We start from the raw sequence: 117,709 nt of genomic DNA on the forward strand, positions 1-117,709 counted from the left end.
CAGTCAGAGGCGGTTCTTACTCGTACACTACAGATATACTTCTTTCTATCTATACAGCTCTCTGCAGGCTTGCACCTGAAGCGCTTATTTACTCTTCAAGTCTATTTTCCAACAATACATGTGTAAACAAGAGACTCTCTCTGCTCCAGTCTGTGATGTAGGTTAAAATATTCTAGCGATGATGGCCCACATTTCCCATCATGCAATGCTGGACTGAATTTGCTGGGATAAGTTTTGCTGTTTTGTGTTCCAAAATGCAAATATTATTTTCTGTTAATGTTGAATCTTGCACCCTTGATTCATTTTTGAAACCTTCCTTAATGGTGCATATAGTCAACAGCTAAAATCCCCTGTGTCTGACATGTTTTCGATAAATCTTCATCCAACAACACAATCAGTAAGCAAACATTAATGCAGCCAAGTGCTTTCTAGAAGTCCTGAAATAAGTGCAAATTTCAGCTTATGGTATGCTTTAAAATGGTTGGTGGTGATTGTGTTTTATGGCTTAAAAATGCAAAAACACCAATAATTTATATACAATCAAAGCAAACAATGTACAGACTAATACTGAGCAAAATAAGGAGGAGATACTTACATTAATCAAACACATGATAACCCGTCTCAGTTAATTCACGACCCAACCCTGCATTTGAGTCCACTTTAGGCAGACAAATGTCTGTTGCCCTGCACTGATCTTTTGGGTGGAGACAGCTTATAGAAAAACAGAGACAGAGACATAAAAGATGGGAGATGGACAAATGGCACGTCTGGCATGTATAATGTTTCTGTAGCCTGCTCCAGCCAAATCAGTGATGAGAAATCTCTCTCCGCTCAGCCACAAAGGGAGCTAAAGTTACCCTGTGACTAATGCACTGTCCCTCTCGTTTCCTACACCTTTTCCAAACTCCTTCACTTCCTCTCATCTCATCTATTTTCCTGCTCATTTAATCGTCCTTTTGCTCGGATCCTCGCCTCCTCCAATCTTCTATCTCTGTATTGTGGAGCTCGCCTCCTTATCGCTATCCACCTTCTGGCTGGATCCAAGTTGACACCAAACTTTTACGTCAGCAGCCACAGCAGCACACTTACAGATGGAAGCAAGCTGAGCTTTGCACACGGTTGGCAACAGGCGACTGTAAGGCTCTTGGGAGTAACAGAGGGGGGTGCTTTGGAGTTCAAAGGTGAATGAGATCTCGGCGCTGTGGGACGAAGTGATGAGGTGAATGGGAGTGCTGAAACAGACCCCAGACAGAATCAAGTATCAGTCCAAATCCCAGCTTGTTCAGATCCATCAACTCAGGAGTGTCTGGAGACATCCAAAACGTTTAGAAATAATAAATCTTGCTGATCTTCTGCAGTTTCTCTTTTTCCTATTTTGTCTGTCTCTTTGACACACACAAATGTATACACACATTTACATTTGAGGACCACTGACTACATTCATCTCCTCACCTCAAACCCTAACCATAGCCCACTACATAACTGTAAATTAACCTTTACCGTAAAACTTTCAGGATGATGCAAAATCATACCTGACAGTTAACAAAAATAAAATTAATTTAGATTGAATCATGTAGGGATGAGTGGGGTAAGATGAGCTGGTTTTTACTTATGTTGTCCTCCGGGCAAAGAAAAATGAGACAGAAGTACAAGGAAAGTATTTACCCTTATTTCAGAATGTCTTCTGTCAGTGAAAATTATATGAATGCATCTATGACAAAGGCCCTGAAAAAAGTGTTCCTGTAGCTCAACTTGCCATAGTTCAGGGGTAAGTTGATCCAAGTCAGTGGGTAAGTTGAGCCATCTGGGGGTAAACTGAGCATCTGAATTTTTAAGTTTAAACTTGAGTATAATTTAAAAAAAAAATACGCCTTTAAAAAATGAATTCCATTTCACATAACCCACTGGCTCATCTTACCCCACTCTCCCCTACCTCAGCCATAGCAACTGTGCAGAAACATCCCCAATCTGAAGCTTTCAAAGCTTAAACTGTTTCTTATAAGTAGAGTAACATGTGAACACACTCACACGCACGCTTGCTTGTGTTGAATTCAGGCACACAGGTATCAGCAGAAATTTGACTCATTACACTGTCCTCTGGTTTTAACTTCAAATCAGACTGCCTGTAAATCAGCTCTGCTGGACGGTGTGTGTGAAACAAATCCCCTCGTCTTCTTTAAACCGGTCCACATGGTGGGGTATCTGGACTGTAATACCCCTGATCCCTCTCCTTCTATTGGTATGTTTTGTCAGTTGTATCCACTTTCACATACTGAACCTTTTTCTTCAGCTATACATTAAAATATAATATTGATTGTAAGCGCTGCTCTGTCATGGTCGACTAAACCATTGGTCTGAGAGAAAAGTCTTGGTCCACCCACTTTTCATTTATCTGTTAGGTGCAAAAAAAAAAAGGACAGCAACTAGGACAGGGCCAAAACTATCAGGGAATTCTGGCAACATGGACCCTTTGTCTTGTACACCAGGGAGGAACTAGGAATATGGGGCACTTGCATTTAACTACATGGGGGGAAACTGCATGCTAGTTAGCTGCGGTTTGCTAGTAATCTGAATTAGTGGTCCTATTCATTTGGGGCCGAAGAAACTAAAAAAGTGAAACAAAACAAAAACTAAGCTCTTTCGTTTCTTTGAAAGGGACAAAACCTTTGTGACCAGTGGCGGCCAGTTTGACAACCAGAAATATAGTGCTGCGATGATTTACAGCAGCTCTGACTTGGACTCCGGGGAAGATGAAGACATGGTGGGTACAGGTGGGGACAGCAGAGGTGTGAAGCAGAAGAGGCGCAGGATTGTAGAGAGTTCATTTCCAAGTACACATTATCCATTGTGTTGATAATTCCACAAATATACATATATATATTTTTAAATTGGAAAATATTTATTCCTGTGTTTTTACAAAATGTTCAGTGTCCTGCAGGTGCAGAATCATTACTGCTTTTGCTGTTTGCATTTTACAGGCAGCTTGCTTCATATACCAATTAAATATATATGTTTAAATAATTAAATTAATATAATAAACATGCACTTGAACTAACGACTGCAAGACCAGGAAAATCTTTAGTTGGGGGCACGCCTATTGATTATACATTTAATGTTAACATGCTTGTACATTACTCATTAGCTTACCCTCCACATAATTTAATTACTACCTCTACTTATTCTCTTGCCAGTATCTCTGCCCACTGCCTTCACTTTGAAAACCTCTACATTTGCAAGTGGTTTTAATTGAGTCTCAAAAGCTAATGTTCTTAAATCAAGGTAAAACTCTTCTACTGGAGTGATTTTATTCCAGGACAAACCAATTATTTCAAGAGACCCACCTGCCTGAGAATGAAAAACAACTCCAAAGCAGCAGCAGCAGCAGCAGCTTGTGTGACAGTGAACAGTTTCCCCTGGACACTGCTGAATGGCTCCATACACCGAGAGCGTGCTGCTAATGTCTCATAATTACTAGCATGTGTACAGGGTTGTTTTAGCAGCTCAAACACCAGTTTAGAAACATTTATGCAGTCACTTTCAAGTGTACTTGAAAATATGAACTTCAACAGCCAAAGGACCTGAACCAAAAAAGGACAGCTAACCAAACTAGTACCATCTTTTAAGTCACTTTATGGAGTTGGATGAGAAGACTGACACTACTCTCCTGCTTGTCCGTTAAATATGAAGCTAGTCAGCAGTCAGTCGACGTCATGGTTTTGCCATTGAAAAGTTACAGACTGTTTCCCTTGGCTTTCTGGTAAACTAAGCTATGCATCTCCTGGCTGTATCTTCATAATTATGGAGTTAAGAGAGTGGTATTAAGCTTCTCATCAGCAAGAAAGTGTTTTTCCACAATTTTGAACTGTTCCTCAGAGGCTCACCTTTTTTATTATTTAATTATTTTTTAATAATTTCCAATTATCCTGCTCTGTTATTCCATCATCTGTTGTGAAGAACTGGCTTTGTTTAGAAAAAGTATGACACAAAAAAGTTATTGTAAAGACTATAAGAACTGTTGACAGTTTGCTGTTTCTAGTGTAGCAATCTGCGATATTTGTTGTTCCAAAATGTTGCAAATTTAGATTGTTTTTGTGTTTTTTTTCCTTTTTTTTATTCGATTACTTTCATTTCTGTGCATCTCTGTTTCTACAGCCAGAGTGAGCAGTAAATCCCAGCTGGCAGACTCTTCGTCAGTTCAGCTCGTGGGGATCTGTGGATAATTATCTGTCTGTACATGAGAAAGGCATCTCTGAGCTCTAAGGAACTGAGGTGGTGATACAGGCCAAAATAGACAGACCAGCCTGATAAAAAAATCCCCTTGATAAAATTGTGTTTATAATGCGCAGAGGGTACAAGTCCACATTACTTGCCTGGTCCTGATGTTTAACCAATAGAGGTGAGAGAAAGGCTAAGTGCTTGAATGGGCATGCTGACTGTCAGACGCCAAGAATAATTATTCTAAACATTTGCTGGATTGATGTGATGAAAAGCAGCACCTCTTGTATCGAATTTATTCCGCAGCCACCAGGTGAAAAGGCCTCATACCGAGCTAATTGTCCAGAAACACAATGGCTGACTGTGCATGTCTGTGTTTGTGCGTTCACATGTAGGTGTTTGGTGGTTGCAGAAACCAGCGGCGTAACTTGATAACGAGTGTATGTGTGAGGTGTGTGTAGTGTCGGGTTGCGCCGCTGTCTTGGGAAAGTGTCACGTTTCAATCTTCTCCAGGAATCCGAGAGTTCAGCTCAGCGAGCACGTGGACGGTTAGCCGGGAGGGAAAGCCTGCGATTGGCTCTGAGAGTGAAAAGCAACTCTACAGCAGCAGCTTGGGTGACAGTGTACAGTTCTCTCTTGACACAGTTGAACGCACTGCTTCCATGCACTGAAAGTGTACTGTTAATGTCTCATAATTGCTAACATGTGCATGCATGTATCCAAGAATGGGGTTTTCCAGTTGTTATAGCGGCTTACACACCAATTTACCAGCAGTGTGAAGTCAGGTGCTCGGTGAATGTGTCTCTGCTTGTGTTTATGAACACGTATCTATGCATCTGGGTCTACGTATGTAACTGTAACCAGGTTTAAGCTGCCGGGCCGGTCCTCAGGTGAGCCACTGAGGCAGTATGGGTAAGGCGATCCACCTGAGAACTGCCCAGGGAATTGTGGGTTATTGTTGTGAGGAGAAAAGCAGGGCCCTCCAGCGTGTGTCCGTTGAATAAGAGCCACTTGTGCCATTTTACACAACATACAATAACGCCACCACCACAGGATGAACCAATCGAATCAACGGGATATTCTTTCCCCCTCTGTGCCGTGACTTTGTGTACAAAACCTGCAATTATCACTTCCCAACCCACCTTAAGCCCTCTGTTAAACGAGATCGCATACAAACACCACATACCATTGTTCCTCTCCACAAAAATATGTGGCCTTGAAAATGTATATTCTGGTCAGTATATGTTTTGTGAGGCAAAGTAACTGATGCTTCTTTTTTTTTTGACAAACACAATACATTCTTGTGGCTTTCTTGAAATACAGAGCACAAGACAAGATGATGCTACCTCAGATTAGGGTAAAAAAAAAAATAGAAGAGACGCAATTAAGTTGTTTTCTTCAATTTACTTCTTTACCATAGAAACTACTTTAATTTGTCTCATTTTCAGCTTTGCAAACTTAATGACCTGTTAGAGTGGGCGTCCCAGTTCAGGCCTCACAATAGATTTAATTAAACGTTTACCCTCACAGAAAGACAAAAGACAAGAATCTCAGTTTACAGGTGTGTTTATTTTTGATATTAAATAAATATGTAATATATTTACTTACTAAATCATAAAATAACCACGATATGTCATCAGAGATTAAGGAAACATGTCAGATTGAAATACAGGCCTGTCTGACAACAATGCCACAGCCAAAAAGTTTTCCTTTGAAATTTCCATTCAGCTCCAGAACATTTCTTTTTGTTTTGCCTGTTTCACATTTGTTGGAGTTAAAAGTAAAGTCAGACGTTTGCTGAACTGGTTAGGATCTGCTTATGAGTCATGAGAAATTGTGCCTGAGCTTTGAGTCCAGAGAGGAGGGGGCAACGAGAAACAACTCGCTTCAACCATAGATACATTTAAAATAACAAAATTTTAGGAAACTTCTTCAAATCATTGGATAAAACTATAATTTACAAACATCTTGCAACCTCATGTTTGTTTCATTTTATTTATTTTCTAAATTACTTTTAGAGATCCTGGAGCACAATCCTCAGCTCATTTCTGATTATATTCTTTTTTTTTTTCCTCTTTAATTTCTATCACCACCAGCATTTTCTGAGCTGAACTTAATGTGGATCACCGTGTTTATTGAAAACTACCGTGAACAACATCTTCTTGCCGCAGGAAATACAGTTTCATTTGTGGTAAAATAAAATATGGCTGGAAAAAAAACAATTTAAGGTAATGTGCTCTGAATATTTTCTAATATTAATGAAAAACAAGAATGAAAAATCTTACAGTAGCTGTACAGTATTGTGCTGTAGGCTCCAACAACAAACATACATGTGAAACAGTGAGATCGTCATTTTCTTCAATATACTTCTTTACCATAGAGACCACATTTAATTTGTCTTGTTTTCAGCTTTGCAAACTTAATGACCTGTTAGCGTGGGTGTCTCAGTTCAGTCCTCACAATGGCTTCAATTAAACGTTTACCTTCACAGACAGACAAAAGACAAGAATGTGAGATGTACTGCTAAAGGTAGAGAATTTCTCTGTAAATCCAGCTGGTTCTCCTTGGGAAATAAAAGTGAGAGAAGCAGGGAGGGTGGCAGGCTGTACAGCCATAGGCAAGCACATTCTCTGATATTGAATTTCACATTCATGCAGACTCAGAAGGTACATTTTTGGTCCGTCTTGTTGAGACACTTTGAGGTGTCAGGACGAATGCTTGCTGTGATGATTTACAGCCAGCTTATCAATGACAGGTAGGATCTATGAGGGGCTTGTGGGAGAGTAGGTCTGTGTGTGTGTGTGTGTGTGTGTGTGCTGGGGGTCTGAGGGCAAGACCAGACAGATGTTGGCGGAGGTGAAAAGGCAGTCTTGGTAAAATACATCTTTGTGTAGATGACGCCACCTTCACACACCTCGTGATGCACTTGAGATCCTCTCTGCTGTGTCCTGCCTGCCTTCACAGCTACACCTTCAGCATACAGACTGACCTTTGTTTCCCGCTCCTACCTGCGCAAAGTGCCTGTCACTCATATAAACACACAGCAGAAAGCGAAAGATGGAGAAAGGAGAGGGAGGGGGCGCCGTTAATACCTGCTGTCAATCTCCCCTCTGACCTCTCCTGCACATTCCTCCACTTCTTTGCTTATTAGTCGTATATTAGCTTTTCCATTTGTCTCTGCTCACCCCCGACGGGCTGCGTGTTGTCGTACGGGTGTTGCGGACGGCCAAATGAAACCATTTGTGAGGTGGGCACAAAGGTAGCTCTGTTTTTCCAGACTCAAGGCAAACTGAAGCGTTGGTAAAGACTGACAGCAAAAATGGGCTGAGAGCAGGATGTATATGTGCGTGCGTGTGTGTGTGTGTGTGTGTGTGTGTGCATGTGTGAAACAGTCAACCGCTCCACCCCTCCCCTGCCCTCCCCAGCCCAAACCCAAGCCAGCCAACACCTGAAGCTTATTAAACATAAATCTCCACAGCGCCATAGATGTAACTTGAAACCCATATTGACTTTTAGGGGGAGCTTCATAAATCTTTTTGCTTCTCTCCTTCCTCTCTCGTCAACATTCCTCATAGATCCTGCAGAATGTTGTTTCAAAATGAAAACACTTGCCACTCTGCTGTTGACAAAGTATTTAAACTTTACAGGCATGCTATACAAATGCAGCACATTCAGAGAAACAGGAAAACGCATAAATATTGATTCTGTGGTGAAACTGAATCCGACTTCATTAAAAGTGGAAGGGACAGATGTCATCATGAGTGCTTTCATATGGAGAAAATATGAAACTATTCATTTTAAAGGAATGTGTGAACTGCTCTTATTGTAGTGATGAAAGGGACTCGTGGTAAATGGGAATTACATCAAATCTACCACATGTTACTGCTCTGCAAAAGTAGACTTTTTGCTTTTTTGTTTGAAGTTAGCAATTGTCAAAAAGTATCTAAAGTCAAAAATAAAACTACGATGATGATTATAGGGTGACAGTAAGAGTACATATTATTGTAGCACTGACCTTCATTGTGCCGGTGCTTAATGTCCAGTATTATTGAGACTGTCATATCCTCTTCATGTTGATGATGGTATATTAAATTGATAAAAGTTATCTTGTTTGGAAATGTCAATATCTGAATGCTCACTATATTATTACAGGGCTTGTGGAGTTGTGGCAGACATTAATCCACTCCTGCAGAGCTTGAATGACATGCATAGGTACAAGTCACCCAGTGCATAAGTTTATGTCAAGTGCTGTATGTTTTTAAAAACGCTAAACGCTCCACAATGTTCACCACCAATGGTTGCAAACCGTCTTTGTTCTGTTTGGTTTGGTGCAAAGCAGGTAGTGTATATGTTGGATTTTTAGAGGTTTGTCTCTGAAAACAGCTGCCTGCTGCGGCCAAAAACAAAGCTAAGAGAGTGTTGAACCAAAACAGTAAAACTGCACCCGGATACCAATTATAATAGCTTTAGAAATAACTGGAAAGAAAAAGTAAGAAGTAAAATAACTTTTCAATCCTTGTTCAGAAATCCTTATAGGCTCCCCTGTACTTATTTTTAATATCAAACAACTGGTGAAAATCAGAGAAAAGAAAACTGAAACCCTCTTTTAAATTAAAACTATAATTTACAAACATCCTGTGACCTCATGTTTATTTCATTTTATGATGCATTTTCTAAATTGCTGTTATTATTAGAAATCCTGGAGCATAATCCTCAACTCATTTGCGATGTCTTTCCCCCTTAACTTCAATTTCCACCAGCATTTTCTGAGCTGAACTTAAGGTAGATCACTTTGTTTATTGAAAACTACAGCGAACAATGTCTTCTTGCTGCAGGGAATGCAGTTTTATGTGTGGTAAAATAAAATATGGGTGAAAAAAAAACCAGTTGAAACCACTGTGCTCTAAATATTTTTTATATTTGTGAAAACTAAAAATGCTGTTAAAGTGTTACAGAAGCTGTACAGTGTTGTGCTGTAGGCTCCGATAACAAAGTTTAAAACCTCTCATCCTCTGAGATGCATATGTGTGAAGCAGTAAGTGCAACTGAACATACTGTTATAACTGAAATGCCATCTACAAGTCTAAAGGATGAAATCCAACTTGGTTGCTAAGAGTTGCATGCTAGGCAATTTGAGTAATTAACATAATATGATAATTAATTGCCGGAAAGTGGAAATGGCTATGATTTTGTTTCTTGTCATCTTAGAAAGATGGTCTAAGAGTCCGTGTTTGTGATGTGCAGAAATTATATGGGCAGTGATGTGGAGTCCTTCACACTTCTCCCACTGGCCAGTGGTTCTCAAACAGGAGTGCCAGGGGGATGTAAAAAAAAATTCATATTCATCCATTTAAATGATCATAATATTATAAAATATTTATGCCAGAATAATGAAGACAGACCATGGATTTATTCAGAACACTGGATACTGCTTTCCAATATGTTGTCCCATTCATTACCTATGAAAGTCCAATGCTTTCTGTGTTTTGGGGTCCTTAGAGCATGCAAGTCCTTCGTCAGCCGAGCCAGTTGAGAACGTGCACGTTCGAGACTTCCTCTGCCCGAGCCTGCAGACATCCTGCCAGCATGAAAATAATTTAATGATCTAGACTTTCCTAATCTTATTGGACTGAGTAGATCATTATTCTGATAACAGTGAGAATCATTTCAGGGTGCTTGTGACAAACACAGAAAATATATTTATTGTTTTCCAGCTGCTCCATTTCTAATGATTGACCATGGGGGTGGAGGGGGGGGGGCACTCAAATACAGAAATGCAACACTTCTGTTTTTGCTCCCATTTTTATTGAGTTTAAATAAATAATCTCACAAAAAAAATTATTTCTCTCAAGTTTTGTTCACAAATTTGTTAAGATTTGTGTTCATCTTTGCCAAGATCATCCATCCACCTGAAAGGTGCAGTATATAGAAATGCTGATTAACAGCATTATTGTTATTGCATACGTGTGCTTTGGAGTAATCACAATTAAAGACCACCTAAAATGTGCAGTTTTATCTTGAAAAAAGACATTTATTAGACCCTGAACTATGGCCAATTTACAGAGGGCTACAGTTGCCATGTTTTTTCCCAGGAGGGCAAAGTCAAGACCTGCCCTACTGTGCTTCTGATTTGTTAGAACTCATTGCCGTCTTTGTCTTTGTTTTTTTTGTTTTTTTTTTTAGGTTTAGGCACAAAGTTATTGGTTAGGGTCAGAATATCAGAGCAAGCCAATCAGAGGCTGAGCAGAGTAGGTCGTGAAAATTTGGTATATATTGCCCTATATGAAATAGCCATAGTTCAGAGCCTAATATATGTCTTTTTCAAAGTATAACTGTGCATTTCAGAGTTGCCTTTTATTGTGACCAGTGCGAGGAACACCTGCAGTAATCCTGCTGTTTAATCAGCATCTCTATTTGCCACACCTGTCAGGTGGATGGATTGTCTTTGCAAAGCAGGAGTGCTCACCAGCATGGCATTAGAATCAGTAAATCTTTAGCTTCTACTCATGAAAATAGGAGCAAAAATGAAAGTGTAAGTGTATTATGGGGCCAGTGTGCATCACTGAGGGCGGCTTCTATCCCAAAATTACTGCATATATACCTGCGTTATTTGCTAGGGGGTTCAGACAGAAAAAACAAAAACAAAAAAAAAACCCACACACAGAAATCATTTCTATACAGTACAGTAATATAATATTTCCATGGTGTGAACCCCTTTGGCAAAATTACTCACACGAATGAAGCATCTTTGCATTGAGTTGAAGTGAAAAACAGAAACAGAAGTATGAAAGTAGTAGCAGGAAATATAGGAAGCGATGCTTGGCAGGGGCCCGAAGGTGCATTTAGGTTACCTTTGAGATGAATATATCAGCAGGGAAAGGGGGAAAATCGATACCATGACTTGCAAGTACACCAGAGCATTATAATTCATCCAAACATCTGGGTGCTATTCCCATCTAAGCAAGAGACACAGCAGCAGGATGTTCCAGACCAGGGGGACCCGGTTTGAATTTGCGGCTGCATCACATGCTGCCACTGCCAGAGCCCTGGGCTTAGAGCCGCAGAGTTCACGACACGCTTCCCTCCCTGGAAAGAATGAGTGATCCCTGCCTACAATAAAACCCGGGTAGCAGTTTGATGTGTGTTTATACGTGTGTGTATGTGTGTGTGTGTGTGTGTGTGTGTACATGAAAGTGTCAGTGGGCAGGATTGGCAGCGGCTGCAGAGAAAGGGAACGGTGTAAAAGGAGAGCAGAATAGAGAAGAGTGGAGGTGTTATAAACTGGGGACGTGCACAAAGGGCCCTCTGTGCAGGGGTGGCCGGTGGGTCACACACTCGCTTTCACACACACACCTTCCTCAACCTGCCGCCACTACCTCCCCCAGGGGAACCTTCCATTCTGAAGCTGCCCAGCGTGAGCGGGGTGAGCTCATATAAATAACACGACAAATAAGGAAAAAGTGAGTGCAGAAAAAAAAAAGATGGAGAGAGTGGAGGAAAGACATGAGAGGGGAAAAATGCAGCGACAGCAGCAGCGGCAGCCTGTTGAACAGGGATTTCTTCTCTCTAGTGACAATGTCTCATTGTTTTTCAGAGGAGGGGGGGGGAAACCGCTGGAACTGTGGAACGTATGAGTCTCCTTCATTACCCCCATTTACTCCTGTTTAAAACACCCCCTGTAATAATAGTTGTGCTCACATACATAAATACAACAGTGATTTCCTTTGGCAAGCGGAGCACTTATGACATCTACCCCCAACAGGCAGAAGAGACACTAAGACTATGTATGTCTGTGCGAGAGAGACGTCTGAAAATGTGTGTGTTTATAGACTCTGGCATGCATTTGCGTATCTGTGTGTCTGTGGAGCACTGACGGTTTATATAAGAAACTGTACTCTTTACCCCCCGTGGAGCACAGACCATCTGACAAGCTGGTTGGCACTCCATGCTGACTTCGCTGCATCTTGCCAAATCTGCTACCCCGCAGTGCTGCTTAATGCTAATAAAAACCTGAAGCACTAAACAAACATTTTCAGGAGAAAATCGTAGAGGGGAAAAAAAAAAAAAGAAGAATGCAGTGGAAAATTCATTTGTCGCCAGTTGCTTGTTGGCTTATTTTGCTGTTCTCACAGAACTGGCAGTGTCAGAATCCCTATAGCTGTGTTGTTTTTTTTTAGTGGCATTGTTGATCAGAGTGGGCAGGCCCCTCCAAAAACCACACCAAAGTGGAGCTCCAAATCCAAACATTATGGCTAGAGTCATACACCAAAGAGGACAAACGTCCAGCGGGCAGTATTGGCCAACTAAACAAACAAACAAAGCGCAGGATGAACCGCAGGAGAGTGGGAGGCAGGCGTCAAGTTGAAAATGTTTTCTAAATGTGCCTGTCAGGGACAGGCGGAGCTGAGCCTTTTACGCTGCCAGACAAGTTTCCATATGGAGCTCCGCTAACCCATAAAGATTAACTATCTGATTCTCTCATGAGAATCCAGACAAAACGTTTTGTGATGGGAAACACACATGGGAGGTGAGATTAATGGAGCATTATCCAAAGATTGCAACAACCCAAATAGTGCTCCATTTACGAGGCTCCTCCTTCTCCTCCCCCTGCCTCATTTTCCCCTCCTCTGATACAGTGGGCCTCTATTCAAGAGAGTTGGACATAAATATTTACAGTAATTTGATGCATGCATGTAAGGACAAGACTTCCATCTACAAAACTCAGAAACAACCACCATGGGCAGATCAGTGGCAGTACTCAGGCTGTCTGACAGACAGAGGGGGAAAAAATAGAAAGGGCATCAGTTATATGTGGTGGGGCACCAGCACACCAAAAGTCATGCATGGATTTGCTCATGTTTTGTTTGGTGAAAGGGCAACCTAGAAGGAACTGTCTTACACATCATGCCTAGGGAGCACTTTACATTTTGTCCACTGGAAGGGGACACTTGTGGGAGCTTTATCACATTATCTCCACTTTAAGGACACTCTAGAGGGTGTTTTATCATGTTTTCTCCTCTGGGAGGGCACTCCAGGACATTTTATCTTGTTATATCCACCGGAAGGGAACTTTAGCATGTCATCTCGACTGGAAGGGCATTTTATCATCTTTTCTCCACTGTAAAAGAACTCTAGAGGGCACTTTAGCATGCCATCTCCACTGGAAGGGCATTCTTGAGGGCATTTTATCATGTTTTCTTCACAAGGAAAGCACTGTAGAGGGCACTTTAACATGTTGTCTTGGACAATGTGCAATTCTAGGGGGCACTTTAAGTTTGGAAGGACACTCTAGAGGGAACTTTAGCATGTTATCTGCACTAGAAGGGCACTCCAGAGGAAGGGGGCTGCACCCTCCTTGAGTCCACAGGTGATGGGTGGATCAGTGGGACTGTTGCTCTGGGCACATAAACTTTACACCAATAACCCAAACACCCCATTCAAATTTTAATGTGTCAGTCAAACTGTATTAATTCACATCATTTACCTTTGTTTTGAGATTTACTTGTAGTGAAGATTCAATTTTCTTCAGGAGTCAAAATAGAAGCATGTGTACATTCTTGGTTCACTGGAGTCCTGCAGGTGAAGACATGCTTGCAGCGTTGGTTTAATCAGTTATTTTTCTGGATGAATACACCTTAGACTTGCCGGGTATGTCTCTCTTTATAGCTAAGAGGTAAATTGCTTCAGTGAAGTCTTAATTGAAGGTTGACCTTTGACCCCCTACCAAGATGTTGCCTCACATGTTACCCCGCAGCGCTTGGATTCAGATTGTTCAAAGTGAGATCTGGTGGAGCGTGTAGAGCTAAGAGCCTCGCCTTGATAAAAGGGCTGAAACAGAGAGGTGAGAGGAGAAATAGAAACTAGCTTCTGACATCTTACTTGATATGTAGCACCAAAAGTGTCAATGAAAACCAACTTGGCTATGAATGAATGCAACATCACAGGGGTTCTGGTGGTTGCAGCTCAGACGCACAAAGGTTGACATGAGCGGAGGAGACAGAGGGTATGTAGTTTGCCTCTTGGGGAATGTTTCTCAGAGCTTCCGAGCAGGCCAAAACACACTCAGCTGTGGTGGTAAGCAGATGGCTGCCTGGGCCGATGCATGCCTTTGTGCCTCGACTGATTTCCTGTTGCCAGCATTGACAGGAAGTTATCTGGTGATGCAGCCCTCGGACAGAGCTCGGGATCTCCAACCTATTCTGACAATTCTGGAAGAAGGATGCTTTCTGGTTCCCATTTGGATAGATAAACACTTAAAGGAAAATTGGCGTTTATTAGAACTTGGGTGTTATTTTCATAGTTTTGGCCATTGTTTTTACTGGTTATGATAACACTGTGAGCACTGAGTTTATTGGAAAAAACTGTGACATCGTTACAACAAAGCCAGATGGGGCAGGAAAGAAGAGATTGGAGGATCACACAGGTTGTAAACAAACCTTAACTTAAGCCAGATCATCTAAACCACTTTGAAAACAAATGCAGAAAAAAAGTGAGCTCACCTGAATTGTTGGAAATAGTGCCTCATTGCACAGGAAAACTGTATGACAACGACTTTAACAATGGCAGGTTAAATTTGAACTATCTTACGCTTTATTGTCATTACACAAGGATTACACAATAAAATGCAGTTGTAGCCTCCTTCATGCCACAACACAGAAAATGTATAAAGCAGCTATATGTTCTATAATAGATAAAACAATAAAAAAGGACAATACAACATAGTACAGAAGTACATATAAAATAAAAGGCAGCACCGAGAGAAGAAAGAAAAAAGAAATTATAGAATCACATTTATTAAAAAGGTATATACTATATATATATAGTATCTAAAGACATACACAGAAAAATATGTACAAGGGAGTAGTGAGGTAATAAGATTAAATGCAATGTATAGAATAGTATGCAATCTACAGTAAAACATGTATAACATGTAAAGCTGCAGAAGCTTTATTATATGACCTTAGTTTACAACAAACAATTTATGAAATAATTTTACTTTTTGCCTTTGCTTCTAGATTTGTACGGCTAACCTGGGGATTCAACTGAAGCTTGTCGACTGCCTGACGTCTCACTCCTCACCTTTCCTCCTTGGTGAGTAAGATATTGTCTTTGCTGATAGAAATGATGGTCAAACCTACAAAAATAAGACCTGATAAGTTCTTAAAGTATTAGTTTGGCAACCCTTGGCCCATTTGTTAGTGCTGATGATGTAAATCTTAAACAAATGTGTCCATGTTGGTTTTGGTCTTGCAATTTGTAAATGATAAGAATATAAAAAATCACCAGACTTATTCTTAAATAATGTTTATGTTGTTTTTGTTTCACTGTCTCAAGTATAGAAACCTGCCAAATGCAACACTATAGCACAGAGAGCTATCTGTGAGTGGATAAATCAACCTGTCTTTCAACACACACCTTTGTCATAAGTCATAAGTCATTCCAATGAGCCTGGCTGAAGCTCCTAATCAGGCTCTGTGTGCTAAAGCTCAGCCTCTGTCTCACACCTGGACCAGCTCCAGGGCCCGTGCTTTAAAGAGCTGTCAGTCAAACGTTTAAGCTCCTGTGCGTTGGCTTGGGGCACCACTTAACCCCCCTCCAACAACTGCACCTGACTGAGCTTGTGCTGGGACGTCACCTCACCGCGAGGTAAACAACAACGCCGCACTGGTTCATCCTGTACGGGCTGGCATAATGTGCCAGCCACAGTGTCAGAGAGAGGGAGGTGGAATCATGGGAAAACTGCTATAGCTTTTTGTCACTCTTGATGATTTGTGAGAGAAAGACTTGGATGCTAGAGTGGGAAAATGCTTGGATATAGCAACGCCTTGCAGATATCTCCATGCACTCCCGTTGCCCTCCTAGATCTTGGCAGTCCATGGTGAAGTGAGATACCGTAAGAAAATAAAACATGGGCCTTACATTGCTGGACCTGAGCCCCTCTCACACAGGCTGCACGCTGTACGCTGCCAGAGCAAACATGGTGGCTGTTATTGTAGAGGACAATTACATACTTTTAAAAAAGTATCCTCCACAGCCAGCACTGGCCTGTTTTAAAACCCACTGTGAATAGAAGAACAAACACTGGGAGGAGCACTTTCTCTCACACACACACAGAATACACCAAGTGAAAACACGCGGCCACACATACACACACGTGTATCCGTGCATTTGGATCCAGCCAACCATGAACTCCCAGGCATCCACTTTCACCCTGCTTGACTGTTCGTCTAGCGACCTCGCTGTCCGGCGTCCAAATGGCACAATTATCTGCAATTTATGCTCAGACAAAACGGATCACTTCCCCGGTAAATGAAATTCCCCATTAGGAAGAGCAACAAGGGGGAGGAGATAAGGTTAGTAATACTTTCTGTGGTATGAGACGAGAGAGAGGGCACAGGGCAAGCCAGCCCATTCCCAGAAGTAAACTTATACAGTTGCATCAAGGATCAGTGCCCAGTTGCATAAACCACCTTAAGTTTAAGTTTGTTCCTTAAGCAAAATATTTCCCTAAGCTAAGGGCTTCACTTAGGAGTGTTGCATAAAGGCTCTTAAGTTGCCTCCTTGTGTAGACTGAAGCTTTCACAGTACTGTCATAATACAGCACATGTTAGGCTTCACTCACATCATTCTTTAATGTTACTTGACAAGAGTACTGTCAGCTGTTAACACATTTAATTAGACTGTGTCAGCTAGCTTCTCCAAAATGGGCGACAAAAAAACAAAAACAAAAGAGGAGACAAACTGGACAGAAGACATAATGCTGTTTTCCTCTAAGAATATAGAAAGAATAAGCACATAATCTAAAGTAAATCTAACCAAGCAGTCATAACCAATACAAGCAGAAGATGTGGACAGAAGGTAACTGCCAAAACATCTATCGAAGTTGATAAAAACTTTCGATAAAGAGTTAATGTTAAAGTTTGGCTGGCTAGCTACAAAGTTGCTTGTGCTAATGTCAAATCTATACTGTATTTTTCCTTACAACATCCTACAGAAATACAAATGGTGATTTTATGCACCAAAGCCATCTTCAGATTAAAATTTGAGGGAAAGCTTAGCCTAAGTCGTATACAAATGAGCACAGGTGTTTTTGAGGGATTCTTTTGGAAAATCTTGCAGGAAAAGTAAAGAAAAATGTCACTTAAGGATGAAAGTAGAGGTTCTTCAATGAGAGGGCAGAACGGCTCATTAAGAAAACCCTTTAACATGCTCTCCGTCTGGAGTCACAGCCATTACACTCAAGCTAATACCTCAACAAGAGTGACTTTCTCTTAATGAGTGATGAAGAATTAAAAGCTGTGGAAATCCAATGCTATGCTTGGATCCAACTGCATTTTCATTAGCTTTTCAGATATCCATTAATCATGTTAATGAGCCTGGAGTCGTCGGTGGCAAAAACAAGAGATCACTGAGACACTGTTTTGCAAATGTTGGTGCGCGTTATAAAGAGCTTTGGCTCGTCTCCAGCTCCGCTCTGACCAGGAAACAATAACAAGTGTATCTGGTTGACTCAATCTGTATCATGTTGACACTGCAAACTGTGCTCTGGCAATTGTTTCGACTACAAGTGAATATATATTGGATTTCTTCCCAATGTGAATGTCTTGTTAAAGTGTTATTTATAACAAATAAAACTGTTACAACTCAACAGTCATTTTTTTACAAGGCAGAAGTTGCTCAAGTCTCCCAGATGCTTAACTCGATTCAAAGTTTGTCTCAAGTGATTTACGCTTCATCTCGCTCTCATGTGCTTGTTGGGACGCGCAGGCTTCCAGCTTCTATATCCCTGGATGTATGGAAATGTACACAGACGTGCACAGGGACGCACACCTAAAAGGAAAATTCCATCCTTGGACTCTCTTGAAGTGTCATAAGTAATCAATCTTTTAGTAAGTGTGGTGTGGGACATGTTGCAATTTACTTTTTTAAGTGCTCCCACTCCCCTTCACCCTGCCTCATTGACGGTACTTCTGTTGCTGGTTGTTATTTCCAACATTTCCAAGAATGACTTTGAGGAACTCAGTATGTCTCTAAATAGGTTGAATTTATAAGTGTAGGCAGACAGAGCAGCAGTGATACCAGTAGGACAGAAGCAGTCAGCGGGTGAGCTTTCCCAGTTGAGAAAAAGTGACAGTTGTGCTCAGAGCTTTAAAACAAAACATGTACTGTGGTTGCATTGCATTCTGGTCTATTTAGGCTGCTGTGGGTGGAAACCTTGGTACTTCTGGATTTTCTCCTATCAATTTCTCTGTCTTATTGTTTAGTATTTGTGCAAAGTGATGAATCTTTAAAAGACCTTGCTCTTTACATCTACATCAAATGTTTAAACACACCATTTTCATAAGGGGATTATTGCTTATTTGCACATCTTGCAAATCAAGAATGGGGCCCAATCCGATACTGAGCACTGGTATTGGTCCAATACTGGCCTAAATCATGGGATCGGATATTAGGGAAAAAAGAATATTCCAATAGGACCCATCTGCCTAAACTATCACATAAATGCCTAACCGAAGTTTGAGCAGCATGCCGAAAAGACGTGTCATGAGTAGCTCAGATGATCGGTTAGTGTCAGGTGAGAAGTAGCACTACGACTGCATCCAAATGTTTCTTTAGCAGCTGAGTTGTTTAAGAGAGGGGAAAAAATCATATCAGATTAATATCACTATCAGCAGATATTCAAAGTTGCAGTATCTGTTTTGGGCATGAAAAAATGGTAATGAGCCATCCCTACTTGCAGTTATTGAGCAACATTAGCATTCATTTTGACTGCTTCACATTTCAAGCAGTCAGTGGATCCGTTGTTAAATATTTATTATAACTGCTAAAATTCTGTTTTCTGAACATTTTAATGGGATGACATGTTGACTATGTGTGGTCAGTCAACAGGAATTAGAACTTAATGGCATCAAAAAACAAAATGGCCCAAACATGCAACGTACCATGTTGTTTTTGTGTTTTAGGATGATTTTTTTCTTGTAACGCAACACCAGGGTGAGGAATGAGCCCACCTCACTTGTCCTTTGGAGCGAAATAAAGGTTCATGGTGACTTCTTTTTCTTTAACATGAAAATATATATGCATATATTCATATAATCACCCCATCAGTAGTGCTACTATGCAAACACACCTGAAAGGGCACAATCACACACAGATACACGTGGATCTCAAGGTCACCTGTGTGACAGATTAAGAGCATAAATGGCTGCTGTGTGCAGCTCTAATGACCGATCTGTCATCAGCTTTCATTAAGTGCCCTGAGTTTACCAAGGTGAGACCGTTCTGTCTACACAGTCTGGAGTAAGACGCCGAGCTGTGGACCAAGGACGGGAACAGAGAGAAACCCTGGAACCGCAGACTGACCTGAACTTCCAGTAAAAAACTGGAGCTGCAAAGAAACTGGTGTTGCGTGTTTGGCATGTGCATACAGAGCTTGTGACTCGGGTCGCTGGCCTTGTGTCCTTAAAGGGAAAATTCCAGCAAAGTCATCATTTGGAGGAAAAACAACATGCTTCATGAATTCTAGAGTAGTCCACAAGATGTGTTGCTTCGGCAATCATATTCTTGGAAATGATGTCAAGTACAAACTAACTTTGTGCATATAACATGATGAGTAAGTGAAAATGAAGAAACACATTCATCTTTCCAAATGAGCCACTTATTTTTGAAGTTCAGAATTAAAAACGGTCTTACTGCCTGTGGGACATCAGCAGAGATGGTGCAGAGCCAGAGCCGGGGGCCAGGACAGGAACCAGAGCCTCCAGTGTGTCACCTCAGACAGAACACACAGCAACACGAGGAGATCTTTCTCTAAAGCCCAGGAACACTGCTGACAGTGTTTAGACAACTGCTTAAGTCTCTGTTTCCCGCTATAACTCACTCTGCCTCCTCCTTCCTCCTTCATCCTGCACATCCAGGAACATGGAAGGAAGATGCTGAGATGAGCGTCAGAGACAGAGAGAGAAGTAGTAAACACGAAGAAATAGATGGTGCTAGAATCTTCAGTGACTTAATAAATAAATGTAATTTGTAAATATCATTTATGATGACTGAGAGGAAAGTTTCTTTTCACTTCCTGTGCTTTTACAAGAGAAAAACCTGCAGTAAGTCAAGGACATACAGATTATCTGATCTGAACAGAGGCAGAGATGTGTTTTTCCCACAGCAGTCCGAGATAACACAAGTTTCGGTGAGATTAACAGAGATTTGAGGAGAGCCATTTCCTTTTTAATTAAACATTAATATCACAGGCAAATATTCAACATAAATGATTGATCTGGTTTATCACAGTCAAACAAACAGCACAGATAGCCATCTGGAACAGAGACTATCCTAAAATGCCCTTTCATAACTGCACTTATAAATAGCTTTGAATCAAATCCCTAAAACAGCAAAAAAAAAAGTAAGGAAAAACAACCAGAGAGTTAACATGCTCCCAGTTCCAAGAATAGGCTGTACCACAAGGTCCAGGATTGGATTTTGTGATAAGCCAGCCATATGAGCTGCATTCTCTATCCGCTCTGACCCAGCTGCAAGTGAGCCGCAATAACAAAGGCGCTCAGCAGTGGGCCCCAGGGTCCGTTTACTCAGTGGTGTAATGTTTGTGCTCTCATGGCCCTCACAGCAGCCGAGCGCAGCCCTTATCAGGGGCCCCGGCCTAGCTCGCCACGGCCCTCGCGAAGGCTGCGGCTACACCGCACTGTGTATTCTACCACTGCAAACAACCCTCGCACAAAGGCGAGAAAAAAGAGCAAAGGGTGAGGAGGTAAAGAGAAGGATGAAAAACAGAGGGATCTGATGCCTGGGGTCTTGGTTGCTTTCCATAAAGGGGCCTCCATCCCTGCTCCTCTGGAGGGAAAGGGGAGAGGAGGGTGGAGGGTCGGAGTGCATTCCTCTCTCCTCATGCCCTGGAGGGGTGTCGGCTTTGGCTGCAGAACGGGGAATGAAGGCAGGCCTAAGCCCCTGCAGACACGCAGGCCTCCGCTGGCTAATGCTCTGTTGGCCTAACAGCAAGCAAGACAGAGCCCCCAGTCCGAAGATTTGACAGTCTTCTCTGATCCATCTCTCTCATTATACATGGATGTACTGTACAAAACCAATCTCAACTGTGAGAATAAAAGCATTATTGTAAGAAAAGCAAGAAAACAACAAGGGGAAAGTGTTTATAGAAAACATGTCCTGCTGCGAACTGAGCTGAACTCATTTCAGTTGTTTGGTGAGTCACAGTGCCAGTCCAGCCAGGGGAGAAATGGACTGCTCCATATTTTCCATCCTCATTGCTGCTTTTTGGGCTTTTCTCCTTGACTGGCAGGCAGCAGGCTGGCATGGCCGTTATAATTTCCAGCTCTGTCCTTTCTCAAAACGCCTCAGAGAATAGTGCTTAATGTCACTCTCAGGCCAATTCAGTCTAATTGGAAATATCACATCTATAAATACCTTCCAACCGCAGCAGAATGAAAAAAAAAAGAAGAAAATAATCCCAGTAGACAAGGGGAGAAATCAATCATTTCGAAGTGATGATGATGCCACTTTAAAAAAGAACAACTTCCACATCCAAAATGAAATCAAAATTTCCTCTTTAGACTTAGCTTCGGCTGTGCGATGCCAGTGATTGATGCGGAAATCTTCCCAAAACCCACCGAAAAGCCTGTTCCAGTTTAGCAGAAACCATCCCACACTGTGACCAAAAGAGGCCTTCCTTCCATCGAGCAGCCAACCCACCAACCCACAGCTCTCTCTTTCCCTCATGGTCTATCTGGTTTTCCCAAAAAACCAACAGCAAAATAGGATGCAGGCCTGCAGACTGTTAAGAATTGCACCCATAAAAAGGATAGATGGAGAGATGGAGCGCTCTTTTGGTCCCCAAAAGTAGAGGAATGTTAAGCATATCCCTAAGAAGATTAGGGGTCTCCTTGGTATAGCACACAGCTTTCCCTCGATGTGCCAAAGGACCCGTGTAGATCAAAGCCCCCTCGGACTTCCTCGTCATTAGCCGTGGCTTATCCCCAAATGCTTTCACCCTCTGATACTGACCCCCCTCATTATCCCAGCACACCCATCTATTCTGCTGGCTTTGGAAACAGAGTGCAGGGCTCTGGCACAGGATGTGATCCCCCTCTTAAAGACCCCCTTCCTCTCTTATTGAAAAAGTTACACTCACTCAGTCAAATTCAGATATAAACAGCACAGGCACAGAGGGCCGTGCTTGTGCGTCACTATCTGAGTGAAATGACAGGGATGTAAAACATTTTTTTGTTTTACAGTTACCAGTGTGAGCTGCTTTGACGCATTTTATGAGCAATATCTACTTTTTTTCTTGAAATCAATCATTAAGGCCAGTTTGATGACACCGCTGGTCCGCTGAGATGATATTGTCCACTGGTCAATATATCATTAAATATCCATTGTTAGTATCTATGAAAAAAAGTGGTTTCATGTATTTTGTTCATGGTAACTTGTGCAGCAGTAAACAACATTGGGTACTCACTTATTAACTTTAAACCATGTCAGAATAGTTTACAGTACCATGGTGAACGAAGCTATGGTAGACTATGGAAAACTCAGTAAAGAAAAGGGTCGAAGACAAGACAAAACTACCAGACTGACACAGTAACACACTGAAACAGAGAGACAAACTATTAGACTCACTAATGGGCAGAGTAGTCTCTGCTATTCAGTCTTTTTTCCATGTAAAATATTATTTCACTTTTTAATACACAGAAAAATATCCCCCAGAAATGGGGACTGTCCCTGGAAAACTGTCGCTCCCTGAGGCTTTTTTGTCCCGGTGACCAGCCGAGCTCACTGGGAGGCTGCTGAGCCCGGTTCTGTTGCCCGCTAACAGCAGATAACAGTTAGCTTCTTTGCTACAAGCAAATCTGTCTGTCAGCTATCTGTCCATCAGGAAACTCTGTAAGTTAATTAAATCACCAAAAGTTGAAGCTCGGCAGCCAAAAGCCATCAAAAGGTCAAACCAGAAACTATTTTCTGGAAAAGGCAAACACTGAAATACCACTGAAATGCTGTTTTGTTTGAGTGCCTACAAAACAGATTTTTTTGTTTGGCCATATAATGGTGTATGGGTGATGTATAGCTCAATACATATAAAATCCCTTGAACATCGATTTTGAATTCATGGGAAATTTAATTCACACAGCATTGAAGTGACTACTATTACCAAACACACGGACTTGTGGAAAAGATGTTATGCGCTTAAGAACACATTAAAGTAAAGCCTAAAAGGGAAACTAGTGAAGAATTGTTTGTTTTGATATTACTGCTTATTCCTTTTCCTATTTCTCTTCCTTTGTTTACAATATTAAATGTGAATTTGTTAACATTCCTTCATTGGTCCTTTGCCATCTGGAAGCCATTAATGTCAGGGGATGGCTTGCCAAGAAGGTTATAGGCATATTTATACACTTATGGCTCCTAATCAAAACAGAGAATGGCCATCTGAGCCAAACATTTACAGTATATATTGTTTGTGAAATAGAAATGCCTGCTTCACAGACTGATGGGATTTGTAATTAGTATTCAGAGCAGTCGCAGGAAAGAAAAAAATACGACTTGCTAGCTGCCACTTTGTGACCCATAAAAAATGAAGCAGTAATAGATTGCACTGCACTCGGTTCAGCTCGCCAACATCCGTCTAACCAGCCCCCTATCACTAAAGTCAATACAGCTCGATTAGGCGTGAAGGAAGCAGGTTAAGAATGCTTTTGTTCCAACATTTATGAATACATTCTTCCGTACTGTAGATTATCTGGCTATAACACGGGAACAAGCCTGTCACACAGAGATGGATTTTCTCCTCAAACTATAAAAGCATACAGTGCAGAGCAATCCAAGCGTTCAGTGTGTTTGCTCAGGGTGTGTGAGGCCTGCCGTGGCGGAGCTTGCTCTGGGTTGCTGGGAAGGCCACCTGAGTGGCAGAGAGCTTGCACACCTGTTCTCTGTTTGGTCAACAGCGCAATCGTAGCCCGGTCACACAGCACAATGCTATCGCTACCAATCTGGAGTGCAATCCAGCGCTTATCTCTTATTGGCTCTGATTGCAGCCATTCAGGCCAATTAGGAGCTCTCCCTCCTGTTCAGCGGGTTCCTGCCCTCCAGCGGCGTGGCCCCGCTGCACGGCTGCCGCAGTTCCTGGACTTCGCCGTGCCAGCCAGAGCACTGAGGGAATTAAGATTTAAGCAAACATCACGGGACGTCAGTTCCCACATATGGCTGTGTTTGTAAAAAGAAAAAAGAAGGTGGAGCGGTGGCTGCTGGGACAGTGCAAACCTTGTCACAGCAATTACATAAAAGTGTTTCCACAAAAATAAAGCTCCTGCTGAGTGGTTTAGACTTTTTCATGGGTGGTTGGGTTCAGTTCACTGTTAGGCTCACAGACACAAAAAAAAGGACTCTGACTTTTGTTTGGACTGAACTTGCAACCTTTCAGTCACAAAATCGTCCAGCAGGCCACCCTGTCTCAGCAGCATTATACAGTCTGTGTTGTACCCACACAGCAGCACCAGTCACACAATGATTAAATTAAGCTCTCCCATTGCCCTGGTGAGGATCAGTCTTGCTAAATGAGGCTGTGGCAGTGAGATTGAGAGAAGGCAGGGTGCTGGACTCCACAAGAACAGTGAGGTGCCAAAGCTTGCCCCACCAAAGCCCTCCGGTGTGGATGAAGAAAGCGGGATCTGGCATTGACCCTGCGTTCACACTGCTGCCCACTCCTGAGGAACCAAAAAAAAAAAAAAAAAGGGAGGGGAGAGAGGACTTTGAACACACCTCAAAATACACGCACACACACTTGCTATTTCCCTTGGATGGACTCACCAGCGTACGTCACCAGCCTGGCCAGGTTTGACCATTGCCGTGGAGACGATTCACAGCCCAGCCATTAACGCTGCAGGAGCACTGGAAATCTTGACATAAACCTGGCAACATGCGCATATTGTCCACGCACATGTCCCGCCTGAAAACCCCAAATTAGAATTAGAAAATAGAATCGATCTTTTCATGCCTGAGAGCTGAGGGTGCGCCAGTGTGTGACGCCAGCGTCATGCCTGCTCACTCTGAGTGTGTGTGTGTGTGTGTGTGTGTGTGAGTGTGTGTGCAGGTGAGAATGTGTGAATCAGAAGAATATCCGAAAATAGCCAAATGGGCATGGTTCATGGAATCGGGTTAATGATTATTTTTGTCAAATAGCTTTGTTTAAACTTTGATACTCACTGTACTCTGCTGACACATTCAGTATGCTGGACCTATGATGCACAACATGGGTTCAAAGTGACCCGACTCAGTTTTTATTTTTTCGGTTTCATTGCAATGAATTCATTTCATTATTCTGTATTCCACATATTCCCCACTTAACTTGTTTTTAATCAGCACAAATCCTTATTTTAATTTTCACACCACTTCCCTTCTGATGTAGAACCATCATTCATGTCTATTTAGTGTTTCTTTGCTATATCTTTGAAGTACATGTATTTTATCATTCAATATTTAGCCAACAAATGTACTTGGGTAGGTTTAGCAAAAGATGGGTTTTGTCTGTCATGTAAAAAGCTACATTGTCTATTCCACCTAGCTGCAAATAGCGTTGTTGGCTGCGGACCCCTGAGTACTAACAGCATCTGTCATATTTAATGATTAAATGAAGTGATTTCAAAAGATATGACAGAAAACAAGAGAAAGAAACATTCGGCCATGCTTGAAATAATAGAGGAAATTAATACCTGTCATATTTGCTAAACTAAACACAGAGACTTACTAGCAAATACTGTGTGCTACATGTATAATGTCAAACAGAATAAAATACTGGAAAAAGAAAATGAATATAATGGTTGTAGAAGTTAAGATACTGTACAAGAAGAAGAAGGCAGAGTAGTGCCTTTACACAGGATCGAGATGTAGCACCACATATATCACAGACGTGTTGATGAAGAGGAGGAAGATTCATCTCACTTCTCGATCTTCACCTCTGCCTGGCAGAGCTGTGCAGCATCATCCCTTGACAGCTCAGAGTGCTAACGGAGAACTCTAGAAAAACATGACGCTAACCAGAGACGGCGAGGACACTGGATATGAAGAGGGGATTTAGACGGAGAGGAGGCAGAACTCTATCCAACTCCTCAGCTCCTAATAATGACTGAGAGAGCAAAGGGTACGAGCTCAATAGGCAGAAATCCTGCCTAATGTTGGGTATTTTCAGAGTATTTGTGTCATATCATTTCAACATGCAGCAAGAAACTTGGTATGGTTCTTCCAAATACACTTTCTGGGGGATGGTTATCCTAGCTTAGCATAAAGAGTGGAAGCAGGAGGGGAAGAGTTGCCTCGATCTGTTCAAAGTAAAAAAATCTGGCTAACAGGACCTGTAATTAATCTGTTCTATCTTGTTGGTTAAATCGATATGTTTAAGTGAGTGAGTGAACATCTGATTGTTTAAATATTTCACGATGAGGATGTCCTAACCTGCTCCAGGTGTCAGCAAACAGGCTAAGTCATGTGACGCTTGTTTGAAAAGCTGCTCACTCTGGTTCTGTTTTTACAAAACCGAGTATCTGTACAGCTAGTGCAAAATGCAAAAGTTCTTCTACTAATTTATAAAGCTTTAAACAACCTTGCTCCTCCATACATCAGAGATCTTCTTTCATTTTATGTTCCAGTCAGATCACTGAAGTCCACTGCTTTTCTTTTAAATATTCCTTATGTTTCCCACAAACATACTGGCGAGAAGGCTTTCTGTTTTTATGCCCCTAAACTGTGGAACTCATTGCCTTTGGGCATTAGATCGGCAAGCTCTCTCTGTATATTTAAGAGGAAATTAAAGACCTGTCTTTTTAGTCTAGCTTTTAATTGTTAATTTGGGAGTCATGTTATAACCATGGTTATCCATGCCAACATAAGGACAAATGGAAGTATATACAGTGAGTGTGTTTGAAACAAATGTTTGAAATCTTGATCAGCAGTTTCTTACAATTGATGCTAACACTGTCTACATATTTTTAACTAATAATGTCGGGTTGACCTTATCAGCACGACTCCCTGTAATAGGCCACTAATTAAAAGTCCCATTAGGACCTGAGAGTGTGCAAATTAACAGGTCATTAAGTACAGAGATTTATGACTTTGTTGGACCACTGTGACACCCTCTAATCAGCACGGTGGTAAATGTCAGCTTAACACAGAGAAGAGTAAAAGCTATTATCACTGTGAGGAATCAAAGGCTGTCTTAGAGAGACACTTTAATTTTTTCCTGGCTCTGCTTTCTGCAAAGGCATCCACAGTATCATCAGTCCAGTGTAAACTGATTGTATCACCTGGTGTAACATTACTGTACGTTTACTGTTGCTTTTATCTGGCTAACATGTTTAAACACACGTTACTTTATATCCGTGGTAATAACAAAGGTAGCTTGTGTCTTTGTGAAACTTAAAAACATATCTCTGAACTCTTCCTGTCCATTTTTATCCATTTCATTCTTTTTTTCAAACTCTACTCTTGCTGTCTTGATTTCATTTGATTATTTTCCACTTGACCTCTGACATGGATGGATCAATCCACTTGAAGGTGAAGGAGGGGTGATGGTATGACTTCCTGCACATGCATTACTGTACAGGTTGCCTACTGAAAATTCTGGGATGGTGTGACCCCCAGTCAGATGGGCTGTTCCAACATCAAGTGGGCCACAGCAATTTGGTGCAGTAAAGGGATGCTGTCGTACCCTCCACACCCCTACTTCCCACATCTATGAGTTACAGTGATCCAGAAGTCCATTTCCATGAAAATGTAAGTTTTTTAAAAAAAAAAAAAAAAAGAAATCGTCCAGAACCGTTCTTATTTATGTAGCCTATAACTATTCTCTCTATTTATAAATTTTAGAATATTTCAGTGATCATGTTTGAGATTTCAACAAAAAAACTTTTGATTGATACCAAACCTATCAGTGAAACACTTAAATGACGGCGAAGAAAAGCCCAAATCAATGAGACACATATGACTAACAGAGTCCTATGATCTGTAGAGTCATAGATCTACTCCTCTACTCATGGAAATTATTCTTGGATTGCCTTGAGAGGCAGCCAAGCCATGCCGCAGTCACTGAAAATCAAACATGCAGGGCACGGTACATATGAAAGTCTTTATGGAACCCTATAGTGTGCCTCATTCTTTGCTTCACCCACCCCTTTCCTTCATTCTCCCTGTCTTGTCATCCTCAGGGCTGTGTAAGCTCTGCGGTTTTGGCAAGCCGGTGCAGAGATCCCAGTAGTTCCTGTTGTGGGGAGAGCGACTATTACAACCCCACACTGCTACAGTTCACAGAACAATTATCATAATTATCATTTCACCAAATAGATCTACGATATCCAGGGATGCGGCGGCCATGGTTTTGAGTGTCGGCTAGATGTGCCTGATATGTTTCTATTTTGCAGTCTGTCTTTAATTTAGTCTCTTTGTGCATTCAGTCGTTCACAGAAAGGATACTGTGTGTCACTGGAAGAGTGGCCACTGTGAGAAATTTATGAACCAACCACTTTCTAAACTGATATAGAGAAAGACATCATGAAAAACATATTATAAAAACAACCGATGCATTTCAGCTGTCAAATGCCAATTCTTCTTTGGCAGAAGCTATTTCCACTGGGCTGGAATAGCCTCTGTCGCTATTTAGTGGGCAATGTGGCAGTTCATACCAACTTGTACAGGGTTTAGCGTGATAGAGACAAACATCCAAGGTGTCCGTAGCCAATATTCTGTTCACAAATAGCCAATGTGGCAATTTACACCTGCATGGCAGAGACAAACCGTGATCTTTTCCTAAACCAAACCAAGTAGTTTTGTTTCATAAACTAACAAGTAGTTTTGTTGTCTAAACCTAACCAAATAGTTTTTTTTGTCATAACTTAGGAAAATGGCTTCGTTTTCTAAATCTAAACAATAGATTTGTTCCATGATCTAAGTAGTTTTGTTGCCTAAACCTAAGGAAGTTTTTTTTTCATAACCCAACCAAGCAGTTTTGATGCTTAAACCTATCAAAACTGTTACTTAAAACTGAAAACATAATTTGAAAAAATGTAAATAACTAAAAACTGTAAAACTGTAAAATCTGAGTCTCCCAGGTTGGGATTCAAACCCTGCTTTCCTGCAGGACAGCCTTTTATCATTGCAGCCTCTTATCATTAGTGAATTTATCACTCTTTACAGCTAAAATACAGGGTTTGGAGGTGAGTAGCCGAATGGCTGCCATGTGCCTCTTTGTCACCAGGTACAAATAGACACACTGTTTTTCTTTTTTGATTTCCCTCTACACATGTGGCAGTGAACAGGCTGACCACGCCAGTCCATGCAAAGAGAAAAATAAAGATCAGGAGAGTAACGAGCAGGAGAGGAGAGTGGTAAGAGATGAGGCGTCCACAAGTCTCCCAAGCAGAGGAAGGACAAGGAAAATGTGAAGTCAATAATAGTTTATATTTGGCCAAGACAATGCTCACATCCATCCTCCATTTCCATCCAGCTCCTCTTTTCTCTGAGCCACAGTGACTGTCGGAAATGACTGTGACTTAACCGATATGTGGAGCGGTAAGCATTAGACACCAGCATGTCTGCCATCGGGAGTCAGTGTGCCGCCAGGGGTGAAAGGTCGGATCTGAGCATGGGGATGGGAAACCACTACAGCCAAGGACGAGGGGATAAAGGAAAAACCAGTGTAGGCTGGTTATGCATTCACTGGCAAAACGAAATGAGAAGCAGTGGTTAGAGAGAGAAAAAAGGGGATGAGATTGTAAGTAGAGGTTTAGAGTTTGTGTATGTTCATGTTTCCTCTATGATTTTTGGCCTGCAATCTGAGCCAAATCACGCTTAATTCTTTGGAGGGATCTGCCTTCCTGTTTAGATATAAATTCAAAAACCTCATATTGATTTTTTTCAGGATTTCTCCATGATCAGTTGAAAAGGAATGTCACTGGGTACAACGCAGGAGCTTTGTCTGGAGTCAAACTTAGCTCAATAAAATAAATTTGATATCTCCACCAAGCAGGAAAATTACACTGTAAATGAAAACTATAATTTTCACGCAAGAAAAAATAAACCTGTGAGCAAAGCTGCAGTCATCAGTTCTCCTTAAAGTGTTGTATAAAATAATAGATGTGCATGATCTCATCTTTTAGCTGCTTTTATGTGTTTTTCTTTGTCTTTTATCAAAGCTGAGCTTGTTTTAAAGCAGGGATGGACTTATTGTGTCCATAGGCCACCTCACAAACTGACTGACATCTGATCGACCGTCTCACTGAGCTCTGTAATGACCAAAACATTGATGACAAGTCACTGTGGTTTTCCTCACTGTTCTTACAAACAAACAGAACAGTCTTGCTTACATTTTAACAACTTTACACCTGATAAGAAGCTGCCAGTTCTGTAAAATTGCCAATGTTGTAACCTGATGGACTTTTTTGTTTTTTTAAGCTAGCTAGAAAATGCAAACACAAGCTAAAGTTATCAAATGGAGCAGCAATGTCAATACAACAATGTCAATAGTAAACAAATGATGATTTAATTCATTAAAAGGTCTATTTGTTGCTCACATTATTTCATGTTCCATAATCCTTGTCAACTAGATTTTATTGTTGGCCGTTAGCTCGCATTGCTTTTGTAAACAGACATAATATTAAAGCCTGCATAATCATGTTTTAACAGAGTGTGCAGGTCTTTACGTCTTTACACAAATTGCAGCCTGCATGTTTAAAGGGTCAGTTCACCGCAAAATCAAAGATATATATTTTTTTATCTTACCCATGCTAGTTATCTTTCTAGATTGTTTTTGGTGTGAGTTGCCAAGTTTTCTAGATGTCCGCCTTCTCGCAAGTATAATTGAACTAGATGGCACTAGATGCAGTATGTAAGCATTAATAGCGTCCTCCTTGGCTGAGCTGTAACCTCTCATCCACGAGTAAACGCATGCTTCCTGCTGCATGGCGATACAATCGGTAGGGGAAGTCAGGTAGAAAGAAAATAGTTCCTGTATGAAACGGTGCTTTGAGCACCAAGCTGAGTGCTATCTAGTTCCATTATGAGAAAGCAGACATCTCTATGGCCGCTATCTCCAGAACTCAGGAACTCACACCAAAACAATGCAGATGGATAAACAGCACCACAGGTAAGAGGAAAAATATGTCTTTTATGTTAATAAAATGTTACAGCAGACATGTAAGCTGTATGATACTAAAAACAGTTGATGGGTAAAACTTATGCCACCGTGTGCCAATAACTGTCTGGTTGTAAATACTGAGGACCTGAAACTTCCAGTGAACTGATCAGTGATGATTTGTCTGTGTTGCAGTCAGAGTTTTAGAAGACATCGAGTGAAAAGATTCCTTGATCTGCGGCAGTGTAAGCATGTAAGAATGCTGTGGCCTGTACAGTCACATTATGAAGTCAGTTAGATTGATGGGCCACTGATATAAAACATGTGTTGATAAGATATCTGCATGATTTTTGTCAGTGAGTTATCATTGCAAAGAATTCAAAATAGGTTGAAACAGATTTTTTTTAAAAATGTAACAATTACAAGACCTTAATGTTATGTTGCATGACTTTAAGCTCAGCCAATTCAAGTGTTCATCATGCTGTCACTACCAATATGCACTTCAAAAAATTATTCAGGAAGTTCAGTTAATTGTTTAGATGTCATATGTATTTAATCACGTATGAAATGTTACATTCCTGTGACCTACATCTCTTTAGGAAAGAAAAAAGTGCAGGGGAATACCACAGTCAAGGAAGATTTATACATAGACGCACCCACACACTTGTTATTTAACATTTACACATATCTAACGTCACGCTCACGAGCCTCTCCAATCCCAAACTCTTCCACTCACTCGCACTACATTTAACAGCGCGCTCTTGCATACTTGTGGCAGCTGTAAGTCCCAGTGAAGCCACATTTCCTTCATTAAGATATATTTCACTGGCACAGGGTTCTGGGTGCAGCCTGTTTCAATAAGACCCCAAAAGACTCAACCTGACTCATTCATCACCATTAAGGAAATGCAAGGAGCCCGGTACAGGTGGTGAAACCTGCTCGCAGAATATTCCCTTTATTTTGACACAAAACACCATCACTATCTGTATTTTTTTGCACTGTGGCTGAAGTATTTACAGCACTTAGAGGAGCTAATAATGAGATAGACAGCAGCTCCAATGAGCAGGATTATCCTTCATTTAGTTATAGACCCATAAACTGTATTTGTGCTCCAAGGAAAACAGTGGAAAATATTTTAATATCAGTTTAAAGTAGCCTATTGTAATTATGTTGCTGAATTTAATTCCACAGATCTAATACTCTAAACATTATGAATTATGTGTAAACATTATTTGACCAAGGTCTTTACTTGAGTTGTTACCCGATCCTACCCTCAAATCCTAAGCAACCTGGTTTCCATTTAACCACTTAATTTAACTACATAATGGGTCCTCAATGCCTTAATCGCCACAGCTCAAGATACGTTTCTCAGAAAACAAACCTCTGACTGACATTTGTTGCCAGGCGTTAAACTCAAATCCAACTGCAGAACAATCGACTCTGGCTTTTCAAGTCCTGACGATTGACGGGAGTCTGAGGTGTGGTACGGTTCAAGGAGGAGCAGCCTGAAACATCTAATGTGAGGAGCTCATGTCACGACTTGTGTCTTGTCTTAATTCTCATTATTCAAGCGTGGAAAAGTCATTTCACTGTTTGCTCTGTTTTCTTTTAGTCAAGTAGACCTGTTGAAAAGTCTAAACTTGCTTTAATACCCTTGGCAGACAGTGTGTGTGTCTATGTGTGTACGAAGCGGTGCCTCTGGGTTACCTCCTGGGCTGAATGTCAGGAATCCGCCCCCGCTTTCTCAGTTAAAGGTGCACCCGATGCCCTTCTTCCTTCATGGCAAACCTCACCTGGCCCAGGTGTGCTCCTTCCCCCCCCGGGGGGCCGCCAGTGAACCTGGAGCGACGGGCCCTGGGGTCGCCCAGCCGGCCAGTCCTGCTTTATAGCTCATCTCCCGGGCCTCTCTCCTCCTCCTGTCCAAGCAGCCATGTAATGAAGCCCTAATGAGCCTGTCACTCCAACTGTCACTTAATCTCACCTGAGAGACACAGAGATGGACGGGGAAAATCAGGGTAAAGAGGTGAGACAGGCTGAAAGTGGCAGGAAATTAAAGAAAGAGAAATTCATCAGGGAAATGTAAGGATTAAAATGAAGACAGAAAAAGTTAAATTATGACCAAACCAAATCAGTTAAAGTGGAATTTCTAATATCAAAGAATATAAAAGGTTATTACAAGTGGATCACTTTACAGAGATACCAGGACATATTTTACAAGTTTCACCCAAGTGAGGACAATAATACAAGACATCAATTACATATGAACAGCAGTGGAATAAATCCTTTTTTTTACTTAAGTAAATCTACAAGTACTGCAAATTTTGCCACTTTACTGCATTCCAATGACGAATGACAGTGCGCATTAATAAACAGTACTGTAGCGTAAATCCACCAGAATTAGCCAAGAGGTTGTTTTTCATCTGTAGTCACTGGACTAATGTGACCAGACATCCTGAGAAGTTCAGGAAAGTCCTGAATTACAAACAGTTGTCTCAAATCCAGAATCCTGTCCTTGTTGTCCTTACAAACAAATCATTAAAGTAACAGATAATATGAACAATATATGACTTTGTGGAAATTATGATCAGATCACATGTGTAGGCTATAATTTCTACTTTTAGCTATTAAAAGTGTTTTTTCTAAAATATTGAATTAGGCTATCATAAATACCGAATTGTTGATGTCATCTGACCAGTTTAAACCAGAGGACGAAGTGCGTAGCACTGTGGAGGAATTTGTGATCCAAAAAATATCTTTTAAAAATGTGTTAGTAAGCATCTATAGCTTAATGACACTTAAGGCAACAGTGAGTCATCTATAAAACAAAATATGCAATTTTATAATAAAACTGAAAGTGCATATTAAAGTTAATAGAAACATTCAGGATACCCTTATACTATGTTGTCAGGTATTTAAAACTAGCAGCACAGAGAGTTACTGTGCAACATGTGCAACAAATAAAATGAGGGATATTAATGTTATTAGAAACATGGAGTAAATACAACAGTGTGCTGCACTGTTAGACACTAAAACACACACAGCAGAAGCACAGACATACAGGCAAGTGAAATGTTTTGCTTTGTATGGGAAATATGTGAATATTTAATCACACTGAGCCTCTGATTAACTGGGACTTTAATCATTAACAAGAATGTTACATGGCTGCAATAATAACTAGTAACTACACCTGTGAAATAAATGCTGAACTGTAGTTGAGGGGAAATATTAAGTAGCATAAACAGAACTAGTCAAGTATCCTAAAATCAACCCAAACTTGTACTTCAAGTACTTCAATCATTCGTTTATTTAAAACAGGGACAGTGCAGCCTGACAACTGTCAGCTACAGCAGTAAATATACTGCAGTGGATACAGCACAATGCAAATTTCCATCTGTTGTCCCTGGGTGTATATGCAATGTACATACTGTAAAAATATAAAAACTATATAACACAATGAAAATTTCCATCTGTTGTCCATGGGTGTGTACACAATGACTCTGCAATGTGCATACTGTGTAAAAATGCAACACACAACACCCATTATACACTGAGAAATGCACAACCAGGCCCGATGACAACATGTTGCTGTAGAAAAGAAAGCAGTTTTGTGGAGGAGTGTTTTATAGCAGTCTCCCCTTGTTGATTATCTGGTTTGCCTTATTTCACCATAATGAGCTGTTACAATGAATTCTTTAAGCAGTGGGGAACTAAATCACACAGTATCTTATAAAATAAACAAACACTGGTCATTAACAAAACTCAGTGAGTATTTTTTTTTAATAACATTGCAGTGATGCAGCTATATTGATTTGGGTAAATACATTTTTAATTACTTTCCACCAGTGCATCTAAAGATACAGTAAGTTCTGAGGCTCGTGCGAGCTCCATCTCTACCACTGCATGGAGCCAGTGAGCCATTTCCCCCTGCAGCAGTGAGAGAAAATGTTACAGCGAAGGGGAGGGAAGGACCGAGGAAGAATGAGAGGAGGGGGAACAGTGAGCATACAGTCTGGCAAAGGCAGAGGTTGCCTGATTAAAAGCATGTGCTGATACCCCGATTCCCAAGCTATGACAGACAGACTGCTGCAGATACAGAGGCACAGACATGAACAGAGAGGTAAAGACCTCCAGGTATGAACATGTATGCGCATGTTTGGCTGGACACTTGCACTTGAAACACATTTGGAAATGATGCATGTGTTGATGGCCGACATTCACAGGTGAATAATTTAGAATAACAAGGTATGAAAGGCAGCCAAACAAAGTAAATCCTCTGTCTTTTTCTTTTACACACTGATGGGGTTTTCACAGAGGATCATGTCTTCCTTCCGTTTGGAGGGTTAGTTAATGACAACAAACACACTCTTGAGAATCAAGACAGGAGTTAAGGTGGGTGTGTGTGTGTCCCACGTAAGAGCATCACTGGCCCATGACGTGAGGAACTGAAGCGAGCCAGGGGAAAGCAAACAGAAGCAGAGCGCTGAAGAAGGGCTCAAGATCCAGAAAGAACAGCAAAGTTCGAACCCAGAGAGAAAATATACACTGCACAGGCCTTCAAATAAAATAATAATGTCTCTAAAAACATGAGAGCTGGGCAGCAAACTCAGCTCCACAATGACAACATGCAGAGTCTCTTTTGTTCTCCAAGTGGTCGGCTGGGATGCCAAGGCTTTGAAGCTGACAACTGACGAATCCAGACAGAAGAAACAAATTGGTGGGGAAAAAATCATGACCTTAATAAAAGAAATTTATATATATATTTCTTTATTTAGACTTTGCGTGCATTTTCTGTTTCATTGTGATCTTTCACCATGCTTTTGGTGTGGCCTGGCATCAGAATATCAAATATTTATTCAATCCTTGGAACACATCGTTCAGTCTTTTCTCACTGGTGTGGGTTTCAAAAACACACATGCTGACTAGTTTACCTCTAACAAAACATTTTCAAGGCTGTCTGGGGGCTGGTATATGAGTGAAAAAATACATCAATCTTTGTATGTCAGCACTGCCTTGGCACAGTGGGGATTTCACATGGTGCTCAGCATTAGCCAACAGCAAAAGCAAGGGCTGTGCTCATATAGGGGATGCTGGTCGGTCTGGTCATGAGTGGGGCTGCCTCGTCTGGTTCCCCTTCTTATCTTGTGTTTATCTGGCTCTCAGAAGCCGCTGCCAGCAGTGACGGAGACCATTACAGTTCCCCCATCACAACTTATTTATGTTAGCCTTGATTAATAGCCTGTGCATTTGCAATGAGACACACACACATTGATTGAGATGTGAAGAAGGATGGCTTGTTTAATTTCAAAAGGAGCTTAATCCATTCCCACTCTGCTTGTGACATGTCAGTCGTGCACCACATGAACAGTGGAGGAGGCCAAGGAGTGCAGCCTGCATGCTACATCTGCAAACAAGCCCATCCAGCTGTGCAGTGTATAGATCCTAAGACTCTTTAAACCTTCACGTCTCTGTTCATTTGTCAAAATTTACATGGAAACAGATTAGACATGCATTTCTGAGAGCTGCTTTCCAAGATGAGGGAGGATGTTTTTTTCCAAAACCCTATTTTTTCCGCAAGTGGAGCAAAATACTGCAGGTCTCCGGTTGTTTTGACCACACAGTAATTTCGAAACCTTTCTCAGAAATTCATGTGATGCATTAAGAAGAACCATTTTTCATTGCAACATCTGTTGCAAGCACATAAAACCTACAAGGTATATCTCTTTATATTTTTCTTTTCCAGTAAAGGCCTAAAAACAAACCAGACATCTGTAAAGAGTGATTTATTGGCATCGTGAGGCAAAGTGTGAAATCACGACAGCCCATTTCGACAAGAACCTCTCCTGTTCAGAAGCCTTGCTCAATCCTTTATGTAAACCCAAAATTCCCACACTTATGTTGTAGCACGATGGCTGAGCTCACCTGTCCCGGCACGAAATGAGCTGAGAACAGCATGCGCCAATAAATGATGTGCTGCTTTTATCTTGCTTTGGGGTTGCTGTAAATATTTTACCAATACACTGTGTTACTATGGCTGTGAGCAACCAGGGGCGTACAGTAAAATTAATTACCAGGTAGAGCTGATACTGTAGGGCGTTCTGTGCTTCAACATGCCAGGTAAAAGCCTCCAACACGCTGCTGCATAAGATAGTTCTCTGCCGGAGCTGCAGCAGTCAGAGCAGCAGTGGCTGTGTGTGTAATGCTGCTGGGGCTGAACTGGTCAGTGCAGCTGTACACCGCACACACCGCACACTGCCCCCCCTCATGGCTGCTTCACATTATGGTATTCCCTCATTCCCCATTGTGAAATTTGTTATCTATCATGTGACTGCCTGGGTTCCATTAAAGCTCACACTTCCCTCCATCCTTCCTCCTTTGCCTTCCTCTCTACCTCCTCTGATGGGGGTGATGCAGCATGGTGACGGACGGCGTTTCTCCACACGTTTATGGATCTGGACTGAATGTTTATTTGTGCAACAGCAGGCTCAGCGGGAGTCTACCCTTTCCCTGTTAGCTCCCCCCATAAGTGTAGCTGCATATGTATATTTGTAGCTAAGAGTTAGTTTTAACTTGTTCCTGGGCTGTCTTAAAATTTTAAGTTTGCTGAAACAAGTTTACTAGTCAGATAACCTCGATTTTAATTCCAGAGTGCGTATCTGCAGAACAGTAGGGTTTTGTTTTCAGGATAACAGGCTTAACCTTACATAGACAGATAATTTACAGTTATAAACAGTTGATCAGTTTACAGTGGAGGACTCATCATCGCTTGTTATTATCGTCTTGCACTCCTGCAGTGTTCCTGCGACCTGCCTGAGCTTCTTCGAGTCTGGTGAGGAGACGGTGAGGAGAAACAACTCACTTCAACCTTAGATTATATAAGAAATAAGACTTCAACCTATGTAACTGACCATCTGTGATTTTTTTTACAGTGTGTGGAGGCATCCATGCCTGCGTTTGCACTGTATGTTAGATCCATCAACAGTGAGTGAAAAGCTGATCGAGTACATTAAGAATACGTCAGCGTGTAGCTCAGTCTTATCAGTGGAGCTCAGCGGAGTCATAGAGCAGGTATGTAGTAATGCACATTTATGATAACCCAAATGTGCAGAAACTTATTGGCCTCTGTGGGCCTGATAACAAGTTGGCGCCACAGCAGAACTGATATCACATGACAGGGTGAGCGATTGTGAGAGACAGAAAGAGTCTGTCAAACATATGACCAAACAGATAACTCCAACTCTCAGCGAGACCTCCATCATTCACTTGGATTATTTATCACCCCCACCCCCTGTTGCCCTCCATCTCCTTCCTTTTCTGACTCCTTTAGCTGAGGAAGACCACTCCATTGGGCCACAGCTCTATCTAAAGACCCTCCTTCGACACTGCTCTGGTCCCAGAGTGAGGGTGATGGAGAGGGGTTATCAACCCAAACACCTCCCTTGTCTTCCCCTCCTCCAGAAAAGAGGCCTGGGAAAGGAGGACGGATGGAGGGATTGAGCTGTTAGGCTGGACTGAATAAAGTAGAGCTGTTAGCCTGATGGAGAGCGGGCTGTTTTGCAGTGAACGCGGCTGTCAAAATGTTAGACGAAGACAGGGTCGAACATTGATATCAGTCAAGTGAATAGCGTGTGAGAGGCTCTTTTACAATGATGTATTGTGCTTGTTCAATATGGTATTAGTAGACTTTAACAGTAGCTTTAAAGCACACTCATCCATCTGATGACAGTTAGATCTCTCAGACTAGCTGTGACAAATGTTGGGATTATTGCATCTCAAGATAAAATACTTTTTCACACAGATTCTGATGCAAGACTTTCCCTTGGAGCATAAAAGAAGACAAATCGCAAGCCCTGGAATGTTAGGGAAAAAATGAAATACTACATCACTATACAACCCCAAATTCCAAAGAGCTGGGTCTTCTGTAAAACGTGAATAAAAACTGAATGCAATGATTTGCAAATTGTTTTTGACCTATATTCAATTAAATACAGTACAAAGACAACATATTTAATGTTCAAACTGATTAACATTACTGTTTTTTGTAAATATACACTCATTCTGAGTCTACAACACGTTGACACAGGAGCATGTTTGCCACTGTGATACGTCACCTTTTCTTTCAACAACACTAAGTAAGTGTTTGGACACTGAGGACACTAATGCAAGTCTGTTTTCATACCTTGCTCTTCATAATGCACCTCATATTTTCAATGGGAGACAGGTTTGGACTGCAGACAGGTCAGTCTAGTACCTGAACTCTTTTACTACAAAGCCACACTGTTGTAACACACACAGTGTGTGTCTTGGCATCATTTTACTGACATGTGCAGGGAAATCTCTGAAAAAGATGCTGTCTGGATGGCAGTAAATGTTGCTCCAAAACCTGTATGTACATTTCAGCATTGATGGGGCCTTCACAGATGTGACAGTTAGCCACTAACACCATACCATCACAGATGTTGGCTTATGAAGTTAGCACTAATAAAAATCTGGACGGGTCCTTTTCCTCTTTAGCCCACAGGTCCATCATTTCAGGAAAACATCTAAAATGTGAAGGTCACAGCACACTTCTCCACTTTGTGTGAGTCCATCTCAGATGAGCTCGGGCCCCTTATGTACAGAGATTTCTCTGGATTCTCTGAATCTTTAATGATATTTTGGATTCTAGATAGTGAAATTCCTGAATTCCTTGCAGTTTTTTGTTGAGAAACACTGTTCTCAAACTGTTGGACTATTTGCCCACACAGTTTTCCACAAAGTTGTGAACTTAATGAGTATATATTTACAAAAAATAATAAGGATTATCAGTTTAATCATTAAGTATTTTGTCTTTGTACTGTATTTAATTGAATACAAGTCAAAAATTAATTGCAAGTCATTGCATTCTGGGGCTTAAACTGGGGTTTTAGTTCAATTTGACAGTATATACTTTTGTGTCAAGGAAAATATGAGAAGAACAATGTTTCTTTGTTTCTGCACTTTAATTTTGGCATAATTTGCTTTTTTGTCAGATCGCTCAACACTTGCAGGCCAGGGCTGTACTCTGGAAAAGCAAAAGTGAAGTCCAAGAACAACCACATCTTCATGTTCACACACACACACACACACGCACACACACACACACACACACACACACACACACACACACACACACACACACACACACACACACACAGGTCACCCAGTTGTGAAAAGAAGCCAAAATACACTTAACTAATCTGCTTGATCTAGCAATTTATTGACGATGAAAATTTCAAAAGGGTTGAAACTTGAGCCACATGCGTCCTCTAAACCATGGCCAATGCAATTTCCACTGGCAGGCAGGGGGGGGGGGGTTAAGGTGGGATGGGTCTGACTAGTGGATGGAGCTTTATTGGTTGTATTTACCCCAACGTAAAACTAATTCACCCTCGATGACAACCCACGGTGAAGGGGCGAAAGACGAGATGCATTCTTTTTACCCCCCTCCCTCAACTACCTACTTTATTAGCTGGCCTTTCTGTGACAGAGCCATACATTCTCTGCCCTGCTCTCTCTGACACACACTACACACATGCCCTCCTTCTTCCTTTACACACACACACACACACACACACACACACACACTTCTGCACACACCAACCAACCCAAACATGTTATATTACCGGCTGGGAATTTATATCGCCTTCAGAGTGAAAAAGCAACTATGCCTCAGTCTGGGCGCAGGGCTCCATCGCTCATGTGCACAGGCTGCCCTTTATGGCTGCACGGTAGTGAGGCCCCTCGTCCAGACTGGGCTCAGAATACACTCAAAGCTGTGACACACGCAGGGAATTGCAACGGCACAGTCCTGAGTTATGTCTACGCACAGCTTTATTTGTTTTTCCTGTATATTAATGAACGGATGGACAAGAGAATAAGGATTCTGACCATGAAGACAGCAGGACATTTGTCTTGGTTAAGTAATTTATTCATCCCATCTGGAGCAGTAAGTTATCAGAGTTCAAAGCTAAACGGCCTGCCATTAGTTTGCTCTACCTCTTCTTGCCATCACTTACACTCATGATACTGTAGGACCATAACTCTTCAAGGACGTCTGAAGAATAAAAATGAAGAGATAGCGCGGCTAGCAGGAGCCGCTTTCAGTAACACCTTGTCTATACTACCACTGGAGCTCCATCTCTCCCCGGGTCGGTCTTAAGGCCAGGAATGTGACCCACCTCAGATCTCCCAGGGCTCCAATGAGCTCCACATTGTGCTGAGGTTAGGTACCCGCAGGTCCAGCTGGGCTTTACTAGCAGTCCTGCCTCCAGCAGCTCTGCAGGCATATCGAGTTACCCCTGATGTTGGGTCAGCGAAGCCCTCCTGGTTCCACTTAGAGCGCTGTTTCATTATTTCAGATTTATCACTGCCATGTTTGCCAGTTGCCATGTTTTCCCTCCATACGTCCCTGAGTGTAATTCACAGCGTCTAATAATGCACAAACCAAGACACAAACCATTTTAAGGGACTGCGAGCTGGAGTTGTTCCCAGGCTGGAGGGTTTAGGGGCTCTCCAGGGGCTGCTGGGTAAAGCAGTGAAGTGTTGCCCAGAGGAGAGAGACCAGTCCCAGCGGAGGGAACATTACTGGATATGTAGCGAGTCATTGCATGGCCTAAGGGTCCGGCCTGATAGCCACCCACACCCTTGTTACAGAATGGCATTGTGCAAGGCAGACCAAATCCCAGAGAATGGCACAATGGCAAAGGAGTGTCATGGGTTATTTCCTATTTATTTTCCTCCTTTTGTTTAGCTTACTGAGGCACAACGTCATTATTGTATCATTATGTCATCTGCTGTTAATTTGCAAATAATGATTGATAAATGTGAAGATTATTACCATCCACTTTCCAAATTTCTAGTTCTGGCTAAGATCCTTGAATCCCAAATTTACAGCTAAAACTGTTGTTACTTGCTAAAAAATATTCTAAGTGATTTTCAGTCTTGTTTAAGAACAGGCCACAGTATCTGTACTGCTGCTACAGTTGTGACAAATGATATCATTGGTGCATTGGACAGAAAACAGACTTGTGTCACTTTATTTGTGGATCTTTCTAAGGCCTTTGATTCAGTGGACCACAGATTGCTGCTGAACAAACTACAGAAAGCTGGTTTCAGTCTGAAGGAAGCTGTAAAATGGTTCAGAAATTATTCTGTAGATTGAACTCAGTGTGTTTATGCAGAGGGCCACAAATCTGATTTTCTTGAGATAAATGAAAGTGTCCCTCAGGGTTCTATGTTGGGACGTATTTTGTTTTCGGTTTAATGTAAAGACAATCTTACAAAAATACATTTATATGCTGATGACGGAGTGATTTACACACATGCTCCCTTCACAGTACAGGTGATTTGGTGGGTTGGATGTTGCTGACCACTCTCAGACAACAGCACTGGTTTATTTTTTATCTATAAGCCAGTATTAGGTAAACTTCTGGCATACCTCTACATCAGCTCAGGAGGTTAACAGCTGTGCTCCTTCAAGTGGTCGCTTTTTAATGTACCCCGGGTTTTGACAGATCTGGGGAAAACTGCATTTTCCTAATATGCACCATGGGCATGGGACACTTTACTAAAAGATCTAATTTTAGGTAAAACTGTATCCATAAGTGAATTTAAGGGCATCGTAAAAATGCGGTGATGGAGACGTGCCTGTGTTTTTTGAGAGGCCACTATGTTTGAATAGCTGTTGTTTTTTTGTGGGTTTTTGCGTATCATTTGTTGCATTTTGTTATCATTTGGTATGGCTTCTACTGGCCTCTCCTGTAAGAGAGATTTTCTATCTTAATGGGACTTCCTGGTTAAATAAAGGTAATATAAAAAATAAGATAAGAATAGACACTCAAAAGGGTGTTATGATCAATTCAAACTGCTTGAGGCACAGATAAATATCAGTGACAGAGAAAACATGTACTATTTCACCACTCACTACATCTGTGCAACAGTAGGACTTTACATCTAATCTCCCAGGGGCCTCTAGGGGCCATTTAACTGTTGTGTTCTTGTGCCGGAAGCTGCTTGGTGGGGGTGTGGTGGGGACAGGAGACTTGGACGGAGCAAGAAGGGGGAAGAAAGCTTGGATTCATCCTCCATTACCATAATAGAATTACCGTGGGGAACAAAGCAGGCATTAGTGCGCCCACGGTGGCATTTGGAGAAGATCCATCTCTCTTTCCTCCGCGGGCCGGCCCTCGCCGTTTAAAGAAAAAGAAAATCTACCCTTTGTTCGGCCTTTCATGAGCCTCGCCAGATTGCGACAAGGGGCTCAACGGACACACATGCACACAGGCCAGCACAAACACGCAGCATGCTTGTCTTGTCGCACATGCTTGTGTGCGTAATGTGCGCCTGCATGTGCGCACTCACGGCTGGCCGGTGCCTCTGCGTTCATCGGGCAGCTTGACCTGCCCATCAGAGGGGATTACATCTACATAACTCCAGCAAAACACTGTCAGCAGCCTGCCCCTCCCTCCTCCACCCTTCCTTCCACTTGTTCTGTCATCCTGCTTTTCTCCCCACTCTGTCTCCTCATCACTTTAACCTTTCAATCCTGCCTCTCTTTCTTCTCCCTGGCTGTTAGACTTCTGTCTGGCCTGATGTAATACACTTCCAGCATTTCTCCCAGCTGTGTTGCATCAAATATCACTCATATAGTCGCCTCAAAAAGATCAAGCAGGAGTGTAAGTGAAGGGTGACCTCCCAGTATTTATCACAAAGTGTCAGCTTGGCATACCTTAGAGGATATTTCCCTGCACACAGGGCTACGTGAGCAGTGGCTATAAGGACTAGCTGCTATGCTGATTGCTAGATTAGGCAACATGCTGTAGTGCTGGTGTAAGATTGTCTCTGTGATAGAGGGAACATGGCGCCGTCATGCACAAACACAGTGCGCTGTTATGACATGGGCCTGCAACTTCTGGTTGGTTCTCGCACTGCATGACCCACTAACACACACCTCAGCCAACGAGAAGCACGCAGCAGACGCACTGGAATGTGACTCTTTTCAAAGGGATTCAGACAAAGATTCTGTGGTCTAGTTAGCATCCTGGGTTGACATGTTGAACTGAGTGAAATAATTAGATGATTTAAACAAACAGTTTACCGAAATGCATGCAGCATTTCACAGGACGATGCTGTGAAATAACTTGTTGGCACTGAGCTGCAGAATGGATAACAAGTAGTTTCCATAGGATCATTATACAGACACATTTTGTCATCTTAATTAGTTGCACTGACAGTACAGGCTACTCTAACTCCTTATCCAGATACACTACATGTGGAAACTGGTCTGGGGAATCTTAAATCCCCAAACTTTAAATTGGCTGGACATAAAGAGGAACATAGTCACTACCAGACACATCACATCTGTTCTCTGGACCTCTGCTGCCCTCTAGTGGAATAATAATAACAAAACTATCAGCCCTTTACTAATACTAAAGCACAATATACACTCTGTGTCAATGTTGACAGAGCTCTACTTTGGAAGTTGTGCACTGACAAATGTTAAAGACACTATGCAGCATTTTCCTAGAAAAACAAACAGACAAACTACAGACTCCTCTCCAGATAATAACTTATGGACCACTAGAAGTGTGTGGTGGTGTTTGTATCTGCAGAGACCTTGCCCTCTTCCTGTATTTTTTTCAGATTTCGCTGAGTTCTGGATGTTTCTGAGTTTCAGGCTGTCATTTTTTATTTAAATGTTTTTTCACACCCAGTTTTAGTTTTTAAAATATTTTTGTCCCTTCTTAAGTCTGAACATGCTATACAAAAGACATGGTTAGAATTTGTAGAATACAACTGGGACACAGTGCTTGTCTCAAATGTCAGGAACTGCAGCCATAAAACAAAGCTTATGGCTTTGTACCTCATACTGTATGACTATTCTTTGATTGATTGCCATCTCAACTGAAGAGCGCAGCGGACATTTTCCGTTTAAAAACGACAGGAGCAAGACTGAGCCTGGACCCGGTTCTCTCTTGGCAGCGCAGCACGTGCTTATCCCCAGGAGTACAGGGCTGCACGGGCCGCAGCAAAACAGTCCACCGCTCCTGGGCCTCCAGCGTCCCCCACGGCCACACTCTCACACACAGGCCCAGTGTGTCCGGTCGGACTACACGGAGAGGAAGCACACGTACTCCGCTTGACTAGAAATAAAAACACGCAGCTCAGCGAGAGACCCAAACACAGCAGGATAGTCTCTGCGCACTCACAGGAAAGAGGCCAGGGCAGTTAAACTGGGATTACTCTGTACATTCAGACACCGAGCACACATTCATAGAGGCACATGAACGGCTTCAGATAAACACACACACATGCATGTATACACAACCAGCAATACAGGAAATGGGTCAGCTGCAGCACAGGTATCCTTTACATCCTTTACTGGCTCCCACTGTCCGCGGATGAAAGGGAATACCTCTGTCTCTGCAGCCCTGGGCCCGGCTGGCCAAGTGTACAGCGGCTTATAAGAGGCCATTTCCTTCATAATCATCCCTGCCTTCCCCTGCTCTAATCTCCCAAAGGACAGTGGCAATTAGCCCGGGGAGGGCCTCGCTGTAGTAGGGGCATCTGTGGCATCTCTATTACCTCATGGCCTGCCATTGACACACACACACACATTTTGGGATAGACCAGAGGCATAGTTTGGATTTCTTCGTCTGTATGTAGGGGAGAGTGGGGTGAGCTGAGCCTTGGTGAAACTGAGTAAACCAGCCCACATTTCCACCAGTTTGGAGCCAAGGGTGTCATCAACAGAGGGCGTTGCAGAATACACAACAACCTTTAGAATCTGACACGGACACTTTGGTTCCTAAGAATAATCTGCTGATTTTTAAGTTCCAGCTGGGAGCCAATTTTTCAGGTTCTGAACCAGTTTAGGTTTGGTGAAAATTCTCAGAATGGTTGAAAGCTGGAACAGGGCTAGTGCTGGTGGAGAAGACCAATCAGATCCAGCTGGCAGGGACATTGTAATTTCTACATGCCAACTGATATGCCAGACATTTCATGGCACTTAAACTGTGAAACACTGCAGATAGAATTTTTACGTGGTCTACAAGCTGTGTTACATTTTTTTCATTAAAGACTTGATTGGCATGTCCTGGTTTCTGGTCTGAAAATCAAAATATCTCAAAATTTTGGCGATAAGATGTAAGAATCCAATGTAGAATTAAAGTAACACTTTGATATTAATGATAAGTGGACCCACTGGTTCAATTTCCCCTAGGTGTTTTGGCCCAAATTAAAAACGTGTGGGAATGTGGGAAGAATCACGACTCCTTGAACATAAAAAACCTATATTAGTCTGTGCAAGAAACAAGGTGGTGTCTTAACTTCCCCATAGGCTCGAATCACCCTGCTCTCCCCTAATAGGCCTTTTCCTCCTCTCTCCTCTGTGCACTGTTGTTCATTAAGCCTCTCCTGTCTTCACCTCTCACCACCTTATTGTTTAGTTACTATTAATTTGCTTCCCAGTCATTAATAGGATCTCTCTGTGGTGTCTATTTATTATTTACACACAAAAACACACACAGTCTGGATGTGGTTTAAGCTTTGTCAACACCAGTTGGGGAAGAGATCTTTCAGCCGTGTCTTTCCTGCTTGTTGACATAGCCGTGAGGATTTCCTATTCTACGAGGCACTAATATCATCAGATAAACCTCCCACTCCCAGTCTGGAAAGTTCCCCAAGTAACAGGTCTGTCAATCTAATGAAGTCTGCACATCCCACTGTCTGTTAGCAAATCATTAGTCTCTTTCTCACACTCATAACCCTAATCATTCTCGGAGGATTAGCAGTGTAGAATCATGCAAAATCCTGTGCAGGAGCTGCAGACCACACTGCAGTAATTGACAGAGGCAGCTCCACGCTCCTGACACAATGCTCTCATTGATTCCTCTTTGCTTTTGTAAATAACAGCCCCGGCCGCGACATGCGCACGTGGAAGCCACAAAAGAGCCGTTCTAGAGATAGCAGGAGCTTTTTAAAAAGATTATCCTGTCCGCAAAGTCATTACAGGGGCTCGATAAGAGTTTGTCATCGTGTGGTAATGTTCCAGAGATCCTGTTGTTCCCCCATGCTGCCCCTGCCCAGCCCCGTGTCCCCCTGCTTTACTCTCTCTCACTCATTCCTTTCTTAAATGGGAGCAGCGTGGTGTTGTGGCGAGGCGAGGCCATGGTCTGCTGAACACTGTGACATTCATCTAAATAGAATCAGATAAAGCCGGGGGCCTGAATACCTTCAACATAAACATCACCTGGAGCTCCCAGAAGGGGCCTCGGCACTGCTGGGCAGCCAACCAGAGTCTGCAAGCATCAGGGGGAACAGAGCTAAACCAATGGCAGAGGCTGAAAGGAGGGAGGGAAATCATTTCTAACCAATCTGAGGAGAGGCTGGCCGCAGATATCAGATGAAATCAGGCCTGTGGGTTCCTTCCACGCCAAGCGATACCCCCAGATGTGGGCGCGGGCAGGTGATGAGGGATGTGAGAGTGATTGCGTGAAAGAAACGGATATGACCTTTACACGTGTAGATCAGGTTCCCTGTGGAGTGGACCTGGAAGCAAGAAAGTGTTAATAACAGTGTGGGGAAAAGTGAGAATTACAGTGATGTGGAGAAGACAGGCAGTCTGGCTACAAGAATGAGAAACATCAGATAATATGGAGGTAAAAAGAAAGGAAAGCATTCAAATTTAAAGGAATAGTTCAGATCATTTGATGCAGAATTGAATGAGGTACTTATCGATAGTCAGTGCATCACTTACAGTAGATGCTGGTCGGCACAGTTTGGAGAAGCAGAGAGGAGCACCGGTGCATAAGCTAAGTGATGTACTACTGTGAACAGGGTCAGCAGAAAAAGGTATTTTAGCCACTTAAAAAACTCCACCCAAACTCCACCCAAAAATGTATTTTCACCATACTTTTCTTTCTTTCACTTTACTTTTCTTTTACTTTTCAGATAGGAAACCATCATTATATAAGTCAGATATTCCTCTCTTCAAACTGCTGCTGCTCTCTTCAAGTAGCTGGGGTACCACTGTCTCCATATATTAGTATATTTGTGTTAATGAGTGCAGTGTTGGCAGATTTCCAGTCCAATAAGTGCTCAAAACTCACCCAAACTTATAAAAAACAACAACCAAAGATTTCATAACAAACAATACAAATGAATTCATGAACAATAGCAAAATATTATAATTCGTAAAATTTTTTAATATGAAATAATGGCAAAAAAAAAAACACCTGAAGTGTTCAAAAGAGGGCTAGAATGCAGATTCTGCATGTATAAAACTTTTTCCATTTCTGGTCTCTGCCTTAAAAGTAAAAAATAAACAGCAGACAGCACAAACAAAAAAATGATTGTCCACAGCAGTTCATTGCTTAGCCTCCACGCTGGTATCCCTCTCTGCTTCTCCAAACTGAGGGCTTGCCCACTGGCATCTACTGTAGTTAACACACTGACTATCAATAAGTACCTCAAATAATCTGAACTATCCCTTTAACACTATATTCTACCTTTCTTTTAACAAAGGTCAAAAGGACAAGAGTGAAACAGCAATCAACATACCTAGACAAATAATTATCCTCATAAATGTGGCAGCCACTCAACCCAAATGTAATTCCACTACCTGGGGTGTGAGCTGCCTGAAGAATGCTCCAAAATGTCTGGGGAGGGTGTTGAGAAAACAATGGAAGGTGGGATAATTACAGAGAAAATGAGGGATGAACTCAGTGCTAACCCTAAGGGAGGAGGGGAAAAACAAACTGGAAAATATTTCATGCAAACAGAGTAAGACACAGTGGGTTTTCGGTAAGTTGTGCACGCAGGCATGGACCTGCCCATCCTGGATAAAGCTATCTGTCAGCACCAGAGGAAACCGTGCTCATGGGAACTGGATGACCTGCTGTATGTCACCGTCTTTACCACACAGACTGAGCAGCGCTGGCTCACTGAGGTTTAGTCCTGCTTATACAGATGATTGAGAATGTGTAACAGAGAGACTACCGTATACGATTGATTCGGAGCTGCCTGTTAATTCTCGTTGTATGTGGCGTGAAACATTGAAGGCCAGTGATTTCCATCTGTTAAATGAACATAAGTGCTCCTCACAGCTTTGGATCCAACCGAACTTAATCTTGTGCTTCTGACACTACTTTGAATCTTATTTCAGGAGGAGGGGAAGGGGGGTTCTGAGAGGTGAAAGCCAAGTAGCAGATGGAAACAAGGCTTCCAGGAAATTAGTGGAGGTGGGGTGCAGCAAGAACATGAGTTGGCATGGTGTCCGTCTGTATTCTTTAGGTGGAAGAAAAGCAGGGACAGATAGAAAAAAAGAGGGATAAAGTACATATAAGGTGGAAAAGGGAAGTGACAAGTGAGAATGGCGGGATGGGAGTTTGTTATCAGAGCCATTTGGCTAGCTGGGTGGTAGCCTACAGCATAAGCAGTAGGACAGAATAGAAATCCTGTAGTGAGGCCCTGCATACTGATGACCTGGCTGTAACGGCTGGATCGGCTCTCCGGCAGTTATTCATTAAGCCATTAAAGGAGCACAATCAAGTCATTTGTGTGGCCTTCTGTTTCAGACTGTTTTTCTTCTCCTTTGTGCTCCGCTTTCTGCAGGAGAGGGAGAAGAAACAGAATACACGTCAATGAATAAATCTGAGGCGAAGAAAAGAGTGAAAACGGTCAGACCTGGGCAGCGAGCTGAAGCCAGCTGTTGGCCCTCCTTCTGAGCAGAAAAGAAGTAATTAATTGCGGAAGCGACTCATGCAGGAACTAATTCGCTCTTTAAGACAGTTTGATAAATGAATGAACATTCACTCTACCTGGGTTGAAATTAAAGTTGGATAATTGCAAAGAGCACTTGATATAACAGGTCTTTTTGGGCAAAGTGGCTGCTATTAAACAGAAGAGAGCCACAGCCACTTTGCCTCCTAACGAGGGGTAAGAGCGCCCTCTTGTGTCTTTAGACAGGAAACAACACACTGAAACTACAAAGTTAATAATATTGATTTTATTGCCATCCATATATACATTTATCTTTTTTCTCTTGCGATATTTATATAGCTTAAAGCATTAGGATCACTGTGTAAACAATGAACAGAGAACAAAGAAAAAAAAAGGCTAAACATTATTTAGTTCATCTAAATACAAAGAAAAGCAGCAAGTGTTAAAGGGACAGTTCACCCCAAAATCATAAATACACATTCATCCTCTTACCTGTAGTACAATTCTTCCATCTAGATCAGGGGGTTTCAGATTGTGGGCCTCCCCTCAGACAAAGTTTAGTAAAAGATGCCTTCCTTAGTTTATTTTATTGTTTTTGCTCAATTCCTGGATGTCTATGAGATCATGATTATTTTATCTGATGTTTGTGACAGCAAACTATGAACAACTGAGTTTGAAATACAACATTTAATAGCTCTCTTGGCATTTGGCAAGATAGACAACGAGCAATTGAGCCAAAATAGCCTAATACTGGAGTCTGACATAACTTAAAATGACACTAAATACATAAAAAAAGGTTTGTCCAAAGGCATTCACTAGTTTCAGACTCTGGGAAACACTAAAATCCCCCTGTATCTCTGAACTATTTCTGTAAATCACACACATTTAGACTATTCTATGTGATCTCTTTTGGATAACTTATGTAATATTCTTCCATTTCCACTTACTCCCACTTTGAATACCTCTGATCTAGATTTTGATGTGAGTCGAAGAGTTTTAGAGATATAAGGATATATGCCTTTGCTCGAATTTAATGGGACTGAACGGCACTCGGCTTGTGGTGCTCAAAGCAGCAAAAAAAAAACAACTCAGCAGCAATGTCTCTTTCCAGGAATCATGACACAGTCACTTAACAAACTCTGTCCCAAAGTGTAGTTTTACATAATAAATACAGATTAATAACTTTGTGTCAGTTACTCGCATCACTTCATTGACTCACTCTGATCTGCCATGGAAGTTCTGCTAGTTGTTCCCTGCACTTATATTTAAATTAAAAATTGAAATCACCCCAGTTGTGAGGCCGCAGTCAGTTTTTATCTATCTATAATTTACAGACACACACTTTGAACATACTTATCTTATAGTAAACACTTGCATGGGATGTAGTGTGGAACTTGTGCCGGTGCCACCTCACATTTTTCAAAGGTGAACACAAAACAATTAAAATCATATATATTCTATAATGCATAAACATAGCAGTCTCAACTGTAAGGATCCCTACTGTCTCAGAAGTGTCCCAGACAACATATCTTTGTCCTTCATGCATTTAGTATTTTCCTTTTACCTTAAAATCGACTGGAGTTTTCTAACAGCAAGAAAGAAGTTCCTACATAAAATTGTTCACAACAAGGTCTGCGGATTATCTTGAGTAATGATTTCTGGAAACAGACACTGATGTTGAATTTTTCAGACCACTAGCTACGTGCCAACTAGTCCCATTTATATTCAAAAGAAGGCAGACATCACGGTCGATTTCTCCACAACTCAGCAACTCACACCAAAACAGCCTAGATGGATGAATAGTGCTACAACTAAGAGGAAAAATGTGTATTTTCTATTTGGGGGGGAAATGTCCCTTGAATCAAACTAGTGCCTAATCATGAAGAGGCAGTACAGCACATGTTGCTTCCACAAGACTGCGTGACATATGATTGGAGGAGGACACACAGCGTCAGGTAAACTACAGCTGATTATCTGCTGGGTTGTGTGACTCTGTGCTGCCTCTCAGAGATCCTACAGTATGTCAGTGGAGCTATGTGAAATGGATCTACAGGAACAATATGTAGTCCCCAAAAATAGGCCTAGGTTGCCATAGTGACACTGCCTGGGGTTAACTGTAACACAGAAGAGAAACAGCAGTGATGTGTTTTTGAAACACAATCACACGCTAACAAGGTGCGGTGGATGGAGTTACTGTCTCGTTTCAGGACAACTAAACACATTACAAGGCAATTCAACACACAATCACTAAAGTCTTTGCATTGTCATACAGATGATTTTGACGATCAGTAGATATTGACGATGTGTAAATGAGGCAAAAGCAGAGCAGAGGAGACGTGGCAGCGAGTCTAAACCATTTCCTAAACTGTGTGTCAGGCTGTGATTGTGATGAGCAACAGTGGGAGCAGCACAGATTATTGTTTGTGTGTGAATGATCCATCGGAGGTCTGATTAAAATGACTTACAACACATTTTGACAGCTCTTACACACGCACACCAGAGAACAACCTCATTATACAAACACCAAAGAATCCAGAGAGCAGCATATCCTCTCAAGTCTCCATAAAAGTAGAAAATTAAAAATTCCAAATTGGATTAATGGAATGGATTAATGAACAACCAGCATCCATTGAACTGAAGTGAACTCTACACAAGCTAATTAAACGGTATCACTCAGGTGGCAGCGGTCAGATTCCTCTCGCCTCTGTGCGCACAGAGATAATACACTAATAAGTCTCTAATAAGTGAAGGCTGGCCTGGCTAACTAATTTTATTGCCGTCCAACAGTTACTGCTGCAGAGGCTTGTGCAGTAGCAGGCTTTGGTCAGTCACTAACACGGCACCACCTGCTGTGAATAAAACTTCCAGTCTGTTAAAGGAGAAATATGTAATATATTTACTGTGCTAAATCAGAAAACATGTCGATTTCTCTGACAGCAAAGCTACTGCCAGCATTTTCTCCTGCGAAATTTTCATTCCAGGCCAGAACGGCTGTTTTTATCTGTCCTTTTAATGTTTATTAGAGTTAAAATTAATGCTGAATGTTCACTGAATGAGTAAGTGTCTGCTTATGAGTTGTAATATATCATTACTAACCTTTTAGAAGGCGTAGATGTTTATAACAGTTAAATTGAGCAATATGTTAATGGAGTCTGTCATTGTCATTGTCATTGTCAAATATAATGTTGTGTACGTCTTGCACCTGTGTTCATTGTTCCTGCAACCTGCAGGCAACTTGGTTCAGGGGGAAACAACTCACTTCAACCCCAGATTGGATATTAAATAGGACTTCAACCTATTTACAAACTATGGCTCCAACTTGGTATTTGGAATGCAGTAATCATTTTTGAGGGCTGGGGTTTGAACATATTTCTCCTTTAAGTGTCTGTCTGGAGCTATATTGTGTCTCTGTTCCTGGGAGCGCAGAGGAATCAAAATTATCATTCAAAAATGTTGCGTTTTTGGTTAAATTAAGTGCAAAAAAACAGATTTTGGAATTCAGTCACAGGGAAGTAATGGGGCCCTTCTATAATGGCAGCACATTTTCAGAATCAACTAAGGGAGGTATTATTTCAAATTTATTCTGCCACATTTAATCTCACCAGCAAAAAGGCAAATTAAATCTGTAGAGCTACAACAGTACGTTGACATTATTAATACAGGCACACAAAATAAAGCTTAACAAGCAAACATTAAAAAAAAACAAATCAGGTAAATTCATTTACCGACAAAAAAAAAAACAACAACCTACACTGATATCAACAATGTGTATTACTTCACTTGTTGGGGGAATCAGGGCAAATGTGTGTTTCTTTTGGGGCTGTTACATGCATACACATATGCACACAAACACACAATGGTCATACCAAACATGAAGAACTGTCACTACAGCCACAGACACAGGCAGACTCCAGTGACGGACTGAAATCTTCACATGGAGAAAACTCCTCTCTTCTCATGAGGTGGAGGTGATGATCGTAATTCCCCTGGATGCCGACACAGAGTTAATTCACAACAGTTACATTACTGAAGTTGGCCTGAATGGACGACCCTTGATTTACATCAAATAGTGTGTCATCCATTCTCTCCCAAACCTCGAGGTCACTCTGTGCTCTCCTGGCCCAGCTCGATTTCCTCTTTGCCAAAAATGGCTTCTGGCACGCCTCCCTCTCCCTGGAACAGCTCCTCCATCAGCTGCTCTCCGGCGCTGCCGGCCCGTGATGCCCACAGAGCAGCGCCCTCCCTCAGGCCCAGAGAGCGTAGCAGCCGCGCATAGTCCAAAAAGGCAGCCTCGATGAGTTTATGTGCAAATGCAGGTCAAGGAGAACTCATTTTGGACAAAATTTAGTCCAGCTTGTCAATATATTTTAGCACTATTTACTTATATGTTCCAGTATAACGTTATTATGGACAGTTTGGAAATTTATCAACAGGCAAAAGTCAAAAAAGTGCAGGGAAATCTAATCTATGGTTGAAGTTACTGCACGTTTAATTTTAAAGTTAAGGCAAACATTATATTAATAAACAGCTTTTTAGGTTACGGTTTTGCTAGCTTACCCAGAAAGTGACGAGACGACACAAAGTGAGCAAGTATGCACATCAGGCAGAGAACACTCTGTGATGCAGGATGTACGGCACCAGCTTTAAAATACCAAGTTTTTAGGTTCCAAATGAAAAACCTGAATAAATGAGTGAAGAAACATAATGAATGCAGATAATTCCACACAGGGCACAAGGAGTCACCAGATTTGAGAGACCCTGAGCTCTATTTTCCTGCTGGTTCAATGACAGAAGTACCAAACATCCAGTTGCAATGCAATTTTTGGCAGTTGTCTATAATTTTTGTACTTCTGTGGTATTTTCCTGGCTCCCACTGGACCTGTTTGCAATGAGTTGAGAGGCACAGCTGATGCTGTTTTTATACATTAAGCAGAGCAGTTATATTTTTATACTCAATTATGCATTTACTTGGGTTTTTCTCTCCACTCAGATCAGATCAGACTTTTTAATGCAAATGCAAGGAACTTTCTGCAGCTTTAGTGGGCATTTAAATCATTGAGGGTACGCTGAAGACTAGAAGGGTTATTTATAGGTTTTTGAAAAAAACTGTGAATCACAGCAACCATGGGAGCACACAATAATAATTGTGCACAAAAAATATTAGGTTACTGGGTCCAGAAGCACAAGAGATTAGCTGCAGCCCCCTTGTTCATGCACACCCACAGGACTCAATGCATGATGGTAAACTGTATGTTACAGCCTTCATGGTGGAAGGATTTACTGAGGGACTGCTGTATTGACTGCATTGTCAGTTAGGTAAACTGAATGTATTCAGCCTCTTATCCACTCATTTTCATTGCTGCTGAAGGTCACCAAAACTTCAAGGATTAGTTTGTCAAACACAGGATTGCGCCTAAAGCTCTTTTTGAGCCACTTCATCTTGGTTTTACTATACATTTGTTACTCACCTTTAATCCTAAAAAAAAAGTACACGTGCAACAAAACTGAAAAAAAAAAAAAGCATTAAGTCAGCCTGAAAATGACTTTTTGTGCTCTCTTTAAAAGACAGCTTGGCCTTGCTCAGACTTAGTCTGCCCCTGGTCCAGTCTCCATAATTCATAAAATACTTAGTGGCTACATGCCAGTTCAGACCAATAAACAAGCCAAAGGGGATGTGTTTAATTCAGTGAACGTTCAAGAATTATAAGTTTTCAGATGAAATATTATTTTAGGGTGAACATAATTTTCTTCATCTTTTCTCTGATCTTGTGTTTTGTGCAACAGTTTTTCCTTGTGGGGTTATTGTATTTCAATGTTGATTATAATATATAAAACACATTTTCTAAAAGTTATCTTAATTACAAATGTGGCTGGTGAAACTGATTCATCCAGTAGTCAGCAGTAGTTGATTTCTCAGCCTTTTGACAAGTCAACAAGATAATCTCAGCTGCGTCATACCAACATGAGACACTATGCTCTACCCTTGAAGTTAGACAGTAAAAACACATATTTACAGCTGAGACAAAAATGTAGTCTGTGACCAAACAACACCGTTTGACCTACAGGTACAGGTACTACTTTTTAGATGCCTTCTTTTTGTTCGGTATATATCTATGCTCGGGTGTGATAAAAGTCTAAAAGTTCTTTTCTGAGTCTGCAGCATAACTGAGCTCTTGGACCACAGTGTAATATTGGCCATCAGGAACATGTGAAATGTAGCACGATGTGCTCTGTGGAGCATCTAAATTGACCTTGATTGAGAAAAAGCTCTCCACTATCGAGTGCAGTTCTATAGTAGAGATGGACAGAGTTAGTGGCGGAGCTAACTCTGGTTATAAATGGCCCTTAGAGTGCAGTAATGGGTTTTCAAAAAGGATATTGGATGAGTCGTTGGCCTCCATCACCCCATACTTCAGACAGGCTTCGATGAAGAGGGCGGCACGATCAAAGTGCCTCATACTTCCCACAAGATAGAAGGAGGAAGAGAAAGACACAGGCAGAAGGAAGAAGTGAGAGCTACTGTCAAAAACCAGCATCATCCCTGCCTTGATGTCTGTGATACTAAAGCATCAACCCTGTCGTCCTGACGCCACTCTAATTCTGTGTGAGAGGCTCTGTCGCCTGGGGCGTCTCAGAACATGAGCTGTCAAGAAGGAGGAGAAGGAGACCCACACCAGATCGATGCTGTGGTTAAAAATACCGGGTCCATATAGTACACTGCATGAAGTGTCCTTCAGGGTACTCAGGGAGAAAAGGAGTAGAGGAAACTCAAGTGTTGACGAGTGTGGATAAAAGAAGAGGTCAAGCAGAAAAAGTCACAGGGCAAATCCTTTTTTTAAAAAATGGAATTAGAAAGAGTTGAAGAAAGAGAATCATAATTCAGAGAATAAATGGCAAGATTCAATATTTTCATGGAAGCATTCTGTGAGTGGAATTAAAACAAGATAGAGAAAACTACAGGGTTCATGTTTCTCATTTGAAAATTCAATCCTTTTTAAGACCTGAATCTAACTCTCATATTTTTTAATCTCTGAATATATTTAGTCGGCTCATAGCAGCATCAGTCCTGGTTCTTACCTGTGGAGCATCTCTCCCACTTTGTAAAAGCAGCCCAGGCTGAGCAGCACCAGGATGGCTTTGGACTTGTGGTTGACCTGCGGGGAGCACAGGTGCTCTGCCCAGCGCTTCAGCACATCTGAGCTCTCCGCTGGGTTCAGACGCACCTGGAAACATACACAACACGCGAGGCAATGAAACTCAAACTGCTGCAAAGGTGATTTCTTGGTGGTAATGTGGAGTGTTAGAGTTGTTTCTTACATGGCTGTGTTTTCCTGATGTATTACACACTAATAAGAATACTTGGTTGGTCGACATGCCCGTCTATCCAAATTCTTATTGGTCGGACTACTCTGATAAGGAAAAATGCGCTTCTTAAGCAATTATTTTTGGCGGTGGGACATATGCAGAGTTGATGCAGTGAGTGACAGGCTGTTTTTTTTACTCTGCCCCAAACTAATTGCCAAGCTTAGAGAACAGAAGACCTGATTGGTCTATTATTAGTTTATTTTTGATGACAACATTTAACACTATATATTTTAAGTTATCTTGTTGACTTTGGCATTAGCATGTTGCACGGCTTTGCGGTTACCTTTTACAATCACAAACTTACTGGCACCATGTCAAAGCACCAGCAAGAATTGCAACACTGTCCCACAGTCTCAGAAGACAGAAGAGCTGAGTGGATTAAAAGTTCATTTTTTGCTGACTACATGTGTGCGGATTTGACTTTGTCTGACAGCTTTTTTAACAGGCACCTGTCGTTAACGGATCAAGTTTAACGATGGATAAATATCATCTGTTTGCAACCTGACTTCAACCTTGAAAGCTGTAAGTTTTGCCATGTCTTACATTATTTTAGGTTATCCTGTTGAACTTGGTGCTAGCATGTTGCTAATGTGGCTATTCCTACAGGGTGGGGTGACACTGGACTAATGTTGCAACACTGAGGGACAGAAACTATGTTTATGTTCAGCCTCGCTTGATAAATAATGCCAGTAGTTGGTTGATGCTGCATTTTTTTTTATGTTGCTTTTATACTGCAGTGCGAGCTGTGTTAGCAGTAGTGTTGTGTGAAAGCTGGCTGGTTCTGCTTCATGATCCCAGTTGTGACTGTGTGTGTGTGTGTTTCAGTTGTTACTGTATGTAAATCTGCTCAATAAACATGCCTTGAGGGTAATGATGTGAGAAAAAGAAATGGTCAAACTGCAGGAATTCATTTGCTTGGCAACACTGTGTAACTCTGATTAGCACCCATTTAGACTCCCAGGTAGAGTCACTCAGTGCACTGTGGCTGATTTAATTCATCTAGAGATGATGTACAGATTTTTTCCCATGGACCAATCCATTGGTCGAACAGTGGGTAGGAAGTCAGTCGACCAAGATTTTCTTTGGTTGACTACAGCCATAATGTTCACATCTAAGACCCACCCACTGCTCACGTACCCACACACTCCCAGTCATCCAAACATTACATAGAATCTGATGTTTCCTGTTGATGGACGACATGCTGAGTTACCTTGGCCAGCCAGGCGGCGCGGTTCCACTCCCCGTAGGTCTGCAGGTAGCGGCAAGCGTCCGCAGCCTTGTCAATCAAACACAACAGCTGCACTCCCTCTGACAGGCAGCAAGATGGGAGAATTTGTACAGAGATGTAAGAAGGTGAAATGATGACCTATCACTCTGCAAGGAGGCTAACTCTGCCCAGACACCGCCGTGATGATTTCTTAATACACTGTAAATCTGCTGGCAGCAGCCACATTCAATTCTTAATCTTAAATAATTGTGAAAATGAAAAAAAGAAGCAGAAGCTAAGACAAACAGCTGCAACCTTTTTTTAACTTTAAGATTGTTTAAACCTTTAAGGTCTTAAGAATACATGAATTATTTAAAAACGAAGGCTGCAGACACCCACACAATGAATGCTTCTTGTACTCATTAAAGTAAGAGCAGAGCTGCTATCAGACACACAGGAACACTACCTGCTAGCTTGCCATTGGCAATCATGTTGGTTGCCACTAGTTTGATGGTGGACTGCGAGGGCCCTGAAGAGGTGATGGTGGTCACCAGGCAGGCCTTGAGTGAGTCACAGTAGTAGCTGGGGTTGTCTGCGCTCGTCTCCAACAGTAACTGCACTGCCCGGTCCGTCTGAGAGCGACAACAAAGAGAAGAGGATGTAATGAGTGAGGCGGCGGAGAGAGAGACACGGCATTAGCGGCTCGGCCAGGTAACCCCTGTGTGAGCCGAACAAGACAGAATAACGAGGGGAAATTATGTTTATTATCGTGCTTTTTTCATCTGGTGTAGATGAAGGCTCACGCTGGGGTCAGCTCAGACTGTTTGTCGGAGGACCCTCTCCAACAAACAGCCTGCTGATTGCAGCCTGTGATTAGAGGGAGAGTGGTGACATTGAGACGGGAGAGGTGACTCCAATCCCCCACAGGCTGAGACGCCAGGGAGGACAGAGGCAGCACTTATCATCCATCTTGCTTCATTAGGCTCCACAGCACCGATATGACCCATTTACCATTACGACATTATGCATGTATGCATGTATGTGGAGGTGTTAGCGTGGGTTTTTTGAGAGAAATAGGAGGATAGTACACAATCTAGAGCTGCAACAAATGATTATTTTCATTATCGCTTAATCTGTTAATAATTTTCTCCATTAATCAATCAGTTGTTTGGTCTTATCTTTGTTTTAACGAAAACAAAGAGAGGAGAACTTATTATAGCAGCTACCTGTAACTCTGAAGATTGATCACATTTTTTAAACTTCTTTTTAAAGCAGTAGATGGTTTAGCACCTTCATAAACCTCCGATTGTGAAAGTGAGTATGTTCCAAAACGTACCATTACCCTTTAACACTGCCTCGCTTAATTTACCAAAAATGACTAACAAAACAATACGATGGGGCAATTTTCTGTTGTTATGCACCAAAGATTTGGAGCAAACTCCCACCACATATAAGACAAGCAAATTCTGCTCAAACCGTACTTTTATGAGCCTGCTTTCAATTAATCTCACTTGTTTTTTTAAATTATTCTATGGCTTTATATCTTAGGAATTATTTTTGCTATATTTTACTTGGATTTATTACAGATGTTTTGTGTTTTATCTCTTACAGATTTTTTTTGTTTGTATTTTGTCTGTTATTTGAGAATTTTTTTCCCTTGTGCAGTACTTTGAGCTTCACTCTATGATAAATAAATAAATAAATAAATAAATAAATAAATAAATAAATAAATGAATGAAGTTTAACATCATTCTCTTTATCATAACTATTATAATAAAATGTCAGAATATGTTGAACATGTTGATCACTACTTCCCAAAGCCCAAGGTGAATTCCTCAAATGTCTTGTTTTGTCCACAACCCAAAAGATATTCAGTTTTCATAGAGGAGTAAAGAAACCAGAAAAAAATATTCACATTTCAGAGGCTGAAATCAGAGATTTTGGACATTTTTCCTTAAAAAAATGACTCAAAACAAAACTGATTCTGAAAATAGTTTACAACTAATCATTAATACACTCCTCATTGCAGTTCTAATATAGTCTGAAATATGTAAGTAAGAAAGAAGGAGAGAGATTTAAAAAAAATTGTGTTACATCTGTACTGTTGAATTACATCCATCCTTGTGTGAGCAGTGAGAGCAGTGTAATACTCACCTGACCCAGCAGGAGGAGCTGGTCAGCACATTTCTTAGTGTGTTCATAACTGGAGCGCTTCACCTCCTGCAGGTGAACCCGATCCAGCTGGAACTTCTGTTGAGGAAGAAATGTGGAGCCACAAGTTAGCTTATTATTATTTTTTCTTACACAATGCCTCCAAAGATCCATCAAACATGAGAGATGGATTGAGTTGGCACATGCAGATTATACACTACACGAGTAATGATGAGCCAAAAAGATACAGAGGACAATTATAGAAATACAGTCCAGAGATGGAGAGCATAATTATAATGTCTTTAAAATATTCAAGAGTTTTCAGTGTTTCTGGTACCAGAGCCTCCCATATTCCCTTTCATTACTGTTGGCTTTTTCTACATCATTTCATTACATGTTCCCTGAAGGGAGATCAGATTTCTTTTTTCCAGGGAGCAAGTGGTAGGCATGAAACACGAAAACAGCAATAGATATTTCAAAGTAACAGAGTTCATCGGATTTATAAAGGGACTAGAATGGGAAATGACACAAAAAGGGGAGAGATAACAACAGAGTAGAAAATGAGTTACATAGGCTTCATGTGTGTCTGTGTGCACACACCTGCATCTATATCTAACACAGAAGCTTAACTTTTTTTTTAGCTTTTATTATGATGAATCCTTTTGTGAGTCACAGCCGTGGGCATAAATCCTTGCAGAGATACCAAATGAGTTTAGCAACTGTGTGCCGCGTATTGGAGTCTTGGATATTAGTAATTACAGTCAGGCTTCTGCCACTGAAGCTGTTTTATGACAACAGGAGCCAAATGTAGCTGCAGAGTGTCTGCGCAGCTCTTTGAAAGTCTTAACTTTGTGATCACTGCATAGCCCCTAATTAACAGGGAGCAGAACTTTCTCAAAAACAGAATTGTGTATAATCCATTAAAGTAAAACCTGAAAGCACTCAGAGAGAAAAAAATATTGGAGACAAATTTGAGACTTTTCAATAGGACCTCCACCAACTCAAATTAGACAGTCCACTTAAATCCTGCTACTTCACACTTCAATGCTAGCTAAAAGCTACTTGACATTTTTTAGAACTGGCTAATCGTCTTTCATCACAAAAAGGTTCTCCTCTTTCTTCTCCTCTGCCTCCCTTGGGTATATTGATGTGTCATTACAGGGGGAAAAGACCAAATTCACCAAAAAAAAAAAAAAAAAAAAGAGAAATGTCTTTCTTCACTTTCACAGCGTGTCAACTTTTTAATTACTATCCACACTATTCCTCTAAAGGAAAGTGCACAGATGTATTTTCTGTAGCCTGGAAACCGACACAATATGTGGTACATAATGACGACAAAACGAAAAAGCAAACCTTAGACGAAAAACCTTTGCTTTCATGTAGGAAACATGAAGGTGGGTGTCTTTCTTCAACGGGCTGTGTGGCTGCCATGCCAACCAGCAGAGTGATGCGGCAGACACAGCACACCAATCAATGGGCATCTTCTGAACAAAGTTTTCTCGCACCCTTCAGAACAAACTAGGTCGATAATTAAAGTTGAAAAAGAGGAGACGATTCAGGGTATTGTTTATAAGGGCCTTGTATGCTGGTTCAGCTATGTCATCAACGAGACGCATTGATCCGAGCAATGACGCCACACAAACAAGAGAAGGCTGGGGATTTTTTTTTTAATTGAGTGTATCCCGTTGTGGGCTACAATCACTCTGAGGAGATGTTGGGGGAATTAAATGCAGTGAAAGATGGTTTGACCTCAAAGACTTAAAAGTGTGAGCTGTGAGAGCGGGACTTCCTGAGATAACAGAGGAGATACACAATGTCATTAATAATGGAATGGACTGTGTGACCGGGGCGATGTTGTTGACACTGTGGATGACAGGGGACAGGATGGTGTTTGTTTGTGCGTGGTCTGACATGAGGAGAGTGACTGTCTCTGGATGAGCCCTGAGGGAATTTTTGAATGTTGACTGCTGGGATAACGCATTTGTCTCTGTTGTCTCTGTTTACCCAAGAGAGACACGCAACAAAAACAAGGCAGGGCTCCAGACTGCCACCATTTAGTCACATTTTTAGAAACAGAGTGACTCAAAGCTACTATAAGGAGTTTTATACCCAGCTATAAAATTCTGACGCCACTATATGACCTATATGGGCAAACAAGATCATCAAAAAAACATTAGCCATTTCTATATAGTCATTCTTAATGCCTGCCACCGGGTTGGATTCTCCTTGAAATAATTTGAAATAAGCCTGTTTTAATATTTTCCCAGCTGAAGTTAGTTGAGCTGCACATTATCCAATTAAAAAGAGACTGGAGGAATATAAAATCAACTTCTTTGTAGTAGTTTTAAGTGTATAACCGGTGGAATACATCCCCCCACCCTGTTTTTTGTTTTGTTTTTTAAAATCATCATCGTACATAATGTGGCTCACTAGAGTGAGTGGCGTCTGTGTGTGTATGTGGCTGAGCTGGGTGACCATATATGCCCACTATACAAGTTGTCCCCCTCATGTTAGAGTACATGTCAATCACTGCTGACAGGATGAAGCAGAACTATTCTTCTTATCACAAAAAGAGAAAAAAAATTAGCTTTTACCCTCTATAATAAGCTATAGGGTGGTGGAGTAGATAATGTGATATTGTGTATAGTGTAGACTTGTGTATTGTGAGGTGTATTTTTATGAATGTGTCTGCTACGACGAGGCGGTGATGATCCGTCCACCCGCTTCGGCTGGCGCTATACAATTAGCAAAGTAGCCAATACTTATGTGTACTTCTTTGGTCAAATCACATTTTCTGCCTACAGAATTACAATAAGTCAAGTAAGTAAGATTTTATTCAGTTCACAATACAGTTCTGTTGTAATGAGTCACAAATTATCCTCTAAGAAAGTCTAATAAGGGTCTAATTAAGGGTCTAATACCGTCATTATTCATAGTTTTTGTCTAATTTGATAGTAGGTATGGCTTGTTTCATGTTATTAGTGTACCAAATATCCTATTCAATACACATCAAAAGTGTGTTTATCCCTTATTCTGTTTTGTGTAGGTCTACTTATTCTTAGGCTGACAGATGGACCAAACTGGTTTAACGGAGGGAGGACTGTAGTGGGAGCACTGGGCTGTCAGGCGTGAGTGTGTAATAAAGGCATATTTTTTTACATGGCTCATGGTTGAGGTCAGAGAGCTCTTAGTTGAGAGTTGCATATCGATTTTAGTAGTGTTCCTAAAATTTTAGTAGGAAGCACCAGTACTCCTGGTGGAAAGGGTTAGTCCAGAGGCCTTCCACTCTTGTTTCACTGACCTGGAAGTACGAGCTCTCACACAGGACGTCGTGGCAGATGTCCAGGTGGTTCTGAGGTGACGGCTGTGTCCCTTCACTTGGGGCCTGTCCCTCTGCAGTCGCCACACTCAGCTGACGAGCCTGGGCAAACGACTGGAGGTAGTGGGACGCCACAGTCCAGAAGTGAAGATCCGACTCGTCCCCGAACAGCCTGCGGTTTACCACAACAATGGATCAGCTGAGTCCAGAGAGGATAACACTCTCTCTGGAGTAGCTAAGTCAAAGCCTGCAGTCCCAATCAACATGCTGCTCGGTTCTAGTAGTAGTTTCCTCGCTAATGACCGTAGTTCTTGTATCCTCCAGCCCACGCCTCACTCTTTCAGCAAGCCCCCACACCCTCCCTCTCCACATCCTTCTGCCTTTTCTTTCCAACCTCTTTTTAACATATCTGCACACGCACACAGCTGTTGCTAGGTTACCTCGCCACATCATCTATGGCATGAAAACTTAGAGGGACGGATGCAGAGACATAATCATCAGCTCCCTGTGAGAACACGGTCATGGCGTTCACTGTCAAAAATGGTCCTTGGGACTTTCCAGGTAAATCATGGCTTTCATAATAGGATGTAAACAGGAGGGGGGATATTGCATTTGCGCTCAGACTGGCTGCTCTAGATTTGTCAGAAGCTCGAGGGAAAAGAGAACTGGAGCAGAGAGGAGATCAGAGTTGCTGACACCAGCTCTCATGTCAGGCTTTTCTGTGGAGATATAGAATCACAACTATACAGTTACAGCAAAAATAAACCCTGTTATCTGGACAGATAATATGACTGTTTAAAAACAGAATTATGCAAACCACAATTTGCATCACCTTGTTTATCTTTACATTTACATTATCCTGAAATAAATAAGATGTAAAAAAAAAATAAGTACATCATTTAACACAGATTTCTGCAGAGAAATCAATCCTGATTCATGTAATTATATCTTGCTCAGTTGAATTATATCCTGAGCAATCAGTGAACAACAACAACAGGGCTAACAAGTAGCTTGATTACAGTTCAGCTTTAGATCATTGTAACAAATCGATCCAATTTATTGCCTAAACTTACCATTCACAAAAACAGACAGCAAGACACAAAGCTGACTGTGCTTTTGTTTCAAGTGATGCTTATGTTGAGACTGTTTTAAATTCACATTTAAGAGGGTCTTGAAGCAAAGAATGCATTGGGGTCAGTCATGTCATAACTATTCAGGAAAGGGGGAAAGAGTGGCAGGGGATAGACATGCAGCAAAGGGACGCAGGCAGGAGTCGAACCCACAGCCACTGCAGAGGACTCACAGCCTCAGTACGGGGGGCACACGCTCTACCAACCGAACTACCAGCCCACCATTCTTCCGTGTGGTAGTTAGGAGTGTGCCATACCCTAATGGTCACGATATGTGGTCGTAATATTTTTGAGAATATAATTATTCTCGACCTGATAATATGAATATTACAGTGGAGGAGTTACTTCCAAGAAGTAACAACAAGATGAGGCAACACAACAAACTAAATTCACCACCTCGAGTGGCAGCACCTGGTTAAGTTCGAGGTGAGTCAAACATCCCACGAGGAGAGCTCAACAGCTGTTGTAAGTACTAAGTCAAAAATATTTATCAGTATTTTCTCATATCATCAAGAATGTCATTAGCAAAGAATACCCTGAAAAATCATGATATTATTTTAGGGCTATATCATCGACAACTAGCGACAGTAAATCCATACTTAATGTGTTCTGCATCATACTTGCAAGTTTTGTCCGCTGGGCAGTTGGTCAACTCGTCAAATGTTTTCCTTTTCAAAAACGTGTCCATTTTTTGAGTTAGCACTAGGGCTGAACTTGCAATTGTGATTTGGATTGTGATACTTGAGGAGATAACAATTTTGACATCATTGTTCACATTTTCACTACAAAATTTATTAAATGATTCTGGTGAGATTTCTGTGGGGATCTGTACCAAACAAAGACGATTTCTTAAGCCTGTAGAATAAAATGTGGACATATCTGCAGCATGACAATTTAATTCAAAAAGCTACACTGACACACATTTTGCCATTAACAAATACTGTGGTCCGAAAAGAGCAGTATTGCAATTTTTTAATACAATTTTGATTAATTGTTGTTGTAAGATAGGCATGGCAAATTTAGATATGTTATACATTATAAATTATAGTTTGTAATAATTCTTCTATTAATTTGATTTGTTTTTTAAGCATTTTGCTCTCTGTGTAGAGCAAAAGAGTGTCACTCCACCTCCAGGATAGCAGCTGTTTATTTGTTATTTACCATGTTACAGCTTATAGAAACTCTGCTTTTGTTGGAGCTCAGTTACTACAACTTTGACATAGGTGCATGGTCTGAATGTTAACACAATAATCCTGCTGTGGCACCCTCATGAACAAAGTGCATTCTGAGCAGGCAACAAACAGCGGTAACTTCATGCTGAGTGTTAACTCACCGTGAGACCAGGAGGCAGCGCTGAAGCAGGCTGAGCTCTGGGTCCTGTAGCACACTCTTCATATCACTGGGGAGCCAATCAGAGGCAGACAATCAGAACACAGCGAGAGCCAATTACATTTCTCAAACACAGCAGGCCCAGTGAGGCTGTTACGGGAGATTCCTCTTATCTGTCAACCCACAGACTACATGCTCTTTGGGCCTGCCGTCTGAACACAAAGGACCCTGGGATGCGACTGCAAGCCATAAACATTACATAAACAGAAACTGACACTTGGCACAGACACAATGGCAAACACACACAACAGTATACACAAATGCACCAACATCTGATTGGAGTTTGCATTGAGGCAAGTTAATCAAACCATTATAAAGTACAAGAACTCACTTTGACAAGGAGTTGAGCTGCTCCTGGATGAGGCCTTTAATCTCGTCTTTCTCATTGTAGTCTCTGAAACACAAGGATCAACCTCAGTCAAATGGCTCTGCTCACACCTTTCTAAAATTGCACCTGCTCTGATATTAAATGGGAAGCTGCGAAGTCGATCTGTGGTGTCAGGGAGTAATAGATAACTCTATTCTAACATTTATGCTGAGGTCAGGTAGCACCCTGCGAATGCTGTTAATATAGCTGCCTGACTTATGATAAAGCAGCTTTGTGTGTGTGTTTAATTTGAAAAAAAGCAGTGAGGGCTCAGGTTATTTGGGGCACAATTACATCAGGCTACAGCTAAACACAGATGTAGTCCTCTGAGGAAAAAAAAACAAAAAAACAAAAATGAAACCCCCCTCTCAAGGCAGCCTCTATTGGCTCCCGCGTTTACTTGTTTACAAAGGTGAGTTACTTACACTGGCAGATTGTTTTTTTTTTTTTTTATGAAGGCAATAAACTGAATGCCTGGGTGGTTGGCAGATGGCACCAGAATACATCAAGGCAAGTCGGACACCTTGACGTTGGGTAATTCATTCAATATTTTATCGATCCTATTTTACTAAACACAACTGCCATTCCTGCTCACAGATAATTCTAGTTTGTAGCTCCAAACTGAAATAAAATCAGCCGCAAATACTGTGCCAAAAAAAAGTATTCACCTGCTTGATTTTGTCAAAAAAGTCAAATTATATTGACCATGATTCCATTTATAAAAGCAATAAGAGGGGGAAAACATCCCAGGGGGTGAATACTTTGTATAGGCCCTGTACAAAGTGAAACTGTATTAAATAGGGATGATATTATCAAGATCTGATCAGGATCCAAATTCAAGAGACTAATCAGCCTAAAAACAGAACTCCATTAATATGATTCAAGCCAGATAACATATGCTAAGCTAAAAATACTGATTTATTGAGTTATGCATGACATAGTGCAGGGCAGGAGGGCCAGTGCCCTGAATACCCTGGAGTGTGGCCATAATACCCCTAATGCCTGACCACCCAGCCACACTGCCATACTTGTGAATCACAGAACATCTTGCTTTTTCATTGTGCTATCCGATGAAATGATCTGTCGATACTGATATCAATATCATACCAGTGGAATGACGCCTATCACATCTCAGTGTCAACATCTGTATCTACAGAATATGGTACAAACATGAAAAACAATCAGATCAAGGGCAGTACTTTTCACTGCACACTATCTTTTTCATTCTTTCTATGTGCATCTCTCTACACTGACGTGGAACTGACAAGAAGACTGTCGATATATGATGCATTTTTATCTTGAGTTTCTAGAGTTGTGTATTTTTGTGGACACATAAGGAATTCTTAATATATCATATTTCTGAAAGGGAGTCTGGTGAAATATTTTCCCTAGAGAGCATAAGGAGATTCAGTTTAATTCAAACTGCTAACGGTATATGTATATTTTTAATGTTTTACAGAAACACCAGGTAACTGCTAGAGAGAGCGAGATGATAAGGTTGTCTGACGTTGACTGTGGTTATTAATTGGTTTTCATAATGGTTTACAGTGTAATCGTGTATTTGTATTGATTACTAGCTGGTTGATCAGACAGATTATCTAATCTAATTGTATTAATATCATACAATGTTATTATCACTTATTGCACCGTTGATTTGGGCCTTGGTGCCCCATGATGCCTGAATAAATTTGTATTTATTTTAATGACTTAACTGCAGGCCTGATACTGTGTGTGGTGATAAGAAGTCAGTCTGTAACAGTCTTCATCCATGAGTTCAACAATGTGTGGTACTCAAGTTCAAATGCAGTTTAACCTAAAGCAGCTCTGCTCAATCACTGACGCATGTTGTGCAGATATCAATAATTGAAACTCCTGGACACTGTCAATGTGCTGCTCTGCTCACTTGCTCGCAGCACGGTGGTCAGTACTGATACGGTTTTTGCAGACTTGCTCACAGCATCTGGAGCAATAAAAGTCCGCTCATGCAGTGCTGTTTTCATTCTTCTACTTTCTCCATCTTTCTTTTCTAAATTGCTTAAAAACCTGTTTTAAAAAATGTAAAAAAAAAAAAAAAAATCTTTGTGCACATACATGAACACTTATAAAAACTCCTCACAAAATTATGACTTGGATTCCCAACTTTGGTCCTTTCAGTGTCACGTTCATGTGCGTTTTCCTCTGGCAACTCTTAGGTTCATCATACAGTCATAAGTCGTAAATATACTGTGTGCTACTAACAATCCTGTGGTGGACACATTTACAGTGACCTACTCAGAGTCGAGACTTACACTTGAGTGATGTCCATGGTGAAGGTTCCTGACCACGGCTGCAGCAGGAGGAAAGCTTTGAGCGTGAGGGCAGCACGGGGCACCAGCAGGTAAGGACACCACACTGGATCTGAACATATTCCCCACAGATCAGAAAGAACACAACATTAGACCATGTCTGTTAATGCCATCATGAGTAGGATTACATCATGTGTCATCTGTGAAATGTAACTGGATAGGTGTCTAAAATTAGTACTAATTTTTATTTATTTTATGTGTTTTTTGACAGGGACAATGCACAGCTCCTCTTTTATACCAGAGTTAGCTATAAGCTAATTTTCATTTATAATCCCGGGCAGGAAATAAAGAATAAAATCAACAACAACATTCAAATTTCACAGCATGAAATTCAAGTCTTTGAGTTTGTGTGTGATTGGTTCATGATTGGGTTGATTTTAGCCTTCATTTCACTTTTAATTTAAAATCAGTAAAGCTTTGGCGCTCTCTAATCTTGGTTGGTAGTGAGTTCCAAAATTTTGTGGCCCTAACAGAGAATATCGACCGGAAAACTCAATAGATCTATGCCGTATTGCACAATCACCTCAGCTGGTCGCCCAAGTTGTCCTCCCATTGACTGAGCGCAGTGATTCCTTTAATGCATGAGCGTCCACATCCTTGATGAATTTGTACACTAAACTAACGTCAGCAAGACACACAAAGCTATCAAAGGTCAGGAGGTTATACCTTTGACAGATGTTACAGTGATGGTAACTTGGTGGCTGTCTGGTGCCTTCAGTGTTTGCAAAGTGTTTCCAGGGGAGCAGGAGTCCTTTGTGATGCAGTGTGAGATGTGTGGGAAAAAAGATCACTGAATGTGTGTTAAGTTTTGCCGCATCTAAGGGAAGCTTGTTTCAGATATACCTAATACATACATGTTTCTAAAAGGACAGCTGTGAGTCCGTAGTAATCCCCAGATATTTAAAATGTGAGACAGTCTAAACCATTTCTCCTTTTAAAATGATCTGACTGACTTCCACTTTCCTTATATTAAAGTACAAGCAGTTTTACTTATGTTAAGTGTCCGGCAAGACTCTGAGAACACAGCAGAAATTTCTTAATTAATCCTTCATCTAATCCATTTCTCTCCTTAAACCTCTATACACAATTTTTATCTTTCATTCTCTCACACTCTTCGTCCCCTGGCTCACCAGTCAGGTCTTGTTCATCCATGCGGTAGCTGGCAGACTTCATGGCCATCTCCAGCACTCGGATACAGCCGTCATCAGAGGCCAGCACAACCTTGTCTGATGTGCACCAGTCAATGTCTAGGATGCGGTAGTTCACGTTGCGACCGATCCTCATGCTGCTGACCATTTGGACCTGCAAGAAAGGAGGTACAGATGAGACAGTTCACCTCAAACTGCTACCTAAAGCTTCTCCGAAAGCGTCTGCAACAGCTCTGCGGGGATAGAGTGAAATAACCAATTTCTTTGCAAAATTCAAATGGGAAAAAGACACAATAGGGGATGATTCTTGGCTTCAATAAAAGCCTGGTGCATCAACAGAGGATAGCGAAAGCAGCGGGCAACTATAAACTAATTTATGTTGAGTATAGGAGGATACAGAATGGAAGGCTCAGTGGACAAACAGCCTTTTCAGAAGGTGTTCTCCAAAGCCTCTCTCCTGCTGGCTTTTTATGTAGCTGCATGGGAGCCAGTGCAACCGAGCTGTCAGCAGAGCACTGAAGCATTTCCAAGATCTCTCCTGCACTTCCTCTGCTCCCTCGTTCTCTCTACACCTCTTTTTCACAAACCTATGGCTGCTACTCCTTTCCCTCTGCAGCTTGATCCATCTGTTGTCTGGCTTTTACGACCGGGGACTGAAAACTGTGTCTTATCTCATCTCCCCTCAACCCTCCACCTAGACAATAGTGCTCCAGTGGGACTCTCTCCCTCCGCCCCTCAACCCCGGGCTGCTTAACACACCGAGGCATCTCCCTGTGTCCCCATTCATCTGCTCTTCAATTTTTTCAAACGTTGCCGCTGGGTAAGCTAACAAATTTCGTGGCATGGATAAAGACAACAAACAAAAACAGTCCAGTCCATGACATTAGATCAAATGATGAACTGGAGCGCAAGCTACCTGTGGGGGATCCTTAGATGAGGTGAAATGAAGACTGTGGAGACAGAGGACTTTCTGGATGATCACAACTTCAGTAAACAAAGTTACAGAGGAGGCGAGGATGCGTGCTGCTTACAGGAATCACGATCATCCATCCTGCTCCGGCTGAGCTTAAATGTGTCAGTGGAAAGCTTTTAAAGCCTGTGTATGTGTACTTATACAGCACAGTGTAATGATTCTTTAATAAAACAGGACAATTACAGCGGATATGATATTACCACAGCGGTAGTTTGAGAGAGGACATTAGTTAAATATACCCCACCAGAATACTGTTGTGCTCCAGTGATTACAGTGCTAGGGAAACACATTAATTCTGCCAGAGTAAATCTGTTGAAATGTAAACCACTGCTATAGCAGGAACCTGCAGAGTGTTGCAGATTTTCTCTTTTTATTTGAATTATGCAGAGCAGTCAGGTGATGCATGCTGGGAATTTATAATGAGTTACCACAAAACCAATTAATGAATCAGCTGTAAAAGTTTTGTCACACTGATACATATCAGCAGCAAGGCCTGGTGTGTGGAGGCTCACCTCTTTGGTGTCCCAGACCTCTGCCCCGTCAGTGTACATGACCAGCAGCTTTTGGTTGCCCTTTCCAGGGGCAAAGCGAATCTTCTTCACCCAGCCACGATGTGTTGGTATTCCCCTGCAAAAATTAACAACATTAATCTTCGTGGGATGATTTCTTTCTTCCTGCCCTAAAGGTTAATACAATAAATTAAAACTAAACTAAAAAGTAAAACTAGGTGTGATAAAACATTGTAGCTACCTGAAATAAAAATAAAAATTAGACTGAAATGATATTCTAAAAGAAATGTACAGGAAATATATATTATTGCATTGGTGCATTGAGGCACTGGTGTATTGAGACTGGGATGTCAATTGCCTTCACAGAATGTTCTGTTTGTATTGAATACCTATTCTCAACTTCTTAAATCTGGCCACTGACAAATATCCAACAGATCATGATGAAAAAACTACAACTAAAAGTGAAACTATTACAAAGTAAGTAAAAGTAAAGATTTTTAACATCGGCATACGTAGATAGGACATTCTGGCCAGGTTTATTTACGCAATTTCTTCTACCAGCACATGCAAAGTTCCAAGCACTTATCTTAGACTGAACAGCACAAAATCTTGTGGTTTATCTCATAACATTTTTAAAGAAAAATCTAAATTAAACAAATGTATACAAAGCCCAACAATGCACAAACAGATGCTTTAGGGAATCAGAGTTATTATACTATAGATGTAGTGCAGTAAAACTTTTAGCATTTACCTGGACAAACGAGCTTTGAGGTCCCAGAAGTTGAGATTGCCGTCCACATCCCCGAGCACCAGAGTGTCACCTTTCCAGGCAATGCAGGCGATACTGCCCATGCTACCCTGAAACACAGGAGAAATGCATGTATTCAGAGAGAGGAGCGAGAGGGAGAATGAGAACGCACAACAGCACATTTGTCCCCTACACAAACATTCCTCAGTAAGTCGCGAATTTGAAAACTCCTACTGGTTGTACAGAAGTCCTTGAAGAGGTTCAGAATGGTGCAGCTAGAATCTTAACTAGAACCAGAAAAATTGATCATATCACACCGATCGCAGCTTCACTTCATTGGCTTCCTGTTGATGTCAGATCAGACTTTAAGGTGCTTCTGATGACTTACAAAATCGTAAATGGGCTTGCTCAATCCTATCTCGCTCGTCTCATTAAACCTTATAATATGTCCCAACCCGAGCTCTTTGCTCTCAGAATACTGGGCTCTGTGTCCCCAGAGTCAAAAACAAGTCAGCCAGCGGCAGGGCTTTTTTTCTGCTCTGCCCCGTTCCTCTGGAATAACCTCCCTGCTATCATCAGACATGCTGACTCTAGTAATTATATCCATATTTCTCCAGATAATTAGAATAAGATTGTAACTTTTCTAACAACCGTAATGTTAATGTTGGAAATATATTGCATGTCTGTCCATCCTGAGAGGGGGATTCTTCCATCTTCTCCCTGTTAAAAGGGCTTTTAGGGGAGATTTTTCATATTCTTTTGAGGGTGGACAGGATATGGGGTGTCACACACTGTGCAGATTGTAAAGCCCCATGAGGCAAGATGTAATTTGTGATACTGGGCTATACAAATAAAATTTATCTTAACTTGACTACTGAAATAAACCTAAATATGTATTTACCAGTTCTGACAGCATGTCTTGATTTTAAGTATCTTATTTACAGACACAAAATTCAAAGAATTTAACATCTACTAGCGTCACCAGTTACTACAGACATTATACGGCATGATGCAACACAAACTGCAACAGAAACTGTTTCAACTGTTCTAAACTCAGAAATATGAAGTTTATAACACATCAAAAGTCGCAGGAAATCCAAGGGCAGGAAAGTACTGAAAAATACTGAAATCAATGCCAAATTTCCATTGCCACCCATGTTAAAAAAAAAAAGATTTATTCATGTTATCCTGTCTGATGTCACACCAAGGGTTCAGTGCCGTCATGTTTTACATGAGAAATGCAGCTGGATGCAGTACGGTGCATGTGCAAAAGGAAATTTGGCAGTCACATGGTAAAAAAAAAAAAATAATAATACAAAAGTGCTATTTTAATCTGAATTAAAATGTGTGCAAATTTATCTTGCCATGTATACAAGTATAAATACCAATTTGGTTACTTTGAAATAAATTATGATTTTGAGAAGCAAAAATTAGAGTATGGTACAGAAACACCTTTGAACCACCACTTGGATTGCTTAGGACCTTTAATTTGTTATAGGGGCAACTTTTATGAGCAATAAAGATTTAACAGATTTTCTGTTGTAACTTGTATGAGGTCCACCCTCTTTCTCTTTTTCGATTTGACTTTCCCTTCATACCCTTCAATTCCTTATCACTTTGTTTCCTGTCATTAAAAACACATTCAGGACACAAAATCTGTTTATGTTCCAGTCCGTGTGAGGTTGGTCGACAGGTGCAGGTAAAATACCTCAACTAACCTGTGTCAGTCTTTAAAAATCACCAGATCATCCTCCATAGAATTAGAGGATAGTCATAAAAACAGTGATGTTGTGATGTTAGCAAGTTACGTCTTTTTTTAACAGCCAACCAGTGGGTAGTTAAAAAGTGCAAGAATAAAAGCATTATAACCACCTACTCCCTCTACCATAAAAACAACATACTTTCTGGCACTTAATGTTTGAGTGCGAATCCAAACAGGAGAATAAATTAAAAATATCTCTGGCAGCTGAGTGGTGAACAAGCACGACACTGGAGTTTAAATCAGGCTGCGCCATGAGACAGAGTGATGATGTGAAGACATTAAGTGTCAGCTCACCTTCGGCGGGTACACAGCGGAGGATAGGACAAAACTTTTTAGGAGAGTTTCCGTCAGTTTCCTGACAGAGATATGAAGATCTTCTATCATCCTGAAAGGACTGTAAAACCTTTTGGGGTATGCAAATCTGTGAGCAATGAATCTGCAGCCGTCACGAAGATAAGGCTTTAAAATCCCCAGGTAAACCTCCAGTGTCTGTCTGTCGGGTGCGAATAGATGCAGGTAGTGAGGGAGCAAAACACAGACTGTCTAACAATCCAATCTGCTGCTCAGAAATGGACCTGGGAATATTATAAACTATCGTGGATTTCCTTTGGAAATACTGAGCAAGAAATGAATGAATAAAATGAATTAAATAGAAATGGATACACATCAGTGTCAAAGTATGAAATTGTACTTTCTACTTCTTCTTATTTCCATTGTTGACAGGAGATGTGAGTAATTAACAAACAACTGAAGGTGCAACTCCATAGCATGACTCAGCTTGACACAATTACAAGTAACAACTAGATAATGAGAACATGAAAGCAAGAGAACAAGAAAGTTCCTGCCAAAAGACTTCTCAAACAATAGCTTGAATTTCATGGCACTTAGGGAGAAAATGGATGCTCGGATAATTAACAATCAGAGGGTTCTTTGTTAGCGGTGACATGTCGACTTGTAAAGCAAAAACATCCTGCTGCTACGATATTCCCACCGCATCTTTTAGTCATGCGTGTGAAAAGAAATCCTGTCTTCACTAACAGCTTGTTTCTGTTCACCAGCCCGGACACCTTTTTCGAATGCCAACACAAATTAAAAGCTAGATTAGCATTAGATTCTTTACAAGTTGATACAATAACACTGTCTTTTCCACTCAGCCTGAGTCACGCCCTGAACCAGTGGAGAAAACACGTGCAGAACATTATCTGGGACACACTGATGACACACTGATGACACACGCAAAAATCACACACACGCGGTTGTTTGTTCTCCAGCAAAAAAGGTTCAATCTGGCAGAAAGACACAAATCGGTAGAATCTGTCTAAAACTCCTTCACCTTGATTGCATGCAGTTTATTACACATGAGATTGGTTACTTCTTGTTACAGAGCCAACATCTATATCATCACCCACAAAAGCCCTTTAAAAAAAACCTGAAGGACACAGGATATAGAGGTAGAGTGATGGCTTTTTACTTTATGGAGGAGGAAATTGTGCAGACGCTGACTAACAACCAGAAAGTAGTGTTTCTTTTAAGCTCTAAAACAAGGAAAACTGTTGACACAATGCAGATCTTTACTCACAAAAACAGGGGAGCACTTGATGTTAAGGACTTTGCTCTCATGTTTTTATTCTCTTTGAGAACAAAGGAAAGATTTAACTTTTAAACATAACAAATAACGCCACAGTAAGAAGGAAAAAAACAAAGGAAAAAAAACAAAGTGACTGCACAATGATGGATGTGGTACGGTGTGTAAAGGTGAAATACAGCATAGGGGACAGCCTAAGTTACAATAATGAGAGAAAGTATCGATTAATAGATTTGACAGATGACAGATAGGTACATAAATCTACAGAGACAGAAAAGGAGACAGGTAGGTAGACTGATAGGAAACATGCTGATGTCCTCAGAAAGCAAACAGGAAAAAGAAAGGACAGATTTAGATCTTTGTGTATAGAAAGGATTAACACACAATATGAAACTGTATGGAGAGGGCAAGATATGAGATGGGTAGGAATAACTTTGTGCAAGGATCAGTGTGGATGACCTTGAAGTAGTTCAGGAAGATATGAAGCAAAAAAGAGACATAAAAAAAGACACATAGTCTCAGGACTCACATCAGGGGGGATTCGTGCGCCATCTTTGACTGTGTTGCCCTCGACGGTGATGTGGTAGACCTGCCCGTCTGTGTCAGTGAATACAAAATGCTCCCTGGCTGAGATGGCCTGGCTCGTCTCAGACTTGCTCTCCGCATCCTGCAGGAGGCTGTGGTGGAGAAACACGTCAGGTTTTTTTTTTTTTTTTGCACTCTTTCCCGTGTGAATTATTTTGACTGGGCTTTTTGGTATTCTGCTGCTGACAGTAGCAAGGCCAAGCAGGGGCAGTTCTTCTTCTGCTGCTGCTGCTGTCAGTGGGCACATGGGCAGATTGTGGAGAAGCTCAAATAATTCTAAAAAATTGAAATAATGATTTCATTCAAAAAAAATATAGTGTGAAAACTAGCTAGAAAATGACCAGATATGTCTAAAAACATAGATAGAAAACCATAAAATCATTTTAAAGTTAATATTTTTCTATAATATTTTGCATTTTTCTTCTCATCACAAGACGCTGCTGTCCTCTATTGGCCTTTAGCCAAAAGGTGGACGTGTCAGGTATGATGCAATTTCTACCACAAACACAGCTATGTTATTATATGAATTTATTAAAGTATAAAAAAAGGATTGAAGGTTTGAGGATTTTACTCACGAGAGTCATCCTGACAAACTTCACAGTCTGCCTCCAGGGTTTCTATCCTGGCAAAAGGCTTTTGAGAACGTTTTTATCTTTTTATAACGCTGACCTGATGACTGAGGATTCAACGCTGCTCTGCTCGGCGTCTGACACCGTCTGCCGAGCCATGGCCTCCCTCGCTGCCATCTGCTTCTTCTTCAGACTCTTCAGGTTGTGGGACGGAGACCACTCCTGTTTACACAAGCACACAGAGTTGCAGTTACAGGGACAGAGCCAGACAAAGACCCAGACACAAACACATTTGCTGACAAAACAGCAAACCATTACAGTGCAAAACACAGACACATAGAGACAGGAGGAGAAGGGAAGCGATTTGCAAATACAGTAGACGCTCACATAAATGAAACTAAGGTGCACAGGAGGGCTGTTTTCCCCAGTCTAACTGCAGGAGCACTGTGGCTGTAGTCTGGCTGACTCGAGGTTGTAATCAATATGGAAATGAGACAGCAATATGGGGCTGGGGGAGGCCAGCATGTATTATTAAGGTTACTGGCGTTTTTATTCGCACTGTGGAGGATTTTACAGCCCCACTGTAAAGTTTGTCCAGCATAACTCTTCTTTTATGAGCATTTCTCTGGCCTAATGAAGCCACTGTTCTTTGCTGAGCTTGGGGAAAAATTTTCAGACTAATCTTTCAAATGGCCCACACAAACACAAGAGGGGAAAGGGGTCAAAAAGTATAAGAGACTATTAACAAAGGGAAGAGTCAACAATGGGTGTTACTACTGCACTGACTGTGTACTTTGTTAAAGTAAATATATAAATTCAAGATGTTCAAATATGCAGCTGTGAATTTACATGAGTGTACTTGGGATCAGGGTTCAACATTAACATTTCTTGTCAGTGGGTCAGAAATCCACTGGCTGTAAGTCAGCTTTACTTACCTTGGACAAACTGATGGACAATTAAACAAAAGGTGATGTCTTAAAATGTCTCATTATCCAAAGGTATTCAGTTCAGTATGATAATAAACTAAGAAATTTGGGAAACCTCCATATTTCAGAGGCTGGAAACAGCATTTTCTAGTGTCTTTGCTTTCATGATTAATCAGTTATCAAAACAATTTTACAATTAATCTTTTTCCTTCTTTTATTTTGCAAGTGAGTTGCCAGATTTACTTGCACCAAGTCATTTTACTTGCCTCAAGCAAGATTGTTGAGCCCTGATGATATTTCAATTTTAAAGTAATCATGTTTTTTCCCTTGTGTTTCACCAGCACCTCAGAATTAAGGACTGCTAAAAGATTCGTTTTTAAGTAATATGTAGATTTGTCAGTACCAGTGCAGTGACGGTGGGGAAGTTCTTGGCCATCTCCCGCAGAAGCGTCCCTGTCCTGATGTCCCACAGCTCTAGGGGTTTGTCTCTGAACACCACCACCAGGTACTGTCTGAGGAGGTACATCATAAACAAACACATTCAATCTCAGAACATATATTTATTTTATTTTCTGTGTCTTTTATGACCGGGCGCCACAAGTCTGCCTGCAATGCATCCTGGTAAATGTAACTACTGCTGCAGAGCTCCACCAGGAGAATTCGGATTTCTCCATTTTGATCAATATATCACACATTAAGGAAGTGCTTTAACATTTACCATCAACACTGATTGGACATTGACATATATATATAATATTGTAGCATGCCCTCGGTGCACAGCCTGTTTACAGCAACTAACAAATAAGCAGTAGAATTTTCTTGCACATACTGTATGAATTATTAAATATTAAGACTTGAGGCCTGAAGTTAGCCAGACTGAATCTCCTAAATAACTTTATCCGGCCAAGCAACACATTTGGACTCCTCCTCCTAAAAAGCTGCCATGAAATTAAGAGCAAATATCCAACCCTCACTGCAGCACTGGGCAGCTCCTCTGTGAGATTCAGCGTATAAAAGCATGTTAACCTCTGCCTCCCCGTGACTACAACCCTCAGGCCTTTGTTATTATAAGATTATCATCTGTAGCAGCCTGGATAATAAAAGTTAAAAAGATAGATATGATGCACTGCCCAGGAATTACATATTTGCTCACCTCTTTTTATCCCATGATGTGGTGAGTAGAGTGAATCATCTCAGGTGCACATCATACATTTCACTGTTCATCCTACAAATCTATGTTGTTTTAAAGCAAGATTATGCAACTGTTGCTGAACAGTTTAACATTGAGTAGCTCATGTGGAGAAGAGTCATGAAGTCAGCAAGCTGACACAAAAATGTCCATTACACAGTGATATTTATCCAAAGTTTGATAGACATTAGACATATGGGCTGATGACAAAAATGTCAGTAAAAAGAAGGGCTAAGGTATCATGTACTGGTGATCAGGTTAGATTGAGGCAAATGTGAAACTCTGAAAGTAGCTGAAGTAAAAAAAAATGCAGAAAAGAGTTTTTATTAAGTGTGAAATGGAACAAACTTGGGTGTATAATGATGAGCATTCTTGCTATCCAAGCAGTACATCAATTATCTGTAGCTGTTCAGCAGTTTTTATGTGATATCATTAATAATATTTTCATGGTCATGGCTTGTGTACTGGCCTCTTATTATTATATTGATACTGTTTGTATTCCCTGCCGCCAGAGTAGTCCACTTATTCCACTCTTGACAAGATCACGCTTAGTCCTGCTAGCGATAGCACAAAAATGCAAGTGTAGCCAGAATAATGAAATGAAAAGGTGTCTACTGGTGTATAAAGTGTATAATACATTAATCACCTAATCATATTCTAGCCTAGCCTGAGTCCTAGCCTTGTATCCACACAGCTAGGACTCTACAAAATAGCTTGGCAACATATGGTGGCACTGAAAAAAAAAGCAAACTTGTCTCAAGGTTGAGAGCAACTGAGTCTACAAAAGACGGCTGCTATTTGATAACCTTGCGTGTAGTTTAATTTCTCAAAAAAATGTTGTTCATGAATGTTATGACATCACCTTATTATTAATTAATGAATCACTAATTAACCTTAATATTATTATCTTATTTTCTGAATATCACAGTCTAATTAAAAGATACAGCTTTGATAAATACTTGAATAGAAAACTGACAATCCAAAACTGCACAACATGAATATGTGAAGGTTTCCGGGTACAATAAGAAACAAACAACACGATTAATAATTTCTGCAGACTCTCATTGGGATTCAAGCGAGCAACCGCAATCCACCCTTGAAAGTATGTGGAATTAAATAAAAGTTCAGAGACAGACCTGTGGCTATAAATGGTGCATATGTAAATGTACAGTTTAAGTGTGTGTGTCTGTGTGATGGTGTTGGTATTTGGGTTTGTTGGTGGCAGAAAACTCACTTGAGATGAGACACTTTAATCATCTCAATGGGTGGCTCGTCGTTTCCTCGCTCGCCTCTGAATGCAAAGCATCTGCCTGGAAAACACAACAGACATGGGAAGAGAGAATGTTGAGAGCGTGAAGGAGAGGAGGTGATGATGGAAGGCAGAAGACGGTATCTTTCCTTACACCTGTGAAGCGGATGATTCATCTCATTTCATTTTAGTGCCAGGGCGTCCTGGTTTCATCTGTTTCGCTGGTGCGGGACGAAGCAAACTGCCGGCGACTTATTCCCACCACCTGTTCTAATCTCTGCTTTTCATTTGCAACTTTCCACCTGCTGAAGCCAAACTTATGCATCAAGGTGCCCCCTTTAAACAAAGCAAGAATGCCCTTCAGGTGAATGCCATCACATTTGCCCGAGGAAGTGCTGATCTGATTTTGCGGAGGACATTCAGGAAGGTGGCCTGTTTAAAATGTGCGAGTGACGGAGCAGCCTGTGGTGGTTTGAGGGAGGAGGGAGGAGGGGGGTGACCTCCAACAGTTGTGTTGAGCTCGCAGTTGTTGTGTACCAGAGGGGATGAAGTAGCTAAGCATATGGTGGAGAGAAAACTTGGGAGACCTGTGGTGCACTTGAGGCTAATGCAGCCCTCTTCAGAATTTCCACTCTGGTTTCTTCGGTTATAAACAGCAGGAAGGGCCGCGTGATTGCAGAGTGTCAATTATGGCATCTAACTCTGCAGATCATCGTGCTCTAATGATACGTGTCAAAGGTGCATTCACAAAAACACACAGACGAGGTTGATTATTGGAAAGACGCCTCGGAGTAATGAGCTGACAGCACCTGCCATGATCATGCATGTATAAATGATAATGATATTCTAATGTGTAATTATAATCGGTACACATAATAAATATTTATAGTGTGTTTGAGGCAATGCAAACTGAGTTCGTATAACTTCTCAATACCAACTTCCCACACTCACTGCAGCACACAAATAAAATCTGTTCATAGATAAAGAGCCTGTACATTAAGAGCAGCTGCTATCATTGCTGCAGAAACCAGGTATCACCACAATTGAGTAAAGCGAGGGAGGAAGATGATTTTCCAGCCTTGAGTCTCAAAAATCTTATCAGAAAATGCTCTAGCTGTAAAGGCCAAAAGGTGTCTGCCTCAGTGGATTAGTCTTAGAGGTGAAAGACAGAATCTTCAAGTACAGAACTTACTTTTATTCTGTTCTGTCTGAGGAGTAGTTTATGCAAAAATATGCTCACTTCGCCTGAAAAAACAAGAGGAATGGACTTATGCTCAAGTACCCGAAACACAATTGTGCAAATGTGCCTGCTGTCTCACTGAATCTGGTCCAGGATGTCCAGGTGTAGCAGCAACTGAAATGCTGGGTGGTGTACTTGCCATTTAAACATCTAAGCAGACTGAAACACCATCCTGCACTGCTGTAAAAACACCTCATTATTACATCCTTTTTAAATAACAATGCCTTGTTTTTTTATTTCAACATGTATAGTATATACATATAGTATAAGTTATCTGTAAATAAGACATCTTGACAGCCGCTGTGACGGAGCTCAGTGAGTTGTTTCCCCTTGCCTCTCTTGTCATCTTGGTGTTATGTTAGGCTAAACACGTCCCAGACCTATTGTATCTCTGTACTGAATACACACAGATTAAATTGATATTGATCTTTTCCATCTAGCTCTTGGAAAGACAACAAAAAAGAGCATTTTCCAAAAAAAATGTGACCGCAGCACAAGTACATATGTGTGTGTGTGTGTGTGTGTGTGTGTGTGTGTGCGTGTGTGTGCATCCGAGATGTAAGGCATGACAGTGAGATCCCTATATGCACTACCAGCAGCTACATTTGCAGTCAAAGACACCTTGGAGGAGCTCATTCACTTGAACTTGCAAGTAAAAAACAATTAAGTATATGTGTGTGGGTCTGTAACCAAAGCTAATGCAGACTGTTAACTTTGACGACTCTGGTGCTTAAGAGAGAGTCATTAAAGAAGTGACTCACCCCCACCATTGTCCTGAACGAACTGGGGATAAAGGCTCTGTGACCCAACCCTTATAGAGACTATTTTTTTTAGTGTGCCCATGCAAATTTCTCAAGCCAAACACATGAAGTGATAAAAGGGCTCATCAATTATTCATATCCCTGATGGCCCAGATATTAGGTCTTATATAGATATTTTCATGTAAATCTCATATCCCATAGGTTGGAAACCAGTCATAAAGGATACTACATGGGCCAAGAGCACTTGGCAACTTAAGACTCTACTGTGCAAAGCAGCAGCCATATAGCTGACTCCTCTGAGCCCATTTGAGATGGACTGATGGAGAGTGGCAAAGTGTGCTGTAGTCTTATGTTAGTGTCCATGCCATTGTTAACTGTCACATCTGTGAAGGCACGATTGATGCTCAAAGCTACATACAGCTTTTAGAGCAATATATGCTGCCATCCAGATGACGTCTTTTTCGGAGATGTCTCTGCTTAAATTCAGCAAGACAATGTCAAGACATATTCTGCGTGTGCTACAACAGTGTGGCTTCGTAGTAAAAGAGTTTAGGTACTAGACTGGTCTGCCTGCAGTCCAGACCTGTCTCCCATTGAAAATGTGCGGTGCACAAAATACAACAATGGAGACCCTGGACCAGTAAGCTGCTTAAGTCCTATATCAAGCAATAATGGCAGAATTTCACTTTCAACACTTCATATTTAGCAGGTATTAAATTCAGAATGATAATATATTTACAGAAAACAATGAAGTTTATCAGCTTGAATATTAAATATACTGTCTCTGGACAAATACGTTTTTGCAAATCATTGCAATCTGTGTCTATTTAGGTTTTACACAACATACCACCTTTTTTGGAATTGGGGTTTGAATCAACTGAAAGAAAAGATTTTTACCCCAGATACCTCTGACCGTCTCCTCCTGACCACTCATTACTTCACCTTCAGGTTACTTTCCAATTCTGCTCTCCTTTGAAATGTAGCACTGTATACTTTCTACCCCCTGGAGGAGGCAGAAACACACAATGGTCACTGCTGGTGCAGTACTTCCACATACCAGTCAATGGGCTCAGGCAGAGATATAAGTTGTTCTCTGCAGGAAGTCATGATAGGATCTAATTTCCAGAGCGAAGTATCCCTCGGTGCTGCCCTAACATTGTTTAGTTTGGACCTAATTTGGAGGAGTGTGTAAGTATCCCCTGGAGGAGAACAAGGAGATGCTCTTGGAGAACCGCAAAGACACAAAAAAAAGACAAAATAAAAAGAGAAACCAGAGAGATGGAGGGGTCTATTTTCTTTGTTGTTAAGGCCCAAGGAACCCTGAGCAAAACAGAAACCTCAAGAATAAAGGCCAATATAAAAGTGCTGTCTGGTACCCTCAGGTAAAGGTGATAATATGTATGTGTGTGAGCTTGTGTCTCACCAGTTGGCAGGTCGACGTGCTGAAGTTCATTTCGCACCAGGCCCATGTTGTTGGGGGCAGAGGTGGCAAAAGACAGGAAACTGGTAAGACTCACCCATTCAATCCCCCTGCGGAATAAAGGCACACACAGGTTTGAGTTATATTAATATTTCTATCTAAAACTTGCAGTGTAGCTGTCAAATATTCCTCCAAACGAGACATCTAAAACTTTTACAATATCTGTTACAAAAGTGTAAAAAATGCATAGCAAATCAAGCCAGGAAGTGTCAGATATGAATATTTGTGAGAAGTGGGCCCAGCTCGGGGAGCACATACTCCACCGTAATGAGATGGTAAATAGCCACATGATTAATTAGTCAATTTCCCCACTAAATGTAAATGAGATGCTAAGCAGCCAGGTCTCCTTTGGCATGGCTGAGCTGGGGCAAGGGCTGCTGGGCTCATTTCCATAAAGCACCTCTGCTCTCGCCACCACAGAAAACACACAGCTTTGAACTTAAAGTTGTACGTCACAGCAGCGCTGCACGTGTCTTTACAGGAGGAGAGAAAATCCAATGGAGGGTTTTAAAGAGAAAGCCCTGGCCTGATGGCGCTACTTTGATGTGAGTGTTTATTTGAATGGGCTCATGTATGAGTGTGTTATTCATTTATTTTTAAATATGCGTCCTTTTTGTTCTCTACTTTTGATACTGCCATTTAAAAAAAAAAAACATGAGGCATTCAAGCAGTGTGCATCAGCAAGCAACTGAACAGTGCGTACATGTTTACATGTTAAATATCACATGCAGTACAGAGAAAAAGGTGTAGTTGTGTTGAGTGAGCGATGACAGGCAGATGAAGGGACAGCTGTTAAGTGTCAGGACTGACGAGCAAATTCACAGCGACAAAATGACATCACAAAGCAGGCAGAGAAACACTGCTTAATCACTCACTTTAATCCATACATATGCACAAGCGGAGCCAGCTACAGAAATTTCAAGCATCTCATACTTGTGTTGCACAGCTCATTAAACTTTGTTGGAGTTTTCATTTGTGGATACCAACTTCTCTCATTAAGGAAAGCCCAGCTCTGCTTGAACGGATGGTGTTTGCTCCCAATCAATCTCTTAACAGCATTAATTGATTCAATCTCGTGCTTAATTAATCCTGGTGAAATAGTTTTGCCGCTCATTAGAGAATACTAACTAATGAAGCACAGCCTGCTCTTTGTTGATGTTTGGCTGTTGCGTTGTGGGGCGCTCAGACGGTCGTGTGGCATTCTGAAATCATCCCTTTTCAGTGTGGCCCGCCTCACAGACCATCATTAACCAAGGCATTGTGCAAAAGCACAGCAGGACAACCGAGCTTAATGTGTGACCAAACTGCACCGGAACAAAGCAGGATTTTAGACAAGCATATAATGTGCTTTGAATGAACCAGTTCTCTCCTAATTAGAGTAAATAACCTAAACATTTATGGGAGCAATATGTAGCAATTGGCATGCAAAAATGAGAGCAGCAGTCCAAATAGCAAGTTGAAGCAACAGACTGTATATTAAATAGGTTGAAATCCTATTAAATACACAGTCCGTGGTTGTGTTGAGTTGTTTCCTTCCGCCCCCTCCTCCTCAGACTCAGGAGAAGCTGCAGGAACACTGCAGGAGTGCGAGATGCACACAACGTTGTAAAGATAGAAATTTCAAAAGGGTCACCAAAGGTGTGTTGTTCCTTGATCTCCAAGTATATATCTTGGCAATTTTATGAGTTATTACAGTACATATCTCCTTTTGCATGCTAAATGAGTAAAATACAAAATTATTTTAGAAGTATGCAACTTCATATCTGATGATGAGTAAGGCCAACAAGACACGAGTAATGTGAAACAAAGTTCACAAAGTTCTGAGAAACAACTTGAGACCTTTCAATATCTTTTTTTGAGCACCTATATAGAGATAGACATGTTTTTAATGTTTTAAGTCCTGGTTCAAGTGTTTGGTTAAGAACAGAGGGAGGAAGCTTCCAAATATAGAATACTGCTCTTCCCTGAACGGCCTCTTTGATCCGTTATTGTCAGGTTTATTAATTAGCTACTTAGACTTGAGGGAATTAAGTAGCGTTCAGAGGTTAAAGGAACAGAACAAGAGAAGCATGAATATTTGGCTCTGTTTCCACCATAAGAAATTCAAGTAATTTGTTCTAAGTGACAATGGAAAATGATATTATATGCAGCAAGCATTTCACCCAGAAATCAATAGACCTCTTCTCCCAGGAGACATTTTGACTTGTCATAGCAGGAAAAAGGTGAAATGAAAAACAATGATGACTTTATTCTTCTTAGGCTATCCAGCATGCACAATATCAGATCCATTACACCGATGTTATTTGTTACACGTGTGTTTGTCTTGTTCTGATGAGTCACACTTTATGCTGTGAGAAAGGTGTGTACAGTATAAACTGGGCTTCTGATGCTGTCCGTTTGTGGAGGTCACTAACAAGTGAATTCTTCCATATTCTTCACGCTTTACAATGGACATGTATCTGAAATGTTGTCCTCAGATTTTTTTTTTTTAACTTCAGGGATAGTTCACACTCTTTTGCAGAATGCCCTGATCACATTCACACAGTGACACAACTGGAATCTGCCCAGTAGTCCTATCTGGCGACCACTAAGCATCTCCACTGGAGCAGCTGGGGTTGGTAGTGGTGGTATAACCATGTAGTCAAAAACAGGTGCTTTTGCGTTGGACTGATAGATGAGTCTCATTTCCAGGTTGTCAGACGCTGCGTTTTGGATTGGAAGCTGGCTCTGATTGCTTGTTTCTGTTCAGGCAAGGTGGATTCTTGCAAATCCCACAAGGAGCACTAGGAGGAGCCGGAGGAGGCTAAATCTTCACATATTATCTGTCTCATGTACTACTGCCATAATATACTGACAATTTCAACAAATATGACAGTTATTTTTCAGAAGTTACAAGCTGTAGCTTCGAGCCTTGGCAGCCAGGGAGAATAAACAGACAACCTTCCGGTCACAAAGAGACACCACTGCCATACAAAGCAGATACCAATTTGTGTGTGTTGGTCTGTTCTGTACATACAATGTTTGTGGCAAATCGTTTTTTGTGATATTATGATACTTAAACCTGACCCGACTTGACTTCCAAATTAGCTGTCAATTGGCAGAAAGTATATTTGTTGCTACATCAGCTGCTTTGGGTAGATATGTGATGTTGGACATTACTATCCTTGCACACCGCCTTCTTTTCTGTACCACAAATATATACACAAACACACACACACACACATACAGGGTAAATATAGGCCTTGTAATGCCATTTATTGGGTTGTTGTGATGAATTGATTTGCACGGTACACAAAGCTGGTCCCATTTTTCAAGTGCATCTAAGCTTCCTCTGCGTTCACCCACACTTCAGGAAACAAACTCACCATTCAGTTACTTGTTGGGATAAACACACGAAGGCAGCTCTGCAGTATTTTTGTAAGCTCCTTGGGACGGTGTTGCGTTTTTAAATATGCTTTGGCTTCATTACATAGTGCCAGGATTTTCTGTTATTCACCACTGAACATGAGGGATTTTTATTTGTAGTCTTTGTGATTTAATTTGCTTATAATAGCAACGCTACAACCATCTTGGCAATTGGACTTCTATGAAAGAAGCTACACTAAAATATGGTGATTTGGATGGGTTTTTGTTTGTTTTTTTTAAGTTCACTTTATCTCAAGAGTGCATTATAAAGTTGCAAGCCAAGAGCTGAAGCACTCAGAGAAGATATTTAGGAAAAAAAAATCCCATAAAGCGAGCTAAGGAATTAGTTCTCTCAAACACACAAGAGCTGACATGGCACTCTAATTATGCGATTTCCAATTGACTCTGCAAACTCTAATGAGCCTGAAAACAATCAACAGAAAATCAATCCGCTTCGAGCAGGCTGACTGGCCACTGGGGTTCATCTAACGTGCCATTTTACAGATATTTCATCGATAAGGTACCATGAGTGCATACTCTTAGGAACTGAACTGCTGGCCCTGGAAATGTTCTGCTTGCTATACTCATTTAAGTACACAGAAACGAAGGGCTTACCTGACTTCACAAGAGTGAACACTGAGTTCTTTGTGGAGAAGACCACTGGTCAGGTTATAGACCAGTACAGAGCCATTACTGGTGCCTGGAGAGAGGAGACAGAGAGCAGTGCACAAGAAATATGAGACAGACTGACACAGAGAGACGAGAGGTCACAAGCGATATAGTGAGCAGCATCTACCCTCCAGCAGGATCAGAGAGACGGTGTGTCAGAGTGACACCCCTATGTGTTCCCTGTCACCGCAGTGTGTGGATTGAGGCAGCACATCAAACCCCGTGTCACTCAGCTCGCAGCCCGAAAACACTGCACCGTTTCATCTGCTGCTGGGAGAGCAGCAAAACAGCTTCATCCCTCCCCAAACTCCACCTGATTAAATACTGCGGGTGCCATTTGACACTGTGATCACAAACTCCGAGGCACTTTGACAAAGTGGTGTGTTTTCCACATTTGTTCTTAGTGTGAAACTTCTTTTTGATGTTTACCATTCGGTGGAAAGTTTCACTATGTAAAGTTAAAATCAACCTGCAACTTTTTTAGCGTATGCAGGGAAAGCTGGCATTTTTTAGCTTGTTTCAAATTCAGAGTTGAAACACATTTATCTTTGTGCCTTACTCAAGCACACCCTGGCAGTGATGATTTTGAATATTTTAGCGTCTTCTGGGGAATTAAACTTGTGATGTTAGGCATTTTAGCCCGGGGTTTTAAGAACACCTTTTTGCTTATTTAGTGTGTATTAGTAACATGAGTATATTGCACTTTTGTGTTGGTGATTATTTCAAATTTATACTTTTATGTTTTAATATGACAAGCAATAAAAGCCCTTACTTATACTTTCAGCTTTGAGCCATAAACCAAACTGTATGGAAATTTCCCATCATTAGATCAGCCTTTTCTTGGTTTTATAGGATGCCAGTGGCTAATTCTACAGTAGTGGGTAAAACAATCAGTCGTAAGAAGAACAAAACAATTTATGTTATAAACTAAGCAAGGAAGCTGAAAGACATGGCAATTAAAATAATTACTCAGTTCTACAGCATGAGCAAAAAAACAAAATGAAACTCTGCAGCAAATGTGAAAGCAAATCAAAAGTCCATTCTCACACAATGTTTGGAAAGTGTTTAACAGGGTTTCAGGGGGTTCTTTTTATTTTTATGGTGAACACGGGCAGGTGCAGGAGCACATTTACTTCAGTAATTATCCTGAGTGCAATGGAGCTGGGCTGATGTGTCCAGTCCCACTGCAAAGGACTGCTCAGTCTGCAATGGGCTTCAGCTAGACGGCAACATGCTGACACAACATCTGGATGTGGTGATAGGCAGTGCTGCACAGGCATCTGTGTGTGTACGTGTGTGTCTTCCCCTCCTGCTCCCTGTGTAGCTGATAGATGGCATGTAGTGTGAGACTGTAGGACGTTTCAGCAGGAAGTCGGGCAATCAGGAAGTGGGTGGATGGAGATAAACATACATACTGCTGTCCCTGAGTTTCCTCACAGCCAAGGTTTGTTTACTTTAATCAACATGATCAAGAAGACGCTGCCCCTCCATATGGCCTGCTGAGCCGGGGGATGAAAACTGTTGAAAACACCGGATTTTCATTCTGGTACAAATACTTTAAATATGACAGCAAATAGAAAATGTCCCCTTTACTCACAATATAGGAGGTAAAAATCAAAAGCCACATTCAGGTAGGACACTCATCAAGCCAATCAAAAATAGGCAGTTTATGGGTGGCATTGTGGATGCTGCTGCACAATTTTGAGTCAGCAAAACCAGTCTGATAACAAATTAGACTGTAAAAACTGTATTTGTTATTTATTTTCTGAATCTTTCTTGCCAAAAATTACATTAGAAGTAATGTAAATAGTGACACTGATATCCCAGGAGGCGGTTAGCTTAGCTTAGTATAAAGACTGAAAACAGCTGGAAACAACTAGCATGAGGCTGTCTACAGGTAACAAAGCCTACCTATAAAGCTTGCTAATTAACATGTTATTTCTTCTTTGTTTAACCTGTCCCAGATCATGAGTATAAAAATGTCAAATTGTGGTTTTACAAGGTTTTTCTATTCTTGGCATGCTACAGTGATGACATGATTGAAGGAAGTCTCTGCTCCTGGCCAAGAAATTCATTAGTGAAGAGGTGCTGGTAGATGACTTTTGTTACTTTTGGTCAGAGCCAGGATAACTGTTTCCCCATTTCCAGTTTTTATGCTATGCTAAGATAAACTAAGTGGATTCTGGCTGTAGCTTCATATTTACTGTACAGACATCAGAGTGGTACAACAACTGAAAGTACAACAACTACTGCATCTCTGCAATAAAAACACACAGGGAGCAATTAACTACTTAACCTTTTAAAGGCATGTAGGGCGGTCTGCATCACATATTGTCCACTGATAGGACACACTTCAGGGCATTTTATCACCTTTTATCTACCACATGTGCATCCAAGAGGGCAACTGTGTGTTATCTTCTCAAAAACTGGGGGACAATCGCTATGACCAGTATCTTCTTTGCTTAGTGTCTTTCCCCTGCGTTGTTTTGCCCCTCAGTCCAACTGAGGGGGTGTGTCACGGTATTAAAGTGACATCAGTACAAACCCAAATAGTAAAAGTTCATCTCTGCTTCATGATAATATGTAGAGGGAATGAATTAGTTATCTCAGTTATTCTGATAAATGCCACATCTTACCAAAGGTGCTGCAGACCCAATGAGGCACTAAGGTTCTGTTCATCTGTAACACTTGTTTAATCATGATAAAGCACATACAAGTCCACAACTGATTACATTATTTTTGCTTGTTTCCTTAAGTCCTGCAGGCTGATTTCATCATATATCTACTACTGAATGACAGCCTTGATGAATCACTTTAAAACAGGAAAAAAAAATCCTGCTCAAACCGATAAGAATATTTTCTTTGCATCATTTGCTTCATTAAAATCAAATTTGATACCAATCCAAAATCTAATATGCTTCAACACCAGACACAGCTGATGACAGAGCTGCGCTATCCTCATCTGAACCCAACTCCACAAACTGGTGTGAGGTGGCAGAAGATTATGTACTTTTTTGTGGACTGCAAACATAAATGAAATTCCCCTTGACACATCATCAGTCCATCTGATATTTATTTTGCTTTTTGGAGGTGCATGCTTCAGTAGCTGCCTTTATATCAAAATGTGGGTGCTTATTTCCCAAATTCTGCACCTCACAAATTTATGTTTTTCTTGCGCTGATACTTTATTCTGCTCTTAATACTGTTTCATTTTGCAGATCCAAACAATGCAGCAAATAATAGCTGTCGGGCAAGTACAGATAAATAAATTAGGCATGCCACCATCAGATGATTAGAAATGGATGTCAGCTTGTCAGTGTTTGTGTACATGTCACTGAAATGGAAGGCTCTGGGCCTGGTACCTATCAGTAATGGAGATGTCACGTCTCACACAGATTATAGCTTTTTAGAAGGAGACCAAGAAGCACTGCTTCTGGGTAGCTAGGTTGGCTGCACTTTTTCTGTAACCTTTCCCTTTTGAAGTAAGAAGCAAGAGAGATAGGCAGAGGGGAAGTGTTAGAGATGAAAAAAGAGAAAACAGACGGGAATCCCTGCCTTCTGTCTAATTGTAATGAAACTGTGGATGGCAATTTCAACCTCGAGCGCTTCCACACCATCAGCATTGAGCTCATCTCTTGCTTTATTTGCACCTAGTGAAAGGTGTAAAAACCTGGTCTCCCTTGGCTGTTCCTCTAACTGTCGCATCGCTGAGACTCAATGAGTCCCCCTGATGACTCAGCTACACTTCAGGAAGACACCTAATGCAGATTGGAACAGGGGCCAAGACAGCGACTGAGCTGTATCTGCCAAGCACTCATGTATGGATCACTCTGGATTTAGCGATCAGGTGTATTCTCTGTCTCTTGGTAAACAGGAGAGGTGACAGACGCCGACGCCTGGCAGAACACCTGTCACAGCAACAACCTCAACATCATAACTGAGGAAGTGACAATTGTGACTGTAAGCCCAGACTCTTTTCAATTTATAAAGCCTGGCAGTGAGGCCAAGTGCCAGATTTATAATGATGGTGTGAATTCTTTTTACTATTCAAGTATAGAAATATCCATGCAGATATTTATTTCTGAACTCACCAGACTGTTGTAGGTGTTCAATTATATAGTCATAATATCCACATTACTTATGATAAATCATCAAAATTCTCATTGTGTGAATATTTGTGAAAACACCAATAGTGTTTGCACCAACATCTCAGTTTGGTCAGTGACACGGATGCCTGGCCACTTCAGAAATACCGAGATGTAAACAACAGAATAGATTACACACTGAATATTCAATTCAAGCAAACTTCAGGAGGTTAGGGAAAAGAAAAGTTTGGGAAAATGTGTCGAAGCTGGTAAAACTTACAGACCAACCACAAGAAGGAAGTGTTCATATGAACTCTTCTTGCGAACACATTAAATGTGATGCCATTTAAAGGTAGTAAAATAATCAGGAACAGTGGTGAGTTCATATGCAATGTCTACAGTGAGTACTGTGAAAATACACTCATACAATACTCAAACAACCCTACAATATTGTCACAATATTGACAAATATGATAATGATGTAGTTGGTCAAAAATATCAGAATATTTGATTGTGTCCATATTTCCCAGTCCTACAATAATATATGTAATATTCCTAACTGTGTTAATATAAGAAATTGGGGACACAGGAAATAAACGAGCCTCAGAATACTTTTTCTAATTAAACAGGCGTCAGCCTTTGGATTGTCTGGACATCGTCTCCACCTTTCAGCAGGGATGTGCTCTCCATTTAAATCCCCGGCGTAATTATCCGAGCCCCAAAACTTACTATTCACAAGCCAGCTCACAGGAAGTGGAACAAAAGGCACATTTCAATAATGCAGCTAGAGACTGTTTAACTACTTGACTCTGCAAGATGACTACGGGGACCAGACAAATGATGTGCATAGAAAGCTCAATCGCCTTATTCTAGTTATAGATTCAGAACGCCACTGGGAACCAGCTGTGCCGATTCAACCCCACACCATCTGCGGTGTGATGGGCTCCTACTGCACCGCTCTGGTATTCACACACAGGCTCTGACTGAAAAAGTATTGGCTACTTCTGACAGACTGGTGGTTGTTGTTCTTTAGGTAGAGAGGCCCTATCACTTTAAACAAAACATACCTGAGACAAACTTGTAAATAACAGATGGAGAGCAGCAGTGGTCGTCCCTTTAGGCCTTTTAGAACTATTGTACTCATTAAGTAATAATGTGCAGTGAACTTAGGAGATCTGTGTACCACCATTGTGGACGTGATGCACATATTAGAGAAACAAAGAAACCCAGTGAAAACAGTCATAAGATGTGTAGGTTGAAGGTGTTATTATTCATCTGCTTGTCTGTGGGTCTGAGGGAGGCAATGTATCTTTGAGGTATGATTAATTTATGTGGGCTATGCCAGGGGACTGAACGTAGCCTATTTTTCAGCTTGACAACTAAACTGAAGGTTTGCTGCAATGGGGAGAGAACAGCATTACGCCTGGGCCTTAAATGGAATTTTGTGCACAGGCAGAAGTGTGTACACACAGAGACATACACACACACACACACACACACGCGCGCGAAAAAAAAAGCAAAAACATCAACACATTACATACACAGTTCTGCTCTTAATTTCCCATTCAAATTGAGACTTTCATAATTTTATGCATCATTACTGTGGGGAAGATAAGGGAACAGCTTTTGAAGAAAATTGCTATGCTGATCTAAAACAAATAAATCCAAACTTTCACTGCCTCTGTCTCTCTCTCGCCTAGCAGCTGTCTCAGAGGAGTAATAACAGAGGCCGATATTTCAGATTAACTCTATGCCGTTTGCATCATTTGCTGAGACTGCACAGTCAAGATTCGACGGACTGCTGTTTACTCACTCTCTCCCTCAAAGAGTCAAATTCAGAGCAATGATTTGTACATACGGACATACTGATGTGTGCATTTCGTTTGGAAATCACAGCATTTTTTAACTCAAAGATAAAAATCTGCAAGAGGGTTCAACAGAAGTGTCAACAAGTTTAAGGAAATCCAAAATGCTTTGCTGCAACCTTAATAGTTCACATTAATTTGGACTGCAATGAGCATAATAAGACAACATTTACAGCCAAAATTAAATTAAAACCCACTTTGAGTAATGCTAGGAATTGCTGACCTGCAGATTACAAAAATATTCATTCACATTGACAGGTCCCTTAGGAAGGGCACATGAATGAATATATCTAATTATTGTGCTGCTGTTCTGGAATAAAAAGACCATAATGCTTGCCTTCATATCAGAAGCTGTTAATTTCCTGTTTTGTGATGAATCGATGTTTGAGGTCGTGCTCTGCTGCTAGTCATTACCAGTGCTTATTATGTCTTATTTTTTAGACCCAAACCACAGACGCTTATTGATGAAGGGACTGGACGCCAAAACGAGTTAAATGTGTAGCCGAAGCTGCATAATTATTCAGCCCTATACCCTCCAAAGCACTCCCCTCTAACTTGATGTTTTGTGCTCTCATCACTTGGGTAGCAACATTTCATAAATCAGACCAGACGAGCGTCTTCTCCTCAACACCTAAATCCGTGGTTGTTACAGTGATGGCATGATGAATGACAACCACTGAGACAGATTATATTAAAAAACAGACACTGTACAATAGGGATGTAACAATATAACCAAATATTGAGATATTGCAATGTGGGTCCAGACTACAATAACTCAACAAATGGTAACTTCATCTAACAAACTGAAATTTCTCCAATACTTTGTTCTGTGACTACATACCTGACATTCCCATTAGCCTCAGGTGAACCATGTGTTTGGTGCTAATGTAAGCATGCTAACATACTAAATTAAAATGGTGTGCGTGGTAAACATCAAACCTGCTAAACATTAGCATTTTAACATAATAGCTTACTGACATTTCACTCAAAGCAGCACTGTAGCCTTATACTAGCGTGGCCGTAGACTTTTAGCCCTTTTGAGATATTCACACTCTGCTAATGAATGTCCATGTGTGTATCAGTGTCAATCAAATCTGCATCCGAAATCACAAACTATACATATTGTCCTTACTCCACTGTAATTTTCTGGCTGCAGACAAATACAGAACATGATATCTAATGGTTTAACAAAGTATTTCACTCAAACTTAACTCAGCTTTATACTTTGTGATAGAACTCAAATGTACAATCCCGGCTGAGGGAAAAACACTTTGGTGGACACAGCCCCTCACAGCCATTTAACTAAACGAGCAGCAGACATCATTCATGCAACATTTAATGATGTTCAGGAAAATGTTTTGTTGCCATGGCTTTGACAAAGAAAATTCTCAAAAACATAAAAAGGAGTTCATTTATTATTGAGTTACTCTATGAGCATGGAGCAGTGAAGCAATTGGTTTTAGTCTGAAATGTCATGATGAAGCAAAACTACACACTGGACATGTGTGCAAAAAGTACTTCCAGTTTCCATGAAACCCCAACCCTGCCAGGGGCAGTGCCTTGCACTTCAGTGAGTGTTTTGCATGATTACCTACCTACAGCTAGCAGGGGTTGGTAGTGGTTGATGTTTTTGGTGGTAAGAGGTGGACACATGCGGATAGCAAATGGTGGCAGCGGCAGACCAGACAGCAGGCCAGTAAGCAGGAACTTCAGCTGGACCTCCTGCTGGTTGGATGATGGAGGAGGAGCCTCACCAGCTATCAGGGTCTGACCTAGAGAAAAAAAAAACACATTTGCTACTTAATTAATGGAGCAATTTAAAAAACATTAAACACAGTAAATAAAGTATGCATAGCATAGCTACAAAAAATATGAAGTTTCTTTTATATATCCTTTTTTCAGTGTTTTGCTATTTGAGGTAGAAGAGTAAAGTCTGCTTTTTCCTTCATCTTGAGAGGGAAAATCCATCACTTTTCATGTCAGTATCAATGACATGAAAATGGTAAATGTAGTCATTTGATCCTCAGTGCAGGCTACATTGATCAAGAAAACAGAGTTTTCCTGCTCATAGTACTGTTGAGCAGTGTCTACATGTGCCAGGATGTATTGATGCATTTTGATTCCCATGCCCATGTTATCATGTTATCACCAACCTAGCCTGTAGCTACTACTTTGTTGGCCAATTCATAATGACATGTGACAATAATACTCATTAAGCATGACTGGATGTAAGGAAATCAACCAATTTTTCAACAGATGAACTCAGTCTCCCTGTCAATATAGCACACATTGAGAAATTAATTGCTTCAATTGATTATATATTTACCATCAACACTGACTGGACATCCATGTGAAAAGTGACGAATTTTCCCTTTAACCACGGGCATGTAATCTGCAATAAATCAATATTACAACTTGACGTCTGTTTACTAAATTACATAGAAACAATTTGTGTGATTGAAGCTCCAATTAGGAATGTTCGATGAGGTTGTTTGGACCTGATCCAAGTCCTTTAATATTGTGCATGTGTTGATAGAACTGATATTTTGGCATACATTAAAATAAGTCAAGCTGATCCAATTTACATGATACTATCTGGCAGCTGAATAAGTCTGCATTAAGATAATACGGCCTGCACCACAACTTTAATGGTTCTCTGTAACTTTCTGTACCGCATTCTGCAGAATTTTGTTTAATATCTGTGGAGAGAGCATCTTCTGTAAATGTTTGGAGAGGAAGGCTTGGACAGGATTTAGACAGCTACTCTGAAGCAACCACCCGACTGGATATTTCATTAAAACTGCTGGCAGCAATTTATTTGTCCGTGCCAGTACTTCACTTGCTCACAAAAATGTGCACTAGAAATAAGTTAAAACTATTCTAATGAACCACAATCAGACATTCATGAGAGTTGCTATACCTGGAGCACTGTGCGTTACAATAAACAAAGATATCAGACAAAATTGAACACAAGCAAATGAAACAAAACTAATAAACTAACAACTGAAGCTACCTAACGTCTTGACAGTAACAACGTCAACAGCAGTCACGGTGGTTTCTTTCACAGCTCAGGCTGCATACACATGAGACAAACATGGCGTTCTAATTTTGTGAAGGTGTGATTTGTCGTACATCGGGTCCTGTGGGACATCAAGTACATGAGGACGTAGGCACAACCAGTTTGGAATAAACCTAACTTTTTGCAGCTTGGAGAGAAGTGTGCAATTATTCCCTCTTTTTGTTAGAATTGTAGAAAGAAACTTTCTACCCGGCAATAACAATCTAATCCAACACTGGTCTTTGCCTGAAGTGGAAAAGCTCTCACAATATGACTGCAACTTGAGCCAGCGTAAAGCAACCAATATAGTTGGTTTCATCAAGCTGTGCCTTCAGTTTTAACATTCTGAAGGATTTAGTTGTGGGGATTACGCCACAGACCCACGTTTTACAGATGATTATCTATATGCTTCATCCAGTTTAATCGACTTTGCTGATTTCGTTAAATTTGTAATGCCAGTCTGTCAGAGAATTTAACACCAGTTTTCACCATAAATACAAGCCCCAAGTCCACAGACCTTGTTTTTATTGAGGCATGGATTTTGATGGCCATGCCACAATCAGACAGTTAATGACCACATTTTATAGGTTCTAAATGGGCGATCATCTCCTTTTGTGTATTTGCTGCAGAGCTACAGGACATCCTCTGAGGGTGCAACAACCTTGAAGTTATAATTGGCACTGGTTGAAAAATCCATTTGGTTTTCATTTCATGCACCATAATAACCTTCTTTGCATTGGAAATTTGATGTCTCTCTAAATGAGCGCCATTGCAGTGGATTGAAGATACAATAAAATGAGATGAGGACAAACAAACCACACATCAATAAAAACAAACCATATATACAACAGATTGCCATGTCCTGCAAATAGAAATATGGTGTACTATGCCTAATGTAGGGCTGCACAATATGAAAAAAAAATCATATTGCAATTATTTTAACAGATATTGCAATTGTGTTGTGATTTACAATATGTAGGAATGTTGCATCACAATTTTTGTTTTCCAGAGCATGATGCCAGAGCATCTCCACTGCATTACAGTACTTCATTTTAATGCAGTTTTGTCAAATATTTCACCTATCAAAAAACTGCAGCTTCTGTGATTTGGACATTGCACTTTGCCACGTTGCGATTTAGATAATATTTCAATTAACTATGCAGCCCGAACCTGTAGCAATGATCAGTTTGCTTTTGCCCTTCTTGTGGCGGCCAATTAGCATCAGGTCTTCAAAACAAGCTAGCTGTTCACAGAGTTTCAGTAACCTGCAGGCCAGTGACATTCCCTCAAAACAAGGGCTTGAGTAAGCAACTGTCAGATAGAGCTATTGCTCCAGGCAGCAGCTCTCTCCAATCTCTGTGTGTGTGTGTGTGTGTGTGTGTGTGTGTGTGTGTGTGTGTGTGTGTGTGTGTGTGTGTGTGTGTGTGTGTGTGTGTGTGTGTGTGCACGCGCATGGGGAGAGACAGCAAAATCCTCCCCTCTTATGCCAGCATAACTACTACTGCTCCACCTCCCCCAAGGCCTTCTGCTCACTGGCGGTTCGACTCTTGCAGAATACAACTGACAAATGTAAAAAAAAAAAAAAAGAAAAGTAAAAAATAAAAGTCCTTGGTCTCATTACTATTCTATGCACACGTTCATCTTTTGATAGGCAGCTCTGTTCTAAATCAACAGGGAGGAGAGAAAGAGAGAGAGAGGGTGAGTGGACCAGAGAGAGGGAGAGTCAGAAACACATCATAAGCAAAAGGATGAGATGGTAAAGAGAGAAAAGTGAAAGAGAGGAAGGACCAAGCTCCCATGGGGCTCTTTGTGCGGAGCTGTTCAGACTGGGGAATAAGCCTGGCCTGTGTAGCGTGCAGGAGTCACACATTAAAGCAGAAAGTGATGGGGTGCCCTAGAGCCCACATAACTAACTGAGGTACAACAGAAGATATAAAGAAGGCCTGATGCACACAAACATACAGTGTATATAACCACACATACATACGCACACATCTCATTGTGTTAATATTTTGTGAAAGCACAGATAGCAATCCGTACTAGAGCTCTACTGTTGTGAGATTTTTGAGAATGATACTGATTTTAGAGGTAAAATTCACTGATTACCAACATGGAGGCTGACATAGTGAAACTGTGAGCTGGAATAAAAAACATACCTTTTCTATGTAGAATTTGCACCAAATAATAAAATAAATAAATACTTTAACATATTCATGTGACAACCAATTGCAGAATTGAAAACTGAGAAAATAAAGAATACATGAATATAATATAAAAGCATCAGTACTGTTCAGTATCAGTCAATTTCTGAATATTTTAATACTGTCAGTCACTTTGGGCCAGGCTGTAAAACAATAAGAGGCTTCTCAGCATTTACACCTGCCAGGGAGCTCCCTCGTGTTCTTGTAAATGTTCCCCATTGTGCTAAATCTAAATCTCCCCAAGAATCGTTTCCTGAATTATATAATCTGTAAAGAAAAAAAGGTTTTCATATCTGTGCCAGTCAGTTAACATCTATGCTGATACTGATATCTCTGTGATAGGTCAATATCATGCTGATTTATAGGAATATTGATATTTTGGCCAAAAAACTATCCACATCACCCAGCCCTGAGATCATCTTATGTTTGCACAGTTGTACAATTTTAGAGAAAACATGTATATTGAGATATCTACTATATATCTGGGAATAGCCTAAAAATATCAAGATATTTTTTATCAGCCACAACACCAAGCCCTAGAGAGAGAGAGACATTTTGCCTTGGAAACACCAAACATGACACCAACATGTCTGGTGCTGACTGATGGCGTTGACAGTGATGTGTGCAGCCGTACCGATCATGCTGTTGAGAGAAAGATCCTGAATCTTTTTCTGGTTTGGACCCAGCGGAGCTCCACAGAAGGACACGGGGGAGTAGAGCGGCGAAAGACCCGAACTGACAGAGAGGGGGAGAGAGAAAATTAATTAAATACATTTTGAAAATCATGGCACACAACCGTTATTGAAACAAAGTGAATGGGGAGTGATAAATGAACACTGCTTGTGCCAATGACAAATGTGATCCGCTTTTTAAGAAATTACCACACCAGAGGGAGATAGCAGCATCCTTGTATTGATTAGATGCAGCTCCACAAAAACAGAGATGATATCTGGAAAAATTATTTTCATGACTGCTGCAAACTGTGATGGAGCTTACACGATGGGGGCTTGACCTATAATCGAACGGGCTGAGCAGAGTGAAATATCTCACTCTAAACATCTCCTCTTAATTTATCTCTACATGCTCAGTACACACTGACAAAACCAGCTTACAGACAGAACGTAACTGGGATGATAAGTCATGTCAGTGTAACAAACCATAGCCAAAGCAGCTCTTTAGGATCCATTTTGGCTTTAACAATCACAAGGAAGCATGAGATTATTCATTCAGTGTTGTGTGAAAGACAGCAGTTGTCATCTAAAAAGCCCACCTGTTTGCAAATAGATAATTTTAGTTCACGGCCCACATACAGCCCAATTTGATCTTAATGGGCCATACCAGTAAAACCACTGCACAAGAACCAAAAAATAACATCCAAATCCAGATTTTTTCCTTTTTTAGTGTGAAGAGGTAAAAGCACATTCTGAAAACGTTCACAGTTAATGGACCATTCATTTACAAAACAGATGATGAACAGCCTGAGATGTCTTGAGGAAAAAGGGGTTCAATTTCAACAATGTCTCAGTGTTTCAACATTCATTTTACTGTCATTACATGCGCATTACAATTACGATCAGACAACTTGATGACAGCAGACATTTTTGTAATTTTCCAGACATTTCCACTCCTGTGTAGTAATGCTGCAATCACAACACAGCACCAACTAAAGTGGAAGAGGGTTATGCCTTGTCTTCCACCCCATTACAAATCAAATGTTTTAGCAGTGCATTAGCAACAGGCTTCCGCCAATATTGTTTTAAGATATTAGTCTGATACAGAGTCTTTTGTACTGAAGCTGCTGATTGACAATCTTTTGCACAATGTCGAATATGTATTCTGTATTCTGGTCTGGAATTATTGACAGGCCTGCATTTTTGGAAAGTGGCCCAGTGGGCTGGATTAGACACTTTGACACCACTAAAATAAATTCAGACAAGCCTAGAATGAGACAATTCATCGCAAGGTAACAAAAAGCACAAGCATGCCTCCCCTTGTTAATTCAATTCTGTAGATTTCTCTCATTTACCCAAAATAAATAAATAAATAAACTTAAGAGAGAAATACAAAACTGTCTCCTCGACAGCAGCAAGGGAGTGCTCCATCAAAGGGAAAGCAGGGCTCATCAACGATAGCTAAACTCTGTGCACTCCCTACCTGCACTCCTCACTGAGAGCACTAAATTTAGCTCAGAGGATTACGTAGTTTAAAGTCAGTTTAAGTCACCTTAGAAAGTATTCAAACTTTTAACCGTTACCTCTCCCTGCGATTTCAGCCAACACCTACAAAATTTTAATGTGGCTTTTCAGAATTATTTGTGTGTGTGTGTGTGTGTGTGTGTGTGTGTGTGTGTGTGTGTGTGTGTGTGTCTGTGTGTATACCTGGGATTAGCAGCAGCCTTGCCAGTGTGGGCCTTGAGCTCCCACAGCATGACTCTGCCATCGCTGACCATTAGCGCGGCGTTGTTTTCATTGACGGGGCAGATCACCATGCGATATGGCCGGACTGTCTTGGTGACTCGGATGGCATCGCACTGAGAACGCAGGTCGTAAACAAGCTCGTGGACATTCTGCTCAGGGTCTGAAGGAGTGGTGGGCACAGCAGTAGAGAAATAGAGGGAGATAAGAGTAGTAAAAAGGTAGAAAGAGCCAGTATGAGAGGGTGGGGTGGGGGAGTGGAAAAGAAAGAAGAAATGTGGGAGATAAAATTGTTGAACACATGAATGGAAGGGGACACAAACAAGGAGATAAAAAAAGAGAAATATGTGGGAGAAGACATTGAGTAGATGTTAATAATAAAGGGAATAGAGACAGAAAGAGGAAGGGAAGCAGATAAGAGAGAGAGAAAGTGAGATTTGGAGAGCGGGGAAGACAATTTTTGAACATGTCTGAGAGGAAAGAAGAGGAGCACAGCAGAGAGATACAGAGAAGGATTTAAAGAGATAAGAAGGAAAAAAGCAAATGCGTGAGGGACTCACAAAAGGAAATGGCAGGAAAAAAGAAAAATGCAGCATGGAAGCGATACCAAGGCGAGTAAGTGAGGGAGATTCAGCCAGACAATGGACTCCCATTGGCCTATAACACTAAGCCAAAGATAAATGAGACACTAAGAGTCTAAATGCCCACTGGAGCATAGAGAGAGGCTACAGGCTCTGACTGCAGTGCAGCTTGGCTGAATAGATGATGACTGGGGGCGGCATGGTAGTGAGAGTGGTTTGTGAGTGAGTATAGGACAACTAGCATGTGCTCCACGTGCGTGCATGTTTCTACGAAGAGGTTTCATACCTGCTGCTTCCTCTGGATTGGTAGTGGAGCGGCACACTCGGAGAGTGATACACCCGTTCTCATGGAGACAGTAGAGGGCGTCCCGCTGAGCACACGGAATCACCTAAACACAGAGAGCCAAAGAAACAGGTGATGATGAGTGTGTGTTCACTTAGTGAGATCAACTCTGATTTCTTTATTTCAAACATTATCTGTAAACACATGGCAACATATCATAAACCAGCATTAATAACAGTTATGATAATCATGATACAGATCACAATGTGCTGATGTACTGCACTTTAGGGGTGGGTGGCTCAATCCCAAAATACTAATACTTCCAACATTACGTCTCATTTTTGAAGATTGATTCTGGCATCAGTTGGATCGATACAAGAAAAAGGGATAATTTTCAGCTTCTTCTCTTCTACATCGTGCCGTTTATATTCCATCAAAAAGCAAAACTGTCTGTGCAAACCATGTTCATTTGTTCAGTGCATGTGATCCTTGTTCCTCCACTGCTCTTGTCTGTTCTGTGCACTCAAACAAATCATGTGTTGTGCATGCGCAGCATACCAAGGTGCACACCCTGACCATTTTAATCACATCAATCACACACCGTGATAGCTGCATGAAAGAAGAGCTTTGATGGAGGCATTTCACAACTGCGAACGAAAACCTGTGTGGTAGGAAGGCTTTTCACTATAAATATGTTTAAACATTTAACAAACATGTCATGAAAGGGAAACTGTAACAGAAATGAAGAGAGGTGGAGGGAATGCCTTTGCACACACACCCTCATCACAGGGACACATTGTTGAGTCTTTTCAGAGCAGCACAGGTCGGATTATCCAGGAAATAGCAGTTTAATTAATAATTTAGTCAAACTGGATTTTCAGCATTGATTAATGTTAAATTTTCAAACTGTAATTTCCCATCAATAGCTGTTACTTTAGCAGAAATGTATTATCTAAATGAATTATAAACATACCTCAAAGCTAAAATAGGAAAATGGCCAAATATAATAACCTAACTATGAAAGGACTGCTATACTTAGGCAACTGAAGATGTATTCACCCCTTAATAATAACACACACACTGCTGTCCCCTACATGAAAATATATAAACACCTTTCAATAATAAAAAGCATCAGTATCATTATCTGTGATCCTAAATCACTTGGTTTCACAACAAAACAATTTTTATGGTATCGCCCACGTCTCCTGCAGTAATCTGCAAAAGACACCTTTGCCTCGGCGAATAAGGTATCTCTGATGATTCGTAAAAAGTTGAGCCTACAACTTTCAGTCGATCCATGTGAGTTCCATTTATATACAGCCCGCTCTTCCCCAACTCACTTTCCCTCTGCTCTCCAGGTGGCGCCTATATGATGCATGCTGTTACATAACAACAAGGGCTGAGGGGAAGTACTACTTACACAACTGCTAATGAAACACAGCTTGAGTGTTGAACAGGTGGCGCTTAAGTTTGCTCTTTGCACTGCATCACTGTGTCAATCCATCTGTTCCACAGACTGAGAAGTCTGTAACATATTTACCAATATGTACTGTGTATGTGTAATTTTGTTTGATTTAGTACAAACATAAACAAAAGTGTAACCAAGCCATAAGCCCTTATGTTTGTAATGCCACGGGTGACGTCTTCACATGGCCTCTTTTATCCAACCACCAGTCCAAAACCCAAAGAGATTCAATTTACAATAAGAAAAAAACTAATACACAAAGTGGAGAAGATGGAACTTAGGGAGGTTTGGGGATTTTGTTTGAAAAGTGACTTTTTAATTGACAGATACATTTTCTGTCAACCATCTATTGAGTGTTTCTGGATAAAATAAACTTATTAATCATTAAGTTAACAACTGAGCGCATGTGATTATGAAAATCTTCACTTTAAAGATATATGTCTCAATACACTCTCAAAAAAGCAGAAGGCATCCACAGACTGATTGTACAGAGCAACATCATTAAGGTGAAGAGTTTCTCTTTTTTTCAATTTTCTAACGGAGGAACAGATTTTGAGTTCAACAGGGGTTTATATCCTACAGTTTCAGTAATAATACAGCCTTTTACATTTATCATTTTTCATTTTTCTTCTTTTCAGATTAAAAAAGCCCATCTTTGCAATTTTCCAGGTAAAAGTTACAGTGAGTAGCACTTTTTCTGAATAAAAATCTGTCTACATTTATTTTTGACATTACTTTTGTAGTTATGTCAGTGGACGTAGCACCACTTTTGCCCACAGTGATAAGCTTTAACCAATCACTTTAAACCCAGATCCCACCCCATGCATTACATTGACAGACTTTATATTAGATTACATTAGACGTACAACTATTGTACATGTATCTGATAAACTGGCAACTCTGTGTACACTGTCCATGTGCCAAATCTGACAGCGTGTATAATAAATGAGGCTGTGTCTTTATTTCCCTGTTTTTCCTTGGCTCTTCTACACTCCAGCCTGGACTTTTGCTAAAGCTGTGTCATCAGTCATGCAAATTGGCTGTGTGACAAGCACTTTATAACACTTAGAGAAGGGAGGTGTTGGCTGGACAGAGCCTCGACAGCTGAGTAATACTACCTAACTCCTGCTCTGTGACTTTAAGAATTACTCGTTGACTACAAAGGCTTGTTCTGCACCTTTGTACTGTTTAACCATGGATACATTTATTAATACAAGATTACTGACAACCCAAAAAAAAGTATGATTTATGAAAGTAAAATAAAATATAGAGGAGAACACGATTTTCACTGAATCAGAAAATGATGACTGACTGTGGTGATGAACTAAGGATCAGTAAACTCCTCCACGCATGTGTACTGTCAAGGTTATACACTTGAAAGGGTATATTATGGATCAAACAGAGTAGAACCACCACAGTGGAAACCACGGCATCTACTCAGTGAAATAATAGGCCACCACAATGGTCATTCCTTCACAGGCAGGCACAGAGCTGGGAGTGAGAGCAGAGTGAACAGGGTGACATTAAGAGACAGTTTCTGTTCCATTACAGGCTCTGCAGCCGTGACAAATCCTTTATCTAATGCCCCCACAGCATTCATCAATTTTCAATTAGAATTCCAGACTCCAAAAGAAGGGAACTGGCACCTAAAGGTCACCATGCTGCTGAATGCAACTACAGAAAGGAACAAGAAGCCAGACGGTAGGTAGTGCTGGTGAGATTTTTTTGCTGTATCTAAGGACTACGTGGCCCTGCTGTGCAGTCGTCAGACCTTGATGAGGTGAGCACTGAGAGGGAGGAAGAGAAGTAGAGAACTTTATCATTCATGGCAGGGGGAATTGGCTCCCCGGAAGAATCATCCATAAAAAAAAGACAGATTTTGGTAAAGCCCTACGAGAAACGCAATAAAAGTAGAAACTGTGCACTGGGTTCATTTGAGGGGAGGGAGAGATCGTGATGCAGGAAGCGCATTAAAGCGAGAGAGCACAGCCATCCTTTCATTTATCTCACCTAGGCCAACTGAGATGTCAGTGCAAACATTGTGCTAGTTGTCTTTGCTTGTAACTTCCAAATGCACAGCAGGAGTGTCTCTCCATCACATTCAAACCCGTTAGAAAAAGGGCTGAAAGCTGTCAGAATTCTGACCTTGAAAAATTCATGCGATTAGCAAATCAATCACCTTATTTCCAGCAAAGTTTGGTTGACTCTTGTTAGGTTTGCACAAACTTTTGATTCTTTGACACTTAACTGAAATCCTAATTACACAGAATTCGGTGTGCATATATGCAGCACCTCACCTGAATGAAGGGCACCCCGGAGCGCTCGATGGCCACCACGCCCACCGTCTGGCTGAGCTCCAGGTCCAGGATGAGGATCTCTCGGGGATACAGCAGCAGCATGTGGTTTCTCTTGGATGGCAGGTAGGACAGCTGGAGACAGTCGTTCAACGTCACCGCCTCCGCACTAACCGCACCGCAAAGCAGAAGAGGGATGGGGAGGCACACAAAGTAGGAACAGGAAATTAATTTCAGTGTCAGGGTATTTTCTTAACTGGAAAAATCTGGCATGTACTTAGAAAAAGGTACATTAAAAACCTAAAGTACATGTATTAAACATACTACAACAATCTCAATTTAATACTGATGCTTCTATATGACCTGCAGATGCAAGAAGAAGAAAATCACTGAGAAGACTGACTGTTTCTATATAGTTATTCTTAATGCCTGCCACCGGGTCAGATTCTCGATGAAATCAGTTGAAATGCTTTGTAGCATGGATGCCGGAAGAGCCTATTATTTTTACATTTTCCCAGGAAAAGTTAAGTGAGTAGTAAGTTAGTCGGCTGAAAAGAAGCTGGAGCGATTTCCTTTAGATTATTTTATATTTCACACTATATTTTGTGGCAATGGTGGTGGAAACACTATAGCTTTTGTCCACAAAAATCAACAATATGAAAGTTTCCATGTAGCCACTTTAATTAATTCATAAAAATACTTATTCCTACACTTGGGCACTGTTTTGGATACTCTATATACCGCACACAAGACTTTTTCAAAGAGGTGAACATTTTAATGACTGATAAAACAGGATGTATTTCCAGTCTTCGGCAGACACAACACCATCGATATAATGAGAGTCTGCTGTAACAACACATTCATATGAAATATTAAAATATGATGAGCATTAACACGGTGATGGACAAGAAATTCTTAAAAGAAGTTAAATAAGAACTGTCTCATTTTTAACATGAACTTGATCTTTTTTCATGTCTTCCCATTCAGAGAGCTGGATGAATTAGTTATTAGTGCTGTGAGCTCTGTGAGTCGCAGACAAATGAGGAAAACTTTAAAGTGAATTTTGTCTAATGATGCAAAGCTGATGAATTAAGTAGGTACTGGCAGCTCTTCCGTTATTTTGAGAGGCCTAAAAATTTTTGCTGGTTAATCTGCACCGATGGGACGTCTTACAAACTATCAGCAGAAATTGGCCAATGGCTGTTCAATGTTCAGTTCAAGATTTATCCAGTTATTCAGGAATTTATTACTTTGAGTTTGATGCTCATCCAAACTATCGTTAGTATATCACCCTTTAAAAAATCCACTATCCGTAGACCTCTACCAAAAATGTTGAGTCTGTGTGCTGTAACATCTTTCATGTGTGTTTAAATTAATTACAAATAGTATTATCCTTGGCAGCAGCCGAGTTTGATCTCTCCATATGACAACAAAGCAGTCAGAAATACTTAGCATTCAGTTCAGAAGGAACAGAGAGCTGATTTTTACTGAATCTATGAGCTGGTTGGTGGCCATAACTCATTCTTACAGCTTCATTCCTTCAGGTCACCACGAGATCAAATAAAGGCGAGACAAACTTTATAACACAATAGAGATCATTATCATCTTGGGGAAAGCATAACAAATAAAATGGACTCAATAAGGGAGCCTTTAGGAGTTTCTAAGCTAAATCACACTGTTACCAGCTTACTGAAGTCAGGCGAGACAGAGATAGAGGCTGAAATGTCTGAGCCACCAAAGGCAAAACATCAGACAGAAACAGTAAAAGAGACTTCTGTGCGTTAGATGCAAAAAGAAAGCAACAGATCTTCAGAGAGAAGACAAAAAACACAGAAAAAGAGAAGAAGAATTAACCCCAAACCCTCCCAAAATATTCAGCTGTCCAATTTCCACAACATCACACACTCCTCACATCTCTGTTTCTTTGCTGTGAATGAAGGCTACAGCAGTCAGTCAGTGGTTCACACATATATACAGCACACGTGCACAAACAGCCTGATTTGTGCAAGTTGTGTTTGATAGAAGTGGAGGCTGCCTCTGAGGACTGAAGTTTCAAAGAGATCTCAGCTACTACTATTATTTAATCATCTTAAATAAACTAAATGACCCAAAGGCCATTAAAAAGAAATACTTTTATACAGTATGTTGTCCAGCTTGAGCGTCTGTTGTCTAGACAATACAGAATAAATTCACACAACTACACTGGCAGGCAGTGGTGCGTAAATCATGACTTTGGCTTGGATTTGCACATGAGCACAAAATGTGAGCATAATTACATTTTATAACTGAGACCCTGCGGCCTTGGCTAAGAGAAGACCGGCACCGGTTAGCAATCAATGTGGGGACAAAAAACCCTCCAAAAAAAATAAACCTCAAACTCTTATAAATTGCCAATTACAAAAGAAAAACCCAGACAAAAAGATGTTTCAAAATCTAAAACTTGCCTGCATCAATTGGTCATGAATGCTAGTCCTCTGCACTCCACCATAAAAAACTTCTTATTCATCTATTTATTGAGGTAATCCAAGTTTTGCTTTGTGAGCCAAATAAAGGGACCGCAGCTAGCATTTCTTGTAAAACACTGTGTTGAATGATGAGTAAATGAACCTTGCGATTAAGATAAACGATCTTTTATGATTTTCACAGAATAGCTTGGCACAGTTCGGGGTTTGGCTGAGTGCTCTTGGCTGTCTTCTTGGTGTGATGTCTGTTGATTAAAGACAATTCAATATTTTATCCCTTGTCCATGTGCTTCGCTTACTCTAGCCTTAAACCAATATCCCCCCAATATCCTTAAAAATATAAAATAATTAGGATCTTCATGCAATCGAATTCCATTTTTTTATCACATTGTCAGATTTATAGGGTTTTTTTTTAACATGCACAGTAAGGATCCAGAGAAAAAGACATCAGTTTTACTAATATTATTGTTACTCACTGTTTACTGATATCTCTCTTTACACCCTATCAGAGCTGCACTAAAATATTGTGAATATAAATACAATATTCTAGTGCTGCTTCACATAAAAAACTTTCAACCAGCAAAACATGGGGTGGCTTTTATTGTGAAGCAGTCACAGGAAACGGAACATACTTGTCACTGTGACTAGCAATCGTTCATCAAATGCACGAACAAAACAAGACTGCAGCTGTCTTCTGCATTTTTTTTGTCAGCCGAATAAGAAGCAGCAGCTACAGTGAGGGGTCAGAGGGAGACTTGCAAGCCACAGGCTGCACACCTCAAACTTCTCAGCAAGGTAACCAACTTTACTGTACCCTGTTGTGTGGAAAACTACCCACGCTGTGTGTCCATAAATTCAGATCACGGTTGCTCACGGCAAGACAGGAAAGGCTGACTATAGACTGACTGACTTCTTTATTAAAACAACATGTGTTTGCCGCTGAAAGAGTGTTTTCTGACCCGTAATTCTGGTACCTGTAAGATTAAATCACACATAACATTACCACGGTAACATGGTAACCACAGGTGTCTGAAATCTTCGGGATTGAAACTGTAACGTCTTAATAAATAGAACTAAGCAAAATGTTTGTTTAAAATAACAGAATTTCCTGGCAGCAACATGTGATTGTTTTATTTTTTCATAAAGTACACATCTCATTAATCTAAAATGCATGTTTTATGCTTTCACAAACATTAGGGTGAAGATCTAATTCCGGTTTTTAACTCAAAGGCCCAGGTGAGCTCAGTCAGGTGACGACCCGCCCATGTCAGCCAATAGAATGATGTGGTTGACCAGGCAGCCTCCAAGACAGGGGAGTGACGTCGCAACAGATGTGCAGATTTTACACAATTCAGGATCAACAGCCAGTTATCACCAGTTGTTATAACTACGACGTCACAGCGATTCAGTCTATAATTTAATGTTCTTCCTAGTTTTCTGTGATATTAGGTTTTAAAAATCAAAAATCTGACAATTTAAAAAAAATGGATTTAGTTCGTCCATGTGTGTTTGGGCATGCTTGAGTGTGTGTGCGTGAAGCCAATATCCGTTATCTTGATAAAAGGACCAAATCTCCGCTGGCCGAACAACAGGATTAATGGCTGTCTGATGAGACAATAATGTGCATGATATAGTACTGTATTCGGCGGTTTTCTGATAACAGTCTGGGAGAGCAGAGTCTTATTTAAACCCCCATCTATCAACCACAGCAGACACAGCCAGAGAGGAGAGATACTGTAACAATGAACATGATAAACACCCAAAATCGACGTGCAGACAAAGGTAGACTGAAAGAATACAGCAATTACACACCACATGAAAGGTGAGGGAAAACAGTGTCAATTACCAATAGAAGACACAAAGGCTGAAATGAACATGCAAGGGAGGTGAATAGAGAATAAAGTCAAGTAAGATTAATGGAGTGTTTGTTATTACGGCTGGTTGGGTGGGTGGACAGAGAGGCCGGGGCGCTGCAGCTATAAATAAGTCTGTTTGACAGTCACAACCACTCAGGCAGGAAGCTGCCAGCACATCAAACAATCCGCTGGATCCCGATCCGTCTAAACTTTGTAAAGTAATGCCTTTTTACAAGTCTGCCACTTAATGGCATAAAAATTAGGTTAGCCACTACTTCTTCTGTGTCTCAGCATTAAAGGGCCAAGTTGTAAATGTGCCAAATCATCACATCTACCCCTATTCTTCAGATAAATGTAGGCCCCTCATTTCCCTTATGTGATTTATCACCACATCTAACCTCAAAGGATGTGACACTTTACTCGAACCTCGAATTTAAACTGTTCTCAAAACCCTATACTGACTTGAACAAAACAAACTAAAATTCATCCTGTTACAGAAACACGATTTTAAACAAATCCCTCAGGTGTAATCCATACTTTCCTTGTGTGTCATAAGATACGCTGTCACTCACGATTCACTACATTAGTTCTTAAACAAAGCAGTAGGAGGTGAGATGTGAAAATCCTACATGAGATTCATGAAACGTGCGCAGACAGCCAAATTTGCTCTTACCCACCTGAGTATGATGAATTGTGTTTCATCTTAAATTGGATATGAGTGCCAGGGAGTTTGCAATTAGCATATAGAAACGCCCCGATAAATCCATATAAGGGCAAAAGACGCAAGCCACAAACCCACAAGCCACTGATACTGACTGACATTAAACTCAAAGAAAGGAAAAAGAGAAATGAAAAGGAAATGACAGCAAAAATGGAGCATCACTGGAGTGATTTAAAGAGGTTTCTCAGTTGCAGGCCGTTGTGTTCAACATTTTGTGCATCACAGATTATTTGGGCATTTATTTTAAGGACATTTTAGGACAACAAATGCAGCAGAAGATGGTGACTTGATGCTCTCTGGATTACAGAATTTATCTGGTCTGCTGAGCAGCACTTTGTAAACTGAATAAACTGTGGTGTTAATTGGAGAATTTGGGGAGCGCACAGCACATCTCTGGTGTCAGCAGCTGTCCGTGAGTGTGTCTGTTTGAGAGTAATCCAGCTTTAATATCCATTAAACAACGAACTGAGATATGTCACACCTACTGCCTAACTCTCTCTGGAAGGCCAGGACAGTGACAGCAGTGAGTACCAGTTGAGGCTCCACAACAGCACACAAGTTTTAAACTATCTTTCTTGGTAACTTAATCATGTAAACATATGTTTGAAGAAATAAATAGCTGTATAAAGTGTGTTTTCTGTGTTTATTCTTACCTAAGAACAAACAGTAAATAGGAAATGAATAACGGACAGCGCTAAGCAGCTGCACTTCAACAACCCGTGATACAGACAGGTTGACTCAACCTGTTGAGAGGTCATTCAAAAAATGTCACGGTACTGTATTAATGTGATCCCTACACTGCATCTGTTACACTGCATTTCACACTCATATCTGTGGGAAACTTCGATTCATCAAGCAGGACATATTCATCGCCTGAATATGTTGTTCAGCAGCAGAGGACATAACATAATTAAAGCAAGCTGACAGATGCAGATTCACTACAGGTCAAGGGCACATGCATACATTTGGTAGCTGAAGATACCCTGAGTCTGATAAATTGTCTGATAAAATTATCTCTTGGAACTCTGTTTGAATAAAACTTCATTTAGGTGACCCTGAAAATTTCTAAAACTGATATGTGAGCAAGAGTCTGACAGACTTTGAAAATGATTTAAGGTATTCAGTAAATATATTTATACATTTTAAAATACAGTTATGGAAGAAAAACTGTCTCTTACGTGGGTTTTTCATTGGTGATGAGCACTTTGACCTTGTTGAGGGCTTTCTTGGCACCAGTGGGGGCAGGAGCAGCAGCAGGCGCAGGTTTGGTGTGGGCAGGGCTCGCATGGGGGCTGGCAATGTAGACCTTTTTGCCAGCACTGCCCGGTGGTTTTGAGTGGGTAAAGTCTGTGATGAAGACTATTCCTTCGCTGGTCAGCACTGCCGAAAAAAACAGGAGAAAAGAGTATAAAGATGCTTGTCACAGCTGTTGTGTTGTTAATGAACACCTGTCACTTGAGAAAATGTCTGTTTTCCTTTACCTCTGTTTTTGAAAATGAAATGTTACCAACAGTTCAATGGTTTATATAATTGAATGCCCTGCATCTCTCTAGAGGCGGCACAGTGTATCTGACATGTGTTAAGATATATTCAGGCATAGTATTAAATCTCATTCCAACTCGATGAATCAGAAATCTAAGAAGTCTGGCTACAACATAGAGACAAGATGTGTATAATATGTGGGCAGCAAAAGTTAAAAAGTGAAACCGTGAATAAACTACGCCTGAGTCAGATGTTCACCTACATGCCATGTTGGAAGGGTCAAAGGGGTCAAAAGAAAAGGAGAGGATGTTCTCAGCATAACTCTTCTTCCACAGCTTGGTGCCTGTGTCTCCATTCCACAGAACGATATAGTTTGGAGGGTGGATGGCTAACAGCAGATCCCGAGACGCATCCTGATTCCACAACCACTCCAAGTCTGCCAGAGAAAGACAGCAAGACAGAGAGGAGGATGGTGGAAAGAAGAGGATGTAGGCGTAGTGTGCGCCAGGAGGAAAGACAGAGAATGATGGTAAGAGCATCTTAATGAAAACAAATGGCCAACAACAGAGCAACAGTTCAATGTTTCTGCCTGGCAGCACTGCCGGAGAAATGTCCCCTTCCTGTACAGAGCTGACAGACAAAGAATCAATCCAAGCCTACGATGAGGAGGGCGGGACTGATCACGGAAGATTTCTTACCCTGGATAGGTTTGGAGTGCTCCTGGATCTCGCAGTGGGCAGTGCCGCTGACCACATCCCACACTATGATCTTCCCCGAGGCATCTCCCGAAGCCAGCCGCAGACAGTAAGGAGAGCTCAAGTTGTGGTAGTAGTTTTCCCTGGACCATTTCACCTAGCAGACACAAAACAAAAGCTGAGTATCTGGCAGTCGCTACAGAAACACTGGAAGACTTCCACTTTTTTGCATTTATGTAAACAAAGTAAACCACAGAACCTGCCTACAACATTTTTTTCTTTCACAGAAGATGTTGAATTTCACTCATAAAACACCAGACAGACAAATCTGCTCATTTAACTGTGGACTATCCAAAATGGTATTAGTGCTTTTACAGATTGTAACTAATAAAGAAGATGAGTGCATTCAGTAGCGTAGCATTTATTTTTTTAATTTAATTGCATGAAACTAATTACATGTAAGATGTTATTCTCTGCTAGAATCATTTCAGACATTTGAGTTATTTTTTGTCACAATTAGCATATGAATTCTTGAGTTACAGCCAAAAATATATTTTGTAAGCTCACACTGACCTTTGACCATTGAAATCTAAGCTGTCCATCCTTGTGTGGACATCTGAAGCAAATTTGAAGAAATTCCACCCAAGATTTTCTGAGATATTGTGTTCACGAGAGAGGGAGGGATCTGAGGTCACAGTGATGTTTGGCTGTCGCCAGCTTGGAGCCATTAAAAAAACATTATTTAAGGTTTATCTAATATTGTGAACCACAGAGGTCCTTGAGCATACAGTCATAACTGTACACCAAAAAACAAGCTGATGGATCCAGTGGTATGAGAGATTAGCTGCCGTCAAGCTCCAGGTCCCGTGGTACATACACATACACACGCACAAGTGATCACACGATGTCTGGCAGGCATAATAAGCAGTGCCTATAAATGTGGGCTTAGGGGACTTAGATACAGAAAATTGAAGAAATAAGACACAGACCACAGAGGAAGCAACATTGGAATGCAGCCAATGCAATGCTCTACACTTAAAAAGACAAATGACTCCATGAATAAGTTGGTGTTTAAATAATTGATTCTGCCTGCATATTTGTTCCTGAATAGGCATGCTCTTTACTGTGGCTACTCCTTCTTTTTCTTTTTTTTTAATTCAGCAAGCTTTCTTATGTCAGGCTGGGCGGTGAGGAATGGCCCTCTGCTGTGGCTGCGGTGCTTTACAAGATTAAAGTGTGCTTTGGAGTGAGGAATGAGAGCCTCGGATTGAGCCCAGCCACTGATAATCACTGTAGAATTTATTGCCCATTATTTGCCGTTCGACAAAACACACAAACATATATACACACATGCACGCACACAAACACAATAGGATTCTCAGTCAATGCAGAAGCAACCTTTATCCGTGTTCTGGTGTTGGTTTACACAGTGAAGCAGAACTGAATCTGTCTGCCAGGCAGGGACGAAAACAAACTTAGTTCAAGGTCACACAATGCTAACATTAATACTGGGTGATAAAATATTACTCCTGCACCAGGTGTGTGGTATATATATAAAGGATATACAGTGTGACATATAGTATGTGCACTGAAGACATTTAAAGCTTACAAACCACATCTGTATATGCCAACTTAAAAGTGCAAAAGGTAAGTTTTTTTTTGTTTTTTTTTTTGCTTCCATGAATCAGATAGTCAAACACACTTGCAGTTTCCAGCTTCTCAAATTGGAGGATTTACTGCCTCTCTTTGGCCTTCACATAGTTGGACATCTCTTTGGGCTCTATGATTGGCACTAAATGATTAATATTTAATATTTAATTGAGAAAATAACCAACAGAGTAATAAAAAATTAAAATAATCATTAGTTGCAGCCCTACTATGGAGATAAACAATGAAACAGATGAAAAAACATTTACTTTGGAAACTCACCTTGACCACATTAGCTTTGTGTCTCTCCAACACCTGGATGGTCTGAGCAGTCTTTGGATCGATGATGAGAATACTGGAGTGACATCCCTGAGCTATCAGCCCCTGCCAACCCCTACAGTAAGTGAAAGTCAGGGAGAATGATAGGTAGAGGAGAGTAACCATAAAGAAGAAAGTGAATGATGAGGTCTGTGTGAGGGAGCTGAAAGTTCTTTCCACCACAGAGGGAGATTGCGCCAAGTCATGCACAACACCACATAAAGAAAATTTAAAGTGAGATGTGACTTTATACATTTTATTTTATGAGACAACATCAATGACTGTGCCCATTTGGCCTGACACCGGTTTGTATAACCTCTCCCATTAATATAGTTTTACTTTAAAGCTGTGCCTGCTATACAGTTTCCAACTTTCCACTCCATGCCTGTATCTATCTTCATCTTTCAGTGTGCATACATACGATTTCTGCATGCATACACAGCAGGACCACATTAAGTTGTACAAAATTTATCCTTATATTCCACACCAACTTTTGAATCTCTGGACCTTAAAAGATCAGTGTGCAGGATTTATTAGCATCTGCCTGTGAGCTTGCAGATTTCAAACACCTTGCCTCACACTCCCCTTACAAGTGTGTAGAGGAACTCATTCTAAGGTAATGAAAACACAAATATTCTTATTTTCAGGTGATTACACACTAATGAAAACATATTGATCAATATTATATTCTATTTCTGCATTACTCTGTCAATAAACCGCCGTAAATCTTAGACAATGTACCTTTAAGTTCTGGTGCAAGAGGCTGATATAATTCACACCTGACAGAACTGTGTGACTGCGATTCAAAATAGCCAGATAATTACAGAATAAATAGGGATGCACAATTTTTTTCAGCCAACACCGAAAATAGATAATTACCTGCTTTGCATGTCAATACCGATACAACAGCCACTTATGTATTTTAAAAATAAGTTAATATACCTTGCAGTTTATGTATACCTGAGTGTAAGAGAGGCTCTCTGGTCAAGGATGGATGATTTAATACTCCAAGCCTAACTGACATCACTATTACAACAAAAACAAATAACAGCTCTGAATCTTCAAATGATCATTTATTTTTTCAAGGGCATCAAAACTATAATAAATAAAGGGTAACTGCAGATGAAGGCACAAAAACCATCAAACAGTTATGCTTATTGTATATACAATATAACTGACATGCTGTCTATCTGCATGAGGTAAAAAGACACCCAGAAAATTTACACGTACAGTCTTTTATTCAGATGATTAATGCAAAGCATCAGCTCTCAGTTCTAACTGTTAATAAGACTGTACAACCCCTGTCAATATTTCTGGCCGCCTTTAGCCCTGGGGTGACTTAAATAAAGTCGCAGTGCAGTCACAGTGTCTGCTTGAAGGTTTGAATACATCAGGCCTTGTAAAATGTCACATCACATCACATGACACAGGATGCCCTCACGTTACACGATTCTCTGTTTTGATGAGAAAAACTACGTTATCAGCATCACTTCTCCCAAGCATATTTCGAAGTAGAAATGAAAGGAAACGCTTAAGTGAAACCCACAAAATGCATTTAGCAATTCATAAACATCACCTGTCAGTCGCGCATCTTGTCTAAATGGACAAGCTACAAAACAATGCTAACGGCAGTGGTGCAGGACTCACCAATCGACGGCGGTTTTATTCTGTAAATTGAGAGTGCCAGTCAACGTCCGAGCCGCTAGCTTGATGTTGACCGTGTACGGAATCATTATGGTCGATCAGTATTTATGATACATTAACATTTGTTGCCCAAAAGCAGCTAAAATTGATTAGCTTCTGTGGTTCGGCTCTGTTGAGGATCCTAACAGGAAGTGACGCGGTGTTTCTAAATGGAGCACCGTGTGCGAACAAATCCCAGCGCAAGAAAGGTTCCAGGATTTACAGCTCACATTAATGCAGAAATAAATAAATTCTCTCAAAATGCCAAACGTTTGACTAGTAAAAACAAATTATATAATGACATTTTACATTTATTTACTATCCATTTTCGCATCAAACAGCATCTTAATAGCATAAACTACTGCATTTATTGCTGGGCTTGTTGAGACAATACATATCAGCTCTTATCTAATAAGCATTATTGTCTCATCTT

At 40.9% G+C, this 117,709-nt stretch overlaps 1 protein-coding gene across 1 annotated transcript; it reads right to left on the minus strand.

The window, feature by feature from the left end:
* Positions 1-51,764: 51,764 nt before the first annotated feature.
* Positions 51,765-117,431, minus strand: wdr11 (WD repeat domain 11). The gene is made up of 29 exons (XM_084735987.1): positions 117,241-117,431; positions 115,558-115,669; positions 113,632-113,785; positions 113,196-113,369; positions 112,630-112,831; positions 106,416-106,581; positions 102,657-102,759; positions 101,754-101,952; positions 100,010-100,110; positions 95,712-95,888; positions 88,113-88,197; positions 84,036-84,142; positions 80,597-80,672; positions 78,577-78,685; positions 77,348-77,469; positions 76,623-76,770; positions 72,750-72,856; positions 72,002-72,116; positions 70,499-70,670; positions 69,312-69,420; positions 66,988-67,050; positions 66,601-66,666; positions 64,120-64,309; positions 60,822-60,917; positions 59,134-59,299; positions 58,671-58,768; positions 57,173-57,318; positions 56,472-56,554; positions 51,765-54,396 (listed from the first exon to the last, which is right to left on the minus strand). The coding sequence occupies exons 1-29, from the start codon at positions 117,324-117,326 to the stop codon at positions 54,197-54,199; spliced, it is 3,732 nt and encodes a 1,243-aa protein (XP_084592113.1). The 5' UTR covers positions 117,327-117,431; the 3' UTR covers positions 51,765-54,196.
* Positions 117,432-117,709: the final 278 nt, after the last annotated feature.

This window comes from Lutjanus erythropterus, chromosome 14 (assembly GCF_056507025.1).
Source record: "Lutjanus erythropterus isolate fLutEry1 chromosome 14, fLutEry1.hap2, whole genome shotgun sequence".
Taxonomy (NCBI): domain Eukaryota; kingdom Metazoa; phylum Chordata; class Actinopteri; order Lutjaniformes; family Lutjanidae; genus Lutjanus; species Lutjanus erythropterus.

Excerpts from the sequence above, each read along its gene's own strand:
- wdr11 (XM_084735987.1), bottom strand. The coding sequence starts at position 117,326 with ATGATTCCGTACACGGTCAACATCAAGCTAGCGGCTCGGACGTTGACT. Across the intron at positions 113,786-115,557 it reads ACAAAGCTAATGTGGTCAAG|GTGAAATGGTCCAGGGAAAA; the intron begins GTGAGTTTCCAA and ends TGTGTCTGCTAG. Across the intron at positions 77,470-78,576 it reads TCCCCACCGTCACTGCACTG|GAGTGGTCTCCGTCCCACAA; the intron begins GTACTGACAAAT and ends TTGTGTAAACAG.